The 144,179-nt window shown below is 34.2% G+C and overlaps 5 protein-coding genes and 3 long non-coding RNA genes across 15 annotated transcripts; 5 read left to right on the top strand and 3 right to left on the bottom strand.

The window, feature by feature from the left end:
- Positions 1–43,643: 43,643 nt before the first annotated feature.
- Positions 43,644–45,819, bottom strand: LOC120083560. The gene is made up of 3 exons (XR_005483459.1): positions 45,525–45,819; positions 43,987–45,343; positions 43,644–43,866 (listed from the first exon to the last, which is right to left on the bottom strand). It is a non-coding gene; the product is annotated as an uncharacterized LOC120083560 (long non-coding RNA).
- Positions 45,820–47,371: 1,552 nt separating this feature from the next.
- LOC120083957 lies at positions 47,372–49,554 on the bottom strand. The gene is made up of 4 exons (XM_039039863.1): positions 49,461–49,554; positions 48,103–48,431; positions 47,874–48,021; positions 47,372–47,643 (listed from the first exon to the last, which is right to left on the bottom strand). Exons 1-4 carry the CDS (start codon positions 49,552–49,554, stop codon positions 47,372–47,374), a joined length of 843 nt encoding a protein of 280 aa, XP_038895791.1.
- Positions 49,555–62,975: 13,421 nt separating this feature from the next.
- Positions 62,976–67,985, top strand: LOC120083764 (RHOMBOID-like protein 1). Its single transcript, XM_039039625.1, has 6 exons — positions 62,976–63,566; positions 64,086–64,249; positions 64,846–65,009; positions 65,088–65,344; positions 65,521–65,647; positions 67,573–67,985. Exons 1-6 carry the CDS (start codon positions 63,250–63,252, stop codon positions 67,693–67,695), a joined length of 1,152 nt encoding a protein of 383 aa, XP_038895553.1. The 5' UTR covers positions 62,976–63,249; the 3' UTR covers positions 67,696–67,985.
- A 17,937-nt stretch (positions 67,986–85,922) lies between these two features.
- Positions 85,923–88,992, top strand: LOC120082939. The gene is made up of 2 exons (XR_005483334.1): positions 85,923–86,073; positions 88,132–88,992. It is a non-coding gene; the product is annotated as an uncharacterized LOC120082939 (long non-coding RNA).
- Positions 88,993–90,587: 1,595 nt separating this feature from the next.
- Positions 90,588–93,468, top strand: LOC120082938 (PGR5-like protein 1A, chloroplastic). The gene is made up of 7 exons (XM_039038374.1): positions 90,588–90,997; positions 91,091–91,153; positions 91,245–91,331; positions 91,927–92,164; positions 92,326–92,399; positions 92,594–92,692; positions 93,032–93,468. The coding sequence occupies exons 1-7, from the start codon at positions 90,770–90,772 to the stop codon at positions 93,116–93,118; spliced, it is 876 nt and encodes a 291-aa protein (XP_038894302.1). The 5' UTR covers positions 90,588–90,769; the 3' UTR covers positions 93,119–93,468.
- A 2,408-nt stretch (positions 93,469–95,876) lies between these two features.
- Positions 95,877–98,800, bottom strand: LOC120083785 (respirasome Complex Assembly Factor 1-like). 3 transcript variants are annotated; one of them, XM_039039656.1, is made up of 6 exons: positions 98,336–98,800; positions 97,610–97,713; positions 96,884–96,916; positions 96,653–96,782; positions 96,490–96,574; positions 95,877–96,140 (listed from the first exon to the last, which is right to left on the bottom strand). In XM_039039656.1, exons 1-5 carry the CDS (start codon positions 98,444–98,446, stop codon positions 96,536–96,538), a joined length of 417 nt encoding a protein of 138 aa, XP_038895584.1. In that variant the 5' UTR covers positions 98,447–98,800; the 3' UTR covers positions 95,877–96,140; positions 96,490–96,535. The 3 variants fall into 3 exon arrangements, with proteins under 3 accessions (XP_038895584.1, XP_038895583.1, XP_038895585.1); XM_039039655.1 differs by lacking the exon at positions 95,877–96,140 and having other exon boundaries at positions 96,200–96,574; positions 98,336–98,798; XM_039039657.1 differs by lacking the exons at positions 95,877–96,140; positions 96,884–96,916 and having other exon boundaries at positions 96,200–96,574; positions 98,336–98,797.
- A 5,930-nt stretch (positions 98,801–104,730) lies between these two features.
- LOC120082506 lies at positions 104,731–106,486 on the top strand. Of its 4 annotated transcripts, none has more exons than XR_005483193.1 (5): positions 104,731–105,187; positions 105,276–105,348; positions 105,434–105,527; positions 105,614–105,682; positions 106,248–106,486. It is a non-coding gene; the product is annotated as an uncharacterized LOC120082506 (long non-coding RNA). The 4 variants fall into 4 exon arrangements; XR_005483192.1 differs by having other exon boundaries at positions 105,424–105,527; XR_005483195.1 differs by lacking the exon at positions 105,614–105,682.
- Positions 106,487–110,682: 4,196 nt separating this feature from the next.
- On the top strand, positions 110,683–115,982 carry LOC120083530 (oxysterol-binding protein-related protein 3C). 3 transcript variants are annotated; one of them, XM_039039317.1, is made up of 11 exons: positions 110,683–110,838; positions 111,102–111,257; positions 112,303–112,396; positions 112,787–112,903; positions 112,992–113,064; positions 113,179–113,297; positions 113,517–113,638; positions 114,157–114,333; positions 114,928–115,072; positions 115,233–115,411; positions 115,503–115,982. In XM_039039317.1, the coding sequence occupies exons 2-11, from the start codon at positions 111,157–111,159 to the stop codon at positions 115,753–115,755; spliced, it is 1,380 nt and encodes a 459-aa protein (XP_038895245.1). In that variant the 5' UTR covers positions 110,683–110,838; positions 111,102–111,156; the 3' UTR covers positions 115,756–115,982. The 3 variants fall into 3 exon arrangements, with proteins under 3 accessions (XP_038895245.1, XP_038895246.1, XP_038895244.1); XM_039039318.1 differs by having other exon boundaries at positions 110,705–110,838; positions 111,145–111,257; XM_039039316.1 differs by lacking the exon at positions 110,683–110,838 and having other exon boundaries at positions 110,845–111,257.
- Positions 115,983–144,179: the final 28,197 nt, after the last annotated feature.

Raw genomic sequence — 144,179 nt, 5'->3', positions numbered from 1 at the left:
TTCCAAGTATCATATCCTATGAGATTAGATGCATTATAATTTTTTCTAAAACAATACTAAAAATGCAATAACGGTGGTAACTAGTGACATAAGTGAAATTGCGGTTGTGTGAAAAATATATCAATAGAAGAAATTCGGGCTTTAATGTCGGTTGGCAATCGACATTAAAGATAGTGTTATTAAAGCCCTTTAATGTCGGTTGCCTTTAATGTCGGATTTAAGTCGACATTAAAGGGCTTCAATAACACCAATAACACAGCATTCAATGTCGGTTGCAACCGACATTGAAGGTCTTTAATGTCAGTTGCAACCGACATTAAAGGTCTTTAGTGATTAAAGCCTGTTGGTTGCAACCGATATTAAAAGTATTTAATGTCGATTACAACTGACATTAAAGCCTTTTTTTTTTTTTTTTAATTCTTAATCGACATTGAAGCCCGAATCTGTCCGTTTTTTAAAGTTCCCTTGCCAAATCCATTTTTTCGGTAAAAATGTATAACATGACACATCATCATCGAACGCTATGGCTATGACATATTATTCATGTATGGAGTGTAAATCTATTACATTTAATCCACAAATTCTGCTATAGAATTATAATTTAAAAGGCATACAATAATTCAAGCCTTGAAAACACAAATTACAAGTAATACAAAGATTATGATTTTACAAATATTATGAGTTTACTGTGTACCACCAGTTACTTCTCCTTGATCTGGTTTCTCAACATTTTGAGCTTCCTTGCCTCTTTCTTCTGCATCCTTGCTTTCAAGTTTTGTGCTACTTGCATTACCCCTTCCCTCAGATGTATTCCCTTTATCCCCTTTGTCACTCTTTTCCTTTTTATCTATGTCGGTCTGCCTAGTTGACACAGAGTGTTGCTCTTTTTCAAGCTTATCAATGCTTTTAGTATCTTTGTTGATTCCATTTCTTTGACTACGAAAATAAATATCAAGGGGATGTTAACATTTTAGTAATAAATATAATAAAGTCAATAGTGTCTTTTAAGTAGATAAGCAACAGAAAAGTAGGGGATGTTAACATTTTAGTAGTAAATAATAAAGTCAATAGTGTCTTTTAAGTAGATAAGCAAAAGAAAAGTACCTTCCTTCCCTTCCTTTGCTCCCTTGGATATTTGAGATTTCAACTTTTTATATCAGTGCATAAATATAAAAGAGAAATCTTGGGTCTAAGAACTTAACATGAGTCCAAGGCAACCATGTTAACCAAGGATTGGAAGGACAAGGAAATGAATCTGTAAATGACTAAACAAAACTGTAGTCCCACAAGAAACTTTAATTTAAAGTATAGCAAGCCATCCCCATGACCAATATTTTCTTAAAAGCAATGCAGCATGAACTTACGCACATAATGGAAATAAATAACTTATATTTGAAAAGGCACACAATACCAAATCTTTGAACAACAGCACTTGAAGGGAATTAATGAATGTTCAATGACAGATAAGGTAAGTTGTATATACAGATTCCAGTCATTCATATATAAGAAATTCATAATATTAATTCATGCTTGGCAATCTCTTCGTCCTATCAAAAGTTCGTCTCAATAATGACACAACAGCTGGAATATCATCCTTATCTTTTAGAAAGTTCCGGTCCAAGTTGTATTACACATGGCACATTTAAAAACTTATTTTTCATTAATAGGTAACAACTAACAACCATAAGCTCTTCAAATAAAAAGCAGAAGAATAATAATATGCCTCAATGTTCATGAAAGCTTCTACTTAGAACAAAACAATAGAAACACAAACCTCCTTTTTTGGTGCAACATGGCGCTCTCGATTAGCAATAGCCCTTTTGTGTGCAAGCCATTGTTCCTTCCACACATTTAGTGAAGGGAGACAATCAGACAATCAGATGGAACCAAGTTTCACAATCATAACAACCATCGGATCATACGTTTCTGAAAAGATATATGGAAAATAAACCCAATACATCTAGAAGCTATGACACGTTAACTACTTATCTAGTTTTAATGAAGGCTATATTTAGACCCATTCAATCTTGTGTAGCACATTAAACTCTTTAAGGTTCAAGATCAACCTGAATGTAATTGACATACTGTAACCATATACCTTTCATGCTTTATTGGTAATAGAAAAGTAATTATATTATCAGCAATTCTGAAATAGGTGCATAAGGGTAGAACCTGATAGCAATCTCTCCTTGTTCAGAAACCAGAGTTGCCAGCTGGTTGAAGATATTGCTCAATTCATGAATGGTGAATTCAACATTTTGAAGAGCTTTAGCTCTGCTCTGCATGTAAGTATCTTGTAATGGAACCATCTGTTGCTGCTGCTGCTGCTGCAATAACGGTTGACCATCCCCATCCATCTGCTTCCTGTAAATTTACAAGCAACATAATTTTCATTTCACCACATGATAATAATTTAATTAACTTTGACAAGATCACAGGAAAGTAGATACCAACATGACCAAAGAAAAATATCAAAAGCAAAGAAGCAATATAGCACAACATAATTTTTTAAATATAGGAGCTCATGTGCACTTTCATTAAAAACAAAGATAACAGACCCCACAGCTTCAGCATGACCAAAAAAATTTTAATTACTTGAAATTTTGGCACAGAAGGTTACCTCAGCTACTTGAATTGTTACTTTTCGCTACTCTACTTGCGTCACACTTCCAACCTAAACAAATATTTTAGCACCACAGTCCAAGAGATAACACTTATTATTTTCCAGTATGCTTAGGCTAACAACTACCCACATCCAAATTATTAGATTTCTCCCAACTACAGCAGCAAACTTCCCACAAAGAAAGCATTTTAAGTCAATGATCAATTAACTAAATAAGACAAACCTTAACTATGACTTCTGCCAGTTACTCCAAGATGCTTTGATTATAAATCTAGCACAGTATACCTCTTCCAATTAAATTCGGGCAACCTCAAGTACAATTAGAAACATTGCACCAAAGGCAATGGTGGATTCAGTGAATTTCTCCTACGAAGTTTAGCGGACACCCAAGAATACGTTCGCAACAACTTAAAACTCCATCTCCAATACAAGCATAGAGCCACAGGGAAATGAAACAGGCCTCCCTTTCAGCGAGTTGGACATTGTATTCGTCAACCGTGTAGCCATCTTTTGATCTTTTTAAGGTTTGAAATGATAGAAAATGGTTTAACAACAATAAACACATATGTTTATGTACAAATGCACTTAAATATTTTTTTAGTTGCACAGAAACAAGTATTTTTTTTTCCTTGGGGGAGGAAGATAGAAACAATATTAATTAAGCAAGGGTTGATTCTGCTGGTAGATATTGAAGTAGGGGTTGATTCAATGGTGAGAAGATGATGAAGGACCTGACACAATTAGAGAGTGAATCCAGAGCTCTAAAGCACAAAGTCAAACGAGAAAATAAAGGAACATGGACAAACTTACCTCATCGCTTACTGAATCATCAGAATATTGTTCCAAATTTTCAATTTCCATCTCGTTATCAATTGAAGGGTCCTTTGTAAGGGTGGCAGACTGCAAAGGCTCAACTAGTGCAATAAAGATAACTATAGCCATATCTTACATATCTAGTCTGAGTATGCATGTGCAAAAACAAACAAAATATCAAAATCATATTCAACTAGAAGAAACACCTTTCCACTTGTTGTATAAGAGCAAAAGGTACTTATTATGATAATCTTATACACCCATCTAATCAATATCACTATCATAAAGAAAATAAGATAAAATAAACCACTCTCATATCAGATGATTAAACTTTACCTTCAACAGTACAAAGCCGATCAAGTGCATCAATCAAGTCCACTAGTAAGGATGAATTGGCTTGAAATTTACAATATATGGACAACAACGAATAACACCACATAAAATAGCCAATTTAGATTCATTAATATCAATCGTGGATGAACCGTGTTGCACAAAATCAGTGATCTCTTTAATCCAATGGTCAAGGATTTTAAGGATAAAATTATTATTCCTTGGAACTTCATCTTTGGATGTACATAACACTTCTGTTGGTAATCTCTCACAGAAGGAAAGTAGAAGATAAGTAACTTCTGTAGTACACAGTAAAAACACATCCAAATGAGATACACCAAATCACAGTAAAAATTACCTTCTCGAGTGTCTCCTCAATTGCTTCATTACTCAGCTTCTCACTCCTACTTTTCTTAAGGATGTTACCATAAAAGGTAGCAAGTAATTATGCACTAGAACTTCAAGTACAACAAATGTATCATATACAACAAAACCATTAATCAAATCGAATTTCAAAGGCCATAGACATATAAAAAGGCCAAAATCTAGAAGCAGAGAGACATATTGGAGTGAAACCATAGCTGGCTTTCATTGAGACATTTACACAAACAGTTGAAAGGCGTAAACATAAGAACAAAAATTTCATGCCAAAACACATAAAGTAACAACATGCCTCCAACATTGAGACATTTTCTTTACAAGTTCACAAGGTTCTCAACCCCCTTCTCACAAAATCTCACCCATGCACAATTTCTACCATATAATCCTAAACCATATCTCATGTCAAAACACATAAAATAACAACATGCCTCCAACATAATCATATGCACAACCAAACATTCTCAACAAATCAACAAAGTCATATGCACCATATCACTTAATAACTCATTCACACGTAAGCTATTACACTACTAATCACAATATGCTATTATTTAGCCAAAACACATGATTCAAGATGATCAATATGTAGCCATAAATAATATATAAATTAAAATAGAAGCCCAAAACATGCTAGCACACAACAAATAGACTCCATAAGTAGAATTCCACTTGCACAACGCGTATAAAAGAACTTCTAAACTATTTGAAAGACTCCCAAAGCAATTTTAAATCTCAATTCGGACACTTTGAATCAAGTCTGAACAAAACAGTCTCATATTCTTGTTGAAAAGTATTCGAAGAGTTTTGAAACTATTTTGAATCCAAAAGAACCCAAATCCTTGCTAATTGGTGTCTGGATTTGTTGTTATTAGAAAAAATCTGGTCATCGTCGATCTTATCTTTGGGCTTCGAGTCCTTTTCCTTTTTGGGTTGTGGTGAAATCAAATCCACTTTCTTCTTCGTCTTATTTGAAAGTTTCTCACGGAGTTTTGTTGCGTCTATTTTCTTCCCCGTTACTGTCAATTTTTTGCCATCAATCTCAGCTTTCACAGACTGTACACCTGAAGAACAAATAAAAAACAGAGCCATATTAATGGTGTCAGATTCTTGCATTGCCGATAATGGGTAAATCACTCTAATAACTGAAGAACGATCGACGGACGGCGAGCGAAGAAAGCTGAAGAACGAGGGAGGTGCAGTGGCTGGTAATGGGAGGGAGGAGGTGGCTGATGGGGAAAATAGGGTTTAGAAAAAAAAATTGGGGGGGGAGGGGAATGGGTTTTGTTTTTTTTTGTTTTTTTTTTTAAAAGAAAAGCAGATCTTTAATGTCGGTTTAAAACCGACATTAAAGATATTCTTTTTTTAAAAAAATAAAACCGACATTATACATCCGGTTTCACTTTTTCCAACCGATATTAAAACCCAAAATTCTTGTAGTTTATTAAAGTAAACATTAGATGACAACAAAGATTAACAGTCAAATTTCACCTGCAAACTTTATGCCTTGAGCTATGCAGCCAAATCAAGTCAACATCGACCCAACAATGGACAAAACTACTCATATTCGGTCTTGCTCACAAGTTCCTTTAGGACCCTAAGTAGCTAGTCTTATATTTTTATGGCTAGCTAAATCTTAGATCAATTCATGCAGTTTTTAACTCCCATAGTGTAACTTATGTATAAGGTTACATGATAATCTATGTCTAGATTTTGAGTCCCTTGTTCCTTTTGTGAATTCCATTTTTATCTTAACCTTGTAGCATTAAGACCCGACTAATATGTTAAATTAGATCACCGATTTAACTTAACAACAACATACTTAACAAAGGAAATAGTTAGGACAAGGTGAAGTGATATGATAGTATTTACTCAAGTCAAATTGTCTTAAGGTATCAACATGACCAAATCCCTTAGAAAATTATCCCATAACTAAAGAAGAATGAGTATACTTTATTGATGCAAAATCCATAAGTTATAAGTGTCGATTACAAAAAGTAAAAAAAAATAAAGAAATGTAAAAGTAACAAGGAATGAGTGAATAAGTGTTGGAAAAATAGTAACATAAACTCCTCGAGTCTAGACCTCACTCTCAAAGACTCTCTAGGACGGATTCAACCTCTTTCAAGGGTGAATTCTCACTCTTCACACACTCTCACGGGTAGAGAGGACCTAAAAACTATGATTATCTAAAGAAAATTTCGTTCTTGAAGAAATTCTGGATGTAGCTTGTGAGATCTCTTCTTAGGAGTTGAGATTTTTGAACCATGAAACTTCAAATCTTTTATATAGGCTAGGGTAGGTGAAAAAGGCTTGAAACCCATGTCTTGAATGTCCCTTAGGTAGTTTTAGAGATGAAAAAGACTATGGACTAAAAATCAGCAAGTCTAAATGACTGGAAATGATTTAACAAAATTAGAATTTTGATGCATGCGTATTATTGCTCATTTTTGTAAAATTAGTAAAAACTTTTGTAAAAGCTCATGAAATTGGTTCAAAGCAGTTAAAACTAACTTAAAGTGGTTAAAAGACACATGTTTGCTCATTTTACACATTTTAGGTCACTTTGGGGTCAAAATATCCTTTGAAGCTCTTGTTTTACTAGAGAAAAATAACAAAATATATATCGAAAACATGCACTTTTTGACATTTATTATTAGGACTAAATTGTTGCCTAGTAAGATTGTTGGATTTTTTGGGAATGTGATCAAAGTCTTAAATTGACTAGATAAAGGGATGATTGTGGGTTTATAAGGGAGGACAACTATCTTCAACAGTACAAGACCTTTTGGGTAAAACCAAAAGCAAAGCCAGGAGGGTTTATACCGAAAGTGGATAATATCATATCGTTGTGGAGATATCTGTAAGTCTGTTGTCTCTAATAAGTGGTATCAAAGTTATGCCCTAACTTAGCCATGTTGGATAGAATCCTCGGGTATTGAACATTGAAATGGAGAATGTTGGAAGATAGTCATTATGGTATCCATATGTGGCTAAGATTTCAGAGGCGGTGGGCTCAAGTGTAATTTGGAGGGATAATTATTCAGTGGTTGAGCTTTCAAATAAGTGATGTGCTCAAGTGTAATTCGGAAAGATGATTGTTTAAAGGAAGGCTTGATAATCCTTTATTTGAGAAGAAAATTGTTGGGGATGTGATCAAAGCCTCACAATGGTTAGATTATAAAGGGATGATCATGAGCTTATAAGGGAGGGACAATTATATCTACAACAATATGAGACATTCTTAGTAAAACTAAGAGCAAAGTCATGAGAGCTTATATCTAAAATGGACAATATCATACCATTGTGAAGATATCTAAAACTTCAGTATCTCTATCGAGAGTTGTTATAAAATTGAAAATATAAGTTCTAAATCATTACAAACTAAAATTTAAAGTCTAAATAGTTATATTATTAAAGTGTTCAAAGATCAAACATGTTTTTTATATTTCGAAGACTTAAATTTAAGAGTTTTTGTTCTAACATCGTGCTTGAAGATGGTTTATCTAAATAGAAGTTTGTTTGATTACAATTTTTTCTTGGTTAAATTATCAATTTGGTTCATGTATATTTTATTTTAGTCAATGTTTTTCAAAGTTGTCCAATTTTAATCTTTATATTTACCATAAATATTAAAATTGGTCCATTTATTCTTGGTTTTTCCTAGAACAAAATTTAGTCTCTAAGCATTATTTTTATAAATGGTGAAAAATATATATTCACATAATCTAATTTCGATAAAAAAGTATATATATTATTTAACTAATTTCAATAAAAATTAACTTTGTTGGATTCTAATTACACCATTAAAAGTATATAAAATAGAATGAAAACCAAAGTAAACAAATGATATTTTAACCTTTTTTCCCGTCGAGATTGTACTTTGTACATTTGCCTTTTAGCACTAAAAATAAGCACAATTGATTCTTTTTTCCCTTTTTTGTTAACAAGCACTATTGAAAGTTGTTTCTAAGTATTTGATGGTTGCTAGCTAATAATCACACCGAACTAAAGATTAGATTTCCAATTTCGGAGGAACCAATCTCTAGAATAAAAGTAAAACAATTCTATTATCATTTCTGAAATCATCACATTACAAGCTAGCTCATCAATTTCCTTAATCGACTCAATTTATTACGTCACTTACCATTTTTTTACAATAAATAAAAGGTTGGTAATGTAATGCATTGAGTAAAAAAATTGATGAGAGGTAGAGTGCCAAGTTGAGACGAGTCTCTCAAACTAACTTCACAGAGTGGATGTCTTAACCATTAAACATCATGTTCATATTGACATAAGTTACGTTATATGTATGTTAAAAATTAATGACAAAATAAAAATTTGAAAATTGAGTAAGTCTATGAAAAAAGAAAAAATTAAATTCACAACCATTAATATATTTACTTCTTTGTAATTAATTTGATTTGAAAATAATAAAAAGAAAAAGTAATTAATGCAAGATCTTCGTACCAAATTGCTTGGAAAATGAAGAAAAATATTGTACAATGGCAATAATAATAAATTTTGGACATCAATGAGTTTATGTAATTATTAGTTTACCAATACTTCTGAACATGCTACATATCATTAATAACATTGATGGGTCTTTTTCCCAAAGTTAGTTGGAGAAAGAAATTAATTTCACTTACCAAAGTTTCTCTACCCTCTTTTAAAGATAAAATAAATATGAGCCACAAAATTATAATTGTCCTCCTCCCTTTTCAAAGACAAGAAATAAATGGTTTTTTTTCTTCATAAATATGACTTAGTTATTTGTATGTAACACAACAATTTGAGCATAGTTTTTTTATCCTCACACTCTAAAATTGTTGAATTAAAAGGGAAAGAAGTCATCACATATAACATAAATAAATTTTCTTTAGTGTCCATTTATGAGATTTTAAAAACACTTTTCTTAAATATCAATTTTGTATAAGTTTAATTTCAATGGGTCCCTAGTATTCTAAAATTTTATTTTTAATCTTTGTGGTTTGATTTTAGTTTTTATGATTTTTTTTTTTTGAAAACTTAGTTTGTAAGGGAAAATTTTTCTATACTATCGTAGGGACAATTGTCCATAATACCTCTACTTATTATTTGTCATATCAATGTACTTTTATAAATAGAGAGAGATTTATAGACATTAATGTGGGGTCCACAAAAATTTATAAAGACAAATTTATAGTGTGCACAAAGAGAGTATGGTACCATCGTGACACTAGAAAAAATTTCATTTCTAAAATATATTGATTTAGAGAAGAGATGAATGGGATGGAGTACAATAACTTTGCTTTTTATTTTGGCTCAAGTTATTCTTAAGCACACCGTGAGCTCCACACTTTATTAACATCAATTTCATAGCTTATTAACTCTTTATGTTGTGGGCTCCATGACTATATAACTTCTCTAGTTTTTTTCAAACCTTCCAAATATTAGATTGACCCTTTTAAAATTATAAATTCCACTAAAACAAATCTCAAATCATGGGGACTACATTAAAACTATATTGTCGAAATGAAACTAAGCTAAATTTATAGGGGCTAAATTTTGATACCCATTTTCTTTTATTCACTTTTCCATTATTTATGGTGCTTTGATAACAATTAAAAGCATGAAAAAAAGACACAAAGCAACCAATTTAACTACCTTCCATAATAGAGTGCATAAAGGGGCCACAAATTGTAGCCAACTCTATAATAAAAGCAAGTAGAAAAGGAGAGAGAAAGTGAATGAAGGGTAAGAAATTCCCCAACAACCCTATATTCAAAAGGGCAAAAATGGAAAGTAAAAACAAAGGAAAATGAAGAAAGTTAAAAATAATAATAATAATAAAGGATAACTAACCATCAAAAAATAGCTTCTTTTTAGATCTCCTTTTGGGTGGCCCAAAGTTTGGCTTGTTGTTCTTGACCAATTTTCCCAAGGGCTTCAATGAATTTGCCACTCCATGTAACTTTGATAAAGAGGGATTGAAAAAAAGGAGAATCTTCTACAACTTTAATTGAAAGACACCATGGGAAGTACTACCTAATATGTGTATATCATGACTTGGAAGCTTTATGATAGATATTCATGTAATTTTAGTATAAATCTAAAATTGATAAATATTTTTTAAATCTAGCTAAAGTTAGTATCGAAAACAATCGACGTCTAAATTCATTTGATACTAGAAGATGTTATAGTTTGATTTCTTGTATAAGATCTAGAAGAAATATAAGTTTTCTTTTCCGTCTTGTTATTTCTTTTTTCAATAAGAATCGCATTAAAAGCAATAATCACTTTAGTTTACTTTTATTAAAAAGAGTTATTTAAGTAATATCAAGTCTTCATATTCCTATATATAGAATAGAGGTGCAAATGGTACGGTTTGACTCAATATTACTATACAAAATCATATCTAAATTAATAATTTGGTGAAGGAAAGACGGAAAGTTAAACCAAACAAACCGCTTAAATCGACGGTTTAATCTGTTCAGCTTATGGCATCACTTGTGCGGTGGGATGGTTGCACCTTTTGTTTTTGTGTGGGCTATGCCTTTGTGTTTTCTCTTGGGTTGGGCCTACGACCTATGGTATAGGTCATTACAAATCCATTGATAAAATAAAGAGAGTTTTTGAAGAATCATTAATATTTCACAAATATCCTTCACTTTAATTATATTTCATAACTATATTTTTGCGTATTTTATAGACAATTTAATTGTATGATACATTCTCTCTTATATTAATTTTTTTTGTATTATTTTATAATTAAAAAAATTCAAACCATATTTAATATTAATTATTTAGAGATTTAATTTTCGAATAATTATTAATTATGTTGTATATTATAATTAATTATAGGTTCTCATTTAATGATTTTTTATTTTATTTATTAACTATATGTTACATATCCATAAAATTAAGAATTTGATCGACTAATTATGTTTGAGTTTCCTCCCTTTTATGGTCAAAATCTTATTCTTTTTGCGTCTGACGATAGGTTCTTCTTTTATTATTTTATGGATATTCAAGATACATCGTTCAACTTTGTTTATTTCAAATATATATGAGATTATTTTAAATGCATTTAAAAGAAGTACAAACTTAAGGTTGTTATGTAATATATACTCCATATTTTAATTTTATTATCGTTTCTACTTAGATATATGTTCTACATACTTTGTCTCACATACACGCACACGCACACACGCATGCGTGCACGCATATGCACACACATATTTGTGAAGATATGAGAACATTCTAAAGACTATTTTCACTTTCACTTGGTAAAGTCATTATTCCTCTCATTATTTTCTTTTAAATATACATTATAAACATGGGATAGGTATGGAAGCTTTTGCCTTTCTAAAAAGATTAGTGATTATATCAACAAATTGAATTTGAATAGTCTAATTTGTTTGTGTAAAATTATAATAACGTATAAGATTATATATTCCAACATCTGAACTACTAATCGATGTTACTTATTTTTTTAATCTGTAAGCAGTGGTAGAATCAGAAATTTTGTATTAGAGGCACTATGTAATTAAAAAGACCATACAAAAATGTAAAAGAAAAAACATTCATAGTTCGATAGATTAACTAATTTAGTATATATTACAGCCATTCTCCATGAGTTTTCATGTTTTGAATTCGATCCAAATTTCTTGAATGGAAAAATATGATTCTGAGACTGACAAAGACTACTCTACCAACCTGATCTTAAATATTATTATTATATTTAGAAATTTTAATTCTTAGACAAAGATTTGCAGATAGTTCTCCTAATTGATTTTTATATATGATATATTGGAATCAAATGTATGTTTTCTTCTTGAAGATGATGACTCTATGATCTCTACTATTATTCCGAGAAACGAAAAAATTATTTTGTAATTTTAACTCTAAAATTAATTAAAATAATATGTATTAAGTAATATAAATCTGAAAATTTTGTTAAAAAAATTAGATACCTTTCCAATAAATGTAAAGAGTGAAAATATTTAGATTAAAAAAAATATCTATAATGAAATTGTTGCTAATTTACTCCTTTTTTTTTATCATTCTTATTTTTTAAAAGTTTCAAAAAGATTAAATTAACGTGCGGTCCCATTACCGCTACCAGAATTTGATTTTAAATTAAATTAAATTTAAAAAATTACGTTGACAGGATTTAAATCGCAACCTACCCTATCAACGTGTGCTCTCTTTACCCGTACACCACCTTGGGATTTCAATAAGGATATTAGTTTTTTTTTTTATATATATTATATTAAATATTACTTAAATTTTATATTAAAAATACAAAATATGATAAGTCGAGGGGCACCTACGGGCTTCGCTAGTGTCATTGAGTGTCCAAACCAACTTAAAATATCTTATTTAATTTATTAGATTTCAAATGATGTCTAAAAGAAGTAAATGTTGTAGGAGAAATTTCAACCAAATAAATTTCACCACATGTTTATAACGAAACCTCAATTCATAAAATATGACGTCACTTAAGAATTAATATGGGCCCTAAATTCAAATGTGGAAACAAACAAATGACATTAAAAAATGTCACTTGTCTTCTTTCTAGTCATCTGATCACAACGATGAATATAATAACGATCAAGCTTAGACTACAATCATTAATTTGACTAGTAACTCAATTGAGCCTAAAATTGTAAATTGGATTTGGGCAAGTCTATTAAGTCACTTGGGCTTGAGGTCCAATCCAATTCAAGCTCATAGTTGAAAATTGGGTCAAAGAAAATGTTGGACTCAAGCTCATCTTTGGCTCAAGCCCAAGTCCAATTGTTGGGTCAAAAAGCAATCAAGCCCAAACCCACTTGAGGCTCTTGAAAAATTGAAATAACAAAAATCGACCAAAACACAGAAGCTAAAAGATCCCAAAGATTGAATCTATGAAGATCTATAGAATTTAGCTCTCCTGAAGCTTTGAATATTAGAGCTTGGTTGGGTGGAATTTGTCACCTAATTTCGAATAAAATAATTTAGTCGTTCTACCAAAAGTATAATAACAGTAGCACGCGTCGAATTCAAAGAGCCATTGAGTTTCTCAATTAAACGGTTTACGACGAGGTAGTCGAGGGGGCTTATGAGATTGATTTTTTTGATTGCAAAAGAATAAATTGCAAGAAAAATAAAGAAAGATTGAATCTGAATGATTAAATGGTTTAGTCTAGACTTTCCAGTTATTCCCATGTTGCAACTTGATCATAGATTCATCAAATTAATTCTTATATTGTCTAAACTTAGCCAACTCACCTAGAAAAACTAGGTAAGTCCAAATAATCGAATTAATCAATTTCATTAAATGAGATGTATTCGGATCGGGGATCGATGTTGTTCGACTTTGAACCAAAACAAAAGAAAAAAAATTATAAATACCTAAACTACTCCTATTACTATTAAAACATAGCAATAGTGGTAAGTGTGGGGTCGAACCACAGAGAAGTGAAGAATTAATTTCTTTTGCGTAAGATTGGACCGTGAAAAAACAGTAAAATCTGGGTTTTGGTTTGTGGTTTTGAGATTGAAAACATGCAAGTAAAAAAGTAAAATGCGATGGATATATGAAACGGTAATGGATTCATTTAGTTCTTGGATCAAGTAGTCATTCAATGTAAATTAAATCATTGTTTTCAGCCAAAATATCATATATTTGAATTATACATGCACAACTATTCAATTGATGTGAATTAACTAATCTCTATAAGCCTAAAAATCAATTAATCTGAATCGATCAAGCCTCCTAATTCGTAGTTGAGGCTTGAAAATCGTGCCCTAACTAACCTACATGCTCCTGGATGCAATTGGGTCCTTAGCGGCCATAAAGAATTAGAAACACATGCATTAAGATTCAGGATTCAACTATGTTGATTAAGTGTCAGGAAATCCGTGTTCAAATAATCAATTTGTTCCTTAAATCTAGATTAAACATGTGATGCAAAGATTCATGGACAACCTAATAAAAAAATCTAAGCGTGCTTATCTAATCTGTGCTACAAAGGTAAGTTCGAAGCATGGACGATACAAGGATGAGTGTGAGCTTGAATTTAACTAGCAAAGACGTGCATTCATGATAGGGGCGTCAATCCACACATAAAAAGAAATCTAAATTAAACAAGATTTAAGAAAAACATAATTCTAGATTAAAGCATAAAAATTGAACTGGAAACTCATAAAAATACAAGAATGTTTAATCCAAGAACTAATCAAAAGATTACCTCATTGATTCATGGACAAACCAATGAGATACAATCCAATACATGTTCATATTCCAAAAATAAAATAAGTCTAACCTAAGGATACTAAAAATTAAAGGGAATAGAAGAAGAAAGAAAGCCTGACTTCGGCCTCCATGCTTCAGCTCCAAGAGTCGGCCTAAACCCCCTAAAATTTTGTTGGGGTTGATGTCTTAAAGTCTCGTGTCCTGTAGTTTGTAAACAGTTTATACGAATGCTTGTGATGTATAATATATAATATTTTACTTCACTTCTTGATTTTTCTCAAGTGAATGTTTTATTTTCTTTACCACAAACCAATAAACTAAAATCTCTGGTTGTCTTTATGTAACTTAAGCATGTATGTGGTGACATACAAGTACATCATGTCTTAAGTGATAACCAAAATGGTCTGTAGTATATGGATATAGGAGGAAAACCTTATCCTGGTAACGCTACGGATGCGGCTCGCTTTATGGAATAGTTACAAGTGTTGTGACTTATCACAGATGGTCTGATCCTGATCATTCGTGTAGGGGACATGCGAGCGGGGGCGTCCTATACAAAGAGTTTTTGTAAGATCTGACCATGAAGTGTTAACATCTCGTTATATAACACCGTTCATGATAGAGACTTCACTTCACTAGGATGACCACAGGTAACATGACCTCAACCTTGAGTGAATTGGGAACTCCTGCCATTGAGGGCGGTCCTTTGATTTACGTGGGTGCGAGTGGCTAGACCATTGACTCAAACCTACCACTTTAAGGATTCGTCTGATTATATCCGATGGATACAGAAATATATCTGTGGTAAGAAGAGTTCAGTTGTCGGTCTTTAGTGGAATGTCCGACAGTTAACGGATGGTGGATCTCATGGCTAGAAAGTTTAGTCAGCTATTCACGTACCGTTGGAGCTTCGAGCCATAGGTCCATAAGGTCCCCTTGGTAGCTTCAATAAGGTTGAGAATCAGTTTTTGGGTCAGTTTGAAATGTTCAAAATGACAAAAAGGAGTTCAATTATATTGATATAATTGAACTCGTTAATTATATATGATATGATTGACTAAATGTATAAGACACATTATTTTAGAGAAAATTGGATATAAATATGATTTATATCGAGTAGAGGAGAAAACAGTATAGTAGATATATGATATCAAACTATAGATAAAAAATATAATATGATTATATTATTTAATTAATTAAGTAGACGGTTAGGTGATAATTGGCCGAGTTTTTATCTGGATTCGTGCAAAATTAGGAAGTTCGAATCAGTTCTTGTAACTGAAGAATAAAATGAAAATTGTTTTAATTTTGCAAGAGTTACGAAAAAGATATCCGAAATATCGTTCACGATGTGAAAGTTTACGATCGCTTACCGTTGAGAATCTATACGATAGCGCCCGTCTTCCTAAACGATCGCACACCCGCGTACTAAACAATCGCTAGCGATTTCTAAACAATCGATTACGTTTTCTACATGATCGCTTAGCGTGCCGAGAAAAACTAAACGATCGCTTACCATTTAATAGACGATCTCTTAGCTAAACCTACACGATCGTGTACCTCGACCTAAACGATAAGCACCCAACTATACGATAGTCATCCCTTTCTCCCACTTGCTTATTCGTTTTACACGATCACTTTTCCTCCGTCCCTCTACCAATTCCATCAAAGTCCACCCTTTGGATTCTCACTCTGAGAATACCGAGGGCTTAGATTGGTGATGTCGCCCCGGTTACTGATTGTTCATGTGTTGCTAATCGTGTAGATGACCGTGATGCTGCTAGGCGATTGCTTGCTAGATAATAAGGACCATGAAGAGTTCACTTTTGTTGGACTAAGTTTGCTTGAAGAAAGTCTTCAACTGGTACGTATTCTCGATCTTTTGTATTTATTTGTTGAAGCATGCCAGTAATTAGAGTTTACAATGCATATCTGTATGTTAGAATGTATGTGTGGTAATTCTATCACAATGAAATCAGAAAGATATGCTTCCGCTCATGGATACTCTTGTTTAAGAGTTCCTTCAAATTTAGCCTTCCTTTTAACCTACGACCGATGAGAGGTATAAATAGGGATCCATTGCAGCATTGCAACGTTGGGTTGCGCGCGCACTTAAGCTCGTCCGTCAAGTGTCGTAGCATTGCAAGACTATTGGAAAGCATTGCAATGCTGCCGCTTCTACCAGATACTCACTACTCGATCCTTGACAGCTTGATACTCGATCTTTGGACACTCGGTAGCGTTTTCTTGATTACTCGACGGCCTTCTACTCGATGGTACTCGATGGTGCTTCATACTTGGTGAAACCTGATGGCATTTTGGTCTTTTCAATTCCTTCGAAGCCCAGATGTTCAAATTAACTTCAAATTGCTTCAAATTAATATCATTCTTCATCAATTGGTTAATTTTACCCCTTGATTGCTCGATACCTACAAAGTAAGGAAATAAACACATAAATTCAACTAACGAGCCCGAATTAAGCTAGAAATATTAGCTCTTTTTAAGAGCTAACAAGATGCATAATTAATTGAAAAAATTGCACTAAGATTAAGGGAATACACTAAGGTGAAGGTTGGCACTAAGGCAAAGGTTAGATTTATAGCCACCTAATTCAATATTCAACATGATTCTTCCTAGGTTGATTAGAGCATTATTCACTATTATAGACAATAGTTCACAAGCTAATCTAGCTTTTTGTTACCCTAGATCAAATTACAATTATATGTCGCATATTATGATTTAATCTCTAGCTATCGATTTCATAATCCCAACAAATTTTTCAGACATTCTTAAGAATACATAATCATAAACATTCAAGATAGTAATAGAATCTAAAGACATTATGTGAAATTATAATTAAATGATCTAAATCTTACAAGTCTACAAAGGACAGAGAAAATCACTCTACACCTAAGCTAGAATTAGTACCTTAACCTATGATCAACATTAAGGTCAAAGATGGATCATTCGGATACATGGAAGGATCCAAAACTAGAAAAAAAAATAGAGAGAAAATCTTTGAAAATCAGCTGGAATCGAACCTTTAAAAAAAACCCTAAGCGACCAACTATGTTTTTATAACAATTGGCACGGTGTCGCAACGTTAGGGTGTAGCATCACGAAACTGACTGAAACATACGCACATGGAGACTTCAGAGCCACGACGCCAATTGCATTTCACCAAATTTCCCCTCTCGAGAAAAAAGGCAAGCATGGTGCATAGCAAACCAAAAATAGAAATTTGGAGATTGAAGATGGTAACTATTTGGTTTTTTGTATTTAGTTTTTGACAATTAAGCCTACGAATACATATTCTACCTCTAAATTTATTACCTTTTTATCTATCTTTACCCATGCTTTCAAAAATCAAACCAAAAATTAAAAATTATGAGACCGTTTGAAACCATTTGTTTTTTTATTTTATGAAAAACGAGTTTGTTTGGTATCTAATTGGGTTTTCTATTTTTTAAATTTGTAAAAACATTTTTAAAAATTGTTTAGGAATTTTGAAAAAAAAATGGCATTTTTAAAAGGGAAAATTTAAATGATATTGTCCTTTTAGAAACTATATAGGAAAATATTGTTGTTTTTTAATTTTTTTTAAATAAGTCGAAGGTCGAATTTTAACCTTCGACCTTCCCCTTTCATATTTTTTGTACGTCGAACTTTGAACCCTCGACCTTGCCCTAACATTATTATTGAGTCTGTTTAATTATCATTTCGAAGACCTTCCTCATTCCGGAGACCTTCTTCATAACACTCATAATTATTTGATGTGTTAAAAATAATTTTGTATTAGGAGAGAACGAAAGAGGAAAGAGTAAGAGAGAGAGCGAGATATTGAGAGAGGGCTGAGAAAGCGAGATATTGAGAGAGTGTGAGATCTAAGAAAGCGAGATATTGAGAGAGAGGGCAAGAGTTTCCAGTTTTTTTCTTTTTAACTTGGGAGTTTCTAGCTTGATATGTTATTCTTTCTAACCCATTCATTGGTGCATATCTGGCACGAAGCTTCTTAACTTGGGAGTTTCCAGTTTTTTTCTTTTTTGGTATGATTTTTTTCTTTTGGAAACTTTATGAAGGGTAGTTTTTTCATCTCAAGTAATTTGATGTGGAGAGAAAGAAAGACCTTCCTCATAACAGTCATAATTATTTAATGTGTTATAAATGATTTTGTATTAGGAGAGAACGAAAAAGGGAAGAGTAAGAGAGAGCGAGATTTGAGAGAGGGTGAGATTTTGAGAGAGAGCGAGATTTTGAGAGAGAGCGAGAGTTTGAGAGAGCGAGATTCTGAGAACGAGAGCGAGATTTTGAGCGAGAGCGAGATGTTAGCGAGAGTGAGATATCCATATAAATTTTCCTTTTTTTTCTTTATTTAATTCCCCATTCAACCTTCTTCTTTCTTTCTTCTTTTTTTTTTTTTTAATTTTTCATTTTATAAAAACAATTTCCAAAAATATTTTATTATTATTTATATTTTTTTTTAAAAAAAAGAAAAAAACTCCATCAAAATCTTGGTACCAAATATACAAAAGGAATCCAAGATCATTATTGTAAAATCTTTTAAACTATTGACCTCACTACTGTGATTAAACTTTCTGTTTTTTATATCAATAATACAGTCTTATTTATAGACTTGCATGTGAAGGTTTTGAGTGTTGATTTTATTTATTATGTCCCCAAATTATTATCTAAAATATGTAAATTTGAATATTGAAGTTTTTTTTACCTAACTTTTTAGATTTAGACTATCTAATGTTATTATTCATGTCAGTGACATTTAAAAGCTTCTATATCAAAATAATTACTATTCATAATATATAAAAAGAATAAATTAAAGAAATAATATCTCATAAAAATAAAAAAAATGTAAATTAAATATCTCATTTATATAAAAACAATTACAAAAATCAATGTGTCCCACAAGGCAGACGTCGTCGATTTCGAGCTGGTTGTCGTCGTCGACTTCGAACTTGAGGTTGCTCGAGTTCTTCTTGATGTTGCTCTGGTACCTCTACAGGCACTTCATAATATAAATATTCATTATGCTCTCCACGACCCCGGCCATGTCCATGTACGTATGAAGACGAAGGACCAGCCTCTGAGTCATAATGTCCTGAACCAAATGCTGGCATCATCATTATCGGACTAACATAATCAGTTTGACTCTGCGTCTGCATAATAGGGGGCAATTATTCCACATTATGTGCAACCTCATCAAACTCATCCTCTTCCCGAATAGGTCCTCTACGTCTAGGAGTTGGTGGAGGAACAATAGGTATATCGTACATATACAAATAATTTCCTCATATAGCTTTCGGTTGTCACTACATATAGCAAAGAACCCGGTTTGGATCATTCGCAACCTCACGGAGTCTACGGTTGTTCGATCTCTGTGAATTATAAAACAATTAGACAATATTTAAAATAAATTTTAAATTAAAAAATAATTAGGATAATATTAATTTACCAGATGACCCACAACTGCTCCCGAACAGTGACGTAGTGTCTTGTGATATTATTATACCATGAATATATTCTAGAGTGACATCTGTGTCAAACTGTTCAAGAGAAACCTCCACTGCAATAAAACCCTGCATGATAGTGCCATCGCACTACAAATGTGCAACTTTTTCGAACCAATCTCCAGTCCTTAGGTTAATATCATGCAGTACGAGTTCAGTATAAAGGCGATGGTACATCTTACATAAAAACCGAATTGTTTCATCACCCTGTCAGGAAGATGCCACTCACCAATGTGAAAACATATGAGAGGACTCATTGCTCTGCCATATGTTTTAACCATTCGTACAAAATTAGGCAAGTATGCATAATAATTTTGTATGGCTCCTAAATAACCTGAAACACAAAATATTATATTAGAGAATATTAAAGACAAATACAAATAAAAATGTGTATAAAATAATCAATTAGGTTTAGTGTTAATGTACCTGTTCAGGTTGAAGCAGATTAAACATGTATCTATACTGGCTCACTACATGTGTAGCTGTCCTAGTCACACAAAATTTGTCTCTCTACCTAAATTTTTAAATTGATAATTTAGAATTTAAATTGACTAGATCAGTGATATAAAAATTAAATTGAATTAAAAAAACATACCGAGAATCGTAGGCTCATCCAACTAACTGAGCGCCATTAACATGTAGCTGTGGAGCCATTGTTGGAAATCGCTCCCAAGCCCATAGTTGCAAAAGTATGAGAGGCTCAGCTATCTCTCGAACCTCAGTCTTGTTGCTTTGCATAGTTGTCTATACAACCATGCCAAGCATGCTCCACCGCACGAATACTGCCCCGCATCATGGAGGTTAGCTAACAGTGGCAGGAAACATTAAGTAAACAAAATGACTTGATTTATCTGAAAACAGACTTCCACCCATCATTTGTAATATATATGCTCATGCATATCTTATGACGGTTTCCTCGTCTACATCATCTGTGAGCTGACAAAATTGTGTTTCTAACCATATTAAACTTAACCTCGATCCTTTAATCTTGTCAGCAGATGAGGTCGCACCGAGGTACAGTTGACAAACTTCTAACCAGTCATCGCACATCACTCCGGTGACCGACTCATCGTCAACAGGTAACCCCAACAACACTTCTATGTCTTGTAAAGTGACAGTGCACTCTCCACAGACATATGGAATGTATGCGTCTCGGGCCTCCATTTCTTGACCAAGGCTGTGATCAGATGCCAGTCCAACTGAATAAATACTAATCTAGCAATCTCATCGATTCCAGATGTGCGCAGTAGCGATAGTATTCGAGGGTGGAGCGGGATAGTGCGCTGGAGAACTGCCTCTCGACGCCTGCAAGATATTTCTTCAGTAGTACGATCTCGCCATACAACAGATGATCGATGAATGGACTGGTCGTATAAAACATCGGGATCAATAGGTCTGGGTTTAAAGCCATGATCTGAAAAAAAAAAATATTTATTTCTCAATTAAAAAATATTTGTTTCTCAATTAAAAAAATATTTGTTTCTCAATTAGAAGAATAATGTACAACTTAATTAAAAGAATAATGTACAACTTAATTAGAAGAATAATGTACAACTTAATTAGAAGAATAATGTACAACTTAATTAAAAGAATAATGTACAACTTAATTATAAGAATAATGTACAACTTAATTAGAAAAATAATGTACAAGATAAGTTAATTAAAAGTTATATACAAGTTAATTAAAAGAATAATGTACAAGTTAATTAAAACAATAATGTACAATTTAATTAAAAGAATAATGTACAATTTATAATATAAAAAAATTGAATATACAATAAGAGAGAGCGAGATGTTTAGAGAGAGTGAGATGTTCAGAGAGAGTGACATGTTCAGCGAGATACTCTCAATCTCGCTCTCTCCTTCAATCTCACTCTCACAATCTCGCTCTCTCCCACAATCTCGCTCTCTCAATCTCGCTGTCTTCTTCAATCTCGCTCTCTCCGACAATCTTTGAGAGTGGAAGCTTCAATGGAAGTAATATACAAACCCATCTCTGAGAATCAATCTTTCGCCATTTTATTCGATCATTGAATTTATCTCAGTCGTTGCCTACTGAGAGAATTTATCATTATTTTCTCAGAATTTTGGTTATTTTGTTTGTATGTAAATCATGTTAGATGAAAGTCCATTATCGAGCGTGGTAACTTGCATAACTAAACCTTTGTTTTTAGTTTAATTATATAAAAGATGGAAGTTTGAACATTTTACCTTACAGATATGTAACATCTTGAGTTAATTCAAAGTGTACTAATTAATGATAACATAGCATCCATTAATGATAGTTCTTATGGTTAAATTAATTAAAACCTTTTAACAACATATGTATGGGAAATGTTGAGGATATGGGATGATTGCATAGGATTAATTAGACTAAGCTTATCCTGATTGTGTAAAGAGCATTAGTCATGGCCGCTCTCTCCTTCAATCTCACTTTCAATCTCGCTCTCTCATTCAATCTTGCTCTATAAATCTTGCTCTCTCCTACAATCTCAATCTCGCTTTCTCAATCTCGCTCTCTCCTACACTCTCGCTCTCTCTTATAATCTGCTTCACCCACTTATCTTCCTTGTCGAGGGTTGAAGTTTCGACTTATGTATGTCAAGACTATACAAAATTACCGAGATTCCCTTCTAGAGCGAGATCCTCATCACAAAATTAGCGAGATTTCTATGTATGTCGAAACTTCAACCCTCGACAACCCTAATTTACATATTGTTTCCAAGTTTTTGTTTGTTTGTCGAGTTCTCAACGTTCGACCTCTACATTAGTTGAATCCTCAACCCTCGACTTCTAGCCTCGAACTCCCAAAACAACAATATTTTTCTAACAAGTTTTAAAACAACAATACTTCTCTAATAAGTTTTGAAAACAACAATATTAATATTAAAGATACTTTTTAAAAGTTTCTTTTCATTTTCACACCGTAAATCATAAATGTGTGCTTGCCTCCGGTTGGTACTGGGTTTGGTCCCAGCAATTTGCAAAATTATGTCCATTATATTTGTGGCTTAGTAGTTAGCTCAATTCTCTATTCTTTTTTACGGCTTCGGCTCAAATCTTATAAAATGCACTAATTTATTTCAACACTTTTTTTAATGTGTAATTGAATAGAAAATAATATTTAAAATATTTTCTTTTTATACACTTGATTGCTACATCAATTCTCTCTCTCTCTATTAAATTTTAACAAGGATATTTTAAAGTTTTTTTTTAATCAAAATTGTTTCAAAAGAACAAAATTAAAATGGTTGAAAACTATGAATAAAATTATTATTATTATTTTAAAATTTAGAAACTCACAACTTTCCATGAAAATGTGTGTTTTTTTTGGTGAAGGTTGCAATCTCAACAGAAGAATATGTATTTTCTATAAACATGTAATTATTTCAATTGCTCTTAAAATAAATATGTGATTTGGTTTTTATCCGTGTAAAAAACACACGAAACATTAGTTTAAAGGGAAATGCTAGTGAATCGAGAATTGATCCGATAATTTGAACCGATAAATATATATCAATCAAAAAATAAAGGAGTTGAGGCCGAAATGACACATACAACCTTGAGAGGCACAAACATTCCTAACACCCTTGTTGTCACACGCAACGGTGGGTATATGTCAAAAGATTGACTTATAAATAGCTCCGTTCAACCACTTAAAAGGAGAAGAATAAGTAATCGGGCTACAGTAAGCTTAGTCGTGCACCAGTGTGAGGATCTCTTGTGTAGATCAATTTAGACAAGATCAATACTATATTTGAGGGAAGGAAGCTGGAGATCAAGGTCATGAGCATCGATAACAAAGCCCAATGCGAACGACATTATTTATTTTATTATTTTTCTTCATTTTATTTGTGATTAATATGTAATTTAACATATTTATATTATTTTATCAATATGAAATTTTAAAAAAAAATAAAAATAAATAAATATATAGTTTTATAATTATGTACAACAAAAGCAAAAATATTGCAAAAAAAAGTTTGATTCTATAAAAAAAAAAAAAACTAAACTAAAAATAACACAATTATCAAACATGTTTTTGGTTTTTGTTCTTCCTTTTTTAAAAAAATAGAAAACCTGGAACCATTACCCAACATATGTTTAGTTGTTTGTTTTTTAAAAACTAAAACCCAAAAACAAATTCTGAATAACAAAAAACAAAACAGTTATTAGGTGGGGCTAAAAAAAAGTAGTTTAAAAAAAATGTTTTTGTTTTAGGAATTTGGAAAAGAATTTAGCTCTTTGATTTTAAAAAGATACAAACCATTTCAATAAAATGTGAGAAAATAAACTTAATTTTCAAAAAAAAAAATTACTAAACGAGATCTTAAATTAAAAATAAAAAACTAAATAGTTATAGACTTTAATTTTCTAAAAATTTCAAATATATTAAAAATTTATTGTACATAAAATTGTAAAGATTATGGATTTATTAAACATTTTTAAAATTTAAGAATCTATTAGACATCAAATAAAAAGTCGAGGCTAAATTTATAATTTAATTTTTTAGTAATTATTAGAAATAAGACTTTATTACAATTTGGAAGATGTCACATGGGCTAACATGCAATGTAGTGTCCAAATTTGAGAGAGAAAACAAATCCAAGAGGGAAAAATCATACATAATATTTTGAACCAATCCACTTTACTTGAGCTTTCTACTTGCTTAGCCACCTTAATGAATAAAGTGGTTTACACCAATACCAAATAGATCAACACTGTGACAAAGTTAATTGTTCTAAATTTCCTTCCTAAACTTGCAAGCTCCAAATGAGATGTTTGGTTGTTTCCTTCTATTTATCTTGCACAACCCACGCCTATTATGTTAGTGTTAATTCCTTTCTTAAGAGGATAGTTTCTGATTGAAGAATCTCAAACTAGATTTTAACACCTTTTGAATTTAGGTCACGTTTATCAATCTATAATGAAAATTGGTATAATCGTAATAAGATTTTATTATAGATCAATAGTAATGGGTCAGAATCGCAAATCTAATTGGATTGTTTTTTATCACGTTTACTTAGAATTATAAATTTGTTACATATACTGTTATCATTACCATTTAGGATCAAATGATGGTAACAATAGCGATAACGATAACGGTGGAAGTAACTATGACAAAGTCATAATTCTCACATATTATAACAGTAGCAATAGTGGTAACTATAATGATAATGATAATGATATCAAATGTAATTTCTAAATGCATTTGAATTAAGTACTCTCCGCTCATCAATCAATTTGCGTTTTTTATTACAGATTTCAAAGTGGACCCTAGACGTTAGTACATGTACGGAACACTAGTAAACAACACTAAAGGTAATCAAATGGGTCTCACTTTTCATTTTTCAGGTTACCATTGATCTATTATATTTTTCCTGGGGTAAACGTGATCTTAGAGTGATTCTTAGAATCTATTTGGTAAGTTATTTGGAATCAACTTTATGTTTTCATATTCATTCAACAAATATGTATTTAGGCTTTTTGGTAGATGTGTTTTTTAAAACTGTTTTTGGATTCTATAATTCACATTGTGCAAGTTCTAAAAATAAACTTTTTTTTTTTGTTTTAATTGTATTCGATTTATGAATTTGAATTTTTTTTAAATGTATCATTAGCAATTTTAGACCAGTAGAAGATTAAGTTAAAAGTAAAACTAGTAAAGTTACATAATCCCAAAAATGAACCCAAGATTGGCAAGAAACGGGTCCTGGAGAGTTCATTCAAATAGGATAAAGGTAATTAGGTCGAAGATTCACTATGGCCACGTCAAGGAGCCCTAATGTTCCAGATTTTTTTTCCAGTCACTAGAAGTTGTGATTTTCTTGTTTCAATCGATTGTTTAATACCAAAACTACTTGGTAAACCTTTAGAACGTGAATTGTGCCTAAACTAATTTAAAGACTGTAAAAGTAAGGGAGACCTCTCATTTGGAAACCACTCTCCATCCATGAATCCTTACTTCACTCCTGTTTTTGCCATTAAACCAGTCATCCTTGGGTGATTCCTCACATTCCCAGTCAGTAGCTTCAAGAGCGACAGTTCCTCTGAAGCTTGAGCACTCTTGGTCACTCTCATCTTGTGAAAACGTGTGGTAAGAGGGAATCCGTCCTTGAAAGAGGAGAATTTGAAGGATCTCTTGACGAAGAGCATCCATGAATGTCGTCGAATCTCTCCAATTTCACCATGACCGAAATACACTAAATACATTCGAACATATAGTTATGCAAATATACAGTAATTAACGGCATGCTTTGAACACTAAAAAGTAAGGGAAAGAGTTCTTATACTAGTTGAAAACGCTCTTCAAGCTTTGAAACTCAACACAACGGAAGACCTCTACCCGATCAACAAATGCCCAGAAAATGGGTCGGCTGCAGCAGCAGAACAACCGCAAACAAATGAACGTAGCGGGGAAGACACCACCAGAAAGAAGCCCTTGATATTCTTGGAGTGAGAACCCAAAGTGTGGTCTTCGGTGAGTTTGGTAGAGGTAGGAGGAAGAACTGATCATGTAGACGATAAGTAAGTGGGAGAGAATAGGAAGCTATCGCATAGCTAGATGCTTATCGTTTAGAAGAAACTACACGATCGTGTAGGTTTTACTAAACGATCATTTAGGAAAAGGTGTACGATAGTTTAGCAAACACGACACGCTATACGATCGTTTAGGAAATCTATCTGATCATATAGGAACTAGTGTGGATCCTTTGGGCGCGACTTATGGTCCAAGCGCCTATCGTATAGGCTTTCGACTTATGCGATCGTTTACATTTCCACACCAACGCAAAACCTTTCGAACTTTTTTGAACTTCGCAAAATGAAACAAAATTTCATTTTTATTTTTCGGTTACAATAACCGACGCAGTTTTCCCACTAACGCACGTCCGATAGAGATTTTAGGTTAATTATCATATAATCAACCAATTAAATTATTAATAAATATAATCATATTATATTTTTACCCTATAGTTTGATATCTACATATCTTCTATAATAATTTCTCCTCTACTTGATATAAATCATATTTATATCTAATTTCCTCCAAAATAATGTATCTCATACATTTAGCCAATTATATCATATATAATTAACCAGTCCAATTATATCATATATAATCGAACTTTCTCTTGTCAATTTGAACATTTCAAATTAACCCAAACACTGATTCTCGACTTTATCCAAGCTACCCAGGGGACCTAATGGACCTATGGCTCAAAGCTCCAACGGTCCATGGATAGCTGACTAAACTCTTTAGCCACAAGATCCACCATCCTTTAACTGTCAGACATTTCACTAAAGACTAACAGCTGAACTCTTCTTACCACAAATATATTTTTGTGTCCATTGGATATAACCAATCATAAGTACGATGACCCTTCACAGATGCTTGTAAGTACAGCTGGGACAAATTACCATTCTTCCCCTGTAGTTACATCTCACTCCTTAAGTACCACTGATTCCTCCAAAGAACAATACAACATAGTCCAACTATGTGTGAACACCTCTCGGGCCAAGAGAAGGTATGTGGTGCTACATCGTTCAAGTCCTGGAATCAGCCCTTAAGGGAGCTATCTATTTACGTACCCCTTCCTCGGAGAAGAAGTGAATTCCATCTTGTGTAGCTGAGTTCCCAGCTCCCAAATCAAAAAAATCCCCAATATGATAGGTTTGAATCGCCGACCTGGCCACTCGCACCCATACAAATCAAAGGACCACCCTCAATAGTAGGAGTTCCTAACTCACTTAGGATTGAGATCATGTTACCTATGGTCATCCTAGTGAAGTGAAGTCTCTGTTATGAACGGTGTTATATAATGAGACGTTAACACTTCGTGGTTAGGTCTTATACAAATTCTTTGTGTAGGACGTCATCGCTCGCATGTCCCCAACACGAATGATCAAGATTAGACCATCTGTGACAAGTCACAACACTTGTGACCATTCCACAAAGCGGTCCGCATCCGTAACATTACCAGGATAAGGTTTCCTTCCTATATCCATATACTACAGACGATTTTGGTTATCACGTCAGACATGATCCACTTGTATATTAACCACATACATGCTTAAGTTACATACAGATAACCAGGGATTTTAAGTTTATTGGTTTGTTGTAAAGAAAATAATACATGCAATTAAGCAAAATACAAGATGTGAAGTAAAATATCATATATTATACAACATAAGCGTTCATACAAACTATTTACAAACTACAGGACACGAGACTTTAAGGCATCAACCCCAACAATCTTCTACTTGTCCTAAAGCAAAGTGGGATGTTACATTAAACTAATACAAACAAGAAACTAGGGCATAAAAGCCTGTTAAGAAAATCTTCCACTTGCCCTAGTCCAGCTGCGGGCGATCCTATAGACCCATGTTCCGTGGGTGACCCTAAACACTGTAGCTGTAAGAGCCTTCGTAATCGGGTCAGCAACATTGTGCTCTAAAGCATCTTTGTGACGATCACGTCCCCTCGATGCAACTATCTCACGGATCAGATGATACTTCCGCTCTATGTGTTTGTTGTGCCTGTGACTCCTCGGCTCCTTCGAGTTCGCCACTGCCCCATTATTATCACAATATAGAGTAATGGGTCTAGACATATCTTAAACAACCTCCAGTTTTGTCAAGAACTACCTGAGTCAGACGGCCTCCTTAGCAGCTTTGCAAGCCGCTACCTACTCTGCCCCATAGTGGAGTTGGCGATGCACCCCTGCTTAGTGTTCGCCACACTACAGCTCCTCCGTTAAGATTAAATACTGACCCTAATGTGGACTTTTGAGAGTCATTATCAGTTTGAAAGTCAAAATCCGTGTATCCTATAAGGATCAAATCCCTAGAACCATACACGAGTATGTAGTCCCTCGTTCTTCGAAGATACTTGAAGATGTTATTCACTGTGGTCCAGTGACCCTGGCCTGAGTTAGACTGATACCTACTGACTATGTCCATAGCGTAGCAGATGTTTGGACGAGTACAGAGCATCGCGTACATCAAACTGCCAACGGCAGACGCATATGAGACCCATCTAATCTTCTCAACCTCTTGAGGCATCTTAGGACACATGTCCTTAGATAAAGTAACTCCATGCCTGAACGGTAGTAGGCCCCTTTTGGAGTCTTGCATCAAGTACTTGAGCAATATCTTGTCAATGTACGATGCCTGAGACAGTGCTAATACTTTGTTCTTACGATTCCGAAAAATCTTTATACTTAGAACAAACTGAGCCTTTCCCAAATATTTCATTTGGAATTGGGTTGCTAGCCAGTTCTTAACTGCAATCAGTAGACCTACATCATTCCTAATGAGTAGGATATCGTCTACGTACAACACTAAGAAGACTACTGAAGCATTGATGATCTTCTTTTAGACATAAGGTTCATCAACGTTTTGGTCAAAGCCATATGACTTGATCGCAGTATCAAACTGTATGTTTCAAGATCGAGATGCCTGTTTCAGTCCCTAAATGAACCGATTCAGTTTGCAAACTTTTTGCTATTGACCTTGGGCTATAAATCCTTCGGGTTGCACCATCTAAAATAGTTTCCTCAAGATTGCCATTTAGAAAGGTCGTTTTGACGTCTCTTTGCCAGATCTCATAATTATAATAAGCTACAAAGGACAAAAGGATGCAGATCGACTTTAACATGGCAAGAGGCGAGAAAGTCTCCTTATAGTCGACTTCCTCTACCTAGGTATAACCTTTTGCCACAAGTCGAGCCTTGAAGGTCTGTATCTTCCCATCAACACCCTGTTTACACTTCTAGATCCATTTTCAAACTATAGGTCTTACCCCATCAGGCTGATCTACAAGATCCCATACTGAGTTGAAGTACATCGACTCCATCTCGAGATCCACGGCCTTGACCCATTCATTCCGGTCAACATCCCCCATTGCCTTCTGATAAGACAACGGATCCTCAACGTCACCATCTGCTACCATAGCAAGGATTTCTGTGAAACCCATATAGCAAACGGGCGGGTTCACAACCCTCCCACTACGTCGAGGTTCCCTCAACTCTTGAGATGGAACCGACCTACTGGATGAACTCCCATTAACAACTCTTGCTGATGTAACAGGCTCTTCAACAACTCTTCCTAAAGTTTCAATAGTTTCATTGGAAAGCTTATGCAACACGACTTTGCTTCGTGGACTATGCTCCCTTATATGATCCTCCTCCAAGAAAGTAGCATTTGTTGAAATAAACACCCTATTTTCCGTCGGATCATAAAAGTAACCCTCTCGTGTACCTTTGGGGTAGCCTAGAAAGAGGCATAACCTTGACCTTGGTTCCAACTTCTTGGGATTAACCTCAAGCACATGTGCAGGGCAACCCCAAATACAGAACTGACGTAAACTAGCTTTGCGCCCATTCAACAACTCCAGAGGTGTTCTTGTAACACTCTTGGAGGGAACACAGTTGAGTATGTATACCGCAGTCTCCACTGCGAAACCTCAAAACGAGTCCGATAAGAAGGCGTAACTCATCATCGAGAGAACCATGTCCAACAAGGTTCTATTTCTCTTCTCCGCTACACCATTTTAATGAGGTGTACCCGACGCTGAGAGTTGGAAAACGATTCCATGTTCTATCAAATAGTCCTGGAATGTCGAGTCCAACAACTCTCCACCTCGATTCGATCGAAGTGTTTTAATCTGTCTATCCAATGCGTTTTCAACTTCAGCCTTGAACTCTTTGAACTTTTCAAAGCATTCAGACTTCCATTGCATAAGATAAACATACCCGTACCTGGAGTAATCATCAGTAAAACTGATAAAATACTTATAGCTAGCACGGGCTCGCACATTCATAGGACCACAAAGGTCAGAATGTACTAACTCAAGAGGCTCCTTGGCTCTATAACCTTTTCCAGTAAAAGGTCGTTCAGTCATCTTACCTTTAAGGTAAGACTCGCACACTGGTAAAGAATTTTGTTCTAACTTACTTAGAAGTCCATTCTTCACAATCTCTCAATCCTATTGAGATTGATGTGCCTTAAACGTAGATGCCAAAGTTGGGCATTTTCTTTTGGAGAAATACGTTGACGTTTTGATTGAGTTACAACAGTTCTAAACAATTCAGTATTATGGAGGGAATTAATGGCTAACAGCCTTAACACATATAAATTCGATTCTGGATTTGCTGTGCAAATAAGAACACCATCTTTATGAATAAACTCTTTATCCACATTAAAAGAGACAGTATATTTATATTGCAATAAACACTTTACAGAAATGAGGTTCCTCTTTAGTTCGGGAACAATATATACATCATTCAAAACAAGAAACCTATTTTGTAAAGCTAACTGAAGCCTTCCCATTGCCACAGTTGAGAGGATGTGCCCGATGCCTACTTGCATCGTCATCTCACCAACCTCCAGCTGTCGCCAAGATCTAATCCCCTGAAAAGAAGAACAAACGTGGTTAGTGGCGCCCGAATCAATTATCCAGGCTGAATCATCATTCTCCACTAAACAAGTATCAAGAACTAGTAAATCATATTTACCTTTATCGACCTTAGCCTTAGCTTTAGCTACTTTCTTCTCTTTCAGATATCGAGGACAGTTCCTCTTTCAGTGTCCATCCTAGTTGCAGTGGAAACATTTTCCTTTTTCAACCAGTGGACGCCTCCTTGGGGCATCATGCGGTGGGTTAGCAGGTGTCTTCCTTTTTCCCTTACCACGCTTCTTCTTCTTCTTCCATTTTGTAGAGTTAGAAGTAGAAGGTGAAGACTTCGTTCCTGAGGTCGAACCTTTATGAACGTCCTGGAGGATGAAGCAACATTTGCCTCACCCTTCTTTCTCTCCTTACTTTTCAGTAAAGATTGGTAGGTCTGCAACTCGTCGAGGAGAGTTGTAAGGTTATATTTCACTTTGTTAAGAATCACGTTGTTAACAAAGTGCAGGAAACTCTCCGGCAATGAATGCAGGATTATGCTAACTTGGTTGCCCTTATCGATGGTAGACCCATTCAACTCCGCCACATTAAAGTGAACCATCATGTTAAGCACATGTTCACGAACAGAGGTGCCTTCTTCCATTTTAGAGTCGAATATGTATTTAAGAGCCTCATGCATAAGCTATTCAGACGGTTGTCCAAACATCCCCCATAGGGACTCCATGATCTCACACGCTGAGACCATAGGCTCATGTTTCTTGGCCAAGACTTTAGAAAGACTTGCCAAGATGTAGGCTCGGGCCTTCTTATTCGCCCTTGTCCATCGCCTGTATGCCTTCCGAACATTTCAAGCGGCATTTGGGGTTGGAATAGGAGGATAGGCCTCTGTGAGAGCGAACATGAGATCCTCTATGATTAGGATCGACGTGATCATATGTTTCCATGTTGGGAAATTATCATCAGTTAGTTTTTTGGCGCTAAACAAAGCCAACATAGCTGTTGCTATTTTGAAAAAGAGTTGTTGTTGAAAATACGAACAAAACTTTATTAGATTTTGCTAAACTACTTTTAAACCAATCAATTTTGCAAAACAGTTTCAAGTACCCTAAGTTATAAACTTCTATTTTGCAATGATGCCCAAGTGAGGCAAGAAAAATTTCATCGGTGGGGTGATCAGTTGCCTCTTCGCTGGGATAAGACGTTTTCAATCATTAGGCAGAACCAACTCTTGGAACTGAACCTAACAACCACCATTTTTCAGTCCATAACTGTTAACCTTTAACAATTCCGTGTAAGTGTGACCCCTCACTTTTGGTGCCAAAGTCTCACCCTAATGAGCCCACCATAGGGAAGAAGCAGATTAGGACAAGAGACTAAGTTACCTTATCCTCTTATAGAAGATCAAATAAAGAAACGCGCAAAACTGCCATCCTTTAGGGAGACACTCCCAGGGTGCCTCGAGGCGATGCACAGTAACTTTATTCAACCTAACGAGAGAGATCGAGGGATATGCTGTTGCACTTCTTGCTCCCACTAACTATGAACACTCTTTCCATCCACCTTTATATTGACCTACCCAAACACCATCCGTTGGGGGGACACACCAAAGGTGCCACAAGACCGAGGGTAGATCTCACGGTGTGGATTATTTAGGAGAAACGTGAAAAGTTTAAGTGAAGCATCTCATGCCTCAAGTACCTCCCACTGAATGTTCTACCTAGGTTTCATTAATCTAGACAATCCGGCTACTGATTTTAGTCTAAGTCGTCTTTTTAAACTCTACTCATAAACAACGTTTGTCTATGAAATATGAACAAGTTCAAGTAGTCACATACACTTTAATGGACTGTCCTTAACTTGCATGCATGCATCAAATCTATCTAATTCACCTTTCCAGGTAAGTTCCTAGGTAGGGGTGTTACGTTTCCGTCAACTTAAATACCCTGCCTAGACACAACCCGCCTTAGACAAAATGTCCCTTACAGATAGATTTGCTACACTTTAACCTTTTATTAGCCAATTTAATCCTATTATACTGACTAAAATATTAACGAAATTAGAACCGTGATCTTAGGTCTATGTGATCCAAGTTTTAAACACTTTAAAACCATGAATTAAACCTAAGTGAGCATGCATGTCTTTCTTATTTCTTTTAGTTCTAATTTCTCTTTAACTTTTAAAAAGAAACAACTAAAAAACATTGCACACTACGAGGTGTTTATAACAATTATAAAGAAACCTATGTGTCATGCTTCATGCAATGTCCGGTCATTACTATATATGACTTTTATATAACGCATAATAACCAAGCAAATATGCTATCATTCACCCTTATACTATAACAATCATAATATAAAGATGTTGCATGTAAATGCTTTTTATGCATGCATAAATATAACTCTTATATTATATGATACATGAGCATACTCTTACATAATCAAATCATGCTTCTCTAAATTATAACATTTTCAATAAAGAGATGATGCATGACCATTGCATAACCTAAGGCGGGATTTACTATATGTGCATATTACATGACATATTAAAAACATACATCGCATGCATTAAATAAAGGATTAATGGACCAAGATGAGCCTTTACAAAAATCGGAATGAAATAACCCTATCTATTATATTTTTCATTGAGCAAACCAGTTTACAGGCGAACTAGGTCTTGAACCGCCAGGAGGACTCCATCGTGTAGTAAACGTCATAGATAGACGATCGTCCAGCGCGCACTAGACGATAGAAGCAAAATTCAACGAATACGTAGACGACAACGAGGCTGTGAAGCCTGATTGTCAATGCGATCGCTTAACGCGGCGACAGGTAAACAATTTACCTTGCGTTACTAAACGATTGTTTAGTCAAATACTAAGAGATGAAGCTTATTGACCTTAACGATCGTCTAGTGTGCGCGTGCGTTAAACGATACACGAGCATCCCATCGTCTACACGACCCGATACTCAGCGATCGCGTACCCAATCGTGGATACAATGCGATCAACCCTTGATCGCATACCCCATAATTTAACTAGCGCGTACTCCATCGTCTGCACGATTCGATTAACAACGATCGCCTACCCCATTGTCTTCACAATGCGATCAACCCTTGATCGTCTCCTTCCTCGAAGAACTGCAACGCTTACTCCGATCTTCTTCACGAACGACTCAAAAATCAAACAGATTTTGAATACAAACTCAATAACAATTATTAATGCTAAAAAACACAGGGGCCTTTACAAACAACCGCAAATGTAAAAGAATTAAATCAAACCAAGGCTAACATCCACGAAAACATCCATTAATCCGCACATCCACAACAATTTAACGAGTTTAAAAAGAGCAGACATGCACCCACCTTGAATGTACATGTAATTTATTGCAACAATGAAATTGGAGTATCAGAACCTGACTCTGATACCAATTGAAGGATCACTTGATGAAGAGCATCCACGAGCGTCGTCGGATCTCTCCAATTTCACCATGACCGAAATACACCAAATACATTCGAACATACAGTTATGCAAATATACAATGATTAACGGCATGCTTTAAACACTAATAAGTAAGGGAACGAGTTATCATACCAGTTGAAGACGCTCTTCAAGCTTTAGAACTCAACGCAGCAGAAGACCTCTACCCGATCAACAAATGCCCAGTAAATGTGTCAGTTGTAGTAGCACAAACAACCGCAAACAAAAGAACGCAGCGGGGACGACACCACCAGAAAGGAGCCCTTGGTATTCTCGGAGTGAAAACCCAAATTGTGGTCTTCGGTGAGTTTGGTAGAGGTAGGAGGAATAACTGATAGTGTAGACGATAAGCAAGTAGGAGAGAATCGGAAGCTATGCATAGCTAGATGCTTATTGTTTAGAAGAAACTACACGATTGTGTAGGTTTTACTGAACGGTCGTTTAGGAAAAGGTGTACGATCATTTAACAAACACGGCACACTATACGATCGTTTAGGAAATCTATCTGATCGTGTGAAAACTAGTGTACGATTGTTTAGGCTGGAGGTATGTGATCATTTTAGGCACTGAACAAATATCGTATAGGCTCTCGACTTATGCGATCGTTTACATTTCCACACAAACACAAAACCTTTTGAACTTTTTCGAACTTCGCAAAATGAAGCAAAATTTTATTTTATTCTTCAGTTACAATAACCGACGCGGTTTTCCCACTAATGCACGTCCGAGAGAGATTTTAGGTTAATTATCATATAATTAATCAATTAAATTATTAATAAATATAATCATATTATACTTTTACCCTATAGTTTGATATCACATATCTACTATAGGAATTTCTCCTCTACTTAATATAAATCATATTTATATTTAATTTCCTCCAAAATAATGTATCTCATACATTTAGCCAATTATATCATATATAATCGAACTTCCTCTTGTCAATTTGAACATTTCAAATTAACCCAAACATTGATTCTCGACTTTATCCAAGCTACCCAAGGGACCTAATGGACTTGTGGCTCGAAGCTCCAACGGTCCATGGATAGCTGACTAAACTCTTTAGCCACAAGATCCACCATCCTTTAACTGTTAGGCATTCCACTAAAGACCAACAGCTGATTCTTACCACAGATATATTTCTGTGTCCATCGGATATAACCAATCATGAGTACGATGAGCCTTCATAGATGCTCGTAAGTACAGCTGGGCCAAATTACTGTTTTGCCCCTGTAGTTACATCTCACTCCTCAAGTACCACTGACTCCTCTAAGAAAGCGAGGTTTTATCACAAAACACTTCTAAGTTGTATTTCTAGCATATTTTAATTTAATTTTATGCATTTTTTCCATTTTCTCTTCGAACATCATCTTGTAGCTATGATTTTTGTTTTAATGAAGTTCATGTTGGGGTTGATGCCCTAAAGTCTCGTGTCCTGTAGTTTGTAAACAGTATATATGAACATCTATGTTGTTAATATATGATATTTACTTCACCTCTTATTTTTTGCTCGGTTATTTGTTTTATTTGCTTTATCACAAATCAATAAAAATAAAATCCCTGGTTATTTGTATGTACTCAAGCATGTATGTGGTGACATACAAGTAGATCACGTCTTGAGTGATAATCAAAATCGTCTGTAGTATATGGATAAAGGAGGGAAACCTTATCCTGATAACGCTACGGACGCGGCCCACTTTGTGGAATGGTCACAAGTGTTGTGACTTGTCATAGATGGTCTGATCCTGATCATTCATGTTGGGGACATTCGAGCAGGGGCGTCCTATACAAAGAGTTTGTATAAGACCTGACCACGAAGTGATATCTCGTTATATTACATTGTTCATGACAGAGACTTCACTTCACTAAGATGACCATAGATAACATGACCTCAATCCTGAGTGAGTTGGAAAATCCTGCCATTGAGAGCGGTTCTTTGATTTGTATAGGTGCGAGTGGCCAGGTCACCCATTCAAATCTACTATTTTGAGGATTCGTCTGATTTGGGAGCTGGAAACTCAACTACACAAGATGGAATTCACTCCTTCCCCAAGGCAAGGGTAAGTAGATAGATGGCTCCCTTAAGGGCTGATTCCGGGGCTTGAACGATGTGGCGCCACACACCTTCTTTTGGCCCGAGAGGTGTTCACACATAGTTGGACTATGTTATATTGTTCATTAGAGGAATCAGTGGTACTTAAAGAGTGCGATGTAATTATAGGGGCAAAACGGTTAATTGACCCAGCTGTACTTACAAGCTTCTATGAAGGGTCATCGTACTCATGATTGGTTATATCCGATGGACACAGAAATATATCTGTGGTAAGAAGAGTTCAGCTGTTGATCTTTAGTGGAATCACTGACAGTTAACGGATGGTGGATCTCGTGGCTAAAGAGTTTAATCAGCTATTCACGTACCGTTGGAGTTTCAAGCCACAGGTTCATTAGGTCCCCTGGGTAGCTTGGATAAAGTAGAGAACCAGTGTTTAGGTTAATTTGAAATGTTTAAATTGACAAGAGGAAGTTCAATTATATATGATATAATTGGACTGGTTAATTATATATGATATAATTGGCTAAATATATGAGATACATTATTTTGAAGGAAATTAGATATAAATATGATTTATATCAAGTAGAGGAGAAAATACTATAGTAGATATATGATATCAAACTATAGGATATAAATATAATATGATTATATTTATTATTTAAATTACTTAATTAATTATATGATAATTAATTAATTTGTCCACATTCGGACGTTGGAAGTGAGCTGCGTTGGTTATGGTATCCGGCGAGTTAAAAAAGGAAAATCGTTTTCATTTTTCACAATCGTGCATTCATATTTTCGTCCACGCCTAAAAGAATTCGTGAAAGCGATCGCGAGAGCCTATACGATAGAAGCTCGTCTGTCTAAACGATCGTCTACCTCATGTTTTCTCAAAACAATCGTATACATTTTTTCTAAAACAATCGTTCAGCCTTTCATACACGATCGTGTAGCTCTTCTATACGGTAAGCATTTTTGCTATATGATAGAACAATTCCATCTCCCACTTTCTTATCGTCTATACGACGCGTTATCCTCCGTCCTCTACCAAACTCACCAAAGCCCACTCTTTGGGTTTTCATGCCGAGGATACCTGGGTTTCACTTGTGGTGGTGTCGTCCCCGCTGCAGTGTTCGTGTTGTACTGACCGTGTTATTGCAGTCAATATATAGTCGGGTGTTAGTAGATCCGTTGGAGGGTTTCTGCTGCTTAGAGTTCAGACGTATGAAGAGAGTCTTCCACTGGTATGAACCCTTTCCCTCTTATTCATTGTGTTCTGAGCATGCCGATAATTAGGTTTATATGCATAACTGTTAGTATTGAATGTATATCTTTTGTGTTTCGGTCACTGTAAAATCGGAGCGATCTGAACTCGCTCATGGAACTCTCGGTATGAGATCCTTCAGTTCATTCTTTTATCATTAGTTATAAGCTAAATTCTTTTAAGAGTTTAACAATGTGGATACCCTTGGGTTTTTATGGCTTGACCAATATGCATTTCATACCACTTTATCTTACACATTTTCTTTGTTGAATTTAAAGTTAAAATTATTAAGTTAAATTGACCATCTAATTTAACAATCTAGCGGAGTCCTAACGCCGAGAATGTCATAAAATATAAATGGATGTAACAAAGGGATATGGGACGAAGAGCCTAGAAATAAGACTGTCACATCGCCTTAGAAATAAGAGATATCATAGGATAAATAAATTGTATGAAAATTAATCTAAGATCTAGCTAACCATAAAATTATAGACATTAGTTGTTTAAAACTCCTAAAGGAACTCGATACAAGACCGTATAGGAGAATTTTTCTGTCCATGAGTAATTCAGTGTCCTAGTATGTTGTGGCCGCATTGTCAAAACGTATCACATAAACGGTTGAAACATTGTTACACCCCTGTTCACCCATTCTTATTTAGTGTTTTTAAGCCAAACTCCGCCTACTCATTATCTACATCACAACTGTTGGGGTTGATGCCTTAAATTTCGTAGGGTCTTATAGTTTGTAAACATTATTGAACAAACTCATTGTGTATTTAATAAAATATATGATATTTTATTCATTATCTATAAAATATATGATATTTTAGTTGCATTAACCACAAACTAATAAACTAACATCCAAGGTTATCTTTGTAACTTAAACATGTATATAGAGACATACGGGTGGATCATGTTTAAGTGATAACTTAAATGGTCTGTAGTAGATGGATAAGGTTGGGTACCTTATCCTAGTGATACTACGAGTATGGCCTGCTTTGTAGGTGGTACAATTGTTGTAAAGTGCTACAAATGATCTGATCTTGATCATTCATGTATAGACATACAAGCGGGGATATTCTATACAAAGGAGTTATTATAAGACCGGACCACGAAATGTTTAGTCTCATTATATAACGCCGTTCAAAATAGAGACTTACATTTCACCAGAATGATCATAGGTAACATGACCTGAATCTTGAGTGAGTTGTGACTTCTGCCTATGAGGGAAATTCTTTGATTTGTATGGGTGAGAGTGGCTAGAGCGCCGACTCAACAAGCCTACCATTTTGGGGATTCGTTTGATTGGGGAGCTGGGAACACAACTACACAAGATGAAATTCACTCCTTCCCTAAGATAGGAGTAAGTAGATAACTTGCTCCCTTAAAGGTTGATTCTGGGTCTAGAACAATGTGGCGTCACACCCTCTCTTGGCTCGAGAAGGGTTTAGTCATAGTTGGACTATGATATATTGTTCATTAGAGGGATCAATGGTACTTAAGAAGCTAGATGTAACTACAGGGGAAAAATGGTAATTTGGTCTATCTGTACTTACGAGCAATTTGTGAAGGGTCATCATACTGTTGATTGGTTATATCCAATGGAAACAGAAATATATCTGTAGTGCGAATAGTGCAACTGTCGGTCTTTAGTAGAGTGCCCGACAGTTAACGGATGATGTATAATGTAATTAAAGAGTTTAACTAATTATTCATGTACCGTTGAAGCTTCAAGCTATAGATCCATGAGGTCTCCTTGATAGCTCAATAGGATTAATTGAGAATCAGTTTTTGGATTAATTTAAATTGTTCAAATTAATGGAGGGATTTAATTATATATGATATAATTAAGTAGTTTCAATTATATATGATATAATTGTCATAATGTATTTGACGCATTATAGCTTAATGGGAGGAAATAAATATTTGAATGAGATTCAAATATAGTTTCTATGAATTAGATTCATAGTTGTTAAATTTAATATAAATATGATTTATATTAAATGCCATAAAAAGAGAAAAGAAACTATAGTTTATATTGTATGTGATATAATATTAAGACTATAGGTTATATGTTATATTTGATATAACATATAATTTGATATATATATATATATATATATATAATATGATAAGTTAGTTATCATATTTATATTACTATTATTTTAATAATAAGAGAGTTACAACTCTCTTCCCATTCTTTTCTCTCCATCCACGTAAGTGGGTGGTGGTTATTTTTGGCAAGGAGAATAAAAGAAAAATGTTTCTTCTTCTTGTTGGTTGGTTAATCGAGATTGAGAAAGAGAAAAAGATAACAGAAGAGTTCTGTGGTTTTGAATCTTTGAGAGAGTTCTCTAGCTTTCCTCCTCTACATTAAGTTTTCCCTCAAAATCCAAAATAATCAGAGCCAACCACTCCTGGGTTCTTACCCTGAGAATACCAATGAAACATTCGTGTTAGTGTCCGTCATGTTAGAGGTTAATCTTGAAGAAAGTCTTCAAGTTGTTTGTGAACCGTTCAAGGAAAAATGTGAAGAAAGGTCTTCAAAGGTGAGGTTTCTTGAAACCCTTTCTAAAGCATGCTGTAATTTAGAATTGAGCGCATATCTTGTTTATTGTTTACTGTAAACTTTATATTTAATGAAAATGAAATTTAGTCGATCCGCTTCTGCTCAAGGTTCTCTCCCATAAGAGTTCCTTCAACAACTTGTTTACCTTTGGTCACATTGGTTTGCGATCATAAATAACATTAAAATTGATTCTAGTCTCGTGGGATTCGACTCTTGGATTAGTACTCTAAGATTTATTACTTCATCGATAGTGTATGCTTACACTTAGACCTTATCTATCTTTATTTTTATCATTTATACATATTTGGTCGATCAAAGGCCCCTGACAGAACTCCATTAAAAATAGAGCATGATAGCCTTGCAGAAGATAAGTTCATCTTCCTCCCTAAACTTGTTTGCTCAACCTTTGTGCTCATATCTAACTTAAGCATCAAAGTGTTGGTGTGTTATTTTTTTTTTTTTTTATTATTTTGTAGGTAACATCTTCTCCAAATTACAAAATTACCGTCAAAGGCATATGAAGGTCAGGTGAATCCTCTTGTCCAGCTTTTGTTCTCAACAAAATGCATCAATAGAAGTCTATCATTGATAGAAACTGATACAAGTCTATTATTGATAGACGTTAATAGAAGTCTATCATTGATCGAAGTCTATTAGTGTCTATAAGTGATAAAAACTAATAAAAGTCTATCGTAGATACTATAGTAATAGGAACTAATATCTATCACTGATAGACGCTAATAGAAGTCTATCATTGTCTATCAGTATTTTTTTTTTTTTTTTTTGCTATTTCTATAAATAGTTTGATATTTTTTCTATCTGTGAAAATTTCTCTACATAAAACATGTCAATAATTTATTAATACTTTACATTCAATATAATATTTAGTGGATAACTATAATTAATTTTATGATTTATATAAATATATTATATCAAACCATTTTGGACAATTAGTTAAAATACGACCAACCTTTAATTAAATCTCTCATTTTTTTCACATTTGTATTTTCAGATTGCATACCAAACCATACCTTTAAATTTCTAAAATTTCGTCTATTTTCTTTTTTACATTTTTGGGATAATTTGATAGATTGACGTGAAAAAAATTAGGGCTCCCTCCTACTATCTTATTCAAACGAATAGAATTGTTTCCTCCTCTTCTAGCAATGTACAAGAGATAAGAGCAAAAAAGTGAACAAGAACACGAACAAGAAAATTAGCAATATGAGAGCAAGAGCAAGAAATTGAACTAGAATGAGAACCAGAGGGAGAAAAGAAAAATAATAATAATCAGAAAAACCACTTGGCGATGATAACAAAAGATTAATTATTTTTTCTCTTTATTAAATTTCTCCTTCTAAATTTTTTTTCGTTCTTATCTATTTTCTCTTAAAAACTTTCCTTTTAGCTCTCTAATTTCTCTCCTAATTTTTTTCTCTATTTAACTTATGTTTACTGCTCTTCAATTTCATGCCAAAGTCAATAATTTTTTTAGTACGATCCAATGCCAACAATAGAAGTAAGATTATATGAAAACGATAGAAGAAACTCTCTTAAAATTATTAAGCATGCAATTTGCTAACAAAAGTCGCAGTAGAAACTAGAAGTAAGAAGAGGAAGAGACACCGTTAATAATATTTTAATAGCTTAGAAATAACTATTTCACTCTTCAAGACTCTTTTTTGAGATGTTACTCTTTTTATAAGTTCAAGAATCAACTCTTATATATATATAGTTAAAGTTTATAAAATCACTCTAAAATATGATTTAATAAATTAAGTAACATTCCACCGAAATACTATTTCATTTATCTTAAATCAAGTAATACAACATGAATGGAAGTATAAAGTTATTTGATTTTATTAATTTAAAGAAAGTATAAAATAGTCTTTAACTCACTTAAGGGCCATTTTTAACCATTTTTTTTTAAAAAAATTAAACCTATATCGGTCACATTTCTTACTATTATTTGCATCTTTTTTAAGTATAATTGTTGAATTCTTAGCTAAATTCCAAAAACAAAACCAACTTTTTGAAAGCTATTTTTTTTTAAGTTCTCAAAAATTGACTCGGTTTTTTAAATCATTGGTGAAAAGAAATTTGAAGGTAAAAGTAGTATCCATAAGCTTAATTTTTTAAAAACAAAATGATTATCAAACAGAATCTTAGTAATTATAACCTTAACTTTATGCTATTGAGAACATGGACAAGAAAAATTTATATTAGAAAATAAAAATAAAAGGAGAGTCAAGAACTTTATATTCTAACTCTCTCCATATCTCTTTCTTCCTTAATTTTCTCAAATTTTCTCTCAATATATTCCCCAATCTTCTTCATTCTCACATTTTTCTCACTCATGTCACCTTGATTATGCTTTCATTGATATAGGGAAAAAAACTCTTCCTTTTTGTTGGTTATGCTTTCATTGATTTAGGAAAAAAATTCACATATGATAGATGAGAGGATAATAAATATAACAATTAAATGAACAATAAGACTTTGGAAAATGCAGGAGATCAATGGGTATGCTATTCAAACTAGGGGTATGCACAGTTCGATTCGGTCCGGTTTGTGACCAAACCATGAATCGAACCGAAGTGCTCGATTCTCAATTAAATAGAACCGTTGAAAACCGATTTCCATCAGTTTTGGTTTGATTTTTAACCAATGGTTCAGTTTTTTTTAAAAAAAATATCATTTTCCGCTGCTGTGTTGTGTCTTCTGTTCAGCTAGATTTTTACCTTTCCTTGTTACCAAAATCTCAATTAAAATTCATCTAAATCTAAATTTAAATTCATCCAAATTCTCAATCAAAATTCATCCAAATCTAAATTAAAGTTCATCCAAATCTTAATAAAATTTCATCCAAAATCTCAATTAAAGTTCGTCTAAATCTAAATTAAAGTTCATCCAAAATCTTAAACAAAGTTCATCTAAATTAAAGTTCATCCAAAATCTCAATAAAATTTCATTCAAAATCTCAATAAAAGTTAAATATTGAAGACATCTCTCTAGAGTTGATCCAAGTTCAAACATAAAATACAATCTATCCATCTAGTCTAAGTCCCCATTCAAAGTTCAAACACAACCTAAAATCCAAGTTCAAACATGAAATTAAATTCCAAGCAAAGTAAATCCAAGGTGCCTCCCACTCAATTCTTCAATCACCTTGATTAACTAGTAACTACCGTGGATGCTTCGTCTTCTCCACTAATGATTTTTAACAAAAAAAAAAAAAAAAAAAAAAAAAAAAAAAAAAAAAAAAACAAAATTATTTATGAAATATAAATAAAGAGATATTAAAAAGTATACTTAGATTAAACAAATTACCTGACTCAAGTTTTTCAATACGGTCGATTCTTATTTCAATTATCTCATCTCTATGTATAATTGGTATAGAACACATCCAATTTTGTGCACAAACAAGAGCTTCAACCATTTTTGAAGACAATGTACTCTGACATAAACCTAAAACCTGATCTCCCGTGTTGAAAATGGACTCTGAAGCTACAATTGAGATAGGAATAAAAAATATATCCTTAGCCATTTTTTCTAGAATCATATACTTTCCAAAATTTGCTTTCCACCATGTTAGGATGTCAAATTGGCTATCTACGAGGGGATAAACTGGTACTTTAGAATCTTTGATTTTTCGCATGGCTCAATGATATAATTATCGAACTCGGTTTTAATCCCTTCACTGTCTTTTTTACTCAAGTGTTCAACAAACATATAATAATTGTAAGCAGCTTGAGATTCATCATCGTTGTTCTTCTCCATCAAATTCTCCAATTTCTCAATTTGATTTGTTGCGCTATCCTCCTCCTCATCAACACTTTTATACTTATTGTACATTCTTCTAATCACATCTTCAATTTTTTTCCCAATTTCATTTGTCATAACTCCATCATACAAAATCATAAGCATAAATATCACAAATTTCAACTTATAACGAGGTTCTAAAACAATAGCAATATACAAGAGAAGATTTATCCTATCATTTTCTTCCAATATTTGTCAAATTTTGCTTCCATTCTACTCGCCATGGCAGACAACAAAGGATTATCACATATTGAATAATGTTGAATTTGTTGTTGAATTAAACAAATTTCATGGAAATAGAGATTTGATGTTACAGTCAATGAAGCAGAAATTTACACAGTAACATCATGAAATAATTTCTAGAACTTGACTAAAGCACGTGCATTATCCCAATCTTCACTTATAATAGGACCATTTCCTTTTTTCTTGTCGTTTTCCAAAAATTCCAAAGCATATTATTCATCCTCCACTTTTAATCTTTTAAACGCTTTTTGAAATTTTTCAGCAATGTCTAACATAACATATGTGGAATTCCATCTAGTAGGAACATAAAAAAAAAGTGAATTTTTAGCATCATTTATTCTTCTTGAATATTTTTTACACTTAATACGAATATGCTTTAACATGTCTGTGGTATCATTCTTTTGAGTATCACATGCATAGGTAACATCACAATAATTATACTTTGCTTTAGGGAAATCGGACTTACCTTCAACTTTTGTAAAATTTTCCCATGCACTGGAGGTCTTATTCATAGTAGTTGGCTTATTCTTCTTCACCACTTTTGTTTCAATAGATGTCGAGTTGGGTGGTGACTTCCTCTTGTCGTTTTCTTTGTGCTCGGACTTGTATTTTTAGTCACGCCCTCCATAAAAAACAATAGTTTAACAAAATAAAAATGACATTAACGATTTTTTAGAATTTGATATTCTAAAATCTCAGTTTTTCCCCTAAAAAATTTCCACCCAAAACAATAGAAAGAATAAACCAATTTTGTAAATAAAAAACATTAAAATCAATAGATCCATTAATTTGGAGAACGATACCTAAGATGGAAGATGAAACTTAGAAGTTGGACAAAATGAAAGTGAAAATGAAACTTTCGAGGGGCAGCTGGATGAACGATTCTGAGGGGCGGCTGGAAGAATGACTCCGAGCAGTGACTGGATGTACGACTGCGAGTGGTGGCTGGAAGAATGAACGATGAACCGACTCCGAGATCGAGTGTGACAACTAGATGAACGTGGGTTTGCGCTTGGAGTTGATGGATTGAACGTGAACGCTTTCGCTTGGAGTCAACGACTAGGGGTGGAACGTTATTGGTAAATTATTCAATCAAGAAATATAGTAAACCTTTTTTTACTACAAATTATATGGAACCATAACTTTATAGTTTGTTTTTGTAGGGTATGTTTTTAACTATCGAATTGAGGAAAGATTGCCATTTGTGCAATGTGGGCTTTTCACTATTAACTTTGATATAAACATATGTCCAAAACAAAATAAGTAAGAAATTATGGCTAAAATTATATAGCAAAGTAATAAATTATGTGAATACTACATTTTTTTCTATAATCCAAAAAAATAAAATACCGACTTACTAAAATTTTCAAAACCAAATCATGCCTCTAATATATTATGTATTGATCTTTTTTAAATATATAAAATACATGTTATGTATGGGATGAATCTTCTAATTCTATGGATATTTATATATAGTTGTTAATTTTTTCATTTCAAAGATTTTGTTAGTTTTATAGGTTAAAATTATGAAAATTTTTGTTCTTTTGAAAATGAACAAAATCACCAATTATTATATATTTTTACCAATAATTTCAATATTATGTTAGGTTGAAAATATTACAGTAGATACTTCAATTAAATTTCATAAATAGCAAATTAAACAGAAAAGATTTTGTTCTAAAGATCTCAAAAGTTTAATATTTTTAATATTTATTATAATATCTATTGTCTATATTAAAAAAAAAAAAAAAAAAAAAAAAAAAAAAAAAAAAAAAAAAACCCTTCTCCTTATTATTATTATTACTACTAATGAATCTCTTATTAAGAAAAAAAAAAGAGTTCGTATGAAACATTCCACCGAAATACTATTTCATTTATGTTAAATCAAGTAACACAACATGAATAGAAGTATAATGTTATTTGATTTTATTAATTTAAAGAAAATAAAATAGTCTTAACTCACTTAAGGCCCATTTTTTTTAGAATAGGTGATATTATTATACAACAACAAGGGGATCCCATAACCCGAGATCAATACATCAAAGCATCAAAGCACAAGCAAAGACAGGGTAACAAAACTCAAAACAAAGCCTACAAGATAAGATCAGAACAAAACCAACACAAAAGGAAACAAACTCGCAGGCCACTAGAGAGAGCCACAGAAAAGAAAACAAACTCCCACAAACAAAGGACAAAAAAAAAAAAAAAACAGAAAGTACAATAAGAAAAATATCTGTAAACACACTATATAAGACCAAGAAGATCAACCCGCCAGGAAGAAGCACGAGCACGAACCGTAGAGACCATAAGGTGAACTTGAGCTGACACTGACCTCGGTCTATTTCCATGCAGTCGCCGATTACGTTCTTGCTAGATGTAGTATATGGAAGCACACCAGAAAATACGAAATAACTACGCACCCCCTTACCCGACCCACTCGACACAACCAACTTAACTTCACATCCTAACTCGCCACCCGATGCGACGAGCCCAACTGACGCAACACACTAGACCACACCTCTTTCCCAAACCCACACTCAAAAAATAAATGATCTCGTGAACTCCACACCTCCCCCACAAAAGGCACCCCCCTCTAACAACACACCCCAACTCCTCAACCAATCTCGTGTACTCAACCTGACCCTCACAGCTAACCACGCATAGAAGGAGTGACACGGAATACCACCCCTCGCCTATAAAATACTAGCCCAAGACACCCTTGGACGCAAACTCTCCCACGCACTAGCGATAGAAAATTGACCCTTCGATCCGGTACCCACACCCAATAATCTTCCCCTATCACCCTCGGCTCCACTGCCTGAATAAGACCCCAGATCTCAAGAAGTTCCCAAGACACTGTAGGCCAACTCCAACCTCCCTCACCATCCATGAATTCCGACAACCGCGCCTCCAAACTACTCCCTGCATCATAAACCACCGTAGACCTATATGAATCCAAAATCGCACCCCCCGGCAGCCAAGGATCCTACCAAACAAAACAAGACCAACCATCAAACGAACCAAATGCTTGAATCTATCTCTATTTCGCAAGATAGCCCTCAAGCACCAAGACCTCCCAACCTCACTCTGAACAACCCACAGAGACCGCCCACGCAAAACAAAAGCCTCCACCCACGCCACCTATAATGAACCTGGTTTAATTAAGAGAAGCCAGAGTAGCTTCATAATAGCAGCCTGGTTCCAAGATGCCACATGCTTCACACCCAACCTCTCCTCGCCCAACAGCAAGCACACCTCATCCCATGCCACCCGTGCACCACCCTGACTCATTGCACTACCCTTCCATAAATAAGTACGTAACAGACGATCAACCTCATGAATTACACACGCAGGTAACACAAAAATGCTACACCAAAATACCTGAAAGGATTGTAAGACAGACCTAACAAGCTGTAACCTCCCAACAAAGAAGAGGGACCATGCTGCCCAGTTTCTAATACGAGCTATAATCCTCTGAATCAAAGGAGCATAATCCTCAGCCCTCAACCGACCCACCAATAAAGGTAAACCCAAGTACCTAACAGGCAGCGAACCAAGAGAGAAACCCATAAATGCAGCTAGTTCCTCCGCCTCCCCAGATTCCATACCCACAACAAACATGGAACTCTTTCCAACATTTGCAACTAACCCAGACAACCCTACAAAATCTGCTAGGACATGCCTCACAAACTCAAAAGAATCTCTCTCAACTGCATAGAAAATCATCAAATCGTCTGCAAAAACCAAATGCGTCAGGCCCACACCTCACACCGATCATGGAACCTAAACCACACAAGGACAAGAAAAAATTATATTAGAAAATAAAAATAAAAGGAGAATCAAGAAATTTAGATTAGGAAAATTATATTCTAACTCTCTCCATATCTCTTTCTTCCCTAATTTTCTCAAATTTTCTCTCAATATATTCCCCAATCTTCTTCATAAAAAGAAGAATGATTACAAAGAGACTTTCTTTCTGGTTTCATCGAAAGACTTTTTTAGGGTAATCATGGTACTGGTAGCTCACTTTGATTTAGAGCTACACCAGATGGATGTAAAAACTGTGTTTCTCAATGGGAACATTGATGAGACGATTTATATAGTGCAACTGGAAAACTTTGTGTCTGGTAATTCAAAATCTATGGTGTGCAAATTGAATAAATCCATCTACGGTCTCAAGCAAGCCTCTCATCAATGGTATCACAAATTCCATGAAGTGATAACCTCCTTTGGTTTCGAGATAAACATAGTGGAAGATTGTGTATATCACAAGTTCAGTGGGAGTAAATCAATCTTTCTGGTGTTATATGTCTATGACATACTCATGGCTAGTAATGATGTAGGTTTATTGCATGATACTAAGAGATTTCTCAAAAGGAATTTTGAGATGAAGGATCTTGGTGATGCTTCTTTTTTATTAGGAATTGAAATACTACGAGATCGTTCTCAATATATTTTGAGATTGTCACAAAAGAACTACATTGAAAAGATTTTAAGTAGATTTGGCATGAAAGATTGTGCACTAGGAGATTCCCCAATCGCTAAAGGTGATAAATTTTGTCGAAAAACAGCTTGTAACCCTAGGGGTATTTTAGTAATGTATACTCTAGGGCTTCCCTCTAGTCTATTTATTTAGCCTATTCTCTTGTACTTTGTGTATCAATTCAATAATAAAAAATCAGTCTCTATCGTGGTTTTTTCTCCCTGATCTAGGGTTTTCTACGTAAATCTTGTATTGCCTTCTCTCTTTTTCAACATGGTATCAGAGCATGGCGACGAAACCCTAGCCACCATCGATGAGAATAGACCAGATTCTCCATGAAAAACCTCCATTGGGACTAATGGGACCGTAAACATCGACATCACTAAAGCCGTACGAGAGGCCATGGAACAGTAACTCAAAGTCATGCTGCTGAAAATCATCCAATCAATGTCGGACTTCAACCCTAGCCGACCTAGCTCCAGCCGCCCATTCCCAGCCGAATAGATCCCATAGGATTTCAACCCCAATCGACCCAACCGCAGTCGCTCGACCACATCCGGACAGCCGCACCTTCAGTCGCATGACCCTAGTGCGTTCCAGACCCAGTCGCTTAATTCTACTGCCCGACTTCACGATGACCTAGCTGAGCAGTAACCGGTTGCGCCAGACCTCCAGTCGCGTGACCTAGTGCGTTTCAGACCCAGCCGCGTGATTCCGCCGCCTAACTTCGCGATGGCCTAGCCGAGCAACAACCGGTCGCGATGATCCAGCTAGCAAACCCAGCACTCTTTATGGTCGAGTCCTCCCGGGAGAAGTCGGTTGAACCCTATGCGTTGGTCTTCTGCCCAAGTGCTTCGACCGGCTCTTCGATCCAGCGGTCTGCTTCGATGGCGCCAGCAGTGGGGTCTGCACAGCAACCTTGTCGAGGGTCTACAAATGATCTCCAATGGCGTTTTGTCCATCTCTAACAGTAGATTGTCGATTTTGGAACGGTTCTTAGGACGAACTCTCAACTAGAATTATTGTTCAACATACCAAATATATTCTAAAAACTCAATAAATTTTTTCCCTATTTTACCCACTACTAATATTATGTTTGGATTCATGGGAAATTCTGCAAGATTTATTACCGGAGAAAAACTGAATAGCCAGAACTACTTTTCCTAGTCTCAATCCATTAGAATGGCCTTGGAAGGACGTCATAAATGTGGGTACTTGACTGGAGAGATACCTAAGCCCATACCAGGAGACCCTTAGGAACGGATCTGGAAAGAGGAAGACTCGCTGTTGAGATCTGTTCAGATTAATAGTATGAAACCCCAGATTGGCATACCGTTACTTTATGCTGTAAATGCCAAAGATATTTGGGATGTTGTTCAACAACTTTATTCAAAGAGGCAGAATGCATCCTTGCTTTATACGTTACGAAAATAGGCACATGAATGCAAGCAAGGGACTATGGACGTAACGTCCTATCTCAATAAAATGTCTCTTTTGTGGAAAGAGATGGGTCTTTGTAGGGAGATAGTCTGGAAATGTGCATATGACGGAGCACAGTATGCAAAAATTGAAGAAATTAACCATGTCTATGACTTTCTTGCTGGGCTAAATTCGAAGTTTGATGTCGTTCCGAGTCGTATTCTAGGGCAATGCCCTACTCCTTCTTTCATGGAAGTTTGCTCAGAAATATGTCTGAAGGAAGACAGATCAAATGCAATGAATAACATAGTGATTACCTCTACAGATGTTGCTGCTTTTGCCACCCCCAGCACTGACGGCCATAAAAAGCCCACTCCTATCTGTGAACGAAAAAGTCGTGGCATACAAAAGACCAGTGTTGAAAGCTACACGGACGGCCCTCGAACAGTAAACGTCACCAGTCACATGACAAATCAACCCCTAGATGTGCTCTTGTGAGTGACTCGGCGAATGAGAATCCTCAGCATCAACCCTCAGCAAACAGTACAACCAACCTAAGTATAATTGGAGTCAGTGCCATCGCCCAGTCAGGTACTATCCAATCTTTTGGTCTTATTAGTATTAATGGTAAAAACCATGGATTGTTGACTCAGGGGCGATAGATCATCTTACTAGTACTTCTAATCAGTTTCTTTCATATTGTCCAAGTGCTGGTAACGAACGAATTAGAATTGCAGATGAGTTGTTTGCACCTGTTACAGGGAAAGGGCATTTATCTCCGTTTAAGGGTTTAGTATTGCGGGATGTATTTCATGTTCCTAAAATATCATATAATTTGTTATCCATCAGTAAAATTACAAGAGATCTGAGTTGTCACGTAGTTTTTTCACCTGACTCTGTTTTAGTGCAGGATCTGAGCTCGGGGACGACGATTGGCACTGTCCGACACGATAGAGGACTCTACTTCCTGACTGATAATACTTCCTTTAGGAATGATTATAGGATTAGCCTTGTCTCTTTAAATTTTTCTACTTTTGAGAATGATTTTTTGTTATGGCATTATCGCTTAGGACATCCAAATTTTCAATACATGAAATACTTGTTTCCGTATTTATTTTGCAATATTAATATGTCTTCTTTACATTGTGATGTTTGTATTCGTGCCAAACAAAGTCGTGTCTCCTTCCACTCTCAGCCCTACAAACCATCCAAACCCTTCACCTTAGTTCATAGTGATGTTTGGGGTCCCTCACCAACNTTTCTTTCATATTGTCCGAGTGCTGGCAATGAATGAATTAGAATTGCAGATGGGTCATTTTCACCTGTTGCAGGGAAAGGACATTTATCTCCGTTGAAATACTTGTTTCTGCATTTATTTCGCAATATTAATATGTCTTCTTTAAACTGTGATGTTTGTATTCGTGCCAAACAGAGTCGTGTCTCCTTCCACTCTCAGCCCTACAAACCATCCAAACCCTTCACCTTAGTTCATAGTGATGTTTGGGGTCCCTCACCAACCACAACCTCCACAGAAAAATGCTAGTTTGTCACCTTTATAGATGACCACACTCGGCTTACTTGGGTCTTTCTTTTCACTGATAAGTCCGAGGTGTCATCTGTATTCCAGTAATTCTATGCTACTATGGAAAAATAATTTAATGTCAGGATTGGTTTTTGAGAAGTGACAATGGGCGGAAATTCTTTAACGCTTCCTTCTAGGACTTCCTTGCATCCAAAGGAATTATCCACCAAAGTTCGTGTGCATACACTCCCCAGCAAAATGGGATAGCTGAAAGAAAAAATCGTCATTTGGTGGAAGTAGCTCAGTCAAAGATGGGATCGCAATGTCCCAACGGAAATATACTATTGACTTCCTAAAGGAAATAGGAATGATTGGGTACAAACCTGTTGACCCCCCAATTGAATCAGCAACACAGGTAACAGTGTCCCGATTAACAAATAAAGGTATTAGCGGTTAGTGGGGAAATCGATATACTTATCTCACATTAGACCCGATATATCATATGCAGTGAGTACTATCAGTCAGTTTATGCAGGCTCCCTATGAAGAACACATGACAGCGGTTGAACGCATTGTACGATATCTGAAAGGAACACAAAGTAAGGGATTAATGTTCAAGAAGTTTGATAAACGTTGCATTGAAGCCTATACTGATTCTGATTGGGCAGGATCTGTTGTTGATAGAAAATCAACATATGGATATTGCACATTTGTCTGAGGTAATCTAGTGACTTGGAAAAGCAAGAAACAGAGAGTTGTGGCCAAAAGTAGTGCTAAAGCTGAGTATCGAGCCATAAGTTTAGGGATATGTGAAGAAATCTGGTTGATGAAAGTGTTGTCAGATCTTCATCAAAGAAATGAGCTCCCAATGAAATTGTTCTGTGACAATAAGGCAGTAATAAGTATTGCAAATAATCTTGTTCAGCATGACAGAACAAAACATGTTGAGATCGACCGACACTTCATTAAGGAAAGACTTGACAACGGAAGTATATGCATTCCTTATGTTCCCTCAAATCAGCAAATTGCAGATATACTCACAAAAGGGATACTCAGACAAAACTTTGATTATTGTGTCAATAAGTTGGGCCTTATTAATATTTACGCCCCAACTTGAAGTGGAGTGTCGAAAAACAGCTTGTAACCCTAGGGGTATTTTAGTAATTGTGTATATCCTAAGGTTTCCCTCTAGTCTATTTATTTGGCCTATTCTCTTGTACTTTGTGTATCAATTCAATAATAAAAAATCAGTCTCTATCGTGGTTTTTTCTCCCTGATCTAGGATTTTCCACGTAAATCTTGTGTTTTTGCCTTCTCTCTTTTTCAACAAATTTTATTTAGACCAATGCCCCAAGACCACACTCGAGACTAAGGAGATGCAGAAGGTTCCCTCTATATCGGCCATTGGAAGTCTAATGTATGCTCAAGTATGTACGCGTCCAGACATTGCATTCATTGTTGGAATGTTAGGCAGATATTTGAGTAACCTAGGGATGGATCATTGGAAAGCAGCCAAACGAGTTATGAAGTATTTATAGAGAACAAAATATTATATGCTCACTTATCGGAGATCAGAAGTTTTCGAGATCATTGGGTATTCTGATTCTGATTATGCTGGATGTCAAGACACTTTGCGATCCACTTCAAGCTATATCTTCCTGTTGGCTGGAGGAGTTGTATCTTGAAAAAGTGTTAAACAAACACTTATGGCTTCTTCCACCATGGTTGCAGAGTTTATAGCATGTTATGAGGCAACCAAACATGGAATATGGTTGCAAAATTTTGTCACTGGGTTGCGGATAATGATTGGCATAGAATGACCACTAAAATTATTTTGTGACAATAAGTCAGCAATGATGTATTCTAACAATAACGGAAGCAATACAAAGTCAAAGCATGTAGATGTGAAGTTTCTAGTTATTAAAGAAAGAGTTCAGAATGGTCAAATTTTGATAGAACACATAGGAACAAACTCTATGGTGGCAGATCCATTGACTAAAGGTTTACCACCTAAAGTTTTTCATGAGCATGTTACTCACATGGGTGTTAGTCACTTTTCTGATTTCATGGTTTAATGGGAGTTTGTTATTGAGGATGTTCTTTGACCTTGTTTTGTTTATTTTCTATATAAAATAAAGTTGATGGTTTATGTTTTATTATCTGGACTCATTTATCATGCATGCAGTTTAGCATAAAGTTTTCTAAGAATGATCTCATTAAGGAATTTGGACCAGTTGGAAACAGACATGATCTAGATCACTTTGCATGTAATTTCCATGCTATTCATCCATACTTGACATATGTCATTGAATGTATTGAAATTGGTGATCAAGGAAGATTTAGTTACAAGGGTAGTAACAAAAGTCGACTTAATTCCGTACTAATACAGGAGATGGACCAGATTGAACTAAAGAGGAATTCTATTATTGAAATAACTTGTTTATGCGTGCTTAAGGTTTATGTGATTTAATTATAATAGATACACAGACATAGCCCAAGTGGGAGATTGTTAGATATATTTAAATAATAATATGTTTAATTAAAGTATAGGCTATGTATGTGGATAAATAATTATCACATTGGGTTATTTTATTAGATTGGGTCCTATTATGTGATCTAATTAATTAAGGTCCTAGATTCCTAATTGAGTATGAACTTAATGGGTAGAAGTCCATTCCTAGTTAATTAGGGTTTAATGGGAACCCTAATTGAACTAGTATATAAAGAGACCTTAAGGCTGTGGTCCTCAATATACCAAAACAATAAGCACTCAGTCTTTCTTTAATCTCATCTGGAGAAAGATCCCACTAAGGGCATTCGGAGTTTTGGTTGAGGAAGACCATAGTCATCTATCATCATCATCTTGAAGTTATCATTAGTTTCTCAATGGAATCCGGTATGTTATTATTTTTGACAATTTGACATGAATGATCCTAGGGTTTATCTATTCAATATAGATTTAATGTATTTATGCTAACACTAAAAAGATCTAGCGCAGGTTTTGGAGTTGTCAACTGTTCTGGTTGTTACTATTTTTGTAGCCTCCCCACCCAAACCAACTTATATAAATGTATTGTTAAATGGATTCTATGTTAGAAAGGTGTCTCTACGGAAGAGTTTTAATACGTTAGGTAGAATAACTAATCATTTAAGTCAAGGACATATTAGGGATATAATTAATCATTTTAGGTTGGTTTCTAAAATAAATACAAGCAATAAGTCCTAATCTGGTAATGAAGAGGGTCGATAGACTTAATTTTAAAATATCAAGGCCTCGTTCGATAACCATTTTGTTTTTTGTTTTTAAAAATTAAGCCTACTTCCTCTCCATTTCTTACAATGATTTGCATTTTATACCATGGTTGAATTCTTAACTAAATTCCAAAAAGAAAAACAAGTATTTAAAAGCTACTTCTTTTTTAGTTTTTAAACTTTGGTTTGGTTTTTTAAACAATTAGTAAAAAGTAAATAACAAATGAATAAATTTGGAGGTAGAAGTAGTGTCTATAGGCTTAATTTTCTTTAAAAAAAAAAAAAAAAAAAAAAAAAAAAAAAAAAAAAAAAAAAAAAACAATGATTACCAAACAGTGCCTAAATGGTTAAAAACAAGGTTTTAGTTTTAAGTATTTTAAAATTAAATCTATAAAAACTACTGTTAAAAAGTAGGAGATAAACTTGTCTTGTTGGAGTTCAATCAAGATTTCATTTTTTTCAATTTTTTTAAGTAAGGGGTTTGAATCTCCAACCTCTTGGATCAGAGCGCATGCCAATACAACTTAGCCAAGCTCACTTTGGTTAATTTTCTCAATTTTAAAAATGTTAAGAAATTAAAAAAAATATATTTTAAAAATGTGATTTCATTTTTTGAATACACGTCTGATCTTGTTTTAATAATGTAACTACGTCTAAAACAAACATACTTCTCTTATGCTCCTATAGTTAGGATGACTAGCTTTCAACTAGAAGCAGAGTGAAAGTTGGTTCAGTTTTAGGACCAATCAAGATCAAGACCAAACCGATTGATTTTATAAAGAAAGAATTCAAATCGATGTCCAATAAAATAAAACTAATTGATTGATTGTTATTTTTGGTTCGGTTTATTATTGACTTGGTTCTCGACTTTTTGCCTTTTTTTTCATTTTTTATTTTTAAGCTAAATTATACAAAATATCCTTAAACTTCAACTTTCAAAATAGGGGCAACAAAAGCTTTGATTGAGTAGTTATATAGAATTAGTTGGCCAACAAAAGCTTTGATTGAGTAGTTATACAGAATTAATTATTTAGTTAATCAAAGGCTTCAATATGTAGAAAGCTTCAAAAGGGATTGTTGCTCTTTTAATCTCACAACCTATCCAACAAAAGAAAGCATCTCTTCTAAGCCTTTTTTTTGGTATTTTAAGTAAGGCATATTCCAACAACCCAACAACATGGTTATGGTAGTTGGATTAGGATATAAAATGATGAGGCACAATAAAGTATATATATATATATATATATATATATTATATATATTAAATTAACTATTCATGAATCAGAATATAATCCAAACTAATTAAACCATACTTCATAGAACGACTCAATATAACTTTGTGTGGCAAATGTGTGCTGATACAAGTTTTTCTCTCTTTTTCTTCATTCTTCTTCCTTTTTCAAATTTATCTGTTATTTTTGTAATTTTAATTAATAAAATATGCAATGCTTTCTAGTTTGAGTCAAAGAAAGGTTATTGGTTATATAATTTTTAGATGTTACCTAAAATTAGTGGATACATTTAAGCTTTTTTTCCAATATTCAAAATTAAAAAAAAAAAAAAAAAAAAAAGTTTAACAAAATCATTAAATTTGACTCTACCTTGAGGGTGCAAGAGATTAACTTCTATGAATCTACCTAAAGAAAAATGATTATACTAAGATCTTGTTTGCTAACTATTTATTATTTGGTCTTTGGTTTTAAATTAGGTTATGAAAAGTCTATTTTCATTTATTGATTTTTTAAGTTCGTTAGGTACTTTTCACCCATGTTTTCAAATTCTAAACTTTTTTTTTTTTTTAAATTAAAACTTGTTATTATATTTTAAATTTTTGCTAAGAATTTAGAAATTTCTTTTTTTAAAATTAATATTGTGGTAAGAAATTTACAAGAAAAAAAACAATTTTAAACAATAAAAACTAAATAATTATAAAGGGCCTAACCATTTTAAGTTAAATTGCTAATGCCAGATATTAAAAAAATTTAAGTTTGCAAGGAAAATTAAAATGAAGGAATTGGAAAAGGAGTTTGATTGGCTTTTTATTGAAAAGAAAGGCAAGAATTGGATACTAACTTGCTTCTAAAGCCTTTTATATTGGATTATAAACTAAAGAACTCATCATACCCAATTCTTGCCTCTATAATCCAATAACAATTCATATTGAAATCTAAATTAAACTTAAACAAAGATGATGAGGATGAAAGATAAGGAAAAAAAAATTATATTTGGTGAATTTAGAACCTTATACATTTATTTATTTTTAAGGTCTTTTTAAATATGAAAAAATATTTAAAAATATTTACACTTTATAGTAAAAAATTCCAAGAGTATAAAACACTTTTGAAATTTTTTACTATAAAATATAAATATTTTTTAGATTTTCCTATTTATAAGAATTTTCTTTATTTTTTTATCCTTCAACCTTTAAAATAAAATTTTTATTTTAATTCTTCAAATTTTATGTTTTTTTCCCTAGCTTTTTCATAATATAAATTCAAATTCATTTTTTAATCTAACATTAGAACTCATCCTCCACTCGATTCAACTCAAACTTCTTATTTATGTTAACAAGTAGAGTAAATATATGTTTTATGTGGGAGGTTTGTATTAAATATTTTATATCTTTCCGCAATTTTAAAAGATTTTTTTTTTTTTTGATAATTTGTGAGGTGAATGAATTGAATCTCTAATCTCGAGGTTTATAATTCAAGCACTACATCAATTGAACTAGGTTCATTTTAATAAATATAAAAAATAACAAATGACTAATTTTTGTATTTAGTATAATTCAATTATTACTTGTTTGATAAATAAATTGACTTTGCTAAAGAATGTGCAAGTGGCATGGGCATATATATATGTGTGGGGTATCAACTCATTTGTTCAAACTCTTATAAAATCCATTATTAGAACATTTGATCACATAATAATTGCATATTAGTAACTGCCAAAGTGAGGTTAACTCAACGATAATTGACATGATTTTATTTCTAGAGGTCGAAAGTTCGATTTCTCATCCTAACCATTGTCGTTGAAAAATAATTACATATTAATAACTTCCATCAATAACTTCATTACATGTGCACAACAATACATTGGTTCACATATGAGCAAGCCAACTTGAACTTACTAAGAGCATATTCAAAACCAAATTTTTTATTAATCAACTTAAGAGCTAGCGAATTTGAACATAATTCAATTGGTTAAAGAATATGTCTCAACTTCGAAGTTAAAGGTCTGAATCTTACTATTCCACTTATTATTGAACATGGGGCAAAATAACAATAATGAAATGGTTATTTTTTAAAAGCTCAAGAACTACGGTATAAATTTTAAAAGTTGATAAACTAAAATAAAATTTAGATCCTATTGGTAAAGATAGCTAAAATAAAAGTTGGTAAAAAGCCAATTTAGTTGAGATGAGTCATATAAAATTTCATCTTGAACTTTTAATTTCATCGTATTGAACCTTAAACATGAATATATGTTGCAAAATATATCTTATATAATTTTCTTTTTTCAAAATTCACCGCACCATCTTGATGCGAAATTGGAAATACAAGAATTAATTTGAAAATTTTTCAAAATCTAGAGAAAAAACAAGACTAAAAATATTCTAGTATGTGAAAAGTTATAATAATCATACATTAATCTTTTCACGGCCACAATTACAAAAGCACACTCTAAAAACATTATACCACTCATACAATTGAGTTAGTATACCAAACTTTAAGGCCCCGTTTTGTAACTATTTTAGTTTTTTGTTTTTGTTTTTTAAAATTAAGCCTATAGACACTACTTCTCTCTCTAAATTTCTTACTTTATTATCTACTTTTTAACAATAATTTAAAAAACCAAACCAAATTTTGAAAACTAAAAAAATATTTTTTCAAATGTTTTTGTTTTAAAAATTTGGCTAAGAATTTAACCATTATACTTAAAAAAAATGTAAATTAGTGTAAGAAATGAGGAAAAATTATGCTTAATTTTCAAAAATAAAAAACAAAAGAATAAAATGGTTACCGAACGGGCCCTTGGTTTTAAAAAAATTAAAGTCTATAGACACTACTTTCATTTCCAAATTTCTTCTTTGCTATACTTTTTGCAACTGTTTTTTTTTTAAAAAAAAAATCTAAATTTTGAAAACTATTAAAAAAAAATAACTTTTTAAAAACTTGTTTTGTTTTTAGAACTCAGCTAGAGATTCAACTATTGTACTTAAAAAATATACAAATCATTGTAAAAAATGGAGAGAAAATAAACTTAATTTTCAAAATAAAAAATGAAATGATTACCAAACAAGGCCTAAGTGTTTTGAATTGGAATTATTAGAAACCAAAAACATATATAGACTACTTTTATAATGCTTGGAGTTCATTACTTTATTGAACCTTTCAGACGTGGGACAATTGCACTTCTAATATTTTGTCAAAACGTAACAAAATTCCATCTTGACAAGATATATGAATAATTCACAACTTCTGCTACAACCATTGTCTTTACCAATAATAATAATTCTCAACTTAAAGAATTATAACTCACTCCACTATTAAGAGTAGACCACTTGGAATACCACCTTCTAAGAATTTTTCATTTGAAATACCACCTTCCAAAAATTTACTTTCTTGTCATATGCCAATAGACATTATTAAAATTTATAGTGCAACTTCCACCTACTTGGATCATCTGGAAGTTCTTCCACCATCGATACAACTTCCACTGCACACCTTGCATAACTGCTAAGTCAATACCCTTATTCAAACTTATGGAACCGGCCAACATAACGTCCTCTATCATGGTCAAGCGAACATACTAAAATGATGAGTTTCATCTTTCTTCAAAGGAAGTCACTGTCTCCCCTAACGAGAAAGACAAGGTTAGCATTCGACCAAAAGCTCTTTGCCAAACTTGCTATATGCATTTCCAGCAGCCTATCTTATACTTGAAAACTCCCTTCTTTGAACCTTTGTTGGAACTACTCCTAGAATACATTGGACCACTATCACCACTTAACTTGCACTTGTATAACCTAGATTGTATCAATGTATCCTTGACTTACACTTGCCATAAGTCGAAGTTCATCCTTCCATCAAATTTCTCCACATCAGACTTTACTAGACTCATAAAGCTTGACATATCTACTTCGCTTCTTAGAAAAACTGCAAATAGTGAACAACCCCATTATTCACACTATCGTAACCCATTTCAAAAATTCCTTTATGATATGGAAGTTCAAACAAATGCTACAACCATAGAGCATACTTAAAAATTAAGGAAACTACAAGTTCTGATATCATTTGTTAGGAAAAATCTCACACTACTACTACAAGAATAAGTAGAAAAATAATAAAGATAATCAGAAAAATAATAAAGAAGTTAAAAGAAAATAGTAGAACTAGGAACATAAAAATTAACATGAAAAAACTCCAAACCAAAAAAAAGTAAAACTACGGAAAAAAATTGTAAAGAATTAATATGGAAAAACTCCAATCACATAAAAATCTTTTCTCAACCCTGGTTACAAGAGTACTCTCTCAAAGTATTATACCGCTCACACAATTTAATAGTATATCAGATTTAGAGTGCTTTAAATTGGGATGATTAGAAACCAAAGATATAAGCTACTTTTATAGTGCTTGAAGTCCATCGTTTTTTTAACATTTCAGATTTGGGACAACTACACTTCTAATATTTGCTAAAACCTGGCAATGTCTTCACTTCTTTACAACTTCTATTAAAGTAAAGATTTTAATTCTTGTCAAAGATCAAAGTTAAAATTAATGAAATTGAAAATTTAGAATAAAAATTGATATGTGCTATCAAGTCAGACATAAAAATTGATCTTTTGACTTACATATTACATGGTTAATACTTGAACCTAGAATAATGCAACCAAAATCCTCTTTTTCTTTTTCTAGTACTCCAACCTTGTTGGGTGGAATTTTAGATCTCTAACCTCTTAACGAAGGATATATATATATATTAGAGATAATTGATTAAAAAAACTCATTTTTCAAGAGAAAAATGCATAGAGGGCCCAAAATAAGAGGCCCAAATGAAATTTGGCCTTATTTTTTTAAAAACAAAAAAGTGGCCTTTTGCTTACATCATTCATCCATGAAATTACCACTTTAACCCCTATAGCCTTCTTCTTTCTCCTTCTTCGTTTTCTAGATTTTCTTCTTCTTCTTCTTCTTCTTCTTCTTCTTCTTCTTCTTCTTCTTCTATCTTCTGCCTTTCTTCCTCTTCTTCTTCTTTTCTGGCTTTCTTTTCTTCTTGTTTATGTGTTTTTTTTTCTGGAAGAAGAGAGAAATGAGATCGAGATCAAGAAGCATAGCAGAATTTGAATTTAGGAGAGAGAAGCGAGATCTAGAGAAAGGAGAGAGAAATGAGATCGAGATGGAGAGAGGATCGAGATCAAGAACGAAAAGAAATTGTATATTAAGGAGAGAGAAACGAGATCGAGATGGGGAGAGAAACGAGATTTTGATGGAGAGAAGATTGAGATTAAGAACAGAGAGTAATCGAGGAGAGAGAACCAAGATTTAGGAGGGAAAGGCGGAGAGAATTGACATGTAGTCTGACGTGGATCGGGATTGGGGAACAAGAATCAGGAATGGGGAGCAGGATTGGGAAACGTGGAGTTGGACCACTGATCGGGATTGGGGATCGGTAGAAGAGAACCGAGAATGAGATCGTGAATCGTGGTTGGGACGATGGGGGCTAATCATGCACATCTTCGGGGGCAATTGGGTAATCTCATAAGCAGCCGACGTAAGCAAAAGGCTAAATTTCAGTGATTTCTTCAATGCAGGTCATTTTTCAGTTGACCCCCCAAAATGGGCCATCCGTACAAAACCCCCATTTTTTCAAGCCCAAAATGATTTTTGCTTAACTTTTTTAAAACTTAAGTTTTTTTTACCTCTTGCTTACATCATCCTCAAGTTATTTTACAAAATTACCCAAGCTTTCTTTTTCTCTTCCTTCTTCTTCCTTATGCATTTTTTCCTTCTTTTTTATCTTCTACTCCTTCTCTGGCGAGTGATCTTCTTTGACGAGCGATCTACTTCTTCAACGATCTTCTTCTTCTTCTTGTGTAGATTTGCCAATGTTACAAATGTTAGAGAGTGAGAAAGAAGAATGGAGAGCGAGACCGTGAGAAAGGAGAGCTAGTGGAGAGTGAGACCGTGAGAGGGAAGGGGGAGATCGCGAGAAAATTAGAGTGATGAGAGTGATTTGTGAGTGAGGAAAGGGAGTAGGAGAACGAGAGAGCAGCCAATTTGTATGCACGAAAATTTTGTTATGGTAATTTTACACGAATTTGATGTCAACGAAGGGTTAAAAACCTCATTTCATAAAGCGGCAAATCTTTTTGTTTTTTTCTCCAATTTAGTCCATTAGTACAAAAATCTCTATATATTAGTGAGTTGTGCTCGGATTGGGTCGATGATCTCTTAACTAGGAGGCTATGGGAGAATTGCCTTACGGTTAGAAAGAACCGAATAAAACTACAGTTAAAGTTTCGTTAAAGTTGAATTATTTAAGATGATGCAAATGAGTGCAAAGAAGGAGACAGATGAGATCCACAAGAAAGTTATCGTTTTGTTTTTTTTTTTTTTTTTTTTTGGAGTGAAAGCTAAATCTCTTTGTTGATTTTGCGTTAATCGGCCCAATATCGCCTTCGGCTACCTATTCCCTCCAAATCAAGCCAAAATAAAACTGAACCCACCAATCCTTTCAATCTCTTGTTCTTATTTTCAAATCCCATTGGTTCTATCGATTCTGAAATCACTGGGATTCACCCGCTTCTGAATTTCATTACATACCCTTTGTTTTCTAATCGAAACTTGTAAATGGCGAGGGATAAGCCCACCGCCGGCATCGAAATCAAGGTCCATTCCCGTCATGGGGAACCCGAGGTTCAACCGGTGGCCGCCAGATCACGGCCGTCGGGAACTTCTCCTACCGAATTTGGTCAGTACCGGCCATTTAAGAAGTGGGTTCCATGGCTGGTGCCGGTGTTTGTGGTTGCTAATTCCGTTCTGTTTACAATTTCTATGTACGTTAACGATTGCCCCAAGAACTCTGCCTCTTGTGTTGGTAGGTTCTTGGGTAGGTTCTCATTTCAGCCCCTTAAAGAGAATCCCCTTCTTGGCCCTTCTTCTTCAACGTGAGTTTCTCTTTTCTTGTCATTGGGTTTTTGTTGGTTTAATCTACTGTTTTATTAATGGAGGATTAGTGCTGATAATGAGTGTGGATTATCTGTAAGATAGCATTTGGTATTGTTCTTGTTTCTTTTAGACTTTTTTGTTATGTTCTGATTTTATGAGGATTCTATCTAGTGTTAAAAATGTGTTGTAGAGATGGTTTGAATGTAACTGGAGATGATCATGACTGCATTGAAGTCTATCTTTATTGTCAAAATGAAGTGTGTATCAGAAAATAGTTAGTGTGATGAAGTTTTGGGTTGGTGTAACAAGCTGCACTCATGGGTTTACCCAACAGAAAGGCTTTCTTTGAGAGTGCTAAGTGAAATTTTGTTGACATTTCTGGTGAAGTATTTTAGGATCATGTTGGTTAGTTAATTCATCTGTTATATGATTCATAATTGTAAGAAAAATTATGCACATTGTAGAAGTTATTGTACCTAAGTTTTTCTTTCTCACTTTATTTAATCTCCAAATTTCAGATTAGAAAAGATGGGTGCTCTGGAAGTTGATAAAGTGGTTTATGGGCACCAGCCATGGAGATTGATCTCTTGTTTATGGCTACATGCAGGGGTGTTCCATATACTTGCTAATATGCTGAGTCTTGTTTTCATTGGAATAAGGCTCGAGCAAGAGTTTGGTTTTGGTATGCACGCGGATTTGAAATTTGCCTTTAAAATTCAATGCCTTCTTGAAAATTTTAGTGTTGATTTATTAAAGGTCGCCCATCTCGTAACATTTTGTTTTGGTTTTCTGTTTTTAAAATTCATTTGTATTGACTAACATTTTTCTTTGTTTTCCTATCTGGTAATTGAAACCTTAGCTGAATTTTGAAAACTAAAAGTAGTTTTTCAAATGCTTATTTTTTGTTTTTCAAAACTTACGAGTGAAGTGTCTTTAGCAAGCATTAATCTATGTAGTTTCTATAACCTTAGTTTCAAAAACAGAAAGCCGACAATATAATTGTTATCGAGGCCTAAGCTTTTTGTAATGATCTTTAATCAGCTTTTATAACCTAAGCTTGATTTTCTTATGGAATTTGATTTTATATTTAGCAGACATGTTCGAGACACCAGCAATGTGATTATACTAACTGCATGTTGTGAATTGATCATGAGTTTTTTTATTTCTGTATTACAATTAGAGCTATCCTCTTTTTTTTTTTTTTTTCCTGATAACAGCTTCATATTCTTATTGCAGAACGGTGATAATTATTTTTCTGTATTCTTTTCTTATACATAGTTCGAATTGGAATGCTGTACATTGTATCTGGGTTTGGCGGCAGTTTGATGTCGGCTCTGTTTATCCAGTCGGGTATCTCGGTAGGTGCTTCAGGTGCTCTTTTTGGTCTCTTAGGAGGCATGTTGTCAGAACTCCTTACGAATTGGACAATATATGCAAATAAGGTAAAAGAAGTTCAACATAGAAAAGTCACTTGACTGTCTATGAATTGCCTAGTAACTGACTCAGAATCTGTGATGAAGCTTGCAGCCTTGTTGACTCTCCTCTTCATCATCGTAATCAATTTGGCCGTGGGAGTGCTTCCTCATGTTGATAATTTTGCCCATATTGGAGGATTTATCTCAGGTTTTCTTCTTGGATTCGTGTTTTTGGTACGTCCTCAGTTCGGGTGGGTTAGCCAACGAAATGCACCCCGTGGAAATAATTCGACTTCAAAATCCAAATATAAGCCATACCAATATGTGCTATGGGTTGTATCTCTGGTGTTACTAATTGCTGGGTAAATACTTTTTTTTTTTATTTCATATCATTTGAAGTTTCCTGTTTGAACGGCTGAATTTGTTTACTTGTTTTCTTCAAGTTGATCCCTGCGTTCATATTGAATCATCCAATATCTGTGCTACCATTAGCTGCTGGATCATCGACGTGACTTTACTGACATTTCGGAATCAACAGGTTTGCAGTTGGTTTGGCCTTTCTCTTTAGAGGGGAAAATATGAATGATCGCTGTTCATGGTGCCATTATTTGAGCTGCATTCCCACGTCAAAATGGAGCTGCAACTCGCCGAAATTATCTTGCGAGGTAACTAACTATACTTTTGGTGCCTCAAATGATTTGAGTTAAATCAGTTCAAATCTTAGTTTACTATGACTTTTACACGTCCTCACCAAATGATCTGTAGCCTAAGCTCTCATGTCCAACTTTTTAGGGACAACGACCCTCCAAATATCTTCACAATGATATGATTGATGAAAAGAGAAATGAGAAAGAGCATACAGTTTACGTGAAAAACCCTAGAATAGGGAGAAAAAACCACGATAGAGAATTATTTTTTTTATTATTATTCTAATACACAGAATACAAGGGAGCAGACCAAATAAATAGACAATAGGAAACCCTAGGTGCATAAAAAATTACAAAAACGCCCCTAGGTTAACAAGCTATTTTCAACACTCCCCCTCAAGTTGGGGCGTAAATATCAATAAGGCTCAACTTGCTAACACAATAATTAAAACTTTGGTTGAGCAACCCCTTTGTGAGCACATCTGCAACCCTTTTGTCTAGGCTCGACACAGTTTGCTAAAAAGCAGCTTCGATCGGATGGGCTAGGCTTCGATCGTTGGTCGAAGCTCCGATCTGAAGAGCTAGCTAGCTGTTGAACGACTGCCGACTCTGAATGGCGGCTAGAACCAGTTGGGGCAGCACGGCTTGGAGGTAACGCTCAATAGCTGCTTGAATGGTTACTGTGATATCGACGTTTGACTCCACCGATTTCCACAGAGGCTGCTGAAGAAGACTGTGGTTGATTCTCGTTGATGACGGTTAGGGTTTTGTCCCCTTACTCTGATACCATGATGAAAAAGAGAAACGAGAAAGTACACAGTTTACGTGAAAAACCCTAGAATAGGGAGAAAAAACTACGATAGAGACTTATTTTTTTATTATATTCTGATACACAAAATACAAGGGAACTGATCAAATAAATAGACAATAGGAAACCCTAGGTGCATAAGAAATTACAAAAATGCCCCTAGGTTAACAGGCTATTTTCGACAATGATATTATCCATTTTGGGAATAACCCTTATGACTTTATTTTTTTATTTTACCCAAAAGACCTTATACCATTGTTGATAGTTGTTCTTTCCTATAAACCCATGATCTTCCCCTTATCTAGTCAATGTGTGACTTTGATCATATTTCCAACAATCCCCCCCTCGAACAAAGGACCATCAAGCCTCCTTTTAAATAATCATCTCCCCGGATTACACATGGCACTTCATCTGTCCAAAAGCTTGAACACGAAGTAATCATCCCTCCGAATTGCACTTAAGCACACCACCTATTTGAAAGCTCAACCACAGTTGGATACCACCTTGACTAACATCATCCAAGGCTCTCCACTTCTTTGTTTGACACCCGAGGATTCTACTGACATGGCTCTGATACCATTTGTTAGGGACCATAGCTCTCCAAATATCCCTATAGTATGACATTGTCCACTTTGGGCATAACCCTCATGGATTTGTTTTGGGTTCACCTAAAACGTCTCACCATTGAAGATAATTGTCCTCTTTTATAAATCCATGATCATCCGCTGATCTAGCCAATATGAGAATTTGATCGCATTCGTAACACAACCTAAAGTCAACTTCTGATCTGGCCAAGTCATCTATACATTAGATTAAATATGGATCTCTTTTTTTGAAATTGAGTCAGGGATCAAGCCTCCTATAATCCTATCTCATTTCTCGATAGTTTGAGGTTATATTTTGTAGATGAAATATCAGAGATTCAGAATCCTATTTCTCAACAGACCTGTTTGGGAGACTGTTTTCAAAATAATTTTCCGCTCCTGTTCTTAGAATTGTTTTAAAAAACTATAGTGGTTAATGTTACACTGTATTTAAAACCACAATTTTCAGAATTACTTCTGTTCTTAGACCCCCACAACCCCAAAAAAGAAAAGAATCTCGTCATTTTTATGACTTTGTAACATTTATGCAGACAAGTCAGTTGGGGAATCAGCTGAACATGACATGCCTAAGCAACGGAAGAAGCGGCTCGTATTCGTTAACCAACAGTAGCTCCTTCGAAGCGCAACAGATATGTTCTCAGCTCTGCAGTTGACTTAGGTACGATATAAACTTTATACACAAAAAAATGTGGACTTGATAGAGCTCCTCCTGTCATTGTTCTATTATTAAAGTGTATATCATGTCTTCATACGACAACTAGTCTGTGCCAAGCTCAGATTATGGAAATAATACACAACTTTTCATTCTTATCTCTGAAACCTGAGAGTTCCCTGTATCTTTGTTATTCCAACTTACTTTGCAAACAAAGTTTATGTATCCAAATAAAACATAACAGTGGATTTAAATTGATATACTTATGAAATGTTAGGGTTTAAATTGATATACTTATGTAAGTTCATAGTTTAAATTGATGTATTTATGAGACTTCAATATTTAAATTAATACACTTATTAGTTTGGGTTTAAATTGATACTATCCCTCAGAAGAAATGAAGCAAAAGATACGGGAGTAATTGATATACTTATGAAATTTCAAAGTTTAAATTGATACGTTTGTGAAAGTTAGTTCAAATTGATACAATTATTAATTTGATGTAAATTGAGTTTCAGGGGTTAAATTAAAACAATTATTAATTTGAAGTTTAAATTAATAAATCACAAAGTTCAAGGGTGTAAATTGATATTTACCATAAATTTTAAAACAATTGTTTAGTTGATGGCAAAATTTGGATAGGAAGAGAATATGACATTCTCGAGATATTGTACTTTGGTGTGGTGCTTGCTCACAGTGTACACACAGTCGAAAAAAATGTGAATTTTAGAGTTTTAGAATGGAGAATGAACTTACTTTCCCTGCAACTACAATGATGTATATTCTAAGGATGAATGACCTAGATTATCCCAGGTGTTAGAAATCAAATTTGATTATCAATTGAACATATAGGGCCCGAACATGTGAGTAGCATGTTTCCTCTAGGCATTTCGCTAGGCTCGACCTTAGGGCCTTCGTTGCTTTCCCTCCCCATATCAATTTTAGTCTTAGGGTGTTGTTTTTGGGTTGAATCTTGTCATCTTCTTGATCATGTTACATTTGAATTCATTCTTTGTCGATTATTCCATTTGTCTCAAGTCACAGTGATTTAAATAAATAGATACTGATTTTAGATATAATGTAATTTTTTGAGTTTAGGGATTTAATTGTTACAAACTTAAGAGTACCTGGACTAAATTATTACCAACTAAAGTTGAAGATCAAAATTGTTATTTCTATGAAAGTTTAAGGGTCAAGGGTTTTTTAACCTATCATTTATTTATTATTATTATTGTTATTTTTATTTTTATTGAGAAAGCAACAACAAGCTCAACTAACTACAGAATTACATTAAGAGACACAAGCAACATAAACCATTCAAGTTACGAAATGTGAGGAGAAGAACCATGGTCTTCCAACAAGCAGGTACACCAACACATTGTGACGCGCCACACATGAGAAAATGTGACATACGATGGCTTCTCCACGACAGCGTCTTTCGAACTCCCACTCTCAAGAGCTCTCTTTCCTCACTACACGATCACCCACAAACTCCTACACGATTGCTTAGCCATTACAATTAGACGATCGCCTTCTCAAAACCTATACGATCGTCTATCAAGTGCTACACGATCGCCTAGTGGAAGTAGATGATGAGCGGCACGCTGCGATGGCTTCTCCACGACAGCGTCTTCCGAACTCTCACTCTCGAGAGCTCTCTTTTCCTCACACATGATCGCCCACAAACTCCTACACGATCAACATTAGCTATTACAATTAGAGACGATCGCCTTCTTAAACCTATATGATCGCTTACCTTTTACTATACGATCGTCTATCAAGTGCTACACGATCGCTGAGCTTTTACTACACAATCGCCTAGTGGAAGTACACAATGAGCGGCACGCGCAATGGCCTCTCCACGACAGCGTCTTTCCGAACTCCTACTCTCAGGAGCTCTCTTTCTCACTACACGAATCGCCATAAACTCTCTACACGATCGCTTAAACTAATTACTATTTAGACAATCGCCTTCTCAAAACCTATATGATCGCCTACCTTTTAACTATACGCGATCGTCTACCAAGTGATACACGGATCACTGAGTTTTACTACACGATCGTCTTAGTGAAGTAGACGATGAGCGGCACGCTGCAATGGCTTCTCCAACGATAGCGTCTTCCGAACTCCCACTCTCGAGAGCTCTCTTTCCTCACTACACGATCGCCCACAAACTCCTACACGATCGCTTAGCTATACAATTAGACGATTTCGTCTTCTCAAAACCTATACGATCACCTACCTTTTACTATACGATCGTATACCAAGTGTTACACGATCGTGAACTTTAACTACACGATCGTCTAGTAGAAGTAGACGATGAGCGACACACTGCAAATGGCTTCTCACGACAGCGTCTTTCGAACTCCCACTCTCGAGAGCTCTCTTTCCTCACTACACGATCGCTTAGTTATATACTATTAGATGATCGCCTTCTCAGAACCTATACGATCGCCTATCTTTTACTACACGATCGTATACAAAGTGCTACACGATCGCTGAGTTTTACTACACGATCGCCTAGTTGGAAGTAGACGATGAGCGACATGAAGGAAATTGGATTTCATGATTTCCATGAGCAGAGGAAGAAAGATAATTCCAAATCACAATTCATGAATGAACAATACATTACAGTCGACTTCAAACAAGCGGTTTATATAAATAATACAGAAATTACAGCATGAAAAACTCAAAATGAACAAAAGAGAAAAAAACTGTACGAACAATTTGCAGATGCGTCTCCACGCTCCTTTTGCGATTTGACCGCTCGAACAACTGCAACCTCGAACACTCGATCTACATGATCGCAACACAGCACGAACTTTCGCACTCGTCCTCAGCGATCGCCTCGATCACGAACTCCTCCACATCACCACGAACCAGCCTCCACAGACCTCGACGGTGTCGAGTTGAGTCTAACACCACCAACAAGGCTACCTTGGTATTCTCGGTTTAAGAATCCAGATGGTGGGCTCTGTTCGGGACTTGGGAATGAGGCAGACGAAAGGAGGAAATACCAATCGTGTACACGACTGGGCAAGTGGGAGATGACAGAGACCTATCGTATAGGTCGATGCTCAATCGTTTAGATAAAGCTATGCGAACGTCTAGCAAAGTTATGCGATCGTTCAGCTCATCATTTAGCTCGTTTGTCGCCTACAGACAGTAAACGATCATTTACTTTGGGCAGCGCGATCGTCTAGCAAAACTATGGGATCGTTTTGGTAAAATACTGCACGTCGTTTAGCTCGCCCAACATCGTTTACTAAATCCGTATTTACTTGGCGACTACGTGAGTTTTCTTTTGTGCGAAAGGAGAAATCTCAAAAAACTTTTCAATCAACTTTTTTGAAAATAGGAAAACCATTTTCCTTTTAAACTCACGGTTACCATGAATTTCAATAACCACCCACTCACTGGTTATTAAAGGAAAAGAATTAATTATCCAATAATTAATATTATTATAAATATAAATGATAATCAACTTATCGTACTATATTTATAAACTATAGTTTTAATATTTCATCTCATGAAACATATAAACCATAGTTTTTTTCTATTCCATGGTACTTAATGTAAATCTCATTTACATTAATCCTCCACTAGATGTATCTCATACATTATACCAATTATATCATATATAATCAAAATACCTCTTAAGAGTAGAGTAGTGGCCCCGGAGATCGCTCAGGGCAACTCGAGAGAGAACCTTAGGGCGTAAGAGTAGAGAGCGGGTCGACTCTCGCGAGAGCGAGAATATCTTTAGAGCACGAGTAGAAACAGTATAAATGTCTGGCAGCAAGAAATTACTACCAGGCTCTTTATTATACTTGCATTGTTATTTGTAATTCATCTTCATATCTATTCAATGGTAGTTCTATTTCTACATCTGCTCACTCTCTTAATATGCATGAGTAGCTAAACTAGTTGAATGGGTTTAGAAGAGCTAAGCTAACATGACCTAGGAAGTCATTGCTTGCAATTGTCTTGTTTTATGCTGTGCAAAATACCCTTTAGAGTTACTCGAGACAGAGTCTAAAGAAAGAACCTAATGCCTCGAGAGAGTTAGGTTAGAATCTGGACTCGAAAGAGCAAGTTTAGGCTTGCATAAACAAGAGATAGGGTCTTAGAGATAAGCTCTGTTTGTCAACTTGCATCGTATGCATCCTAGGAATAGGAATGATATTATGTGGTCGCATATTTGTGTGGATGTCATTTTTTCATCGCATAAATAGGAATAGAGGTTTATGTGTAAACCCTGTAGACTTATCGCATATATAGTGCATGCATTCTAGCCTTAGAAGTTGTGGTATTCACACCGAGAGGTGGTTTACTATTGTATGCATGTTGCATGATCGCAAGCATGAACGCATTCTAGGGAATGTTAGCCGAGACCTTTCTCAACCCGTTCACTGCATATTCATCGCATTTCCCATTTACCAACTCTTTTCAAACTCCGCCGCATTTGTTATTTATTTTTAATCAACAATCAACAAAACCAAACACTTTATTTATTTACCCGGTTACCGCAAAGTTTTCATCAAAATTACCAATGCAATCTATTTTCACAAGTCCCTGTGTTTGACCCTGGACTTACCAAGAAACTCAAAGGAATCAACGCATATCATTCATATTTTCACTTCATAAATACAAGCATCAATGGTCTAGGTCTTATACAAACTCTTTGTATAGGACACCCCCGCTCGCACGTCTCCATATGAATAGTCAGGATCTACTACCTGTAGTAGTTTACAACACTTGCAAAGTTTTACAAACCGGGTCGCATCCGTAGTGTCACAAGGATCAGGTATCCTACCTTAATCCTTATACTACAGACCAATTTAGGCTATCACTTAAGGCATGATCTACTTGTATATCACATATACATGCTTAAGTTTACATAAGATAACCAAGGAGCTTTGTTTATTGGATATGAGCAAATACCAGAATTAAATAATACTTATTTTATTCATTAAACAATGTGTATCTTTACAAAACAACGAGACTCCGGGAGAATTAGGACACCAATCCCAACAATCTCTCACTTGTCCTAATGACTCGGGAGACTAATGTGCAATACAATATAAAAATGTACAATATACAATAACCTAGGGCATACCCTCCCACTTGCCCTAGACAAGATGTCGCATGTCCCGCAGACCCAGACTCTCCAGGTGACCCTCGAACACTTTAGCCGTGAGGGCCTTTGTAAAAGGATCAGCAACGTTGTCCTCCAATGCGATCTTTGTGACTGATGATGGGAAATTAGATGTAAATTACTCAACAACTAAAATTCCGTGGACGCAATATGCGATGCATGTCCTTAATGTATGCGTTGATTATCATGTGTCGATGGTCATGCATTGGAATGACTATGCGTTAACAAATATATGCGATGATCATGCGTCCTGTCACAAGTTTTCTTACGCTCACGCCAAGTATAACGCGAACGCAAGTTTCTCGGGTGATATGAGGTCGAACACAGGGACTTGTAGCAAGATGTATGCGGTAATATGCATGCGGCGGTTGAATAAAAGAATGTTGGAGAGGTTGTTGAGCTAACACTACTCCTACTCCTAGCTAACAGACAACGCAATAAGAGTATGAAAGAGAGGTAGATACACGACAACTCTTGACATTAAACAAATGAATGGGAAAATAGATAAAATATGGATATGCCTTCATTGCAACCCTTAAGAGTGACCGCAAGGGCAACCTTAGTCAACGCAAGCCATGCGATCATGCTACACACACTTGAGCCTAACTCTAGGACGTATGCGATGTATATGCGAAAGTTCCAAGAAGCCTATGTGATGACATGCAAAAATGCATGTCATCTTAGGCCTTTCACTTAGAATTATGAAGGTTGTTAGGCATAATATACGGCAATTATGCTAGGAATTCACGAGAAAATGAGCTTGCGTCGATCAACATTAAAGAATCTTGACTAACCTGTTATTATGCTCTATTATGCGTTCAATGTTCTATTTTTGTAGCTAATACAGGAAGTGGATGCAAACGCGGAAACCAGACCATCGCATAGACGACCACATGCGGAGAAACTCTCCATCGCAAAGGCGAACATCGATCAACGCATGGATGTTGCGGTAATCAGCCGTATGTGTCCATCGCATGGGAGTTGCACTCGTCAAGCGATTGCGGTCATCGTGTAGAGTTGCGGTATTAAGTGAATGCGGTCACTAAATGATTGCGGCTACGCGATAACACATACTAATGGGATCAACGCAAGACGATCGCGTTACCCAGACAAATGCGTGAGAAGACGCCTGAGAGTTCTTCACCTCCGTCATCCATTCTGAGTGACGACCAGAGCCTTCGACCGGAGCTAGATCTCGGGAGAGTCAACTCTACCGCCCATCCATGGCACTACCAGCAGCCTTGACGCACATCTGTTGGAAGCAAGTCTTTGCTTCCATCCGGTCATTTCATTTTCCTTTCTTTTCTTATATTGTATTGTATGACATTTCGTGATTAAGGAATTAATACAATTTGTTTTCAATGCATTTCTCTATTTCCTTCGACTCCATCTCCATCTTCTTTGCTTAACATTTTTACTTTCATTGCAACACTTAGTGAGATTGCTTGGGTATCGCATACTAGTCATGTGGATTAGGGATATGAAGCATGTAGCAACCCACCAAGAGGTGTGCGTTGCGTGAGTGTGGAGTAACCTTATTTGCTTAGTGTGAAGCTGCGGCAACGTCTGTCTATAGGCTAATACAATATTTGTCTATGAGTAAAGCCAGTAACAACCAACTGTCCGAGAGGGTAAGTGGTTGGTCGCATTAAGCAATGTATGCATTGTTTACTAGAGATAGGAACAATCTTAGGTCAACCAAGTTCATGCGGTTACCTTGTCCTATGAGCGCATCATTCATAATTTAGGCATACTTAGGAGAGTAGTCTAAAACCCAAATCTAAGACTCGAGAGAGCGGATTAGAACGCATAGGCAAGAACGGTGAACTTAGAGATAAGCTTCGTTTGCTAACCTGCATCATATGCACCCTAGGAATATGTATGATATTATGTGGTCGCCTTATTTGTGTGTGTGTCACTTTGTCATCGCATAAATAAGAATAGAGGCTTATGTGTAGGCCCATAGACTTATCGCATATATCGCATGCATTCTAGCATTAGAAGCTGTAGCATTTGCACCGAGAGGTGGTTTACTATTGTATGTGTGTTGCATGATCACATGGCTTGCGTTGACTAAGGTTTCCCTTGCGGTCACTCTTAAGGGTTGCAATGAAATCATCTCCACATTTTATCTATTTTTCCATTCATTTATTTCATGTCAAGAGTTGTCTTGTCTCTACCTCCCATGCATATTCCCATTGCGTTGTCTATTACTTAGGAGTATGAGTAGGGTTAACTTAGTAACCTCCCTTCCATTCTTTTATTCAAACCGCCACATGCACATTACCGCATGCACATTACTGCATTCATTTTGCTACAAGTCCCTATGTTCGACCTCGGATCACCCGAGAAACTTGGCGTGAACGCAAGAAAACTTGTGACAGGACGCATGGTCATCGCATACATTTGTTAACGCATTATTATTCCAATACATGACCATCGACGCATGATTATCAACACATACCTTAAGAACATGCATCGCATATTTCGTCCAAAGGATTTTAGTTGTCGAATATTTGACGTCTAATTTCCCATCATTAAACTTTCGGCGCTGTTGCCGGGGGCTTGGCAGTTAATTGTTTGTTGAGATTTGTCTCTACAGGAAAACTTTTTATCTTAGGAGTATTGCAGCTTGTGTGACCAGGTTGCAAACAATATTGAAGTGTAGGTGATGCGCTGAAAGCCATATTGACCCCAAGGTAGAAGGGCAATCAGTCGAAAAAGAGCTTAAGGTAATTCTAAGCACATGGTGGCCAACATGCGCCCAACAATTGCCGGAAGTTCCAATGGTCAAGGCAACTTGACCCGAGCAGTTGAGAGTCATCTCCTGCATAGAAAACTCCTTGCGGTGACAACACTCCTATTTTTCCAGGGACGTCTTCTACTCTATCTTTAACTTGTTTTCTTAGTATAGGTTATTTTTATTTTCATTGTTATTTTGGATATATGGCTGCTTCCTTAGTTGTGGTGCGATTGTTCCTTGTAGATGCAACAATAAATCTCCTCGGTTCGCAGAACAACGGAAGAATTCCTTCATTATTCAACGCATGGCTTCAGTCGCGTGAATTCCACGCATGATCGCATGCGTTGTTCCGCCTAAGGTTTTTTTCTGTTATCTTGTATGCCTTATCCTTTTGAAATTCTCTTTTTCCCGATTGCGTTGCTTTGCGGTGTTTCTATGATGGTACGTATAATTCACCGCATCTTCTAACTAATCAACGCAAGGCGTTCTTTACTTTTATTAGCTTCTTCAAATTTTTAAAGTCTTAAGTTTTATTTTATGCAAACCTTTGTTCAAACATTTATTACCGCATTCTTGTAATTTTGTTTTTAGTTTTGCAGTGAGAACGCTACCAATCTCTAAGTTTGGGGGTGGCAGTGGTTTAGGAGAATTGCGTTCATTGCATTGCGATCATTTGAAAAAAAAAAAATGAAGCGAGTTTTTTAGAATAATAACTCCACTATCAACGTAATGGGGAAACCCATGTTGATAAGAGTTAAGTTGTGAAAGGCACTTACTCGAAGTTAGATGTCCGCATGACACACGTGGGGCAACAAGCTCCCAGACGTTATTGAAGTACATAGACTCCATTTCCTGGTTCATGGCCTTAACCCATTCATCTTTGTCAACATCCTCCATTACTTTTTTAAAAACTACGGATCCTCGACCCCATCATTCGTAATGATGTTTTAGGCTTCAGTCAAACCCATGTAGCGATCTGGTGGGTTCATAACCCTCCCACTACGTCAAGGCAGTCTCAACTCTTGAGCTAGTTAACTAGACGTCCCAACCTCAACAACTCTTGTTGATCTATCGGTATGTTCAACAACTCTTGTTGAACCCTCAGCAGTCTCAGTCTCACTTGAGATCTCACATAAAACGAGCTTACTTCGTGGCTTATGATCCCTCATGTGGTTTTCTTCTAAGAAGATAACATTTGTGGAAACAAACACTTTGTTCTCACTTGGGTCATAGAAGTATCCACCTCTCATTTCCTTGGGGTAGCCTATAAAGAGGTAAACCTTTGAACGCAGTTCTAACTTCTTTGGGTTAGTCGCTAGCACATGTGTCGGACAGCCCCAAATCCTGAAGTGGCATAAACTACCTTTATGGCCTCTCCATAACTCAAAAGGTGTTTTAGAAACACTTTTCGAGAGAACATTGTTCAGGATATAACATGCAGTCTGCACCACATAACCCCAAAACAAGTCTAAAAGATGAGCATAACTCATCATAGACCGAACCATGTCCAACAAGGTTCTATTTCTCCTTTCTGATACACCATTTTGCTAAGGTATACCAAAGCCGAGAGTTGGGATGCAATCCCATGTTCTATCATATAGTTCTGGAATTGGAGGTCCATATACTCTCCATCACGATCAGATCGTAGTGTTTTTATCTTCTTACCTAACAAGTTTCCAACTTCAGTCTTATACTCCTTGAACTTGTCAAGGGCTTCAAACTTACGTTGCATTAGGAAGAGATACCCAAACCTTGAATAATCATCTATGAAAGAGATGAAATATTCATACCCACCTCAAGCTCTAACATTCATCGGACTACAGAGGTCTGAATGTACAAGCTCCAAGGCTTCCTTGGCTCTGTAATATTTTCTAATAAAAGGTCTCTTGATCATCTTGCCTTCGAGACATGATTCACATACCGGAAAGGAGTTTTCTTCTAAACTCTTTAGAAGTCCACTTTGCACCAACTTCTCAATCCTATTAAGGTTGATGTGACCTAACCTAAGATGCCAAAGATGGGCATTTTCTTTTGGAGAAACCTTTGGTCTTTTAGCTGTTGTTGTCGTACTGAACATTTCAGTGTTAAACAAGGCTTTTATGACTAACGGCCTTAGTACATATAAGTTATTTTCCATTGAACCATAACCAATCTCCATTCCATTCTTGAAAGTAAATACTCTATTCTTAGAAAAGGAGACGGTATAGCCTTGTTCAATGAGACAAGAAATCGAGAATAAGTTTGTCATAATATGAGGAACTACAAAAACATTATCCAGTAATAGATAACGTTTCTTATCAACAAATAACTTCAGCTTTCCTACAGCAATAGCTGAAACAACCTCACCAGTTCCGACTCAAAGAGTCATCTCTCCATGTGGCAACGTTTCCCAGGAACTGAATCCTCAGTAAGAGAAACTGACATGATTGGTAGCACCTGAATTGAATATCCGGGCAGAATCATCATTCTCTACCAGACATGTCTCCAAGACCAATAAATCATATTTACTGTCTTGTCTCCTCTTTTGGAGAGTAGTCAGATTGAGGTTGTTTGCACGAAATTCGTTTCACACGATTCTTTCCACTGTAAATAACAAGTCATTTTTAAAAGCTTTAGACAGAAATACTAACGAGTTGCTGGAAAAAAACACATCGACCTACGTTAGGTTTTAAGCAAATACCCGTTGTAAAACAAAACAACATCCAATAAGGTTTTAGCAAAACTAACATGAACCCCGTGTGGCATCTAGTTTCGTAATGATGCTTCAAAGGTTTAGGACAAAAGTCGTCAAAGGGAGGTCAGTTATCCCTCCCTCTGAATTGAGAAGTTCTCAACTAGTCATTAATACCAAAACAACTCTTGCTCCTATAACGACTAGTCATCATTGATTTGGCCAAGAGATCATTAACTTACTTAACAATCTCTCGTAAGTGTGATCCGCCATTTTAAGCCCTAGAGGTTCGTCCCAAAAGGTCAATCCGAAGGGAAAAAATCTAATTGGGGCAAAACCTAAAGCGACCCTATCCATTTCTGGAGTTCACCTTGATATTGACCAACTGCACAAAACCCATCCGAAGGGGGACACTCTAAAGGCGATACGAAGGCGTACAGAATGATCTCACGGTGTGGACCAATGACAAAAACCATAGGACGTGTTGACACACACCCTTCACCCACATACTATAAACACTCTCCCCATTCACCTTGATATTGACTCATGCAAACACCATCCGAAGGGGAATGCATCCTGAGCACCACGAGGCCAAACATGAATCTCACGGTGTGAACATACAGGGAGAAGCGTAAGTGGATTCATAGACATATCTGATACGCCTCTTCCTCCCACTGAGTATTTTATAACCTAGGGTTTAGCTTACTTAAAAAAACACGGCTAAGGATTTTAACTAAGTGACTTTTAGGTTTTCCCAAGTGTAACTTTTACCTTGGATAGTGAAACAACTTTTGATCATCATCCGATACTCTTTAACGGAATCTTTGACCAAATCATCGCATGCTTGTTGAAAATCTATTATTCAGCCTTAGACAAAAGGTCCTTTATAGATAAGTTTACAACAAATTCAATCTTTTATTCAACCAATTTAATCCTATTAAACCAATTTTAAAAGATTAATCTAGGTTACTAAACTATTTGAACTTAGGTCTATCTCAATCCAATTTTAAAACCCTTTTAAAAACTTGAGTTCACCCTAAGTCCACATGAACTCTGAATTATCAATTTTAGGTCTAATTTCCTTTATAATACTTATAAACGGAAACAACCAGCACAATGCGAAGCTAACACATGCAAGACATTCATAACGCTTATAAACAGCCTAAGTGTCATGCTCAATGCATTGTCCATTCATTTCTACTTCTTTTATATAACACTTATACAAAACAGCAATGAAACAAGCAAAACATGCCTCCATTCACTCTTAGACTATAACATTTATAATAAAAGGATGATGCATGATAATGCTCAAAGCATGCAAAATATAACTCTTATATTGCCTGATGCATGCGCATGCTTTCAAGTAATTTCTTCATGCAATATTATAACATTTATAATACATGGTGCATGAATAATTGCACAACCTAAGGTGGGTTTTAACTATATGACAAACACTTTGACATATAAGCACCATTCATCACATGTATAAGCAATAAAAGTTGATGAACCAGGTGAAATTGTCTTAAAAACACAAAAGGAAAGCTGACTATTACAACGACAAGGAGTCTTCGGTTCAAACAGGCGAACCAAATCTTAAACCGCTCGGGCAAAGCATCGCTTCTCCAACCAACCATCGTGTACTAAGCACCCCGCGATCATCTACACGATAAAACAAAATCTTTACTCTATCGCTTACCAGCGCTCTCAGAGTTAAACGATCGTTTAGCATTTACTATATGATCGTCTAGAAAAATCCAAACGATCTAGTTATTACTACACGATCGTGTACCTTTACTAAGCGATGAAGCCTGAAGTACACGATTGCTTAGCGCGCTCTGCAAAATGCTCGCCTTCCGTGATCGTCTAAACGACTACGATGTCGCGAAGCACCATTGCCTAAGCGATCACATAGGTTAGTAACAAAGCGATGAAGCTTGCTAACTACACGATCGTCTAGCGTGCGCCTTCTACTAAACGACGAGCATCGCATGCTCCCACTACGATCATCTACCTCCAGTACCTACGCGATCGTGCAACCAATGCCACACGATATGGTAAACGATTTACTTCATCGCTTAGAAGTAGTTAAACAATCGATTAGAAAATACTACACGATCGTTTAGAAAAATCTAAGTGATCGCTTAGTTAAATCCCAACATCGTTTATCTGAGGCTACACGATCCGACCAACGTTTGGTCTTCTTCTTCGTTGAAAACTGCATCGCCATGCTCCGAAGCTTCATCATGAACGACTCAATGAACTCAAAACTTTTGAATTACAGACTCGATTGTGATGTTAATTTCGCCAAAAAAAAAACATAGAGGCCCTTACAATTAACACTTTGTAATACCGAAAGCTTTAACAAAAAGGTAATTTAAACCCGAAATGTTCATCAACGTAACCACAGATACAGAAAACGGTTAACCACAAATGCAGAATCCCAACACGGCACGTTGTGATTGCTTAGTATTAGCCTCTTACGCCGCATTTAAAAAAAATTAAATCAGTCACGTGCGCGTCAGAGTGATTTGAACCCTCGACCTCCTTTAAAACGAATCTAAATCTCTGTAGCGTGTCAGCGCCTCGTCCCGTCCCATCCATTTAATTTTCCCAACGTCGAACACTCGTGGGTCAAGTTTTCAAAACTTGACCTTTAACCTTATAACCCCCCTCCTCTCCTTTCATTTTCTCACATTTTCTCACTGCCTTCATTCTCTCATTCTCAATGCCTTCAGCCTTCGGTCTCTCATTCTGCCTTTTTCGAACTAATTAAAACTCTTACAAATTTGCTTCTGCCTTCTTCATTTCTTCATTGGCAAATCTTCTTCTTCTCCCACATTCGTCCATTAAATTGTGAGGTTTGTACCTTTACTATACAAAATTTCTTTTTTTTTTTTTAATAACCATAAATTTTGTTCCTATTCTCATACTATTATATTTTTTTTATAGTTTTTGTTGCTGTTTGGGAAACAAAGAACAAAAAAGGTAATGTTTTTTTCATAGTTTTTGTTGTAGATCCATTTGCTCATAATATTTTGTTTTTTTCATAGTTTTTGTTGCCGGATAACGGAGAAAAGAGAGACCATTATCACTTTAGAGGAAAAAAGTAAAACCATTATTAAATTTGTGAGTTTATTATTTATTTATTACTAGTTTTTTTTATATTTAGTAGATCTACCATGTTAATTTTTTAGTAGTTGTTGAATTCAATAATATTTACATATTGATGTTAGTAGTTCTTTCTCTATTAGTGTTAATCTTAGTAGTTGTTATTAGTGTTAATCTTATTTATATTATGTTATACCAACATGTTAATCTTATGTATATTTTGTTTGTTTTTGTTTGTACTTAAGTATAGGTTATTGTTATGTTTAAAAAGTTGATGTTTATGCTTTAATATTTTTAGTTTAATACAAAATTATTATGATTTTTTGAAATATATTTATTATGATATTTGATTTTTTTAGTATTAACTTTGAAAATATAGTTTAAAATAATTTGAAAAAGTTTAATTGTTGTTATGTTTAAAATTATTATAAAAAAATTAATTTATTGTTATGTTTAAAAAGTTGATGTTCATAAACCTTAAAAAGTTGATGTTTATAATTTAAAAAGTTTAATATTTTTAGTTTAATACAAAATTATTGTGATTTTTTTAATATACTTCTTATAATATTTTATTTATTTTTTTGTATTAAATTTATTGTTATGTTTAAAAATAGTATTAAAAAGTTTACCTTATTGTGATTTTTTAAATATATTTCTTATATTTCTTATATATATTTCTTATTGTGATTTTTATTGTGGTTTGTTTTTGTTTAAGTTTGATAATTAATAGAACAATTAGTAATGTATTGTTTGTCTTTTTTTTAGAAGATGACGGACAAATGCTTGGATTTATGTTGTTTACCATGATATTGATAGAATTAACTATGACCAACCATCCAGTGGGAGTTTTAGTATAAATGTGAACAGTGGAATTGTATTTGAACAATTCATTGAAATGGTTGAGATACCTAGAACCATCAGGATCAATAAGATTTATGTCATTCCCTATTCCGAATGCACAAGCTATGGACTTGATGTTCTCAATCGCGATGTCACTGTCGAATTTAGTGCATTTGTTTGTGAATGTAAATAGGATGGGGTTGGATATAAACTTGAATGCACTATTTAGTCAGTTTGGAGATCCAACTGAATGTATTGATCCTGATCCGGAGTCAATTGCATCGCCATGTGATAATGAAGATATGGCGGTTAATAACCAACATAGAGATTTTAGAACTGAAACGGACGATGAATTTGAAGAGTTGGATTTCGATGGTTGTGAACATAAGTTACCTTCAGATACATTCAATGATTTGAATATGAATGTAAGGATAGTATTCGAGAACATGACTCAACTGTAGCCTCTGTGGACGTTGACAATACTCAGTTGTATAAAGGGATGATTTGTCAAGACAAAGAAATGCTACAACACGCAGTCAAATGTTTTGCTATAAAATGTCACGCATCATACGAGGTTGTGGAATCAACATCGACGATTTGGACAATTCAGTGTAAGAAGTGGAAGGAAGGTTGCAAGTGGAGACTTCGTGCAATAAAGAAAAAATCGTATGGCTTGTTCGAGATCACTACGTACGATGAGCAGCATAAATGTTTTTATTCAGAATAGAGTCAAAGTCACGTGCAATTGGATTCATCAATAATTGCACTAGAGTTATGTGATGTCGTAAGAGAAAAACCATCTATCAGCGTGGCACAAATGCAGTCCGACATCAAATCAAAGTTTGGATATCATGTTCCTTACCATAGGGTATAGGAGGGCAAAAGAAAAGCATTGGTTAAAGTGTTCGGTGATTGGGATGAGTGTTCGGTGTATGACAAATATCGTTACTAAGACGGGATCCAGATAGTTAGGGATTGAGAAATAAATATTTTTTTATTATATATTCAATTTTTTTTTATTGTAATCTATAAAGTTGTACATTATTCTTTTAATTGAGAAATAAATACTTTTTTTTATCATATATATTTAATTAAGTGTAGATACTTTTATTGTATATTAAATTTTTTTTATTATAATTTATAAAGTTGTATATTATTCTTTTAATTAAGTTATACATTATTTAATTGAGAAATAAATAATTTTTTTATCATGTATATTTAATTAAGTTAATTAAGTTGTACATTATTCTTCTAATTGAGAAATAAATATTTTTTTTATTTCAGATCATGACTTTAAACCCAGGACCTGTTGATCCCGATGTTTTGTACGACCAATCCATTCATCGATCATCTGTTGTATGACGAGATCGAACTACTGGAGAAATATCTTGCAGGCGTCGAGAGGTAGTTCTCCGGCGCACTATCCCACCCCACCCTCGAATACTACTGCTACTCCGCACATCTGGATTTTATGGGGTTGCGGGATTTATTCAGTTGGACTGACATCTGATCACAGCCTTGGTCGAAAGATAGAGGCCTGAGACGCATACATTTTCATATGTCTGTTGGAGAGTGCACTATTCACTCTACAAGACATAGAAGTGTTGTTGGGGTTATCGGTTGACGGTGGCCGGATCAACTGAAGTGATGTACGATTGACTGGTCACTAAAGTTTGTCAACTGTAACTCGGTGTGACTCCACCTGCCGATAAAATAAAGATCGAAGGTTAAGTTTGATATGGTTAGGAACATATAATTCTGTGAGCTCGTAGATGATGTAGAGGAGGAAACTGTCATAAGATATGTGGTGAGCAATATGTACTACAAATGATGGGTGGAAGTCTGTTTTTCGACAAATCAAGTCATTTTGTTTACTTGATTGTTTCTGCCACTATTAGCTAACGTTCTATGATGCGGGGCGGTATTCGGGGGTGAAGCATGTTTAGAATGGTGTATAGAAAACTATGCAAAGCAACAAGACGTGAGGTTTGTGAGATAAGCTGGGCCTCCATACTTTTGCAACTATGGGCTTGGGAAGCGATTTCCAACAATGGTTCCACAATTACATCATGTCAATGACGCTCAGAGACAAATTGTGTGACTAGGACAGCCACACACGTAGTCAGCTAGCAACAGATACATGTTGATCTCTTCAACCTGATCAGGTACATTAAACACTTAACCAAAATTAAATATTTTATACATATTTTTATGTATTTGTTTTAATGTTCTCCATATAATATTTTTTGTTTCAGGTTATTGGGAGTCATACAAAATTATTATGCATACTTTACCAATTTCTATACGAATGGTCAAAACATATGGCGGACGATAAGTCTTCATTAATTTTCACATTGGTGAGTGGCATCTTCCTAACAAGGTGTCGTCCACTCATATGTTTTCACATTGGTGAGTGAGATCGTCCTGACAGGTTGATGAGACAATTCGGTTTTCAGCAGGATGTCCCATCCTTGTAATACTGAACCCCTAAATGATGACTCAAGGACTGTAAGATTGGTCTGAAAATTACACATTTGGTAGTGCGATGGCAGCAAGGTTTATTGCAGTGGGGGTTTCTATTGAACAGTTTGACAGGGGTGTCATTCAAGATACATTCATTGGTATAATAATATCACAAGGCGCTACGTCACTCGTACGGGAGCAGCTATGGGTCATCTAGTAAATAATGAATATTATCTAATTATTTTTAATTTAAATTTATTTTAAATATTATCTAATTGTTTTATAATTCACAGAGATCGAACAATAGTAGACTCCGTAATGTTGTGAACAATCCGAATCAGGTTCTTGCTATATGTAGTGACAACCAAAGCTATATGGAAGAGATACATTATATGTACGATATACCTATTGTACCTCCACCAGCTCCTAGATGTAGAGGACCTATTTGGGAAGATGATGAGTTTGATGAGGTTGCCCATAATATAGAAGAGTTGCCCCATGTGTTGCCCATAATGTAGAAAAGTTACCCATGTGATGCAGACGTAGAGTCAAACTGATTATGTTAGTCCGATGATGATGCCAACATTTGGTTCAGTACATTATGACTCAAAGGCTAGTCCTTCGTTTTCATATGAACATGGTCGGAGTCGTGGAGAGCATAATGAATATTTATATTATGAAGCGCCTGTAGAGGTACCAAAGCAACATCGAGAAGAATCAGAGCAATCTCACATTTGAAGTCGACGATGACAACCAGCTCGAAATCGACAACGTCCACCTTGTGGGACACATTGATTTTTGTAATTATTTTTATATAAATGAGATATTTTAATTTACATTTTTTTATTTTTATGAGATATTTTTTTAATTTGTTCTTTTTAGAGTTAAGTTAAATAAAATAATAAAATATAAAATATTTTTGGAAATTTTTTTATAAAATAGAAAATTAAAAAAAATAATGAATGTCAAATCTTCAAAATTCGACCTAGTAGGTCGAATTTTGAAGACTCAACACATTATATAAATGAAAAATTAAACAAAAAAAAAAAGGTCGAATGTTGCATATTAAAAAAAAAAACCATATTTTTATAAATAGTTTCAAAACAACAATATTTTTATAAATAGTTTTTAAAACAATAATATTATTTTAATTTTCTCCTATAAAATTGTAAAAATATCATTAAAAATGTCAACATAGGGGTGTAATCGTAACGATCATATATGAGTAGTCTCTGCAATTTCTTCCAAATTTTAAAAATAAAAATAATGAATAAACAATAAAATAATAATAATAATAACAAACCGTCTCTTTCATTCTCCCGCTCGCCAAACCCTCAGTGCCTCGAAGCCTCCGTAACTTCCTCTCGAATCCTCTCTGCAACTTCTTCCATCTCAGGTATTTTCTCTCCTCTCTTCTCTTTCCTTTTTCTTCATCTTCTTTTCTTTTCCTCCTGCTTCCATTTTTCCTTTCTTTCCTTTCTGTTTCAACCCATTTCTCAGAATCTGCAAAACAGAACCCCCATCGTCACCCTTTTCGAGATAGGGCAACTTTAATCTTTTCTTCTAATGGAGGTCTCTCCTCCCTTTAAAACTCGCATACCCACTTCTTAAAACTTTGATTTTCTCTGCTGACATTGTGGTGAACAATATATAAAGCGATCCCTAGTGGGGCCTTTTTACACCTGCAAAAAGATATTGGTGTATACCCCTGATTTTCTTTTTTATTACTTTAATGATTCTTGCATGAATGTTCTATGTATCCTGATTGTTTCTGTTCCCCTCTATGTGGGATTTCTTGCAAACCTTTTTACTGGAGAACTCGATCTTATAAAGACTTTTTTCTTCTGGGACTGCAGTTTGTTCTCATGATGTTTACTGGAGATAATTTGCATCTGATTTTTTTCCCATTGTGCCTAATTAGTTTAAATAATAATTAGCATCTTCTTTTGGCACTTGTTGGACCTTGAAACCAAGGAACTTTTAGTGAATGATTATTGAATTTATGTTCTGCTTCTGTGGCACAAGATTACTGCTCTCTAACATTGTAAATGTGATCTTGTTTCATTTTCAATTGTTATTGAAATTTCTTAAAGGGGCAGGCGTTGGGAGTGTGAAGGGCTCTTTTGGTGCTAATTTTTACGTTAATTGTCAAATGTTATGCTATTCGTTTGATAGTCCATGCCCTTCAAGCTATAATCTAACAATAGAATACGATCAATCTGCATTGATACTTCTTAGCAACCAAGGTTTTCCATTTTATTTTCTCTACTTACCTAATAGCTATCTAGGGCTGTTTTGAAATAGTCTAGCATAAGATTGTGGTTGTCTACCAGCGTGGGAAATTTTGAAAGACAAATCTAAAACAGGTTACTAATAGCATTGAATTATTATATGGTTTGGAGTGATGGTAAGAAGCTACTAATATGGATATAATTAGGGTAACTTAAGCCCTTGGGACACCTTGTGTAAGAATGAGAAGTATTTTTACCCCATTGTTTGATGTGTGTGTTACTAGGTCAAAAGTGGATTTGAATTAAAAAAATATTTGATAGCATTTTTTGAAGTCCGCTTACACAAACAGTGCTTTTCAAGTGCTTCTAAAAGTGCTCATAAAACAATTACTCCACCTAAAAGACATTCCAAATTCACACCGTTAAGACTATTAGAGATATTATTTGGATATTAGGAGAGCATATATTTCAATAGTAGAGAGTTGGTAAGTTATGAGAATTTATCAGCAATTGGGTAGTTATGGGAACTTTTAGTAAGGTATGCCCTTTTTTACTTTTCTTTTTGGAGAACAGTAAGGGATAGGGTAGGAATTTGGACCGTGGACCTTTAAAGAAGTTACTGGTGCCTTAACCATTGAGCTATGCTCATGTCCTTGTTTTTTTTTAATAAATAATCGTGTAGGAAAAAGTCGATAGAGGCCAACATAAATAGTAAAGACCTGGAGAGAATGAATTCAAACCATGGTGGTGTCATACCTAGGATACACAAGGGAGGAAATGGATGACTGCTCAACTCTTTCCAGTTGTAGGGATGATTCTTTTGCTGACTAGCTTGAGATAAATAAGAGGATGTTTTAAGGATAAGGAGAACTCTTGGGTGGAGGTTTGAACCTTGGTTAGGTTCAATACCTCCTTTCCAATCTCCATTACCAAGGCATTCTGGGGTGGTCCTATTCTTTTGAATCCGCTTTTTCTTTTTAGTTGTGTAGTTTGTTTGTTTTAAAACAAAACACTGGAAACAATATTCATATCAAATGCACGTAGACAATAAGCTATTAATCAATCTATGAAGCCTTTATTCTCTAGAGAGAGATCAGTGATAGCAGGTAATTTTCTCCGCGTAAAGTTAATGAAAACAATACTTGTATTTCAATTATTCTAGATGTATTTGGTATTAAATGCTAATCGCTATGTTTATTTTCCTGTGTCGATATCATTTCCAGGTTAATCGTTCTCCTGGACTATTGTGGCTCTATGGGTAAAGGACGTGTTCGTGGCATGAAGTTAGGACCGACCTCCACCATAGTGTTCAAGTCTACACCACGTCAATTTACGGAGATTGAGATTCATAATGAGGCCAATATGGAAGATTACCAAAATGTAGATGCTAGACTTTCGATATTAGAATTGAAAATGGCCAATATGATTTCAATCTTGGAACAAAATGGTTTCATGCAATCCAATAATCCGACTGCTGCACATACAAATGGTGATTTGCCATACTGTATCTACAAGAATCCTGGACGTGTTTGTAGCATGAGATTACAACCTACATCGACTCAAGTGTTCAGATCTATCTCACATCGGAATATCCGTAACGAGGCTCGTATGGATCAAAATGTAGATACTAGACTTTCAATATTAGAGGCTCAAATGACCAAAGTAGTTGCAATTTTACGACGAAATGGTCTCATGCAAGGCAACATGTGAGCAAGACCAACCACAAACCTTTCAAGAAAGGTACGACTCATTTTATGTTTTATAGTCTTGTTCTTTCCTAACTTAAGTTAATCATTATTATCATGATTATTTATTGTTAGAAACAGGGAGTTAACACACTAATGATGCTCAAGTTCGTGAAGTCAACTCAGCATCTTTCATAATTTTTAGTTGTTTGTAATGGCGAAAAGGATTTGATTTCCTAACTTTAGAGTTAAATATTGTTATTGTGTTTGTTTTTCTTTTTTTGGATGATATCAAGTATGTATTAGAGTATGCTTCTATTTTCAACCCTTTTTTGTGTTGAAACCTCATTGATGGTAGTATTAGTGTGCACATGTATGTATAGATTTGCATTTACAAAATTCCTTGTGCTTTTAATGTTTCGATAATATTAAAAAAAAAAGGTTGATAGGAGGATGGCTTATGCTTCAATTTTAGTTCATGTATTTTGAATAAAATTTTAAAATATCACTCGGTGTATTAATTGCGTCCGAAGTTGTTAGTAGTATTTATCCAATTTTGAAGGAAAAAAATTAAACTAAATTTAAGATTTATAGTGATTATGGTTCTAAGTCTTTTGAGATTTATCTTTAGAACAATATCTACTTTAATATACACTAAAATTAAAACTAGAATGTTATTCTTTAGAAATGACTATTGATACTTCTTTAAAATTGACGATATGGATTTTATCCATAAAAGTATATATATATGTATATCTTTTTTTTCCCTCTGAAAACATAGGTTCATATTCACCAAGACTTCACATCTCCCACAATGAAATTGACAAACAATGATTGTCACTTTTTTTTTTTTTACTGTCTTTTCAATCTTTGATATACAACGAAGTTAAAATGAGAAGTGTACTATTTAGAAATGGCTAATGTTCTTATTTAAAGTTATGAAAAATTGACTAAAAAATTACCAAAAAATTTCCATAACACAATAATATGTTGGAGAGGTTTTTTATTATTATTATTATTTTTTATAACTGAGGACAAGGTTCATATTCATCAAAACTTAACATCCCAAAATTGAAATTGATAAATGATGATCGTCACTCAATTTTTTCACCACATGCTTTCGATTTTTGTTGGTATTGACGGCTTCTATTTAGGGATTATCTTGAAATTTGGCCTCACTTTTCAATCTGCTCGATTTTTTGCTTTCTCTTATGTCATCATCTAGTGAATTTACCACTTTAACCTTTCCTCTTTTTTTTCTTTTCCTTTCTTTCTTTTGCAAAAAAAAAAATTTGTTCCCGTTTTTTCTACTTTTCTTCTTCTTTTTTTCTGGTGATTTTTTCTATTTATGACGTCCTTTGTATTTCCAGCAATTTTCCTTTTTTCTTTTCCGACAATTTATGTTTATATCGCTTTTTTTTCTTCGTTTTTCTAGAGAGATTTTATTCTTATCCTCTTTTCTTCAATTGCCCTCCTTTTTTGGTGATTTATTCTATTTATGTCGACATCTTCTTTTTCTCGAATCAAAGATGTAAGTTGGAACGTGAATCAAAATGAGAGGAAGAAGCGAGAGTGAAAATTCAAATGAAGGGAAAAAACCTACAAATTTGATGAGGAAGAAACGAGAGAAAGAATTCAAAATAAGAGGAATAAAACAAGGAAAAATGGAGAGTGCATCGTGAATTCGGGAACGAGAGGAAAAAACGAGAAATCTGGATTGTGTTTGACCACGCGTGCGTGTTGGGGTTAAAACAATGTTTTCACACATTACTGATGTAAGTAGAAAGATAAATTTCGAGTGTTTTTCAAAGTAAGATAATAAAAACCATCTATACAAAATTTGCTTCAATTATATGTTTTCACAGACGACTGATGTAAGTAGAGAACCACACGTTGTGATATTTTGGTTAACGTTAGCATTTTAAACTTTGTTTAACCATGCCAAGACGACATGTCGACGTATGTGACGACAAATGGAACCATAGGCATTTTAACCCCACAGGATGGAGTGAAGAACTGAAAAATAAAAATCAAGAAGAAGACAGATTGTGGAGAAGGAGAACCAGAAACCCATTCCACCATAGAAATTCTCTCTCTATAACTTCCCCTGAACTCCAACCTTCTTCAATCATCACCTCCCAATTTCTCCGCCTCATGTTCACCACCACCCCCGTCCATGGCCGGCACATCCACTTCCTTCTCCCGCCATCTCATCAAATCCACCGTCTCCGACCTCGCCAGAACAATCCGCACTGCCGCCCCCTTTCATCGCGTTCCTTTCGCTACCAAGACTCCCAATAACCCCCTTTCCTCTTCCGACGACCTCGCTCAAGGCCCCTCTTGCATATTCGTCGGCCCCATCGAGACCGCCACTCAAGAAACCCTCGAATCTCTCTACCTTCAGGTTCTGGATTACTCTGCCGCCTTGCGCTCTCTGTATCTCTCTCTTTCTCTTCTCCCTCTTTGACCTGTGTTCTTCTTCTGCTCTTTGTTTTAGGCTAGGGATGCGTATTACAGTGGCCAACCGCTGATCCTCGATGATATGTTCGATAGAGTCGAGGTAAGCTCGCGATGGGAAAACAAATTCTTCACGACTCCTGTTTCTTTTCTTACTTTGTTCTTACTTTTTAATAAATATTTGTTTGAATCAGTTGAAACTGAGGTGGTATGGTTCAAAATCTGTGGTCAAATATCCTCGTTGCAGTCTTAGACGGCAATCCACATATTCAGATGCTGAGGTGATTCTTCTTCTCATTTCTGTCTTTCTTTCTGCTAGGGTTCTGGCAATTTCGTTCTTATGGTTCAGCTGTTTAGGAATGTAACCCTATAAATGAGGTCTTTGATCGTTTTGATTCTAAGCACAGACACACTTGCTGATACATACAATAACATACCAATTTTCTAAAAAGAAATTAGGATATGGATACGTTGGGATACTTTTTAAAAGAAAAAATCTAGGTTAATGTGAATAATCGAGTGAGTTATTTTTTGAGTGACTTGGTAGGAATTCAGGAGTGAAGATTAATATTACATGATTCTATGATTTGGTTTTTTATTTTTCTCTTTTAATTTTGGGTTCGGTAGTGAGCTTTTTAACTAGGTTACTTACTTTGAGAAAAGGCCGGGCATTCCCTATATTTTAAAAAAATAATAATAATAAACAGATATGCAAAATCCCGTATCAGATATGTATCTGAGAAGTATTATTGTTACTGGATATATATCCGATATTGCCGTGCATGAAGTATCTGGGTTGTATAATTTTGATTTCATATAAATATTCAATGTTGTTTTTGCTTCATTTGAATATTCAATGACATGCATGTAGGGCAGGAAGATCTATCACAGGTTCTGGCATTAGCAGGCATATGGTTGGTGTTTCTGGCACTTGGCTGTTCAGCATGTCTTGTTCCTTTAATCTGCACGGCTGACTTAGTTTTCAAGGATCCACTCAGTTTAGGACTTTCCTATAACAGCCATGGATCTGCATTTGAATTTCTTTCTGCTATAAATGCCATCCTCTTCATGGCATTTGGGTCTCTGATTGGCTACCCAATTGCTACAGCTTCTGGTAAAAAATGGTTGCTTGTTGATTTTGCAATTCAATATATACACTGAAGAATGTCTTAATACAAGTCTAACGGATATTAATGTGGTACTCTTATGCCTCTCATATTCAAGATTATGCTTGCTTATTTCAGACTATTTACTGCCTTTTGGCTATTGCTGCAGTGGGAGTACTTCAGGGCTTATGGAGAAATGATTTGGTGGCACTAAAAGGAGCCTGCCCAAATTGTGGAGAAGAAGTATGTTAATCTATCAATAACTTATACCGGCACTATTGTTTCGAATGACTTGTGAAACGTTCTTTTATGTTTTTCTCCCCCGCATTACCATAATTTATGGATGAATACTAGTTTCTTTCCAGTATAATCCTATGTCAAAGGGAAAAGAATCTGTTCAACATATTTTTACATGTTTAAATTACTCCATCTTTTAGGTGTTTGCATTTGTAAGATCAGATCGTGCCAATGGCTCTCCTCATAGATCAGACTGTCATGTATGTGAATGTTTGTTGGAATTCCGGATCAAGTTTGAGGTAACTTACTTGGCTTTTGTTTAATACCAAGCCGAATTATTAGTTGAAGAAACTCCAATCAACTAATACTTCATTTTTCCTAACTAATACGAGCTGAAAATGATCATCATGCAATTATCCGATGAGCATTTTTCTGATTAGTATCCCCTTCCTCCTTAAATTTCTATCATATACATGATTCATATGTCCTGCAAATGAAGCTCATATGATACGAACTACTATCCTAATCTGTTTCCGTTTTCCCTACCTCCAAGTTAGTGGCTTGACCTGTCTTTTAAGTTCATGAAGGAAACTCTTCTGAACAGAAAGACGCATTAATCTGGGGTTGGTATTGTGCAGAAATTGAGTTCAAGACTTGGTCGACAATGGGTTTACGGGCGTATCTACCTTGTAAGGGGTAAAAGCCGGCACCAAAGATTGCTGTAGGATCTCAACTCTCAACTGTAAGAGCAACTTGTCTATATGTAGTGACATGACTCTTTTCCAGTCTTCATCTTGCTTGCAATGTAACAGTGTAATAATATGCAATGAGGTCTTGTAGCTGTACCATTTTAGACATATAGTGCCAGCTAGATGATTAAAAGTTAAGTTAGCTGCTGCCAGTAGTTGATAATGTTTCAACATCTTCATCCCATGGGGTTTGCAACTTGCATTTTCCATTTGTAATGTGTGTCTTGCTCCCCCAGCCAAGAACTGACCAATCAGCTTGATAGTATACTTGTGGGAAATTCTAGAAAATTTATAATGTTCTCATCTAGATTGATTGTTTATAGTCACATTATGTGAAATATGGCCAATTATTTAGGGTTTTAGGAATAATGTTGTTTAAGAAGTAACTTCTAAAGTAGAGTGGTTTTGAAGGTAATGACAAAATAATGTAATTTTGGCCAAGTGGCATATTCTTACTGCAGCGAATGTGAGTTTGATTCCAATAATTTTGTCACTTGGCTAAAATTATCTATTTTGTTATTAATTTAAAAAACAACTCCATTTTAGAAATGGTTTTTTTATAAGCTGTACTATACCTAAAGCTAAGTCCCCATCATCAAAGCTTTCAAATGGCTATGTTTTATGCCAATATTCCTATTTTTTATTTTTATTTTTTTGGTTTATCATTTATTGATTCTTCTTTTCCTTTTTTTCAAAGAAAGAACTGGATGTGCTTGTAAATTGTTCCATTTTTGTTCTTTCTAACCTTTGAAGAAAATGATGTATTGATGTGTAAGTTGAGAAACAAATTTTAAAATAATACTTCTATTTTTGTTTTGGAAACTGGAAATAAAAAACATGAGTCAAGAATATTATCAGACTATGCTTCATAATTTTTCATGGTTTCTTTTTATAGGGAAATGTTGATTACTTGTGATAGAATGCTTGCACCCCCTTGCTAAGACTAATTTCAATGTCAATTGAGTTTACATCCAAAACTAAGGTAGTCCTTTTTTATTTATTAAATTAAGTTGGGGTCTGTTTGGATCAAAATTATTTCAAAAAATTTATTTTTATTTAAACACTTTGATAAAACTAATTAAAATACATTTGAAAAGTAAAATAACTTTTCAAAATGATTTATTTTCTAAATTAAATACTTACGAGATGTATTTCAAATATTTAACTTAAATTAACAAATGGATTTAGTATCTATGGTTATATTATTAGAACAAGAGGTGATTTATTTACTTCAATACAGCTTATTTATCTTTCAAGCACCCATCTAAAAATTCCGATGGACAGATGTAAAATAATTTACATCACTTGGTAACTTGAACTACAGTGGTTTTTTTATTACATATTTGGAATGGAGGATATGAACCACAGATCTCTTGGCCTTCCATGTATATGGATGTTAGTTGAATTAAGTTTTTGTTAGCTGAAGTACTATCTATCAAGATCAAGATTGTTCATTTTAAAAGTAGAAAATTAACTTCCATTTAATAATCATTTGGTTTTTAAGAATTAAACTTATTTTCTCTTAATTTTTTTTTACCATAAATTGCATCTTTCTTTTTTATTCTTTTCTTTTAGAAGGAAAAAAAAAAGTTGAAACTATCCTTATTTTAGTTTTTAAAATTTAGCTTGGTTTTTTAAAAACATATGGAAAAAGTAGATGAAAATGTAAGAAATTTAAGGGTCATTTATTTTTTGGGAATGTAGATAATCAGAGTTATATATATTAGAAATTATAGATGTCCGACATCTTTAGATTATCATGTCTATTTTTTAGGAATATTTTTACCGCTATCTGAAAATATTTTGATAACTGTTTGTTTCGTAGGATTTCTATTGGTAGTAATTGAAATTTACATACAATTTTTAAAAAGTCCTTACGACTATTTATTACTTTATAATTAATATGATATAATTTGAACTTATATAACATATTTGTTTTTTATCAATTTAAATTCCTTTTAAAATTAATACAATTTATATTATTTTTAGATGTAATTTTTCTAAAAAAAATAATATATCGTTATTTAAGATTTTTTATAAAATCAATATTAATTTAAATTTAAATTTGAATATATTGCTAAAAAAATAATAAGAATTACAATATAACTAAAAATATATGATATACATGGTTGACATTATTTATATTAAATATATAATGCAAATGAAGATATATATATATATATAAAGACAAAAAAAGTGAAATGAAAATGCCCTCAACAATACAATACTGCAAATAATCCAAATACCCACTCCATGAAAATCTAGGATCCCACGAAACAAACCACCCTTGAAATGGTTATTTATAAACTTAACTTTTATATATATATATATATATAGGCCTCTAAAATTAATTATAAATTTTATTTGGTAACTTAAAAAAAAAAAAATTAAGTCAATCCTTACACCCTTAAATTTCTTGCTTTTTTATATACATTTTATCAATATTTTTAAAAATCAAGCCAAATTTTGAAACTACAAAAAATAGTTTTTAAAAACTTGGTTTCTTTTTAAATTTTAGCTAAGAATTCAACTCTTTTATTTAAAAAAAAATATGCAAACCATGGTAAGAAATTGAAAGAAAATGGACTTAATTTTTTTTTTTTAAAAAAAAAAAAACTATTGACCTAAGTTATTTACCATGACCCCCTACATTCATAACAACATTTTTAAAAGATATGTTGACAATGCATTGAGGAATATAATAATCTCGGAGTTAGAGAAAACATATAAAAAGTTCATAGGTAAAAAGCAAAGCAACAATCAAATTCCATATCAGATATCAGAAAGAAAATCTTTAGCTAGAAGAATATAATGAAGAGACCAGAAAATTATACAACAGATAACATTTTAAAAATGAAGGCTAAATTACTTCTTCCGTCCTTGTTGTTTAAAACTAAAATCCAACTCCCTCAGATTTGATTTGATTCTCTTCAACATGATGCCAGCTCCTAGACCATGTGCCAATTCTTAAAATATTGCCATCTCCAGATCTTGCCAACTAGAGAAAGTTCCATACAAGAACAAGATGCTAATGAAACTTTTACAAGTGTAGGAACGAAAAAAGAAACAAATAATTGCATCGGTTTCAAGGTTCAACGAATAAAGGTGAGACCCTTAACTTCGACCTTTTGGTCAATAGCATATGTCTTAATCAGATGAGACAGAAAATTGCATTCCTTTGAACATTTTATTATTTTAAGATTGTGGATTTAACCATCAATAATAACAACTAAAATTTGGTTACTTGTAATCCTAATGAAATTAATCCACTTCTGAAAGTGTTTTCTCTCCTTAACAGCATACTGCACAATCACTAATAAAAACGGCAAGCAACAATGGCGACCAACCTCTCCAACAGTTCGCCCGAGCTTGAGAACGATGACAAAACCATTATCAGAAATGTCCCAAGCTATAAATGAGGGTCCACATAAGCTGAACAGAAGAGGCAAAGGAAATTCAGCATTTCAACTAACTAAATCGGAATATAATTTATTAGAAGACTTCGATTACCAGAAACAAAGTTATGGAAGCAAACAGCCCTTCCTGGAGGAGAACTCCATGGCCGCCAAATTCTTCTTCGTCTACCTTCAAAATCATTGCATAATATCCATATACCATCGTGGTTGATATCACCAAGAATCTGAAAATGGGACCAAACTCACAAAAATATCTCAAGTCTTCTAAGTGAAAGAAAAGAAATGTTTAATGGAGAGAACTAAAAAAAATGCATAAAGAACTGACTCCATTTGTCCATAGCTGTCTAAACCCAAATGTCTGCAATGATGGAATTTCATCACATTTTAGTACTGTGCATAATAAATATGTAAATATGCTATTTCAGACGATGATATTACAAGACAATCAAATTTTCTATTATGTCTCAAGAGGAAGGCAAGGAGCAATGCATTTATGGATTGGACTAAAGATCCATTTTAATGGACTGACTGACTTAATGAAAAAGATTTAGAGGTGAAAAGAATGTGTGAATAGTTAATGAAAGTAAAAGTAAACAACAACCACTCATAGACCAACCCAATTCCAAAAAATTAACAGATCTAAAATGGTTAAAATCATTTTTGTCATTTTTGTCAAAAGTGTAAAATTAAATACCCGAATAACTTTCGAGTGATGAAAGGAGTTTTGGAGTGGCTCTAAACTTAACAAAAGTGATTTTAACCATTTCAAAATTACTCCCAAACATGCACATAGCAGTTTGATAGTTTTTTAGAAACATTTTCAAAATTTTCACAATGTTTGGTTTTAAAGCACTTAAAAACATTTTACAATTTTCACAATGTTTGGTTTTAAAGCACTTAAAAACATTTTACAGTGCTTGGAGTGACTTAATGATTAGTATGCTTTTCAGAAGTGACAGTAGGGGAAAGTTTCATTCAAAAACACTCTACCCACCAAAAGAGATTATAAACGCATCTATGCCTAAGAAAGGAATAAAAAATGGAAACTTACAAGATGAACCAAATTCCTCCAACCAGAGGTATGGAACCCCAAAGCAGCCCACATACAAGAGCAACTGATTGTCTCATCCAATGCAAGACATCTCCTAGTTGATCCTGCATTGAGAACAGAACAGAATTGTGTTATAGAAAATATTCAAGCCAAAGGCCAAAGCACAACTTTAATAACAAAAAAAAGTTCCATTCAATTCAATTGAGATACCAACCATCATAAACCTTCCCATCCATGGCTTCCCTGTCCCCTAACTGTATCTTTTAGTACTATAAGGATTTGGAGATAGTCATTAACACATACTATATATCACTGAACTATGCTCGTTTTGGCCCCTTTCCCCTTCCTTTATCAAAAGAATGGCATTCAATAACTTTTAGTACAACAACAATGGCAAGGATGGAGGATGGAACCTCCGACTTCAAGAGAGAGTACATGCCAATTCTTAGCTCAGCTTGGCGAATCAATAACAGACTAGGAAACTCAATTTTCATAAGAATACACACTAGATAATGGATAAACTATCTCAATTCGTTAAACTTGATTGGTAAAGCACAAATTTCACTAGTTAGAAACTAAAATTCACACAGCAGAACGAGCAAGAGCTTGAACCAAACCAATAAAGACTTCAGTTCCAAAAACCCCACAAAACAGAGAAAATTATTAGGATTTCCATTGGGCTAAAAGTGAAGTAAAGAATTCGAAGAAAGTTAAGTTTATAAAAACCTTATCCCATGAAGTCTCTGGATCGAACAATTTAGCCAATTTGAACGGCGGCAAGTGACCGTTCTGATGCTGCAACTGAGAATTGACCTTGGTCGATTTCCCGTCCTTCATGCCGACTGATCAGAAATCGAAAAATTGGGTAGAGATACCCAGTGAAGAATATGCAGAGAGAAGACGGGAAGATACTACTGCCAACTAGGGTTTTCGAAAAACAAGAACGGCCATGAGATTGAGGGAATTGAATAAACAAATTCAGGAGACGGCTTTCTGTAGATCTCTCTCCATTTTTAAATTTCTTAAATTTTGATGAAATCCGATCCCAGTCTGAAGTGGGAAATTGTAGTTTTTGTTTCTTATGAAAAATTATTGGTCGGCAAAATCTCTCTCTAAAACTTGAAGAACCTTTTGCTGCTTTGATCGCATAGCCGCCGCCAGCCTTTTGTTCTTCTCTTTATCGACATGTCGTTGATATCCCCATTATCGCCCCCTGTTTTTTTTTTTAGTTTTTAATCTAGTATACACTTTCATCTATATTTTTCAATCTAATCCTTATACTTTAAAATTAATAACAATTTAATCCCTATTATAGAAATTAGTGTTAAGATTTAATGAGATTTCTTACATAAATAAATCGATAAACTAGTTAGAGACTCAATATTTTTATGCAATACAAAATCTACATCATAAAATAATAAAAATTGACATCTAATTTTGATAAGTTTATATGCGTTAGGGACTAAATTGTTACGAATTTAAAAGTACAATAATTAAATTGTTACATACAAAAGTTCGAGAACTAAACTATCACAATTAGATGTGATAGGTACATACAAAAGGCTCGAGTCGTTAGCAACAGCAAGGTAGGGTGTTTTCTACCACTCGACGTGAGGCCGAGAAGTCAAGCACAGTGGTGACAGGTACGCTTTCCATTTTGGGGCACCATGCTTTAGTTTTGTTTGACTCTGGTTCTTCGCACTTGTAAGGCATGCCATGTTAGATTCAGAACCTTTGCCCTTTGCAATGTCTATCTCCACTCCATTAGGAGAGATCATGTTAGCCACAAAAAAGATAAAAGCATGTCAGGTAGAGGTAGCAAATCACGCATTAGATGTGACCTTAATAATTTTATATATGCGTAATTTTGATGTGATTTTGGGTATGGATTGGTTAATTTCTAATCATGCCAGCATAGATTGTTCCCGTAAGGAGATCATCTTTAACCCTCCTACAAAAGCTAGTTTTAAGTATAAAGGGGTTGAGACTATGGTCCTACCTAAAGTGATTTCAACATTAAAGGCTAGTAGACTGTTTGACCAAGGAGCCTGGGGCTTTATGGCCAGTGTGGTTGACACTAGAGGGGCTGAAGTCACCTTGACTTCAGAGCCAGTAGTGAGAGATTTTCCAGACGTTTTCCCAGAGGATCTTTCTGGACTACCCCTACAGCGGGAGATAGATTTTGCTATTGAGTTGGAGCCAGGCACGACCCCTATTTTAAAGGCTCCATACAGGATGGCACCAGCAGGGTTGAGGGAACTGAAGGTCCAATTGTAGAAGTTGTTGGACAAGGGTTTCATAAGCCCTAACGTGTCACCATGGGGTGCACTTGTTTTGTTTGTGAAAAAGAAGGATGGATCGTTACATCTGTGCATTGATTACGGAGAGCTGAACAAGGTGACCGTCAAGAAAAAGTATCCCCTCCCTAGGATTGATGACTTGTTCGACCAGTTGTAGGGAACTAAGGTATTCTCAAAGATTGATCTCCGGTCAGGATACAATCAGCTAAGAATAAAGAACAGTGGCATACCTAAGATAGCTTTTCGTTCGAGATATGAGCATTATGAGTTCATAGTGATGTCGTTCGGACTAACAAATGCCCCAATAGTGTTCATGGATTTGATGAATAAGGTGTTCAAGGAATTCCTCGACAACTTCGTGATTGTTTTTATTGACGACATCTTGGTTTATTCCAAGACATAGGCCAAACATGAGGAGCATTTGCGGAAAGTTTTGGAGACGTTGAGGGCCAATAAGCTGTATGCTAAGTTTTCTAAATGTGAGTTTTGGTTGAGGCGAGTGTTCTTTCTAGGGCATGTCATGTCGAAGGAAAGTGTGTCTATGGATCCTGCAAAGATTGAGGCAGTTACGAGTTGGGCTCGTCCAACCACAGCCAGTGAGGTGCGCAGTTTTCTGGGGTTAGCTGGCTACTATAGACGATTTGTAAAGGACTTCTCTTGCATAGCCGCCCCATTGACTCAGTGACCCGAAAGAGAGCACTTTCGTTTGAAATGAGACTTGTGAGAACAGTTTCCAAGATCTCAAGCAGAAGTTGGTTTCAGCCCCAGTTCTTATAGTACCAGATGGATCAGGTGGTTTTGTCATTTACAGTGACGTGTCCAAGAAGGGGTTGGGAGGCGTATTGATGCACGGCAGAATAGTTGCTTACGCTTCACATCAGCTAAAGAAGCATGAACATAATTATCCCACACACGACTTAGAGTTAGCAGCAGTAGTTTTTGCTCTTAAGATCTGAAGACACTACTTATATGGAGAGAATATACAAATCTTCACCGACCACAAGAGTTTAAAGTACTTTTTCACTCAGAAGAAGTTGAACATGAAGCAAAGGAGGTGGCTAGCGCTGGTGAAGGATTATGATTGCGAAATTTTGTACCACCCAGGGAAGGCGAATGTAGTGGCAGATGCCCTAAGCAGAAAAGTGACACATTCATCAGCCTTCATTACTAGACAGACTCATTTGTGCAAGTAGCTAGAACGGGCAGAAATTGCAGTAGCAGTGGAGAAGGTCATGACACAATTAGTGCAGTTGTCAGTGCGACCGAGTCTAAGGCAGAGGATTATTGATGCGTAGCGTTGTGACCCTTATCTAAAGGAAAGAGTTCGTAAGGCCAGGATGGCGAATTCTCAGTATCAGCGGAAGGTGGTCTCCTCTATCAGGGACGTTTGTGCATGCCAGTAGATAATGATATTAAGAATGAGTTGTTGTTAGAGGCTCATAGTTCCTTATTTTCGATTCACTCTGGTACCACCAAGATGTATCAAGACTTGAAACGTTATTACTGGTGGAATGATATGAAAAGAGAGGTTGTGGAGTTCATCAGTAAGTGCTTGGTGTGCCAGCAGGTGAAAGTCCTGAGGCAGAAGCCAGCAGGCTTGTTACAGCCACTGAGTGTGCCAGAATGGAAGTGGGAGCATGTGTCTATGGACTTCATCGTGGGTTTGCCATGGACAGTCAAAGGTTTCACGGTGATTTGGGTTGTGATAGACAGACTTACAAAATTAGTACATTTCATACCTGGGAGGTCTACCTTTTCAGTAAATAAGTAGGCACATATATACATGAAGGAGGTAGTGAGATTGCACGGAGTGCCTGTGTCCATCGTGTCCGACAAAGACCCTTGTTTCACGTCTAACTTTTGGAAGAGTCTTCAGGCAGCTTTGAGAACCTAGTTGGATTTCAGTACAGCTTTTTACCCACAGACTGATGGGCAGACTGAGCGATTGAATCAGATATTGGAAGACATGTTGCGTGCCTGTGCCATAGAGTTTTCAGGAAGTTGGGATACTCACTTGCATCTGATGGAGTTTGCTTATAATAATAGCTACCAGTCCACTATTGGGATGTCGCCATTTGAGGCCCTTTATGGGAAGAGTTGCAGGTCCCCTGTGTGTTGGGATGAGGTAGGAGAGAGGGAATTGCTAAGACCCGAACTAGTGCAAACCACAAATGAGGCAATACAGAAGATCGGGGCTCGTATGCAAACAGCTCTTCTGAGACGTAAGGACCTGGAATTTGAGACTGTTGTTAAAGTGTTCTTAAAAGTGGCACCCATGAAAGGTATTATGAGGTTTGGCAAGAAAGGGAATTTGAGCCCGAGATTCATTGGACCTTTCGAGGTCTTGGAACGAGTGGGCCCCATAGCTTACTGTCTGGCATTGCCCCCAGCACTGTCTTCAGTTCATAATGTTGGGTTTTATGTCCTAAATACTCGCAATTTGTAAAATGATAAATATTTTCTATTATCAATATACTTATTATTGATCTCATAAATTGTATGAAAGTCTAAATCCAATAAACTAAGACCCATGACTATTGTATGAGTACTTGAACTTTATGTGGAGACATAAGAGTGGATCAGGTTCGAGTAAATAGTCAAAATGATCTATGGTACATGAATGAGGTTGGGATACCTTATTCTGATAACACCATTGGATGTGACCTACCTGTAGTTGTTACAAAGAGTTGTAAAGATGCTACATACGATGTGATCCTAATTGTACATGTTATGACATGAGGAGTGGGGGCGTCTTATGCGATGAGTTTTGCATAAGATCAGGACCAAAAATAAGTCACTTCTTTCTTATATAACGCTTGTACTGTTTATGTTATAAGGACTGACTATTTCACCTAAATGACCTAGGTAACTCGGATATTATTCTTGAGCTAACTTTGAAACTCTTGTTTGTATTTTCGGGGATTGGCCCTAGATTTTCATAGTTGAGGGTTGGCTCAACAGCGGCTCAATAAGACTCCCATTTCAGGGGTAAGACCGGATAGATAGTTGGGGACATAGGGTGCAAGACGGAGCTCACGCCTACCCCGATTTAGGGATAGGAGAAAGGTTGTTCTCTCAAGTACTGAATCCAGGTCTTGAACAAGCGGCCTCACTCTCTCACTGGGCTGAGAGAGTTTGGTTTGGTGATTGGATCACAAACCAGTTTTTCATTAGAGGATCAAGTAGGCACTTGAGGAATAAGACGTAATCTTGGGGTGTAAAACAGATATTTGACCCAGCCGTTATTACGAACAACCTGTGAAGGGTCGACTTGCTGATTATGGTTAAATCATGTAGACAATGATATATTCTACAGTGAGGGGAGTGGCAACTATGGACTTTAGTGGAATGACCCATTAGTTAACGAATGGAGATTAATCTGGTCTAATGAGTTTAGCCAATTAATCTCCGATCGTTGGAGCCTATGATCTGTAGGTCCCGCGAGGTCCCCTACTAGCTCGTAACGGATAGCTCTAGAATAGCGTGATAAGTTAATTTGAAACGTTCAAATTAGAATTAAGGGAATTAGTAATTATATGAGATATAATTATGTTTAATTTTAGAATTAAACGGAATAGGAGAATTTAATATATTTAAATATATAAAGATGAATATGTGTTAAAATTAATTTAATATTTGATATTAAATTAATTAAGTTTTATTTAATAATTAATTCATGAAATTAATTATTTTTTTCTTTTTTAAAATCAAATAGATTTTTAGATAAAATTGGAAAATTAGAAAACAAAAACACAAAATGGGAAAATGAATTTTTCCATTATTCATCTTTCAAGTAGCTCACACATGAAGCAACATCTTGGCCTTGTCTTCTCCAAGCGTGTGCTACAACTCATGCAACTCTTCTCTTTGTATGTTGATCTACAATATAATGAAGAGATTGGAGTGAAAATCGGGCATGTAATCTATAGAGTTTTGAGAGAAAAACTGGTTTGAAGAAAGAGGTTCTTCAACAAGGTTGCAACAGTGAGCTTTTCTCCTTTATCCCTTGATTCAAGCTTGTTTTAAGTCCCACAACTCAATCTAGAGCATCAAAAGAATAGTGGGGAAGATCTTGAGGTGGTTTACAACAAGATATGGAGAAGATTGCAGCTGGTGAATGAGCTTTGAAAAAGTTCTACAAGAGGTATGTCTTGAAACTCACTTTTTCTGCAAAAGCATGCTTTATATTATGCCAAAATTAGTGAACTTGAGTGCTTAGATGATCCTTGTGCTTCCGCTGCTGTTGATACAATCTTACACATAATTTCTTCCATGTTTCGATGCTGAGGAATTATGTGACAGACCCATCCCATGTAGTTGACTTCGAACCCTTACAGTTGAATGACAACTTGAGCTACGAGGAGAAACCTGTAGAGATCCCCGCCAAAGAAGTAAAGACATTGCGCCGCTGGGAAATTGCGTTTGTGAAAGTCCTATGGCAGAATCACCAGTTCAAGGAGGCTACCTGGGAGCGAGAGGATGAGATAAAGACCCAGTACCCGGAGCTTTTTCAGGAATGAACTTTGAGGACGAAAGTTCTTTGAAGAGGGGAGAATGTAACACCCCTCATTTTTTTAGTAATAATGTAATTTCAGTAATTTTTTTTTATTATTGAAGAGCATTTTTGGAATTTTGGACTTCAAGTATAATTGCGAAAATTTAATTGTTGACGTGAAATTCTTCAATTTTGAAATTAATGGCAGAAATTAATTTCATTTTGGAAAGGAAAGAAATTTAATAAAATAAAGTGGAATAAGGAAAAGAATAAAATAAAGTTTATTTTATTTCTTTTTTAGTTTTATTATTATTATTATAAAAACAAAATTTCCCTTCTCCTTTTCACTGCCGCACGCCCCCCCTCTATTTTCGTTTTTCCCGTCGTTCACGTGCCTTAGTAACCGCCTCAACTCCCGCCGTTCAGACCAAGCCGCACGCTGTCATCAACGTCGTCAAGCCATCTTCTCGTACCGTCGACTAAGCCAGCATCATCCAACCGTCGATCTGTTCGCCCAGCTCTCACGCTAGCTCGCTGTCGAGTGGAGTCGTCCCATCCGTTCGCTCGCGCCAGATCCACCCAGCCGTTCCTAATTGACGTCGCGTCGGATTCTGCCAGCCCTGAAGCAGACCGTTCATGCGCCAGATCGATCGCGCGTCCGTCTGCTCCAGTACGCTGTTCGTCCAGTCAGCGTCGATCATTTCTTCCGTTCCATCCACGCCCTCTGTTCGTCGTCCGCCACCACCGCCGTCGTTGGGTTTTCGCTAGATCTGGTAGTTTTGGGTAAGATCGGTTGAGTTTTGAAGGTTCTTGTTTGCCCATTAAATTTTGGTTTTCCTTTTGGTTGATACCTATTATATTTAAAATTTAGATCCAAGATTGGAGTACTTTGGAGTGCGTAACGTGCTATCCAACGGATTCGAGTTCGTTCGGCAAGTAGTTTGGTAAGTGTTGTGATCCTTGTTGTTGGTTGTTGGACACCTATTGATTATTGTACTAAAGAATGGTTTAATTTTAAGTATTTTGAAGGTTCCAAGTCATCGTCCATTGAGTTTTAAAATATGCTAAGAGGAGATTTTGGAGTCGAAATCTTGCGAGTGTTTGTTGATCAAGTTTCGTTTGGGTAAGTTAATTGGTGATCATTGGATTAAATTTGTATGTTTGGGTCCTAGTTTCAAAGACTGAAATTTAGTATTATGTCTGTATTAGGGGACTTAATTCAGGATTTATTTTGTTGGAGATCATTAGCTTGGATTAAGCTCTGAATTTAACTTTGAAGTAAGTAATCTTACTATACTGGAACTGCCCACGGGCCAGGCACTAGATGTAGTTAGTATGATAGAACGATGGCATGATAAACTGATAATTTAGTATAACCGATGTATGTTCTTGATTGAGGATCTGAAAGATTTATTTGTGCACATAGATACTTGAATGCTAGCATGAGATGATATGTGATTCCATGAGGTTGTATGTGATCTGTGGATATTGAGGTATGTATATATGTTTTAGAACCATGATGTTGAGGATATACGTATGTCATAGAACCATATTGTGATAATTATGATGTCGAGACTATGATAGTGATTTTACTGATTAGTTAGAATGCCCACTAGAGATTGTGCTTCCTTCGGGATTCACCAGAGGTAGTCGGCATATTTAGCTACAATAGGATAGAAATCAGTTTTTTTTCCCATGTATGTTGTGTCCCATGAGGACTAGGACGGTTTATATGTTCCACCAGAGGTAAGCATCTAGAAGACATAGATGTCTAACCTGACCCCAGTAGTGGGATTACTTACTGAGTATTTTATACTCATTCTTTCTCATGTTGTTGTTTCAGGTAAATTAGGGATGCACCGACGATGGACAAGCAGAATTCGTGATCGAGTCACTGAGACTAGTTTTATGCTTCCGCTTATGAGACTTAGATTTCCTTTCACGTTTTGCTAAATTTTTAGTTGTGATGTTTGAAACCTATTATTAAGAATTTTTTTTTCAGACTTATTTATTAACATTTATGATTTATGGGTACCCAATTGTTATTTAAAAATTCGCATTTAATAAGGGACTTTGAACTTATCTTATTTATTAACATTTATTTCATCATAAAAGAGTGTCGCTTAAAGTTCCATGCATGCATGTATATAGTAACGACCTAACTTAAGTCATAGGGGGTCGGGTCGTTACAAGGAAGGTAGCCTATTGGTGGTGTTTAAGAAATCCCAAAGGAGAATTAGCCATTTCGTCTAAGTCATCAAACCAAAGTCAGTTTTTGTTTCCCTTTCTTTGTAGGCTTTATTTTTAAGCATGCTTAACCTAGGATTTTCTCTGTAGGTTTAATTTTGTTAAATCTTTATGATATTCTGTATTTCCCAGTGTACTGGTATTTCATTTTCTAAATCAATTTTGAGAAAAGGTCTTGATATTTTCTGTTGCGCTAGGGTTTTTATCCCTACAATTATCTCTCGACGCATAATAATAGAGCATCGGAAGATCTGTCCAATATGCCGACATGTGTTCTATGACATCAGTAGGAAGCAAAACTCTTGATGCTTGCGTTACGGCATTGGGAAATGTCGTTTCACCTGACGATCTAACCACCAACCCTTAGTTTTAGCATCAAGATATATTTTTTTTCTTGTAGTGATTATCTTTTTCTATTCCCATTTTATTTTTCGAACTCTTAATTTCTCTCAAACCCTCTTAAATTTATTTTTAATGGTTATTAATTTCCTATTAATGATTAATTGTTGTATTTGTAATTTACCAACAAATTTTAATTCTTTTAAAAAAATAATTATCTATTAATAATAATTTAATATTGAATGTTATATATATATATTTTTATTATTCTTCAAGTAACCATTTTGTTTATTAATTATATAAGCGTGTCAAGATATCAAGATGAATGTCTTATAGATAAAAGTGAGCATATCCCAACAATAATTGACATATACTATTTCTTTGAGGTCGAAGATACAAATCTACATTATTCTAAGGAGGAGATCCTAAGCTCTGATACCATATATAAGAAAATGGTGAATAATTTTGTCAAACATAATGCTCACAACCCATGATAATACTGCGGTTAAAAGGTGTATTAATAAGCAAAAGAGTCCTTTGTGGCATTCCACATAATCTTAATTTTAATAATCATTGAAATAGATACCCAACAAACTTTAATCATCAAGATTTCACAAATAGGTTTTGGTTGGAAGTCTCTTAGAACAATATTTTATGTAATTGGCTCCATGACACCACATTTGAGGTGGAAAAAGTTGTCAAAAAAGTAGTGTTATGTAAGTGGGCATTGGATGCTACAAATGGGATTGAATCAAAATGCCAAAGCACAACTCTTCTCAATAATGCACATTTTTTGCCTCAAAGAATGTTTGCTGCACATGAACTAGCCACAATATAATTGTATACATTCTTGTTAAGGCTTCACTTTTTTGGTCAAAGTGTGATATAGCACTACTATCATAAAAATGAATGATTAAGATAGAGAGGAAATAGTGAAATGTTTTTGTTTTTTTTTTTTTTTTTTGAGTTGTAAGGATTCTATTATATTTTTAAGATGTAAGCAAACTCTCAAATCTTTTATTTGATTAAAAGTTACTTTTTAGTCCCTAACGTTTAAGCAAGTAATAGTTTAGTATCTATATTTTCAATTTTGTAACAATTTATTTCCTATATTTCAAAACTTGTAATAATTTAGTATCTGAACTTTAATAAGCATCAAATTAGTCATTATACTTTACAATTTGTAATGATTTAGTCCTTATCGTAAAAGATATTGTTTAGATTTAATGAAATTTCTTATACATGTAGATTTTAGTAAACTAGTTAATTAAGAATCAAGTTTGTTTATAAACTATAAATGTTAAGTCATTACATAATCACCAAATCGAGCATAACTCAATTCATATCCGAGTGTGCTAGAAATCTCTAGGTCCATGATTCAAATCCCCCTACTTTCGATTGTACTAAAAAAATCATCACATAATCAAAGTTGACAATTATTTTCGATGAGATTTATCACGATATAGACTAAATCGTTACATATTGAAACTTAATGATTAAATTATTTATTTATTTTGTTGTCTTCTCTAATGAACTTGAAAAGTCCATCAAAAGATAAATTGTAGCTATCTATGTTGGATAAATAAAAATGAAAAGTGTTTAAATAAAAATAAGTTTTTTTTTAGAAACACATTTTGTTTTTAAGTCAATCGAGATATAGCCTTAAATTTCTATCAAACGTCTTTTAAGACAAAAAGAAGAAAAAAGATTTTTTCAATAATAGTCATTAAAATAATGCATGACTCAATTTTATATTATCTTATGTAGGGTTACCACTATATGGATTTTAAAAAACTAATGTGTTTTTATTTAATAAATTTATGTTTTGATTTTTTCCTTCTCTTTTAAGTTAAAAGAACATGGAGAGTTGGAAGAATTTCTACAAATTGGTTGATAGTATATATCTTCATCAGTTGAACCAACTACCTTCAAGTTCAAGTTTGACTATCTCATCTTTTTCTAAAAAGAAAAAAAATGGCCATCTCATGAGCTTTATTAGTATATGAATCTTTCTAATTTAATTTACCAAATTAATAATTTTTTAATTAAAAAACATTTTTGGTTTATGAGTTTTCATAGAATTAACAATTTAATTACTGAGCTATAGATTTTTATTTGGTCTTATATTTTCAAATTTATAACAATTTAGTCCTTGAACTTTAATAAGTATAAATTTGGTTCATATATGTTATAAGTTGTAATGATTTAGTCTCTGTTGTAAAAATATTATTAAGATTTAATGAAATTTCTTACACTTCAAGAGTCAAGTTTGTTTATAAATTATAAATACGAAGTCGTCGTATACTCAAAATTGAGAATTAAATTTGATGATATTTTTTTATGATAGGGACTAAATTACATGCTAAGGTTCAAGGAACAAAATTACCATAAAGTTTAAAGTACATGTACTAAGTTATTACTTATGCAAAAATTTAGAGACCAAAAATAAATTTTAACCTAACTTTTCTTTACACGGTGAAACTTGGAATTTTCATGGAGTATAATTTTATGTATATAAAAGACAATTGTTTTTATTGAATTTAGTGCATGAGAAATGTTGATGTCAAATCTGAATAGGGAAAAAGGTTTGACCTTTGGACAACATAAAAAAGTTTGTTTGATAGAGATGAAGGATGTTACCTGTAAAACATGAAAATACATGCATTTGACGTGGTATTTGTCACATATGTTTTGATACTTAAGTCAAAGAATTGATCAGGACAATAATCTAATAGTTTTTTAGTGGAGAATGAACTTACTTCTCTTTGATGCTATCATGATATATTTATAAGAGTGGTTGATCTAAGTTGTCCCAATAGAATTTCAAAGTTATTTTAGATTCTTCAACTCACCGGACGAAGGGCTTGTGCCTTGTTTCTCGTTTGGCTAAGGTCGGCCTTTGCTTTGACCGAGGCCAAGTACCTTGCCTTATGTCTAATTTGGTACTAGAGCGATGTTTTGGGTCGAGGCATACATGGGACATGTCCCATTAACTATTTTGCTAGGCTCGACCACGTCAATTTGCACCTTGGCATGAGCTAACCCTATCCTTTAGGGTGCTATTTATGCTTAAACATCATTATTTTCATGGCCTTGTTACTATATCTCTATTTATATTGATTATACCATTAAATCTAAAACCATCCATAACATGGAGTAAGAAAATTGAACTTTTAACTATATATTTTGATCAATTGAACATAGCCTGGCCACGCTTACTAATCCATAATGAAAATTGGTACATCGTAATGAGATTTCCTTGATAGATCAATCATAACGAGTCACAATCGCAAAAATAATTGGATTGCTTTCGATCATGTTTATTTAGAATTATGAATCTATGACATTTACCATTACCATTGCCGTTATCCTTAGGTCAAACGGTAATGATGATAGGAGATGTGACATATTTATAATTATTTGGAACAATAACAATAACGATAATTATAGCAATAACGATAATAACAATGATATCGACTAGAGAGTTCAACACAATTTTGAAACGTAAGTAGATTAATCATCTTTTACACATGAATTGAGTTACATTGTTTGATCACAAATTTGAAAGTAGATTTCACATTTTGTTATGATTTATGGCTTTTCAAATTATCGTTAATTTATTATGATAAAAGTGGTAATATGTTCAAAGAACTTAGTCGGTAAGCATAAAATCTAGAAGGACTCGGAAAAAAGTGGTAAGCATGAAAGTAAGAATTTAGAGGGTGGGGGCAAAAGTGTAATAAAAGGAATACTTCTGAGAGCCGCGTAGACGGCATTGGAGGGCCAGCCCAAGCAAGCAAGCAGTTGAAAGAGAAGACAAGACAGAGAGAACCAGCAGCCATTTTCCGGTAATTTTCCCTCAAATTGACTCCATTTCTATACGTCAATTCTCTTAATTAGCTTTTGCAGACCTCCCTTATACCGCCATTTCATTTCCAATTTTCCCTCTTTCTTCCAATCGGAGATCTATCTCTTCCACCCTTCTCCGATCTCAATTTCCCTCTCTGAACCCCTTTTCTTCTGCACAATCATCAAACCCCAATTCCCTTTTTTCAATTTCTCTTCTTGTTGCCCGCTTCTTCTACCCTTTTGGGATTTCATTGTTTTGCAGGCTTTTCTGATTTCCTCAACTAGTGTGTGTTTTATATTTGAAGTGGGCAAAAACAATGGGTACACCTGAAAAGAATGACAGTAAGGGGGGTTTCTTTGCTGCCATGACTTCTGGGATTTCCAAGCTTAGCAACGCCATGCACCGATCTGTTAATGGGTACTTCGAATTTCGTACTTATGACATAATCTGTTTTTCTTCTTCACTTCCTTGTTTCTTGATTGGTATCTATTTTTTGGGGGGTTTTGAAGCTGTAATCGTTGTTGTTCTTGTTCTATTGCTCTTTTTGTCTGGATTATTAGCTCCAATGTCTGCTCTGTTGTGCGGATTTGTCTTGAATGTATCTCTGTTATCGTTGCTGTGGGGTGTTTGCTTTGTAAACAACCTTGAATGTGTATAAAAAAGTGTTCTGTTTTCCTCTTTGTACAATCGTCTCATCGGTTTTGTGATTCGTTGTTTTGAACTAGTTCTTGTGAATTGAAGTTCTTACCTTCTATTCTACTTTTAGAGGAGTTTGATCTGGGTACGGATCCTTATTTCAGATTTTGAAAGATCAATAAAGTTTTTTACTGCTGAATATTTTCATACTGTGAGTTTTAGTTTCTTGATAAGAAAGTAGGATATAGATACGTACGTCACTTCAATACATGGCAGTGTACTTGGTCTCATAGCTAGGAGGAATGTTTTTCAAAGCCATTGAAATCAGGTGGTGACATATCTCATTTTCCAATATGATCATTTCAAGCCTGAATTGCTTCGTTTATATGGTTTGTTATTTAGATTGTGGCTTTGAAGCTCTGCTAGTATTTATTATCAATCATTGTTGCATTTGATAACCTCGCAAATGTGGATTCAAATCACTAGAGTTTACTGTGCTGATAAGATTAGAAGGTTGGTGGTTTGCCTGGATGATTTTCATTTGAGTGCTCGTCCAAGCTTCCTTTCTCTCATTTTGTCAGCTGATCTTGAATTTGTGCAACCATTATTATTTATGGCACTGCAAATAAATGGCATCCCTCTCAAACCTAGTCATATTGTTAATGTTGTTTTCTGTGGGCTTATTGGTGTGCTTTGATGGTTTTACTTTGCTGGACTATACTTTTCTCCAGTTATATGTTTCTGGTTCATGTATTCCATTAATACAAACTTTGAAACAATGTTAGGGAGTATAACTCATGATTACCGTGCTTCTCTTTATTCTTAGGTTTCTTGGTTATGAAGGGGTAGAAGTTATAAATCCTGAAGGAGGCAAAGAAGATGCAGAAGAGGAAGCTCAGAAAGGAAGATGGAAACAAGAGGTTTTTATCATTTATGCTCTGACCTCTTATCTTTGCTTGCTTTATATCTAATTTTCCTTTTTGTCATCTTACAAATATATTAGTGCTTAGTGGGGAAATCAACGAAGCATCTTTACCATAGTGTTATAGCTTAAGATTCTTATGGCAGAAGGGTAGTAGGCAAGAGGACAAAATAGGGGTATAATATGTTTGGGTCAAGGGCTGATATTTCTCTGTGAATTTAAGCTTGGATTCTTGCAAACCCAATACACAAAATCTTTTTAATGTGAAACCCATGGTAAAACAGGAATGTTGCATATTTACTCTACCATGTGTGTGGAAGGCTCTTTCTTGTATATGTCTATAAAATTATTAAAAAGTTTTCATTTATTTATTTTTGGGTTAATAAAGGATCGTGAAAGTTACTGGAAGATGATGCACAAGTATATTGGATCAGATGTCACATCAATGGTCACTCTTCCTGTAATCATTTTTGAACCAATGACAATGATTCAGAAAATGGCCGAGGTTTGTTTTTTGTTTGGTATTATTTTTATTTTCTTCTTCAAACTTTTTCATTTATATCATGGTGTTAATATTTCAATATTTATTACAGTTAATGGAATACTCTCACTTGTTGAATCTGGCGGATGAATGTGAGGATCCTTATATGCGGTTGGTGTATGCATGTAGGTATCAAAATCTTAGTATGGCTTAAAGGCTGGCCTATGTAGGTCTATGATCATTAAATCATAGAGGCACTTTTTCTTTTTGACGATGAAGTATCTTTTCACTTGTTACAGCATCATGGGCAATATCAGTGTATTATGCTTATCAAAGGACCTGGAAGCCTTTTAATCCTATCCTTGGAGAGACTTATGAACTGACTAATCATAATGGCATCACATTTCTTTCAGAGCAGGTGAATTTCAAAGATTTTATTGCTTGTAAATATGTCTACTTTTGCCCCCCAATATCTTTCTTCCAAGTCCATCATGATACAAAGTTGCATGCAACTGTTTACATTATAATAATCATTCTTGTTAATTGAGGTTTTGTTTGTTTCTTTTTCTTTTTTCATGTTTTAATTTTATTCCTTTTTTTTTTTTATGTATAACTTTATGCCAAACAATGTTTTCAGGTGAGTCATCATCCCCCTATGAGCGCTGGGCACGCAGAAAATGAGCACTTTAGTTATGATGTGACTTCAAAGTTGAAAACTAAGTTTTTAGGGAACTCGTTGGATGTCTATCCTGTGGGAAGGTAAAGTTCTGCTTTCTACCCTCCCTTTCTATACCCTTCAGCTCATTGCTTAATTGATCTCACTCCTAAATGTCAAAGGCAAGTTATTAACTTATAAACTTCGATGCCCTTGAGATCATGTGTTCGAACTTTGATTCACCTGCTTCAAATGTTTAAATATTTTATTTTTTTCTTGACGAAAATTGTTATAGAATTAAATGGTTATCCATAAAATTTGTTGAGATACACACATCCAAAAGTTAGATATTACCCACTTTCATGGGAATCACAGTCAACTCAATATTTACTTGGAATTTTAGACGCGTCTTTTCAGTTTATCCCATATGTAGACTCTTGGAATCCAATTGCTACCGCCGTCAACTGAAGATGTACTTGGGATTTTAGGCTTGTCTTTTCAATTTATCCCATATGTTGACTCTTGAAATCCAATTGCTATCAGTTATAGCTTTGTTTATTTTACCATGACCCTGATGTTTGATAATGCTGGATTTGGTGATGATATGGTTTTGCCTTTGCAGAACACGGGTCACTCTAAAAAGAGATGGTGCAGTATTAGATTTAGTGCCACCGCCCACTAAAGTTAACAACTTGATATTTGGAAGGACATGGGTTGACTCACCTGGAGAGATGATAATGACCAATTTAGCAACGGGTGATAAAGTTGTACTATATTTTCAACCATGCGGATGGTTTGGGTAAGGATCTTTTTCCTATCACTCTTGACGTTATAAATTCTGTAGTAATAGTGATCTTATATTAATGTGTCTGATTCTGAGAGATGACTGCTGTTACTGTATTGTTGTGCATATCTTTATGGGTTTCCTTGTTCATTTTTCTGTGTTATGCATAATCTTGGAGTATTTCATAAAAATGAATAATTTAAAATATATTTCCAAATGGAAGAGGAAGATTGTACTTTCATGTGAGAAAAAGTCCAATATTCTTCTTTTATTTACCGGGGATTGGTTAGAAAACCATGGCCCTTTTGAAATCGTATCTTTTTTTTCTCTCCCCCTTTTGCTCAATTTTCCACAATTTATTTACTTTTGTATGCATGATTTATACAATGATCTGAGAGGGATTCCTGATTTGAAGTGCATACTCCGCCCGGCCTTTGCATTTTCTTAGTTAAAACCCTAGCAATTTTCTGGAACTGGACTGAGGTTAATGGGAACTTCTGAGCACTTGGAATGTTTTTCTTTTTTACTCAGAAACATTCAGCTTTCCTTATCATCAAAGGAATTTATGTCACTTTCCATCTGGTAATTAACTATTATTTTTGGTTGCAGTGCTGGGCGTTATGAAGTGGATGGTTATGTTTATAATTCGGCGGAGGAACCAAAAATTTTGATGACAGGGAAATGGAATGAATTTATGAGTTACCAACCTTGTGATATGGAAGGGGAGCCTCTTCCAAACACAGAACTGAAAGAGGTAATAATTGTTGTCCCAATCTTAGCTAATTTTAAAATTTGCAGAAACTAGCAGCGTTGAATGTTGATCAATGTGTTTGTTTCTGTTGGTGTCTTGGTCTTTGATTCGAAATTTGATCATACCTTTTGCATTGTGTTGTTTTATTGTCTTTGTTCTTTAGGTTTGGCATGTGGCTAAAACACCCGAAAACGACAAATTTCAATACACACATTTTGCACATAAGATAAATAGTTTCGATACTGCCCCTAAGAAGTTGTTGGCATCGGACTCCCGGTTGCGTCCTGATAGATATGCTTTAGAGAAGGGTGATCTATCCAAAGCAGGGTCGGAAAAGAGCAGGTTTGTTCCTCTAATCTTTCCAATCCTTTCTTAAAGCTGCAATCAATTCAAATTCTTAATGAGGATTTCATACCTATTTTTCTATGGTCAGTTTGGAAGAGAGGCAAAGAGCTGAAAAGAGAACTCGAGAGGCCAAAGGACAGAGTTTTGTGCCCAGATGGTTTGATTTAACTGAAGAGGTTACATCCACACCGTGGGGTGACTTGGAAATCTTCCAATATAATGGTAAATACACCAAACATCGGGCTGACATTGATAGTTCTGGTTCAAGCAACAACGACGAGATTGATGTTAAATCGATAGAATTTAACCCCTGGCAATATGGGAACTTGTCGACAGATTAAGGGTCTCCTCATCTATGTTTTGTTTGGTTGGCTTCCTCAGATAGTTGGTAATATTTTTCAGCATTTGATATTATAGTTGTCTGTTGTTTGTTTATGTAGAGCTTTTACATTTTGTAACTTTGTTATCAATCTTTGCCAGTTGTTTGATCAATCCTACAACTTTCAACCAATGTTTTATTCTTGGTGATATGATTCATAATTTATGTGGTTCGACTTTTAGAGTGATTGATTACGTGTGATAGAAATTAGTATCTTTTTTATGCTGCTGATCCAACATGATTTGAAATGTAATTCCATCTTCTCAGCCATAGGATTCCTTCCAATTGTCACTTTCAGGGAAATAAAGATGGAAAGCAACATCAAACTATGAACAACTTCTCAAGTGTCTTAGAAACAGTAAAAACAGTTTAGACGAAATCCGATCAAGATATTATTATTATTCAATAGCTCAATAAAAAGAAAAATAAAGAATTCCAAAAGGTGGATCATATCTTTGTGAAGGGTCAAAAGGGTCCATAAAGATGCTTTACTTATAATTTTTGAATTTAAATTATGGTCATTATCATCTCAAGGACATTAAGTATTGAACAACTTTTAAACACATCTTTACAACTTTACCACATTGTAGGGTCGAGTGTCTAGGCTAAGTGATTAACCAAAAATAAAATGGCTTAATTGAATTGCTTAAAAAGTGATTTTTTAGTATAACAAATGTAAAATATGAATATTTAGACCTATAATAATTATAATTGAGTTATACTCTTACTGGCAATTAAAAAATGAATTTAAAACACATTTTAGCAAAAGTAAATTACTTTTTTAAAAGGGAAATTTTCACATATAAAAGAGAAATAGCAAAAAAAAAAAAAAAATCGATAAACACTTATTGTCTACTATCCGTAGTTTCCTTTATTTTCTATTTTTGAAAATCCCCAATTTTTAAACACTTTCTAAAAAACGTTTTTAATTAAAATGCTAGAGATTGGTTGGAGTCTTTCTTTTTTTGTTTAGATTGGTTTTAGTTCCAAGTTTGTTTGGTTGTGATTCTACAAATGTTTAATTACCTTATATAGTTACTTGAGAGTGATTCAACTTTCAGCCTATAACTTTATATTTAATCAACTTTAAATGACTTTAATATCATTTTTTTAAGATGATTTTTACCAAATATTACAGGTTTGAAAATATTTTAAAAAAATTTTAAATATCATTTTAGTCTATGAATTTAAAGTTTGTTCAATTTTAGTCTATGTACTTTCAAGAAATCTTAAATTTAGTCCCTACTACTTGTTTATGTTGATTTTTCCAAAACCTTTTGTTATCTATTAGCATATTCACTCTAAATTTCAAAACTATATTCGAATCCTATATTTTTTTTGCATGAAAAATATTCTTTAGCTAATTTTGATAAAAAATTAATTTTGAGAGACTAAATTTAAGATTTATTAAAAGTATAGGAACTAAAATTGGACATTTCACAGTGTAGAGACTCAATTGGAAAAAACAATCTAAAATAGAGGCACAAAAATGAAATTTAAAAAAAAAAGCATTTTTTTCAATCCAAAATTAAAGACCTAAGACACTTTAAATTCTTTGAATTAATTGGATGGTCAATATCATAGGGAAGAAACTTAGGGCGAAAGTTTGACTTCACAAGCTTAGGTTTTTGTAATTCTAATGGCCCGTTTGGTTCATAAGAATAAGAGGTGAGAATGTAAAATGATGTTCTATCACCATGTTCGGTACAAGTTTTTAACCTTGAGAATGAGAATATATTATTTAAAGACATTTTTCATATTCCAATCTAGGGAGGTTTTTCATAACCACCCAAATCGATGAAGTTTCTCTATTTCCAATTGTTTTTTCGTCTCTCTTACTTTTTATCTTTTTATTTTATTTGTTTTTCTTCTTTGTTGATATTAATTAATTTATTTAGTTTTTATAAACATGTTTAGATTAAATTTATAATTGATATATATAATTAATTTTATTAATAATAATGCTAATATGGTAATTTATTCTATTAATATAAATTAATATGAAAAATCATAATCTTTTTTTTAAAAAATATGAATAACCATAGTTATATTTACTTAAATCCCTTTTTATTGGTAATATATATTAACATCATAAATTATTTATTAAAATTATTAATTAATCTTTAAAAAAATAATTAATTAATAATAAAATAAGTTAACTTTTTTAAATTAAACAATCTTGTACACTTGTACTTCTAGTTTTAATCTAATCATAGTTATTTTTTTAAAAAATTTAAAATATTGTTTGACGATTTAAAATCAATTAGTTTATATCAACTTCTTTTGTATATATATAATACTTATGATTGACATTAAATAATTAATTAATTAACTCTTCAATTAACAAAACTACAGAAAAAAAGAAAATAGATATTTAAATTAATTATCAATATTATTTTAATAAAAATTGATAATATAAATGTGCAATATAAAAAATTTAATTGATAACAAAAATATTAAACTGAAGGGTGAGTGGGTAAATTTAGTTAAATTTTAATAGCTTAAAATTGATTTAATAACTTAATGTAATAAAAATAAATTACCAAACTAAAATTATTTATTGAAATTAATTTTTATTAATTTCATTCTTTATAATGGCATAAAAAGTATAACACATTCTTAAACATCCTATTCTCAAATACATAATAAAAAAAAGTCATCTTTAATTCTCAAACATCTTAGTCTCAGATATCCTATTCTTAGACATCCTTTATTCCCAGACATCTATAAAACTTTCATTCAAACGACCTATAAGGATATAATTTGAGGGTTTAGATAGTTTAGATTTAAGAATATTGTGTTTGAGGTGTAAGTTTAAGAGGTAGGTTTACAAAAATTATACCGAGATGTAAGTTTTTATAGGCTATAAAATTTCTAGTATGAGTATTATAGTTATTTGTTCACATTATAAAGTTATCTTCATAATTATAAGTAGATTTTACATTAATATCAGTTGACTCCACTTTATTTTTAATGTGGTACGTAATAAATGGAGAGAGTATAAAACATTATTCATACCAGGGAGTATAGGAAATTTTCCGTGTAGGTTACGAAATTTAATGTGTTTTCAATATTTTAATAGTATTTTTTTTTCTTTTTTTATTTCATCCCCTCCAAAATAAATACCAATATTTGATTCGATAAACAACTTTATATCTCAAATAAATAGATACATAAGTTTATTTACTGTGATATAGAGTTATTTTTAAGTCTATTATTTCCTTCATTTTAATTTTTCTTTTATTATACAATTATATTTCTTTTTTTCCCCACAATATGTGAAAAGTGGGAAAATTAAACTTAATGGAGAATTTTCAAAAATAGAAAAATAAAGGAAACTACTTATACAAAATAACAAAATTTAATCATTTTAGATTTCTATTAGTTTCTATCAGTGATATACATTAATAGAATTCTTATCAATGATAGACGTCTATCTGTTTCTATCTTTGAGAGACACTGATAGCTATCAATATTTTTTTTTGCTATTTCTGTAAATAGTTTGACATTTTTTCTATCGATAAAAATGTTTTGATCTCTTAAGACATTTCTCTATATTTAATGTAATTTTTAATAAAACCTAGACAAAGAAACGATGGATGAGCAAGAATCAAAATAAATAAAACTTAATTTCTCATATATATATATATATATAAAAGATTAGTTGGTACCATTTGTCAAACTTGACAACATTTTACATTTTTCATCCTTTCCATATATTAATTAATAATAGATAGATGGCGTGACACTTTATTTTGATTAAATCCTTTTTCCTCTCCCCTCCGTCCCTCCTCCATCCATAGCCTCGATCGTGATTATCGTCACCTTCGATTTCTTTTTTCACTTCCTCTTATTTCCTCTCATTATTCTTTCTGTTGATGGAAAAATATGAATACGAAGACAATATCTACACGTAACTTCAATGATAAATTTATAATTATTTTGAGAAGAAAACGATTTGTAAAATAAACAAGAAAACATCGGTGTGGTGCCTGCTACAACACCTTCGATGTTTAAGTTAGTATTTAACAAAAAGTCAGAACAAACTAGAAGTGGAAATAAAAGAACTTACCTTGGATGATATTTATGCTCTCCTATTTATAGAGGGGTAGGCCTAGGATTCTTACACCGAAAGGATTAGGGAATGTTGGTTCAAGCCGACAATAGGGGATTCGACCGAGGCAGGCACCTTGGGGCGCTCGGCTCAATTTTCTCTCTTCTCCTGGTCTCTTCCTCCCTCTGCCCGTCTCTTACACTCTTCTAGCCTTCACGTGATGTCGTGATAATTGTTATTTTGGTCTTATTCTTGACGGTTTGACCTTCTGAGCTCATGATCCTTGGTCAAAAAATGACCCATAACTTTTTTCTTTTTTCTTTGTTCACGTTAAAAAAAATATATGAAACTCCTTCCTATTTGAAAAGATCAAAATAAAAATTTTGAAACAAATCAGAAAAATATTGAAACATATTATAAAGTTCATGGCACAAGTTCACTTAAATTTTTCACAAGTATTCACGTGTACTTTTATTTTTGTAACTTATCACTAAGTTGGCAAAAAGTTGTTTTGAAACATATTTAAAGTTTAGAAGTACAAAGGAAACTTTTAAAAAATTCAGAAACATAATTGAAATATTTTATATAATATTATTATTTTATTTTATTAAAATTAAAATCAACATATTACACTATATTTTAATTTCTACTAAAAATATTCATTCCATGAGAAAATTATATTAATTATGAATTTTAATCCATAATACTAACCATGATATATATTAATAGTATGTTTAAGAGTGATTTTGAAACCGATGAAACTAATTTTATTGTATTTTAAATAACTCCAAAATATGTTTTTAATATTTCAAAATCAATTTTAATTTATGAAAATTCTGCTTAAAAATAAAATTGATTTTATGATTAAAGACATGTTAATTGAAATTTAGTTTTAGGCTCATTTTTCTTCATATAACTTTAAAATTCCAAACCTACACTTGAAATAATAGTGTATACATGATTAATGTGCTTTCATCATATTTATTAAAATTAAAATTATATTGCGTTCAAATCTGAATCAAAATTTTAAAATAAAAATGGCACCAAAAGCAATTTCAATATTTAAAGTAGGGTAATGATTTTAAATAGTAAAATTGTTGTTTCAAATATAACAAAATGTCAAATGATAGACACTGATAGACATGATAGATATCTATTAGTGTCTATCTTAATAAACAGTGACATTTTGCTATATTTATAAATAAACTAGCTCATTTTTCTATATTTGAAAACAACTCAATGCTATATTAGATAATGGTCATATGTGTGTGTGTATATATATATATTAATCACTAATTTCAAAAGAAATGACAGTAGAAAAAGGAGAGAGAAGATGAAGTACGAAAAATGGGGGGGATTGGGTTTAGGTAAGGTCGGATTCACTCAAGTCAAGAATTTTTTTAGTATTCTTATAGTACTATACTTCCTGAGTTCACACTATAAATTTATGTTCATAAATATTATTGACCCTACATTGATGCCACTCATGCCCATGATTTTATATAATGATAAAGTGGGGCCCACTTGACAAACTCTCACACAAAGATAAGTTATGCTTAGGATGACGACATTGTTTTAGCCGGACAATTGTAGGATAAGAGATCCAACTTATATCTCAAAGGAGAAAGTGCAAGTGTTTGCCAATTACTGCAAGCTAGGTTCCCTTTGACTCAATGTCTTTACAGCCTAATCCCTCTCTTAGACACTTTTTGTTTTGGTTAAAATATCATATTGATTCCTATATTATGAAGTTGGTTCAATTTTAGTTCATGTACTTTCACTAAATCTTAAATTCATTGTCTACTCCTAGTTTGTTGATTTTTTTTTAAATTGTTATTTATAGCATTTTAACTATAAATTTTGAAAACATATTGACATATTGTATTTCATTGAATGAAAATTATTATTATTTAGTCAATTTTGGTAAAAGTTAGGGTTAATCAACATTTTAGCCCTTTTAAGATTTGAATTTGTAAAATTAGACCATTTTTAAAAACTTTGTTTTTTTGGACCCCTTCAAATTTTCAAAAGATGGAAATTACATATACCTTTTAGATTTCAAAATTCACAAAAAAAAAACCCTCTTTCTCCCGGTTTCCTCCTTCTTCACTCTCCCCTCCTCTTTCGGTTTCCTCTTTTCCCTCTTCGATTTAGTTCTCATCTTCTTCTTTCACTGATTTTGAAAAAAAAATTCATACATTTTTGTCTTCCACATTTCGACTGGATCAATAGCATCAACTGGATCGAAAAAAGGTTCAGCTCAAATCCCTTTTTTTGCTTTTTCTTTTTTTAGATGTTCTGAGATTTATAGGGTTTTGAGTGACATTTCTTCAATTTTAGAATCTTTTGCATCTATATATCATTTTCGGTGTTCTCTGAAAAAATATTGCCCATAAAATCCAACATTTAATTTCTAGAAAACGATGAATACCCAATCGGGATTCACGTGAGCCTAATCGGGGCTTGACCGGGGTGGGCAAATGAAGAGATGATTATGCTCCCTAGTCTATCCTCAGTCGGGTATGGACTGGGGGAACTTGTCTGGTGCAAGCCCTAATCGGGACTTGGATCAGGCGTTAGGGTTAGGTTGGGGCCTAGTGATAGAGGAGGTGAAGGTTACCCAGTCTCACCTCGATTGGGAGTGTACCGAGGCTCAAAAGTGGGTTGCTTGGAGCTAGCCAAGCTAGGGGTGCCCCAGTCTCGCCCTGGTTGGGATTCCACCGAGTAGAACACTAGAATTTTGGCCTGGTCTCCCCTTGGCTGGGTAGAGAACCGGGTGTCAATGATTATGGCCTGGAGCCGGGAGAGGTAGGGGTGGTTCAGTCTACCCTTGGTCAGGTATGAACTTGGAACTTGCTCGGTGCAAGCCCTAACCAGGTCTGAACGAGCACTAGGGTTATGTTGGGGCCTAGTGACAGAGAAGATGAGGGTTACACAGCCACTCTTGGGTCGAGAGCGTACCAAGGCTCAAGAGTGGGTTGCCTAGAGTCAGGCAAGGTAGAGGTGTCCCGATCGCGCCCTAGTCGGACCTGTACTGGATACAACACTAGGATTTTAGCCTGATCTCTTTTTGGCTGGGTGGGGACCAGACATCAGCGATTATGGCCTGGAGCTGGGCGAGGTAGGATGGCCCGATCTACCCTAGGCTGGGTATAGACCAGGTTCAATATTAGGATTTTGGCTCGGTCCTCTCTTGGTCGGGAAAGGATTGGGTGCCACAGATTGTGGCCTGGAGNCACAGATTGTGGCCTGGAGCCGGGTGAAGTAAGGGTGACCCTATCGCTCCTTGGCCGGGTAGAGACCGGGTATATCATGTCAACCGATGCTACTGGATTTTGGCCCCGCGTCACCCTTGCCGGGTACAGACTGGGCTGCATCTGACCTAAGGCTGGGGAACATCAGGTTTCCCATTGTTTTTGCTTCTAGTTTCTAACCCGGTCACGTTTTTGGTCGGGAATAGAAACAACCTTGTTTTTTTTTAAAAATTTTATGTTTTTTTTTCCCTTTTTCTTTTAAATTTGTGTTGCTTAATAATTATTCATCTTTCTTTAATTAATATATAGTATTTGCATCAAATAATATAGGTATAATGGATTTTGTTAAAAAAATCCACCCCTGATGACCATTTTCCTACTGCTCTTACTTGTTGTGCACACTTAGGGAAAGCTCAAATGAGCATAAAAAGAAATCAACCCCCACCCAATTAGTAATGTTTAGGCAGACCTGTTTTAGGTATTTATTAGACGCCAACATAATGTTCAATGGGCCTCTTATTCGTTACATCTTGCTAAGGGAGGTTAGGGAGACTAGGAGAGATACACTTACCAGGAGGGTAGATAGGGATACTACCCATGAGGGTAGATAGGGATTGAAACATCAGACCAGGAGGGTAGATAAGGATACTACCCATGTCAGACTTAGGGGCAAATACCTTATCGATGTTGAAGGTTTGAAAGGGTATGAATTGGACACCAAGTATCCATCACTTGTGTTTAAGAACGATGAAGATGTTGTAAAGATGTCCATTTTCTATTTCATCTAGTATGGACTGATGGGAAGGGAAAGAAAATCAAGTATAAACTATGACTTCCTAGGTTATATTGATAATTGGGAGAAGTTTTGTAATGTAGATTGGGGAAAATATGTATTTGAGATGTCAATTAAACGTGAAAAAAAGGAGTTGCAAGACAAAGTAGACAAATGGAAGGAGAGTACGAATGGTAAACAGCAGACGCATAATCTTTACGGCCTCCCTCACGCTTTCCAGATTAGTCGTTATAACTAGTTACAGTTACTATTACCCTTCGTTGCTTTATTTGTTGTGAAACATGTTTATTTTATTAAATCATACAAAACAAGTACAATACAAATAAGGAAAACCTTGAAAATCACTCTAATTCATGCAAACTCAATCTAAACCATGCAAAATCATAGAAAACAAGTACAATAATTCTAAATTAATGAAAACTCATGGAAAATCAATAATTTAAACAAAAAAGAAAAACAAATTAAGTTTTAATCTTATAGCATTAATTACCATTCACTCGAGATTGAATTAGTGAAAATCAAAAGAATCATGCAAAATCATGCAAATAAGGAAAACCTTGCAAAATCACTCTAAATCGTGCAAAACCAATCTAAACCATGCAAAATCATGCAAAACAAGTACAATAATACCAAAACAATGAAAGATAATGAAAAATCAATAATTTAAACAAAAAATAAAAACAAATTAAATTTTAATCTTATAAAATTAATTACCATTCACTTCATATTGAATTAGTGAAAATAAAAAATCATTCAAAATCATGCAAATAAGGAAAACCTTGAGCATCACTCTAAATCATGCAAAACTAGTCTAAACCATGCAAAATCATGCAACAAGTATAATAATACAAAAGCAACGATAAATCATGGAAAATAATAGTTTAAACAAAAAAGAAAAATAAATTAAGTTTTAATCTTATGAAATTAATTACCATTCATTTGAGATTGAATTAGTGAAAAAAAAATGAATCATGCAAAATCAAGTACAATAAAAAAAAAATCTCAAACGCGTGGAATTTTCCTACAATTAAAAAGAATAAGGTATTAGTAGTGGGTAAGATATATATATATATATATATATATATATATATATAAAAGAGAGAGAGAGAGAGAAACTTGGCAGATACCCGGTCTGAGTCTGAACATAGTCATTTCTACCCGACCTGGTGCTATACAAAAAAGAGAGAGAGAGAGAGTGAGGGAGGGAGGAAAACCACACGAGATACCCAATCCCCATCGACCCAGTACGGCCTGGTGTATGGGTTATGAAGTCCGACCGGGTTTCTTCACTTCAATTTTTTCCTTTATATAAACTGGTAGGATACTCGGTCCCCATTGCTTCACCGACCCGGTAAGGACCCGGTGTATACTCTATGAAGCCTGACCGGCTTCTTAAATTTATTTTTGAAAATATCTTTTTTATTCTTTTTAACTAATTTCTTTCTTTCACTAATCTCCATTTTTTTCTTTTTTGTCTTATTGTTATGGATAATGGAATAAAATTGTAATTAATTAGTCGTTGAGGTAGGTAATTTATTAGTAATTCTTTTTTTTTATTAGTAATTGTAATTGAGGTAGATATAATGGAATGAAATTGCAATTAATTGGTTGGAATGATAAAAAAGTAATTACCGTACCAAGTTTTTCTTTATTTATATCATTTTCATCATCGTGATGTCCGAAAAAATAAGTATTTTTTAAAAGTTTCCTTTTTTTAAAAAAAAAATAATAATAAAGTGGGATAGGATCTTTTTTTTTTTTTTTTTATCAAATTTCTCTAAGATTTATTGAAAATATAAGGACTAAAATTGGACAACTGAAATTACAGGGACTAAAATTGAACAAACTTTAAAAGGACCTTTTATTTCAATATCGTAGATTTGAAACTTTTTAGGGAAATATGGTTGTTTAAAACTAATTAAAGATTTGTGGTAGTTTTTTATTTTCGAGGTGTTTGTCGAGGGTTGAGAACTCGACAATGATATTTGCTGAAGAATGGGAACTCGACAATGTTAGATGTCAAAGGTTGAGAACTCAACGATGGTAGATGTCGAAGGTTGAGAACTCGACGATGGTCCACCTGTGCTTGGAGACTTATCGAGTGTTGAACATTCGACCTTCATAGGTCGAAATTTCAACCCTCGACGAACGTTCAATGTCCCGTCCCATCCGCCGCTCCCACTGCCAACCACTGTCGCTACTGACACTTGCGCTGTTGACCAAGAATCTGGACAGCTTTAATTTTTAACCCGTGCCTCCCAACCAATTTATTAAATTTTCTCGTGGGTCGAGTGTTCAACACTCGATCTATGAGTTTTTAAACAGCTCCCCTGCCCCTCCCATTCTCAGCTCACATTTTCGAAATCTCTTTGTCTTTGCCATCCTCACATTTTCAAAATCGCACTGCCTGCTTCCTCCTTGATCAGAAACTAAATCCCTCTCCTCCCATTTTTTACCTCACTGCTTTCCATTTTCATTTCTCTTCTTCTACTTCGTTTGATACAAATTGTTCCCATACTTCTCCCTTGATCACAAACTATATTGGTTTGTTACTCTACTAGATTTTTATTATTTAAGAATAATTATAAATTTTATTTTTGTTCTTATATTATTATTATTATTATTATAGATTCTAATATTATTTTATTTTTTTTAGTTGTTGTCGGATAACAAATAACAAGAAAAAAGAGTGAACATTGTCACTTTGAAGGGGAAAAAAATATAGTCGAATTTCTGAGTTGAACTTTAACTTTTATTTATTAGTAGTTTTTTGTTTTAATATTTGTTTATGCTAAATATATCATGTTTATTCCTTATATTGATGTCTACCATGATAATGTTAATTTTTTAATATTATTTTTTAATTGCAGATCAAGAAGTAATTTTATTTATTTGTCGTTTTCTTAATGATATTCTATATTTTAGTATTGTGTTTTAGTTAACAAGTTTAGTATTTTGTTTCTTTTTAATAAAAAAATTACTACTTTATTGTTTGTTTTTATTTAACTTTGATGTTTATAGTTTAAAAAGTTTATTTTATTGTAATGTTTAAAAAATTGATGTTTATAGTTTAAATGCTTTAGTATTTATAGTTTAATACAAAATTATTTTTATTTTTTTAATATATTTCTTATGATATTTGATTTCTTTAGTATTAACTTTGATGTTTATAGTTTTAAAAAATTTTAGTTTATTGTTATGTTTAAAAAGTTGATGTTTATAGTTTAAAAGCTTTAGTATTTTTAGTTTAATACAAAATTATTGTGATTTTTTTAATATATTTCTTATGATGTTTGGTTTTTTTAGTATTAACTTTGAAAAAATAGTTTTAAAAAATTTTAGTTTATTGTTATGTTTATAGTTTAAAAATTTTAGTATTTTTAGTTTAATACAAAATTATTGTTATTTTTTTAATATATTTCTTAGTGTTAACTTTGATCTTTATAGTTTTAAAAAGTTTAGTTTATTGTTATGTTTAAAAAGTTGAGGTTTATAATTTAAAAACTTTAGTATTTTTAGTTTAATACAAAATTATTGTGATTTTTTAAATATATTTCTTAGTATTAACTTTGATGTTTATAGTTTAAAAAATTTAGTTTATTATTATGTTTAAAAAGTTGATGTTTATAGTTTAAATACTTTAGTATTTTTAGTTTAATACAAAATTATTATGATTTTTTTTTTGTTTAAGTTTAATGATTAGTAAAACAATTAGTAATGTATTGTTTGTCTGTTTTTTTTTTAGAAAATGGCGGACAAATGTTTGGGATTTATGTTGTTTACAAATGGTAATATGATTGATGGTATTATTGGAGTTGATTATGACCAACCGCCACATGGGAGTTTAGCATAAATGTGAACAGTGGAATTGTATTTGAACAATTCATTGAAATGGTTGGGATGTCACTTAGTATAGATATGAGAACAAATCAGTTAGAAATAATATATAAATATCCTAATCTAGAACCATCAGGATCAGTAAGATTTATACCATGCCCTATTCCGAATGAATAAGCTATGAACTTGATGTTCTCAATCGCGATGCCACTCCCGAATTTAGTGCATTTGTATATAAATGTAAGTAGGATAGGATTAGATATAAACTTGAATGTACTCTTTAGTCAGTTTGAAGATCCAACTCAATATATTGATCCTGATCCGGAATTAGTTGTATCACCATGTGATGATGAAGATATGGCGGTTAACAATCAGTATAGAGATTTCAGAATAGAAACGGACGATGAATTTGAAGAGTTGGATTTTGATGGTCGTGTACATGTGTTACCTTCAGATACATTCAACGATTTGGATATGAATGTACTCGATAGCATTCGAGAACAAAACCCAATTGTAACCCCTGTAGATGTTGACAATACCCAATTGTTTAAAAGGATGATTTGTCAACACAAAGAAATGCTACAACACGCGGTCAAATGTTTTGCTATTAAATGTCACGCACCATATGAGGTTGTGGAATCGACATTGACGATTTGGGCAATTCGGTATAAGAAGTAGGAAAAAAGTTACAAATGGAGACTTCGTGCAATAAGGAAATAATCGCATGACTTGTTCGAGATCACTAAGTATGATGAACAACATACATGTTTTAATTCAGAACTGTGTCAAAGTCAAGTGCAATTGGATTCATCAATGATTCTACTAAAGTTCTGTGATGTCGTAAGAGAAAAATCATCTATTAGCATGGCACAACTGCAGTCCGACATAAAATCAAAGTTTGGATATCATGTTCCTTACCATAGGGTGTGGGAGGCAAAATAAAAGCGTTGGCTAAAGTGTTCGGTGATTGGGATGAGTCATACAAATTGCTACCCAGGTGGCTGTATATGGTTAAGCAGACCAATCCCGGAACACGTGTAGAGTGGAGAGTGAAAGAAATGCTTACTAAAGTTCATGTTATCCTAACTTCTGTATTTTGGATATTTGGTTCATTTATAGAAGTTTTTAATAAATGTCGGCCGATAATTCAAATAGATGGTGTCCACTTGTATGGGAAATATCAAGGGAAGTTATTGATTGCTACATTATTTGATTCGAACGGGCATCTTTTTCCACTAGCATTCGTCGTTGCAGATGAGAAGTCTGCAAACTCATGGGGATGGTTCCTGAAACACTTGGGAGAAATTGTAACACACGAAGAGGTGTGTTTAATTTTAGATCGATATGCTGGCATCATATGCAGGCAAGTGACATATCTCGTAAATTATTGAGATAGGACTAGAGTCAAATAGTTTAATGTGAGAAAATAAATTAATTTTTTTTTTTCTTCTAAATATCATGGCTCCTATACAACTGCACCTAAGACCTCAATTGATCCTGATGTTTTTATACGACCCAGAATTGATTCACTTCACAGAATCATCTATTGTATGACAAAGATCGTCACTTACTAGAGAATATATACTCGATATCAAGCGCTGCTCAAGAGGCAAGCTATCAAATGCACTATCATCACCCTTATCTTACCTATGCACCATACATCTCTGAGTTTTATGGAGTTGGCCAAGATTAGAATTTGTTCAATTAGATTGTCATCTTATCGCATTGGTCCGATGAAGTGGAGTCCTGAGGACCATATAATTCATAGTGTTATAATATTCTATGTGGAGATGCCATATTCACTCTACATGTGATATAGAAGTGTTTGTTGGGTATTTACTGTTGATGGTGAGCCGGTCACCAGAGTGATGGTATGATGACACTGAAGGTTAACAAGTATTTGTCCAATTGTACCTCGGTGTGACCCTATTTGCCGACAAAATTAATGAATCGAGTTAAGCTTTGATTATGGCTTAGGGACACAATTACGTGAGTCTTGGCAGATGATGCGATGAGAACATACATGAAGATATGTTGCGAGCATATATACTTAGAAATGACTGAGGTGGAAGTACTGTTTTTTCGACAAATCCAAGTCAATTTTGTTCACTTGATGTTCCTATGCCACTGTAGCTAACGATTGGTATCTATATGATTGCGGACGATATTCGTGGATGGGGCATGTTTGGATATGGTTGTGATAGACAACTTGTGCAAAGCAACAAGACCTGAAGTTGGTGAGATAAGTTGAGCCTCTATATTTTGCAAACTATGGGACTTGGGCAGCGATTTCCAACAATGGCTCCATAGTTACAACATGTTAATGACGCTTCAGGTTATCTGGATGAGCCTAGGATCTCGGTATATTATTTTAATTCAATTTAATTTTTATATGACTGATCTAGTTAATTCAAAATCTAAATTATCAATTTAAAAATTTAGGTGAAGAGACAAATTTTGTGTGACTAGGACAGCCACATATGTAGTCAGCCAGTACAAATACATGTTTGATCTGCTTAAACTAGATCAGGTACATTAATACTGAACAAAATCGATTATTTTATACAAATTTTTATTGTATTTTTCTTTAATGTTTTCCAATATAATATTTTGTGTTTCAGATTATTTGGGAGCCGTACAAACTTATTATGCACATTTTGCCCAATTTCTATACGAATGGTCAAAATATGGCGAACGATAAGTTCTCTCATATGTTTTCATATTGGTGAATGGCATCTTCCTAACAGGGTGATAAGACAATTCGGTTTTCAGCAAGACGTCTCATCGCCTTGTAATACTGAATCCGTACTGCATGATATTGACTTAAGGATTGGAGATTGGTCCGAAAAAAGTTGCATATTTGGTAGTGCGATGACACTATCGTGCAAGGTTATTACAGTGGATTTTTATTGAATAGTTTGATAAGGATGTCACTTAAGACTACATTAATTGGTATAATAATATCATAAGGCGCTACGTTACTCGTTCGGGAGTAGCTGTGAGTCATCTGGTAAATAAATGAATATTATCTTATTATTTTTAATTTCAATTTATTTTAAATATTATCTAATTGTTTTATAATTCACAGAGATCGAACCACAGTAGACTCCGTGATGTTGCGAATGATCCAAACCAGGATCTTGCTATATGCAGTGACAACCAGAGCTATATGGAGGAGATACATTATATGTACAATATACCTATTGTTCCTCTACCAGCTCCTAGACGTAGAGGACCTGTTCGAGAAGAAGAAGATGAGTTCGATGAGGCTGCCCACAATGTGGAAGAGTTGTCTCTGTGATGCAGACGCAGAGCCAAACTGATTATGTTAATCCAATGATGATGATGCCAGCATTTGGTTCAGGACATTATGACTCAGAGGCTGGTCCATCGTCTTCATATGTGCATGGACATGGTCGGGGTCGGGGTCGTGGAGAGCATAATGAATATTTATATTATGAAGCGCCTGCAGAGGTACTAGATCAACCTCAAGTTCGAAGTTGACGACAACAACCAGCTCGAAATCGATGACGTCTGCCTTGTAGGACACATTGATTTTTGTAATTATTTTTATATAAATGATATTTTAATTTATACTTTATTATTTTTATGAGATATTATTTTTTTTAATTTATTCTTTTTAGAGTTAAGTTAGGAAGATGGTTTAAAAAACAATAAAACAATAAAATAAAATGTAAAGTGGAATATACTAAATAATAAAATAAAAAGAGAAGTTGAAATATTAAAATAACATAATGGAAAATGAAATATTAAAATAACATGATGGAAAATTTAAAAAAAATAAAAACAAGTTTTTAAAAACTACTTTTTGTAGTTTTGAAAACTTAGTTTGATTTTTGAAGATATTGATAAAAGTAGATTAATACATCAAAAAATTTAGAAATAGAAAAAATATTTGTAGGTTTAATTTTCAAACACAAAGAATCAATAAAGAAGTAATTATCAAATAGAGACCTTATTTAATTTCTACCTACGAGAAAAAGTTGAGAGGATTGGTACATGATTATTCACACATATTCTAGCTAGCGTTAAAGTTACTTCCATTCTATCTTTATTACATGAAGTGTGTGTATATATATACATATATGAATGATAGGAATAGGAACCTAATCTTCTTTGTCATCTCAAGAAATTTAAGGAAAAAAAAAAATGGAAACGCAATCTCAAGATTCCTATATCCCTAAATTGAAATGCCCCAACTTTAGCATATTGATGGTTCTTATTAAATGCATTCTATCTTTGGAATTCAATTCATGTGCATTTTCGTTTCATTTGTTTGATGTCAAAGTTTCAAAGTAAGTATTTGATCCTTTATTTTTTGTTTTAAAAATTCAGTTTATAAACACTACTTCCACTTCTAAATTTCTTCTTCTGTTATTTACCAAATCAAGCCAAATTTTGAAAATTAAATGTAACAACCTGACTTTTCGAGTACTCTGGCAAGGACTACCGTTACTCATAAATATGAAGAAACTGGTAAAGGTTCGCAGTAGAAGGGGATCGTCCCAAATTTTTCAACTTTTACAGAATGCAATTTACAGAAATAAAATTATGCAAAACCAACAAATTTTACAGCATGCTTGTTAAAAACATAAGGGAAAATAGGGTTTAGAGAAACCCTTACCTTTGAAGAACCTTTTCTTCACATGAATCCTCTTCGATCTGCAACAATCACAATAAAAAACGTAAACCAAAATGGATACCACCAATTGGATTCCTCTGTATTCTTTAGAATGAAGATCCAAGGAATTATGAGCTCTTGAAATTTTGTGAGAGAGAAAAAAATTGAGAGATGAGAGGAATAGGGAGACAATCTTCTCTAAGAGCATAACTTCACACATACAGAGATTTTTGTAAACTCTGTGCAGAACAAGAAAAATACTCCAATCAATTCTCCTCACTCAGTATGTGGGTGAGAGAGAATAGGGGAGGGAAGTTATTTCCCTCCCTTAATTTCAAAAAATTAAAATTAATTAATAATTAACTAATTTTAATATAATATATATATACATATATAAAAACTAACTTTATATATATGTGTGTGTTATGTCATATATAACATATAACCTATGATTTAAAATTACATTATATGCAATATAACCTATAGTTTTAATTCTCTCAACAATGATATTTAATATTAGTCTCATTTATATTAAATTCAATTATATGAATCCAATTCACATAATTAATATTTGAGTTATATTCAAATATTTATTTTCTCTCAAATAAACTTTATATTATAATGTATCAGTAATTATATCATATATAATTAAATTAGTTTAATTATATCACATATAATTAATTCCCCCAATTAATTTAAACAATCCAAATTAATCCAAAATTGATTCTCATAAATTCTTGTTGAGCTACAGAGGGGACCTCATAGACCTGTAGCTTAAAGCTCCAACGGGACTTGAATAATTAATTAAATTTTTTAATTAAAATATTCAACATTCATTAACTATTAGACACTCCACTAAAGATCGACAGCTGCACTCTTCGCATTACAGATATATTTCTGCGTCCATAGGATATAATCAGTCAACAATGCAATGACCCTTCACAAATTGTTCGTAAGTACAACTGGGCCAAAATTACCGTTTTGCCCCTATAGTTACATCTAATTTCTTAAATATCATAGATCCCTCTAATGAATAATAAGTCATAGTCCAATTATGACCAAACCCCTATTGGACCAGGAGAGGGTGTGGTGCCACATTGTTTAAGCTCCGGAATTAGCTCTTAAGGGAGCAATTTATCTACTTATCTCGATATTGGGAAATGAGTGAATTTCTTCTTGTGTTGTGTTCCCAGCTCCCAGTCAGACAAATCCCAAAAATAATAGGCTTATTGAGTCGCTGATCTAGCCAATCTCACCCATACAAATCAAAGGACTGCCTTCATAGGCAGGAGTTCATAACTCACTCAGGATTCAGGTCATGTCACCTGCGGTCATCCTGGTGAAATGTAAGTCTCTATTATGAACGTCGTTATATAATGAAACTAGTCATTTCGTGGTCCGGTCTCTATACAAACTCCTTTTCATAGAATATCCCACTCACGTGTCTCCACATGAATGATCAGGATCAAATCATTTATAGTACTTTACAATAATTGTAACATCTACAAAGTGGGTCATATTCGTAGTATCACCAGGATAAGGTATCTAACCTTATCCATCTACTACAGCCCATTTAGGTTATCACTTAAACATGATCCATTTGTATGTCTCTACATACATGTTTAATCTACAGAAGATAACCTTAGATGTTAATTTATTGGTTTGTGGGTTTAATGCTACTAAATGTCAAATAAAACATCTCATATTTTATTAAATAAATAAAATGTTTGTACAATACAATTACAAACTATAGGACCCTACGAGATTTAGGGCATCAGCTTCAACAAAATACATATTTAAAACTCAAACCTTTTGACCATTGAGGAAAATAAAATTCATTAAAAAATTAAAGACATTTTTCCAAAATAAACCAGAAAATTAATAAATAACGAATAAGTAAAACCTTTGTTCGGAGCCCCTAAAATAATTTGCAAATAAATTAATCAAAATAATAAAATAAAATTTTCTGTCCAACATTTATAATTTTCAAATGACCTAGAAAAACATAGACTAAGCAGAAGCGATTTCTTTTGTCCCCTTATAGCACGATCACGAGTCCCTCTCGTCGCTCGTCTGTCTGTTCCCGTCCTTCCTAAAAAACATAAATTAAAAAATGATGAGTATAAAAGTACTCAGTAAGTGACCCTCTATTAGGGCCATTTGGGTGATCTGTTAACCCAACCTAATGACGATATGTACATAATATAGCATAGCATAACATGGCATGACATAGGTAGTGCTCTTGTAGGAACATCAAAACAGTTGTGGATGTGAACCTGTGGTAATATAAATCATAGAAATAATGGTGATCCCATAGGGACACAGAAACAGTCATAATTGATAAACTAGAAGGCTCACTAACATAAAATGTACACAGCCCGATAGATGAGTTAACAACTACCCCTTAGCCTAACATGCATACAACAATCAAGCTAACATATATAAGTCATAGTTCATGGCTTTCTAACATATTCATAACGTGGCTTAAAAATTACATAGCTTTAGTAAGTCAGTCCATCAATCAATTGCATGCTTTTTTTATACCATCTAGATAACATTTTCATAACATTCTCATTTAATTTGAGTGTCCAACTCAAGGGAGTTCCAGTAGAAAATCACTTACCTCCGACTTAAGTCCAAAATAACTAACAAATTTATCTTCTTCTTAGAATGGAATAATCTTGGATCAAACTCCTGATACAAACTACAAATATGCTTAACTCCAAACTCTAGTGCTTAATTCCAAAACATAAATCATTCTAAAATTTTCCAAATAACTCACCCAAAAGTTGAAGCTTAACCTGAACTCAGTTTCAAATTATGCAAACAAAACCAACCTAAATATAAACCATTATTAAGGTTCTAAGTCCAAATTTTATAGCAACATTAACTAAAACAAAATGGTTTTGATAAAACTTACCAAAACTTGCCAATAGAATCTTAATCTCATTGGACAACGACCCTAACCAATCTAAATTCCTGAATCCAACCTAAAAAATTATGGGTTGGCCAAAACTTAATTCAATATTAATTGGCATTCCAAAACAACCCAAAACACACGAAATCTTACCCAAATCTTAGGATTCTAACAACCGGACAAGGGAAAGATGTGGTTGGATGGCGCGGATGTGTGGCTTGATCAGGGACAGCAACACGACAACTGGGCTCGTCGGACTACTAGGCTTACGAACGACTATCGTGTATATTACTAAACGATCGTTTATAATTTACTAAATGATCTGTATAAATTACTACACGATCGTTTATAATTTACTAAACGACACTTATTATGAAAGTGATCTGAGAGAAGAAATCGTATATTCGATGAAGGGCTAAAGAAACCGTTGAAGGAAGAAGAAATGTGGACAAAATTCGACGATGAAAGCTATTAGATAATCCAAAGATGTTGGGCTGAAACTCTGAGAGAAAGCTACGAGATGAGAGAGACGTTCGACGACAGAAAGTGAATAATGAGAGAGACGTTCCATTCTCTTCAAAATATTAGTTGGGAATAAACGTTTTGGTGAAATGTTGGTGGTGTATTGAATGCACATTGAATAAAGGGTTGAAGAAATCGTAGAAGGAAGAAGAAATGTGGCGGTTTAAACATTAGGGGTAATTTTGATATTTTGCATAGGGAAAAGGTCAATGGTAGAAAAGTTTTTAGAAAGAGGTCATTAGTAGAAAAGTTTTTGAGTTTTGGGTCATTTTGTGAAATTTTCCGTCAGGCAGTTAGGAGACTTTTTTTTTTTTCTTTTTTTTTTTATAGCTCACGTATATAACTCCCCAAACAAATCCTAACTTATATAAATATTTGTTTTCTTTTCCTTCTTCCTTTTTTCCTTCAGTATTATATATAAATATATAGTTAATCCTTTTATTCCATCGTATCAATCCCAAATCTCTCATCTCAACTCACTTTTATTTAATTTTCTCCCAAAAATTAAATCCAACACTTCTAAATAAAATCTAAAATTTAAATATCCATAATAATTATCCACATTTCTTAAATTAAACCCATGTTCCCAAATCCTTTTAATTAAATTGAAACTCAATCCATTTAAATTCCTTCAAATGTTTTATCAATTAAAACCCAAAAATTCTAAATCTCTTATCAAATCAATCAAAATTAATTATCTTCTCTCACTTTCTCAAATTTTGGTTCCAAGTACCAAAATTAAAATAAAATAAATCCAAGTTAATTATCTTCTCCCACTATCTCAAATTTTGGTTCCAAATACCAAAATTAAAATAAAATAAATTCAATAATTTAAGATAGTCAATCCAATTTCCCTGAATCTCATAGTGTAACACTAAAAACAGTAACTTTTAAAAATTTGTTTTTTATTTTTGGAATTTGGCTAGGAATTTAATCATTGTATTAAGAAAGATGCAAACCATTGTAAAAAACGTGGATGGAATAGGCTTAATTTTCAAAAACAAAAAACTAGATGGTTACCAAATGAAGTCTTAGTTTTTTTTTTTTAAAAAAATTAAGCCTATAGACACTACTTTCACCTCCAAATTTCTTTTTTTATTATCTACTTTTTATTAGTGCTTTAGAAAACTAGAGCAAATTTTAAAAACTAAAAGAAAGTAGCTTTCAAAAACTTGTTTCTATTTTTGGAATTTGACTAAGAATTCAACTATTATACTTAGGAAAGACGCAAATTATTTTAAGAAATAGGGAGAAATAGGCTTAGTTTTCAAAAACCAAAAACCAAAAATGAAATGGTTACCAAATGAGACCTAAGGTTTTTATAATTATTTGGATCTCGTTTAGTAACCATTTGGTTTTTTATTTTTATTTTTAAAAATCAACCTATTGTTTTCAATTTCCTAGAATAGTTTATCTTTCTTAAGTAGAAGAGTTGAATTCTTAGGAAAATTTCAAAAAAAAAAAAAAAAAACAATACTCTTTTTTGTTTTCAGAACTTGGCTTGATTTTTGAAAATATTAGTAGAAAGTAGAAAAATAAAGCAAAAAAGAAATGGATATTTATAGGCTTAATTAAAAAAATAAAAAATAAAAAAACCAAATGTTTACCAAATGGAGCTTGGTTTTTAGTATTTTTATTTTTAACAATTAAGCTTATAAATATTACTTTTAAGTTCGCAAGTTTCTTTATTTTATTATTCACTTTCTATCAATATTTTCAAAGATTTTGACCCATTTTTAATGTGCAAAAGTTCAACACGAGCATTGTTACGTACCCTATCAAAGGATTTATTTTAACTAATTCACAATAATTTAATATTAATTTATGATTTAAATATTACTTTTAATTTTCGTTCATGTTGGTCTTTATACTTTTAAAATATTCGTTTTAGTCTCTATATTTTTAACTATGGTTTATTTTGGTCTTTGTACATTCGTAAAATTTCTTTTAGTCCTTATACTTTCAAGTTTTATTCACTTTGGTCCTTGTACTATTAAAAACGACTATTTTAGTCTCTTCATTTTCATGTTTATTTCATCTTTAAGGGATCAAAATTGGGGATATTGTACGGATGTCCCCTATTTAAAGGCCATTCGAAATTTCCATCACTTTAAAAAAGCTCGAAATTTGGTCTTCTACTGACGTCATCCACATGTAAAAGTACCTATTTGACCTCAAAATGGCGTGAGACCTGTTTCTAGCTCCTCACTCCCGCTCTCCACTCTCTGCTCCCGCTTCTCACTCCTTCTTCTTGATCCTTATAAGACACAACTGTAATTTTTTTGCTTTAATTTTTCTTTTCATTTGTTCAAATTCTTCCTTTTATTTTCTCACTCCTCGCTCTCGTCCATGTTCTCTATTCCCACTCCTCAATCCCCTCCTCACTCTTGCTTCTCTCTCCTTCGTCTTGTTCTTCATCAGACACATCTATAACTTTTTTTCTTCAAGAAAAAAATGCATAACGAATAATAAAGAAAGAAAAACAAAAAAAAGAGCAATGTAAACAAAAAACCGTCGGGGAAGAAAAAAGGAAAATTTCCCTGTAAACGAAAAAAAATCGTCAGAAATAAAAGAAGAAGAAAAAAGCAGAAAAAGGGGGAAAAAAAGAAAAAGTGCTACAAAAGAGAGGATGAAAAAGGAAGAAGAAAGAAGGGTTAAAGTGGTAAATTGACAGTGTGATGACATTCAAAGGGAATGTCGTTGGAATAATGTCATTGATAATTCCTGCTACATTTGTCTCAGGTGGTGGATCCGACTCTCACACCACCCTATAGAAAATGGTGAGTTTGTTATAGACGACTCTCACACCACGCTTTTCATAGAATATTTCTTTTTTATCTACCTCCAAATAATCTCATCCTTGCCAAGACGGTTATCCAGAGGAATGTTAAGAATATCCTCGACATCAGGAGAAAGAAACACTTCTTTAACCAAATTGATATTTCAAACATCTTTAGGAGAGATAAAGTCAATCACTCGCTTCTAAGAGATAAGGTCAATCAATCACTCAGAAAATTTCCATTCAACCAATTTAGAGATTTCAATCTCATATTTTAATGGAGATAGTATATGTCAACTACTATTGAATTATGTTCACTTTCATCTCTACTACCAGTTACGAAATTATAATATAAATTTTAGGTTAAAGTACAAATTTAAGTCTAAAACTTTGGGATCTGTGACTATTTGGTCTCTTAATTTTCAAAAGAAATTAACTTCGGTCAACTGAAATTTAATTTTGGTTTTCATCTTGGTTAAGTAATTTGGATTAAATTTGATTAGACCTTGATAAAATTATAAGTATATGATATATAGACCTTTTTATTGATAGATTGAGATAGCCTTTAATATACTATATTACTGTTTATGTTTGATAGACTCTGATAGATATATATATATATATATAAGGTGTTGGGATTTGTGTCCTAAAACCTAGCTCGTAGTTAATTATTTATTTACATATTATTTGATTATTTCATAAAATATGCAATAATGAATTGTCCATTACAGTAAAAATTCAAGGTTGTTACATGTAATCTTGAACAGTGTGTGGTTAACATACAAATGGATCATGTTCAAGTAATAACTTGAAAGGTCTATAATATATGGATAAAGTTGGATGTCTTATCCTGGTGACACTATAGATACGATCCACTTTGTAATTGTTACAGATGATTTGATCCAAATTATTCATGTGGACACATTTAGGGGTGTACATGAGTTGGATTAGGATTAGGTTGAGTTGGGGGATTTTTTGGACCAACACCATCTATCTATCTAACTCCACCTACTTGACTAAGAGAAATTAGGGGGACGGAGTTGTAACTCCCTCCCTTTAATTAATAAAATCAAATTAATAATAATTATACATATAATAACAACCTTATTATATGTATATGTTATATCCTATATAACACATAATCTATAGTTACATTTTGTATCAAATTCAATATAACCTATAGATGTATTTTCTCTCAACCATGCATGACATTAATATAAATCACATTTATATTAAATTCACTTATATGAATGAGAATTCCTCTAAACTTATTTATGGTATTTAATATAAATCATATTTAAATTTAATTTAATTATATGAATCTCATTGATATGATTAATATTTGAATCATATTCAAATTCCTCTCATATTACCTTATATTATAATGTATCAAATACATTATATTAATTATATCACATATATAATTAATTCCCTCAATTAATTTGAACACTTCAAATTAATCCAAAAATAATTCTCAATTAAATCTCTGTTGAGCTATAGAGGAGACCTTATGGACCTGTAGATTGAAGCTTCAACAGTACTTGGATAATTAATTAAACTCTTTAATTAAATTACTCAACATCCGTTAACTGCCGGTCATTCTACTGATGACCAATAGCTGCACTCTTCGCAGTATAGATGAATTTCTGTGTCCACTGGATATAACCAATCAACATTGCGATGACCCTTCACAAATTGCTCGTAAGTACAACTGGCCAAAATTACCGTTTTGCCCCTGTAGTATCTAACTTCTTAAGTACCACTGATTCCTCTAATGAATAATAAGTCATAGTCCAACTATGACCAAGTCCCTCTCGGGCCAGGAGAGGGTGTGGCCACTATGTTCAAGCCCCGGAATCAACGTTTAAGGGAGCAATTTATCTAGAGAAGGAATGAATTCCGTCTCGTGTAGCTGTGTTCCCAGCTCCCTAGTCAGACGAATCCCCAAAATAGTAGGCTTATTGAGTTTGCAATCTGGCCACTCTCACCTATACAAATCAAAGGACCGCCTTCATGAGCAAGAGTTCACAATCACTCAAGATTCAGGTCATGTCACCTATGGTGATCCTAGTGAAATGTAAGTCTCTATTATTAACGGCGTTATATAAAGAGACTAATCATTTTGTGGTCCGATCTTATACAAACTCTTTATATAGGATACCTCCGCTCACATGTCTCTACATGAATGATCAGGATCAAATCATTTGTAGCACTTTACAACACTTATAACACCTGCAAAGCGGGTCATATCCATAGTGTCACCAGGATAAGGTACCCAATCTTATCCATCTACTACAGACCGTTTAGGTTATTATTTAAACAAGATCCACTTGTATGTCTCTACATACTTGTTTAAATTACATGAAATAACCTCGGATCTTAGTTTATTGGATTGAATATATGCTGATAAAATAACACTTATTTTATTAACAACAATATGTTTATACAAAGTTTACAAACTACGAGATTACAAAAAGATTTAGGACACCAATCCCAACAACGCCATCTTAATCTTGAGTAAGTTATGAACTCCTACCTATAAGGACTCGTCCTTTGATTTACATGGGTGAGAGTGGTCCAAGCTGTCAACTCAATAAGCCTACAATTTTGGAGACTTGAGTGAATAGGGAGTTGGAAAATAATTTCACAAGATAGAATTCATTCCTTCACGTATAGGGTAAATAGATGAGCAGTTCTGTCACACCCCCTCCTAGACTACTCTTTGAGCCTAGGAAAGGACATGATTGTAGTAGTTATCAACCCTTTTGCTGACACTTACTGCCTAATAACTCTAGCGAAAATAATCTGATACCAATATGCAATCTCATACATAGCGGCTGCCTCTATGGCTAAACAACATTAAGCTTAAACACAAAACATTTACCGAGATTACATTACTAGTTTCATAAGTCCCGATACCTAAAACCTTAGTCCTTATATGAACAACTATAACATGTGTACAATATTTATAATAACCACCTAGCTGACTGGTTACAATAATTTTTGTCCTTGAGTGTCAGAGAATATGTAGAGCTACCTCTTGAGGATTTGACCGCTACCTGGGGGAAAGAAAAACATTTGAAAATGGGGTGAGCTTGTTAGCCCAGTGAGTGACTTAAGAAAGAAAACTAATTCTCATGCATAAGTCTCAATAAAGAGATCATACTGAAATTATAAATCTCTACAGTAACCTTGTACTGAGATATAAATATTTTCCAAACATAAAACATGTAAAGTTGTTTTCATCATAAAACATTAAACTGTTAATTAGTTGAGAATAACCCTGTTATGGTTAATCCCAACGTCAACTTCTTAGTCAAGAGAGAACCATTTTTCCTAATCTCTGACTTTCACTACCTACGTGCACATGGCTATAACTAGGTACCATCATACTTAGTTACTTCTGTTCAGATACCTTCTCAAATGTCCCTCAGTATCGAGCTGCTCAGATACCTTCTCAAATGTCCTTCCGTATCGAGCTTCAAGTAAAACTAGTTATACTATGACTTTCTCTTTAAAGTGTGTAAAGCAATACGCATAGAAAACATGTATTTATAGATACTAAAGCATGCTTGGTGTATTTAAACACACATAAATAGTTTTTCAATAAACTTTCATACATGGCATGCATTTAAAACATAACTCATGGTTTGCTTGGAAACTACTTTGTAAAACTAGCTAGCATGAGCATAATCTTTCTTTAAAACATGGTTTCTTTAAAATATTATAAATATTTAGTCACTCACAACTTTTAAAATTACTCCTCAAGGGTCGATATGTTTCTATCACTAGTGTCAATCCTGTGGACACAAAAACATATATTAGCTACTAGCATAGGTCTCCCTTTTGAAACTAACCATTAAGTAAGCTTTGCATTTAGCCTTCCTCTTGAAGACTTTCACTCAATGCATACTTTGCTGTAGATTTAACACTTAGGAATATCATTGAGACTTTGGCTTTTGCAAAGCTTCCAGCCGCTTCTCACAAATGCATCACTACTTATGCAACCAACACTTTTCTCTAAGTGTTCCTTCAATTGCACATGGTCGTCCACAAGGCTGCTTATGCGTCCAAGATTTCAATGCAAGCTCTCCTCAGCCTACACAGCAGGTCCAACGCATAGAAAAGCTCAGGTCTTGGTTTGTCCGAGCATTTCACTTTGAGCTGTCAGCTTACTTAACCCAAGCAATTTCCTGCATGTTCATAAAATTCTAGATTCAAATTACGGAATTAATAACTCAAATTACGGAATTGTCTCAGGAAGCTTACCTTAAAATTTCAGCTCCAAACTCTTCATGCTTTGTCCTAGAGACTCAATTCTTTATTAGCGGCCCGAATTCACTCGTGAATAGAACCTCTAGTCACGTTTTCCCTTCTCCGGCCTTATTTCGATGAGAACTTCTTCCGGAAGTGTTCTAAAAGTGGACTCTCAGAGATTTCCAACGACACCAAGATCTCTCGATTTATACTACTTTCCACCGCTTACCATTAAGTCTTAGCACGACAGCTTCAGCTTTCATGGAGTTAAATCTGGTGCTTAGGACAGCTGGTGCTCTTAATCGGTGGTTAAGACTGATCAATGCATGCTCAATCATTTAGCTCACCACCCCATCGTGCAACTCATCGTTTAGTGACCTCTCGCTGATGTTTATCACCCAACGATCTCGCTCTCGCCCATCGCGTAGCACACAGTCTAACGCATAGCTCTTGCTGACGCTCATCGTGTAGCACTGACACCCATCATCTAATGCATCACGGCCATCGTCTAGCGCTTACGTCTATCGTGTAACGCCATCGTCCAGTGTCATCGTCTAGCTCTGATGCCAATTTTGTAGTGCCATCGCCTCATCGTTTAACACTATCGTCCATCGTGTAGCGCTATCTTCTAGCACATCACTTCGCATTGTCTAGCGCCGCACATAGATACATGATCGTCTACCGTATCTCTTAGGGCCGCTCGTTGCTACACGATCGTCCGCGTGTGCAACTCCAATGCCTAACGCCCATGTGCTCGCACACATGAAGTTGCCGCATGCATGCTAACCTCTCAAGACTTGGTTGTCGCATGCCTTGTCCACGCATAGCTTTTCTCTCTACCACACTTTGGCTTCCTTACATGCCCGATTAACCTCTCAAATAAATAAGGTCAATGCTCTTGGCTCAACTCCAACACTTAGCATAAGGCCAACGCATGGGCAAACACTTAGCCATTTTTCTAGCCTCCAACGTATGGGTTACAATTAGCCAATTTTTCTAGCTTCACCCAAGAGTCAAGCTTTCTAACTCAAACTTTTCTTCTAAATTTTTACCCTTTTCTCTACATGTAGAGAAATTAGGGTTCAGGGTTTACATTTACCTCCCCCTTAAGAAAATTTTGTCCTCAAATTTCTACTATAAGTCCGTCAATTAAACAACTATGGATACTTGTTTTTCATTTGCTTCTCAACTTCCCATGTAGCTTCTTCAACGTTATGGTTTCTCCATAGTACCTTTACCAATGGTATTGTCTTGTTCCTCAAGACTTGCTCTTTCCTGTCAAGAATCTCCACTAGTTCCTTTTCGTATGACAAATTCTCTTTCAACTGCAC

The sequence above is a fragment of the Benincasa hispida genome, chromosome 8 (genome assembly GCF_009727055.1).
Source record: "Benincasa hispida cultivar B227 chromosome 8, ASM972705v1, whole genome shotgun sequence".
In the NCBI taxonomy this organism is placed as follows: domain Eukaryota; kingdom Viridiplantae; phylum Streptophyta; class Magnoliopsida; order Cucurbitales; family Cucurbitaceae; genus Benincasa; species Benincasa hispida.
The sequence above is the reverse complement of the archived record's forward strand: the minus strand, read 5'-3'. Positions and strand labels throughout refer to the sequence as shown.

Excerpts from the sequence above, each read along its gene's own strand:
- LOC120083530 (XM_039039317.1), top strand. The coding sequence starts at position 111,157 with ATGGGTACACCTGAAAAGAATGACAGTAAGGGGGGTTTCTTTGCTGCC. Across the intron at positions 111,258-112,302 it reads ATGCACCGATCTGTTAATGG|GTTTCTTGGTTATGAAGGGG; the intron begins GTACTTCGAATT and ends CTTTATTCTTAG. Across the intron at positions 113,639-114,156 it reads GATGTCTATCCTGTGGGAAG|AACACGGGTCACTCTAAAAA; the intron begins GTAAAGTTCTGC and ends TTGCCTTTGCAG.
- LOC120083785 (XM_039039656.1), bottom strand. The coding sequence starts at position 98,446 with ATGAAGGACGGGAAATCGACCAAGGTCAATTCTCAGTTGCAGCATCAG. Across the intron at positions 97,714-98,335 it reads CAGAGACTTCATGGGATAAG|GATCAACTAGGAGATGTCTT; the intron begins GTTTTTATAAAC and ends TTCTCAATGCAG. Across the intron at positions 96,917-97,609 it reads GGAGGAATTTGGTTCATCTT|ACATTTGGGTTTAGACAGCT; the intron begins GTAAGTTTCCAT and ends CCATCATTGCAG.
- LOC120083957 (XM_039039863.1), bottom strand. The coding sequence starts at position 49,554 with ATGGAGGTTTTTCATGGAGAATCTGGTCTATTCTCATCGATGGTGGCT. Across the intron at positions 48,432-49,460 it reads CATGTTGAAAAAGAGAGAAG|TTGAGAGAGATTCTTTTGAG; the intron begins GCAATACAAGAT and ends TTTTCTATGCAG. Across the intron at positions 48,022-48,102 it reads CTGTCTTACAATCCTTTCAG|GGTAGTGCAATGAGTCAGGG; the intron begins GTATTTTGGTGT and ends TATTTATGGAAG.
- LOC120083764 (XM_039039625.1), top strand. The coding sequence starts at position 63,250 with ATGGCGAGGGATAAGCCCACCGCCGGCATCGAAATCAAGGTCCATTCC. Across the intron at positions 63,567-64,085 it reads CTTGGCCCTTCTTCTTCAAC|ATTAGAAAAGATGGGTGCTC; the intron begins GTGAGTTTCTCT and ends TCCAAATTTCAG. Across the intron at positions 64,250-64,845 it reads CGAGCAAGAGTTTGGTTTTG|TTCGAATTGGAATGCTGTAC; the intron begins GTATGCACGCGG and ends TCTTATACATAG.
- LOC120082938 (XM_039038374.1), top strand. The coding sequence starts at position 90,770 with ATGGCCGGCACATCCACTTCCTTCTCCCGCCATCTCATCAAATCCACC. Across the intron at positions 91,332-91,926 it reads CCACATATTCAGATGCTGAG|GAAGATCTATCACAGGTTCT; the intron begins GTGATTCTTCTT and ends CATGTAGGGCAG. Across the intron at positions 92,165-92,325 it reads CCCAATTGCTACAGCTTCTG|TGGGAGTACTTCAGGGCTTA; the intron begins GTAAAAAATGGT and ends CTATTGCTGCAG.